The following is a 144,179-nucleotide window of genomic DNA, read 5'->3' on the forward strand; positions in this document are numbered from 1 at the left end:
TCGCTGAAAAAAAAAAATGCTTATAATTCAAACATATTGATAAACAAATTCAATATATTGTTTTTTTATATAGTAACAAATATTGAATATTATATATTTAAAATTTTTTTAAAGTGATCAAATCAGATAGATAGATAGATAGATAGATAGATAGATAGATAGATAGATAGAAAAAATTTATGAAGCAAAGGGTATATTTGATTTGATCCAATCTTGTAACTTATATATTAGTTACAAGATCGGATCAAATTCATTCTATTTTTTTTTTTTTTATTATTATATACGATATCTGATATGTTTCTTTTGTATTTTTCTGATTATTAAAATTTTTCTGGTACAGATCTGATATTCAGACACTGGAATCAGATCTGTACCATCTCATTAGCTTGGTACATAAAACCGCTATGAGACATTTTTAGTTTTTGGGCTCTCTAAACTCCTGCACCAGAATCGGACCCGGGTCATTTTAGATGGGACGGAGCGGGAAATAAGAACGTGTGACTTTTTTTTCCTCCGCAGCGTAACAAGGCGTCTCTGCGAGAACTGGTGACGGGGCAGAAGGTTATATGCAAGCACAAGAACGGCCGCTATTACCATTGCGAGGTGGTGGAGCTCACCAAGGCTACGTTCTACGAGGTGGTGTTCGACGACGGCTCCTTCAGCGACAACCTTTTCCCTGAGGACATCGTGGTGCGTAACGCCGTGACGTGAATCGGAGAGTGATGGTTGGTGTGCGACGCTGTTTGTTCCTAACAACGCTTTTTTTGTTTACAGAACAGAGACTGTGTGAGACTCGGGCCTCCAGCAGAGGGCGCTGTGGTGCAGGTGCGCTGGACAGACGGGCTGATCTATGGTGCCAAGTTCGTCGCAGCTCATGTCATCCCCATGTACCAGGTCAGGGAATCTCTCACACACACACATACTAAAATTGTTTGCACATTCTGCGTTTTAGAGTACACCTGTGTGTGTGTGTGTGTGTGTGTGTGTGTGTGTGATTGCCCCCCCCCTTTTTGTTCCCAGAACAGTCCGTTTTGTCTCCCTGCTGTGATTACGCAACATCACCCAAACAAACTCACAAATTCACAACATCGCACACACGCACACAAACACACTTTTCTCATCCGTGTGCATCGGATTTATCCAAGTTGCTCCTTTATAACACCATGCGAGTTGATCATTAAACTTCATGAGAAAAAAGAAAAAACTAAAGGCTGAGCGATATGATGACGTCACATTCATATCACGATACTCCTCTATTTATATCATTTTATTTATATATACACTGTATATGAATCTCCATTTCTCTTTCGGGTTCTCATTTTCTCCATTTCTCATATGCATCTTTCTCTCTGTCTCGTGTTACTAGTTGGAGTTCGAGGACGAGTCTCAGCTGACGGTAAAACGTGAAGAAGTGTATTGTCTGGACGAGGAGCTTCCCAAACGTGTCAAGGCAAGACTGGTGAGACACTGAGGAGACTCTCACTTCATCATTCCTACTCTTCCCCTGAGTGCCTTTAATCAGGCTGTGATCTCTCTCTCTCTCTCTCTCTCTCTCTCTCTCTCTCTCTCTCTCTCTCTCCCCAGTCCGTGGCGTCAGACATGCGCTTTAAAGGAGTCTTTGTGGAGAAGGAGGTCAAACAGGACTCTAAAAGACAGCGCTTTATAAACTCCCGCTACAGAGAGGACTATATCGAGCCTTCAGTCTACAGAGCCATCATGGAGTAAAGCGTTCTCCTTCACCTCGGGGAATAAAAAAAAAACCTCTCGGACTCCTCAGATTTTTATTTTATGCCGACGTTTCTGAGATTTATTTTCTCCTTAAGACCCTGTTCGAGCCTCTTATTCCTTCCAATGACGCGCTGCCGCTGTGGAACATCAAACCTGTTCCGTAATCTGATCTCTGAGCCTCCAGATGCAACTGTGCAACTGCGTCCTGAGCGGTTCCTCTGAGAAGTTTCTTAAAGTGGCTCCTCTGAAGTTTTTTTGGATGCGGCTCCTTCCAGAAGTTATTTGAAGTGATCTCCCCCCCCCCCGGGTTTTCTCTGAGCAACTTTTTCGGATTCCTAATGGAAAAAAGTAGAGAAGTTACGAGGTTGTTGTTCCCTCTGCCCTTTCTATATCGCTACGACACGTAGCTTGCTTTATATCATTTAATCAGAAAACAAATCTGGTGACGTGTGAAGCGATCTGAAATACAACAATTTAAATACAAGTGGTTCATGCTTCAGGCTGTTTAGAGAAAAAAATTAAATGGCCACGCCCACAAGAGATCATTTTACTTACTAGCATCACTCAGGGATGAGTAACGATTTTACAGTAGCGTATGAGATCCGTGTCGCATCAGTTACAGCGAAATTAGAACAATATAAAAACCTACGGCCACAGACGCCGGTAATCACCATAGAAACCATGATTCAAAAGCGGGTTTCCAGATCTAGAGAGAGAGCACCAGCGTGTGTAGCTCAGCATTAGCATTCTTAGAGTAGCGTAATTACAGAAACCCGTTACTGATGCTACCATCCGAAATCTGTTTCCAAGGCAACAGTATTTCAACAGCACAGTGGAAAAGGAGCTCTCAGGGAAAAAAAAGGAGGTCTGAATCCCGATCCGAAAATTGAGAGCCTTGAAATGAGAAGATCGGGTCCGGATCGGCCACCGGCATCGCTTACATGGTTCTGTTTCATCAGTGCTAATTTTGTAATTAGATTTTTTTTGTTTTTTTTCTCCTGCTCCACATCCTTTCGATAAAATCAGCAGGTTGAATTGTAGCGCGTGTTCACTGTGTAATCTACTGTAAATCTTTTTTTTTTTTTTTTTTTTTTATAGAAAATGCTCACGCTTTATTTTCTCCCTCGCTTATTTTCTAGGATCGAATTCCGGGTCGTCGTTTTATTTATATTTGGGATAAGTTAAATTTTTTGCTCTTGGCGCTTGTTTTTCTTCGACATTTGAATTAATTTGTATCAAAAGGTTATTTATTTGTTTTGATCTCTTCCAGTTTTCTACACTTTTTACTCTGTCGATTAGTTACGAATGAAATATTGGCAGTTAAAAAAAAAAAAAAAAAACACGGATGCACTTATTGACCATTTTCTCCTATGATGTGTGTATTTAGTAAAATAAAATCTTTTCTGGAATGTTGGTTCTGGTTCTGGTACGCTCTGTACACTCATGACTGCTTCTTTCTTCATTAAAAGCAGCTTGATTTGGACTTTTTTGTGGGATGAGTTTAATTTCTCTGCAGCGTAAGTAAGGAATAAACCACCAGCATGTCGTGCCGCTGTAGGAAGATAATCAACAGTGAGGTGGTCATCGTCCATATGATGATTATTTTCCAGTAACAATGCTCTGGGCTGCAAAACAGTTACTTCCTGTTCACACCCTGGTTCGTGTGAATGCTGGATTGTGATTGGCTGGAAGTTCAGGTGTGGAACAGCACCAGGAGTTAAATCCAACATCTTCATTCAATACAGACCTGCAATTCATCTCAAACTGATTTGATTTATGTAGTCATGTTTTTAGAGACTCTTCACTGTTAACTTCTCCTCCTCTCATTTATACACTTCCTGCATCTTCATATATAACAGACGATAAACACCTTGTTCACATCCAATTACTTCGTATCAGTTCTGATTGTGTTTCGTGATTTGAAGTCCAGGTTCATCAGGATTTCCTGCGTATGGTGTATACAGAAGGTAAGTGTGTGTTAAAGTACAGAAGTGTGTGTTTAAGAGTCTGGAGTCTCCTGCATAATTAGACGTGATTTAACGTGTTTTTCACGTCATGTTCATCTCTGTGTGAACACAGCAGTAATAATAATAATATCTTTTTTCCTTTAATGATGAGGTCGCACCCTGACGTGGCCTTTGTAATCAGTGTTGGTCATTTGGGTGTGGTGGTGATTACAGTTCTCTCTGATACACACTCCAGATTTTTTGCTGTCTTATACAGTCTATCACACACATTTACACCACACACTGCATCTGCATATCCAACAGCATTGTGTACGACCCCACAGACCCCTCACACACACCCCTTACACACACTCTCCACACACTCACACTCAACTGTGTGTTACTGAACTCTACAACCTGAACTCAGCACACACTCATTACTCTCTGTTCATTCCACCACCACATTATATTTTATATTTAATCATATACTGTTTATGTGCTGTTTTTTTGCTGCATTGTGTTTGTTTATAGTCCTCTTTTGCATATTACTGTATATTTATAGTATACAGCAGGTTTACTGGTTGTGCTGTTTTGTGTATTTGTCCCACTGTTTTGTGTTTTTTTGTCTGCACTGTTTGGACACTTACTTTACTCCTGCTCTGTGTTCTGTTATGTAGCTCTGTGTTGAGTGTCGAAGCTCTGTGTTGGGTGTCGAAGCTCTGTGTTGGGTGTCGAAGCTCTGTGTTGAGTGTCGAAGCTCTGTGTTGGGTGTCGAAGCTCTGTGTTGGGTGTCAAGCTCTGTGTTGGGTGTCAAGCTCTGTGTTGGGTGTCGAAGCTCTGTGTTGAGTGTCGAAGCTCTGTGTTGGGTGTCGAAGCTCTGTGTTGGGTGTCGAAGCTCTGTGTTGGGTGTCGAAGCTCTGTGTTGGGTGTCGAAGCTCTGTGTTGGGTGTCAAGCTCTGTGTTGAGTGTCAAGCTCTGTGTTGGGTGTCAAGCTCTGTGTTGAGTGTCGAAGCTCTGTGTTGGGTGTCGAAGCTCTGTGTTGGGTGTCGAAGCTCTGTGTTGGGTGTCGAAGCTCTGTGTTGAGTGTCGAAGCTCTGTGTTGGGTGTTGAAGCTTTGTGTTGAGTGTCGAAGCTCTGTGTTGGGTGTTGAAGCTTTGTGTTGAGTGTTGAAGCTTTGTGTTGGGTGTCGAAGCTCTGTGTTGGGTGTTGAAGCTTTGTGTTGAGTGTCGAAGCTCTGTGTTGGGTGTTGTAGCTTTGTGTTGAGTGTCGAAGCTCTGTGTTGGGTGTTGTAGCTTTGTGTTGAGTGTCGAAGCTCGGGGTTGTGTGTTGTAACACCAGGGTTCTAGAGAATTGTTGTCTCGTCACTGTGTACTGCATCAGATATACAGTATATGGTAAAAAATAAAAGTGCTTCTTGGCTCTTGAGTATCTCACAAAAGTAAGTGCACCCCTCACATTTCAGCAACCATTGAAGTGTATTAGATAGACAGATAGATAGATCCTTTATTCATCCCATTGCAAAATGTACACAATTTGTGTAGTTTGGTAATTTTCAATTTCTTTCTATTTATGAATTATTCTGTATATTTAAATAAAGGATATTTTTTGTGTACATTGTTTTTCAATTGATTTTGTGGCAGATTGTGTTTTTATATTAGAAATATTTGTTTGCAACAGCAATTTAGTTTCTGGGTTTAAATGTTTTATTTATATTTTCAGTTTCTTATATATTTTTTATGTAATTTCTTTTTACAGTTTTTGTGTCTGTATTGAATTTTTCTTTGCTGTTCAGATTTCAGCATTTTTGGAATTTTGTTTGTTTAATTTCAGTCACTTCAGAAAGAAAGTTTGTGTGTGTGTGTGTGTGTGAGCGAGAGAGAGAGAGCGCATGAGTGAGAAGGTGACCTGGGGTGATGGTGTGTTCACATGACTCTCAGCTCTCACCATGTCCCACTTAAACTGGAGTCCAGCCCAGCTGAACACACACACACCCACACAGACCACACCATGGTTTTGGTTACACACCTCATCAGTTGGGGAAAAAAAGGTGTGTGTAGAGAGGCAGAGAGCAGCTGAGTACCGACTGTGTGGTCATTTCATCTGAAGGAGAAGTGAAGGACCACAGGGCAGTGCTCTCTTCTCATCACATCTCTCCTTTCTTCTGCTACCTTTCTATTTTCTGTCCCCTCTTTTATCTATCTTCTTTCCTTTTTTCTCCTCTCTCCTCATCCTCTCCCCTTTTCTCCTCGCCCAGACAGAGAATACCTCTGCATCTGGCCAGATGTTTCGGTGCTGCTTTTTTTATCTTCAGGAGCTTCAGGATTGCTGACAGAAATGTGGGAGTTGGAACTGAATGCCTTTGTTAGCTTTTTTCCCTCCCTGCTGATAAAGAAACTCCCTCCTGCCAGCTTCTGTGTGTGTGTGTGTGTGAGGGCGAGGGCGAGTGAGATGATGAAAGAAAAATGCCATGTCTCAGCCAAAACATATCATGCCTTTTTCAGTGTCATGGGAAGTTTTTTTTCATCCTCACTCTTTCAGAAATTAGATAGATAGATTTATATTGTTTTATAAAAATGGTTGAAATGAAATGCGTGCTGAGTTAATCACATATTAATAAAATTAGTACCGTTAAAATGAATTTGCGTTAATGCTTTATTAACTCCTTAATTTGGAGATATATATTATATTATTATATTATATTACATACACACTGTGTGTGTGTGTTTGTGTGTAAAAACATAATTTGCTATTAGAATTGGGTGATTGTTTTCCGAATTCTATTTATTTATTAATTTTTACTTTGTTACACTTTAACAATGTTTGATGTTTTTGAATGTTTATTATTTAATAATATTTAAAATGTAATAATAAAATTGATAGTTAACATATACTATACATATACTACATACTAACATATAGTTAGTTTTGTGTTCATTTCTCTTTTTAGATGATGTCAGCTCTTTCTCTTTTGAGATGCGTTTCCTCCGAAATGAAACGAGGCGTTGGTGTGCGTCTCGGTTTTTATACTGAACTGAAATTCCCTCCTGCTTCCTCGTGAGCAGTCGAGTTTTGGTGTTTTGTGGTCACGACTCACGACACCAACTTTGTGGGGGGAAAACCAGCAACTCAGACGAGGATCACATGTGCAGGTCAGATGAAGCCTGCAGAGCTTTAAAATGCTTTCTCTACACACAATGACCTTACTGTACTTCTCTCCTTTCAATATCTTGTCATTTTCAGCCTTGTGGGAGGAAAAAGGAGGCTTTGTTTTGTGGTTAAATTCTTAAAGTCACAGGAGAAATCTTGAGCATCGTTTTGATGGAACAGGTTTGGACCTTTTTAGAACAGATTTTTATTTATATATGTTTATGATCTCACACACACTATATTGGAAAAATGACTGGTACACACTGATATTCTGAACAAGGAGACCCAGACCTGTTCCAGCATGGCAACACCTCTTTGGACAAAGCCAGCTCCCTGAAGATCTGCTTTAGATGGTTTTGAAGTGTATAAAAGATTTTAAGTGGTCTGCTATAGACCTCTGATCTCCACCGTATGGGATGAATGTGGACGCTGACTGCACCCCAGGCAAACACCCTTGTGGTTGAATGAGCACAAATCTCCACGAGCACTTTCTCAGAAGAAAAGGTGGAGGTTATTAAAACAGCAAAAAAGGATTAAAAGTGAAGTGGGATGTTCAAAAAACACAAAGGAATCAAGTGAACATGAACTTTTGCCCATGAAGTGTATGTTAAATACATAAAAAATGTTTTTCATGACTCAGCACGTACAGGAATACTCTCAGCATTCCTTCAGAGCTCCGATTTAATTAATGCATCACTCGCGGCCCTGCAGGTTTTTTTTTACAGGGCCTTTGGGAATTCGCTCATCTGAGGCGTATGAGACCCTAGCGTCACCAATTTAGCGGACTCGCTGCCACAGATGAGGCTGTTAAAGGGGATTTGAAACCAGACTGCTCTCTCTCATGTGGCAAGAAATTTTCCGTTGTGCTGTTGTGGAGCTCATGACCTTCTCTGCATTTTGGTTATTTTAGTGTGTTTGGTTTAATGTTCAATTTTAGCTATGTGTAAAGTTAGATGTTCGTTCGATGGGATGTTTGTGTAGTTGTGCAGTAACAAAGCAACCTCTGACCTGCTTGGAGCTTGTTTCTTTATGCAGATGAGCGACCGTGTGCCAGTCTGAACTTTTTAGACAGGAACTGGGAAATTTCTGTGAAGGCAGAGCAGCGGCGCTGTAACCTGATCTTCAGGCAGGCATCTGAATGGAAAAAAAGTCATGGAAAGCACTTATACAGCAGCTCTGAACCTGCTGTAGGGTTAATAAATGCATAAGTGATTGGTTCAGACTCGAACACGTTTATGTGTCTGTCTCCCTGTCAGTGTCCAACCCCCCTCTTCTCATTTCACCCCTTTTTTTCTCTAAAACACAATATAATCCCCTACACAATCCTCCAAAACCGCACTCCCCTGTTCTCTTCTCTAACTTCAACTCGAAAACGAGCTAGACGACACCATGACGCGAGTCCAAGAGCTATGTGGCGTCTCGCTGGCAAGCTAACGTCTGCAGAATGCTCTCTTATAATCTGCCCAGGAGCTGAAGGAGCTATTTCCTGGCACTGTGGAAAAACAGCAACTTTCTCCAACCATTCTTCAGCCACACTGCTCTCTCAAGCTCTCTCTCACAAACACACACACACACACACACACACAAACATTCACCACAACCCTGTTGAACCAGGAGAGCCGACTCATTCCATGTCTGAGCCTGCAAAATCAGTGAAAGAACTTAAAAACTCAGTAGAGATGGGTGGATAGAAACAGGAAAGAAAAAAAAAGCTGAGGGGAAAAAAAAAAAAAAAAGGACATGAAGTTCCTGAAAGTGTGTATTTTTTACATGACATCATGGTCTGGGGTTGAGGGTGTGATGATTGAGACTTTGAGCGTCTGTGATGAAAAGATTTAAACACCAAAAAGTCGAGTTTCAACTCATGCCAAAATCCCCTGAATGGTATTTTCAAAACTTTCACCTCAACCTTTTGGGGATATTCCAAAAAAAAAATTATCATCATCATCATACTCGGATATGTGGTGGCCTGGGAAAAACCTTTACAAGTGCAAATGTTAAGTTTTTCTGTATAATTCGGGGGAAATACTTTTTTTTGTTCTTTTTTTTTTATTCTGAAGCATTTAAAGATTGTACAAAGTCAGTGCAGAGGGCAAAAAGGATCTCTGTTTTGATAATGATGTAATACAGTGATAAAAGAGTAAAAAACTGTATTATATGATACCCCAAGACGTTTCTACCATACAGATGACAATGAGATATTGCACATCCACTATATGGACATAAATCTTAGTTTGGACACCTAAATAAAAGCTTTTTGAACATCCCATTCCACATTTAGTCCTTATTTGCTGTAATAATAAGCTCCACTCTTCTGGGAAGATGTTTGACTCGATTTTGTGGAGATTTGTGGAGAATCATTCAGCCACAGTCGGTGTTTGAAATGTCAGGTACAGAAGTAGGTGAAGTGAGGAATTTACACCTGAGGTGCTCAATAAGTTTTATAGCAGGAGATGTTCATGGTGCTGCCTTTGTGCACAGGGTCTTTGTCTTTGGGTAATAATACGACAAATCACTAGTGAGGTTTTAAGCTGTTATATAGACTTTTTATAACCCCATTTGTGTTAAATATGTTTAGATTATATATTTAAATAAGCACACCTCATGTTATTGTCTGACGTGGACCCACGTCAATACCTAATCCGTTTTCTAGACGTTAAACGTCCTCAGTAGAATAGCTAATCATGGTAACAAAAATGCATAAATAAATAAACTTCTTATTTTAATGAAAAACGCAAATTGCGACTATTTATGCATCCCCACTGTTCACAAATGACTTGTTAAATGTTAGTGTTAAAGTGTCAATCATTAACATAATGAAGGTGCCGCTTGTGTTCTTAATATAGCTGTGGAAAACGTTACAGCGCAGACCGGAGCGTGACACTGATGCGGAGCGTTAGATAATTATTAAACAACCTGTTTAAAAAAAATAAAAGAAAACAAAAAAAAAAATGGTGCCTGAAAAAAGGAACAAAAGCATTACTAATAAATGGAAAGAAAGTTTGGGGTAAAAAATAAATAAATAAAAGAGCAGGTATTTTGGTAAAATCTTTTCCAAATCCAGTATTTTGGATTAACTGGAAGTATTCTCATCATATTATTTATTATTACAGCCTCACATCCAGCCATGGATTATCAGCTTAAACCATGGTCACTTCTCAGCATTGACAACTTTAAGCTGTTATTGATGATTGCAGAGCAGAACTGATTGAATGGATCAAAATAATGCTTCATTTTTTATTACGCATTTTATAAACGACTTGTAACATGTACAATCTCCTGCTCCGCATCTCACACACAGATAAAGTAGTGCCAGATGATTACATAAGCGATAGAGAGTGTATGTGCATCTGTGCCGCATTTCTACTAATAATGAAGCTGTTGGAGTAACTGCTGTTTTTGTTCTATTTCCCATTTCAACGTTTTCTTCTCCAGTTCATCAAATTCATCTTGTGCTTCGAGTCGTTTATGAAAATCCTATGGAAATTCACCATAGAAGTTCCACCACACGCTAAACTCCATGGAGCTGAGTGAGGTCATTTAGAAATGTGTACCATCGCATGTGTACTGACTCTGGAACTAAAACTGGATGTCACTAAGGTGTTTATAAGCAGCGCATTCATTTAGAGTCAATTGACAAACGCAAACTACCTGCGTGTTCAATGGTCTGCAATCACACCTGAACTTCCATCCAATCACAATCCACTATTTACACCTGAACTTCCAGGAAATCACAATCCAGCTCTCACTCTGACTGAGGTGTATACAGAAATATACAACAGTTCAGTTTTCAGCAGGAAAACGTTTTTATGCGTAGTGGAATTTAAAGGTTATAGTTTGACTCGGCGTCGCAGTAATGACGCTGGGATTTAAACCCTAAAATCATCATGTCACAAACACCGAGCCGTTTAAATACTGCTGCTTTCAGACTTAAAATAACAACAAGCGTGCAGTGAAGTAAAAACTTCTATCACCCTGAAGCCCCTTTATTTTGGCTGGTTATACTTTAACCAATGTAGACTTTAACCTCTGGTTTAAAGAGAATAAATAAATCAATATGTCATTTAGAACAGTAAACTGTTTTTGTTTTTGGGACAAGAAATATATTTATACAGCGCCAATGAAAAGTGTAGAAACACACAGCCTTTAATGGTTTGTGACACATGCATGTTCCTTTTGTTTCTATGCAGCAAACTTATTTAAAGCAAAAACACAGAGTAATGTGACTGTGAATGAGTGAATGAAATTTCTGTTTAGCCCAAATGGACATTTATTAATCCAACAGAAGAACTTGTGTAAGATGAAGAACAGGAGAGATGATGTGATCAGACTCCCTCACCCCCCCCAGTCACAATGGAGGTAAAAACTTAATAGTTTTGGGTTGTTTTGGAGCAGAGAAGGTTCTGAAAAGTGAAAGGAATTATGAAGCAACATGGCTCCCATTCCATACTCCATCACCATGCAATTTCATCTGGACTGCAGCTCATTGGAACCGACTTCACCTAGCCGAAGTGTTTGCCGAGTTCTGTAAGAATTATTTAGAGAGTAAACAGTCATCTGGAATGATATCTATTATGGAACGACCTGCACAGTCACCTCAACTAAATCCCACTGAACTGCTCTGAGATTAACTGGATCACAAAAAGGAAACCGCCAAATAGTTAAGAACATTTTTGGCGAGTTTTACAAGAGGCACGGTGAAGTATTTCAGCTGAATGTTTGGAGAAACGAACTGTCCAGGGTCTAGAGTGACTTTACAAAAAAAAAATGTTTTGTAATTTATAAATGGCTGTCTGAAATTCTAACCATGCACACGGCACACGGATATTATTACACATTATGCACACATTATGCAATCACCATGTCAAAAATATGTTACTGCTGCATCATGTTGTTTGTGCTTTCTAAAGAAAAAAAAAACCACTGACAGGGCAAGTAGTATTGCATCTCTCAGCATTTTCACACTGGACCTATATTGTAGCCTGTGTTCTGCATGTGAGAGTATACTTTGTGCAAAGCTTGTTGCCTCTCGGGGTCAGAAATCAAAATGGATCAGGAGTCACAAGAGCCTGATGGATTAACAGCCCTGAGTGTTATTTCTGGATTGTGTGTTTAAACAGAATCCAGAGCTTTAACCTTCTTACTCTTATTCTATACCTACTCTATTCATTATCATATACGAGTTGCTTTACATTCCTTTGAGACTGTGGTCATTTAAAAAATCTTTCCCCTAATAAAAAAAGCATTTCTTTTTACAGGGAGCCTGCCATTTTTTACTCAGAAATGATCCAAGACAGTTTTCCCTGGGTTCTGAACAGAACGTCTTCACGTGCTATAGCTTGGAAAGAACATGGAAGTCTGGAGCTACGTGGAAGATTTGTGTGGTTAGCTATGAGAAATGATGTGTAAGATCGACAGAATTGAGTTACTAATTGTAAAACACAACGGACTAATACAACGAAAGCTGCTCGAGTTAAAGATCGTTCTGTGGCACGCTTTTATCCGTTTCTCCTGCTTGAACACGGCTCATCCCCTTTCCAATCCAGAGATAATTTTTAAAGCTGACATCAGCACATGACTGTCAAATGACTGTCATGTGACCCGAACTACTTTTTCACTCTGCATATTGGAGACGCATATAATCATACAGAGCTGTGTGTAAATAAAGATTCCTCTGTTTCTCAAAGAGGTGATTAGTTTAGCCGGATTTGCTGTTGCTCACCTAATATTGTGGCAGAACAGCGAATGCTTAATACAGGCACCCTGCTAACTCTGAGTGCCTTGGCCTTTCTATGTGAACTAAAATGAGTATTATATTAGAATTCTATTAGTATGGACGAGGATTAAAAAGTATCTACTTTCACATACTGTGCTATATAGTTAATTGCTAAGAGCCTTGGAGGTGCTGGGATTTGAACTCATGACCTTCCACAAGGCTATGTGACATGCAGGCAGCAAAGCAATATCTCCCTTCTTCTACATACATGAGCTTTTTATGTTCTTGCCCACAGTTGGGGGTGGTGTCAATTGGAACTTGTGATCTCTTGTATAGTGTGAACATTTAGATTTTTCCTGTTCTTTTTGATGCATTTAGCACAAAGTCAAAATTTGACTTTATTTTTTAATTTAGTGGCTAGAATGAGATGTATGTACGGTTCCATGTGGCTCGTCGGTAGTCTCATGCAATGCTACTGTAAGAACGACAACTAGCTAGATATTGATGGATGAGACAATCTAGAATGCTATTCCTTCTAAACATTCTTGATTTAAAAAAATTTTAATAATAATTTCCCATCTAAATAAATAAATATATAAATAAAGTGTTATTGGACACATTGATACACAAAAACCTCAGGGTCTCAAGATACCTACTTAGACCCATCACAATAGAGACAGTTCCAGAATGAGCTTCCTGTCTGTCCTGGTGCCAGAACCACACTCAGCGTATACAAACGTATAACATCTCAGCGGGTTGAAGCTGAATGAAAGCTCTGAGCAGGACAATATTTGGACTGCATTATGTACTATGTTTGGTGCAGCATCAAAGATTAAATCCATAAAACATCCTTGATGAAGGAAACAAGTAGATGCTGCTATTAGATTGTTCTCACTCACCGTCTCAGGCTGTTCGGATGATGCCAATGTTTTAGTGGGAAAGGCTCACTGAAAAACATTTTCGATTCTTTTGAAATGTGTTTAAGGAAGTGTGAGGAAAACTGATACCAAGATGCAATATAATACACTATATGGCCTAAAAGCATTGGGAACACCAGACTTTTCCACCCATATGTGGTTCTTCCCCAAAGTTCTCTAGGTGCAGCAGCATGTAATTTTCACTGTTCCTGCATGACAATGTCCCTGTGCACAAAGCCAGCGCCACATGGGTTGGAGTGGAAGATCTCCTGTTATAGAGCTCTGACCTCAACCCTATTGAACACCTTTGGATGAAACTCCATAAACACAGTTCAAAATCTTTCCAGAAGAAAGGAGCTTGTAATAACTTTATAACAAATATTATTATAGCAAATAAGGACTTAATGTGGAATGCGATGTTTAGAAAGCACAGAGGAAACTTATGGTTAGGTGTCCACAATATTTTTCCATATAGTGTATAATAAATACAGTCCATGTTGAAGGATCTCTATTTCTCCAGTCATCAGTAACATTTTGCAAAGTAGCTAACAGATTAATGTATGAGAATTAAGAAATAGTCACATAATATACATTTCAATTTAACAGACTTATTTAAATACCTATTCATTTATCTCCAACCGTCTAAAATCAGATTTGAAAAAATAAGTACATATTATAATTCAGTAACATGAAACATTTCAGAAACAATATCTTGAAGTTTTCTAGATATGACGTTTTCTCTCTCACATCATTGATTCCTCCTTTCGGAAGCACATTGTTGCACTTCATTGATGTTTCAACTCATTATGCGAAGTTCTCTTTAAGATCTCACCACAGCATCTCAACAGGGTTGAGGTCTAGACGCTGACTTGGCTATTCCAACACTTTGATATTTTTCTTGGGTTTGCTGGTGTGTTTGGGATCATTGTCCTGTTGCATGACCCAATTTCAGCCCAGCTTAAGCTGCTGGATCAACAGCCTCACATTTGTCTTAAATCATCACTCCTGCACCACCATGATTTACAGCTGGTATGAAGTATTTGTAATAATACACTGTGTTTAGCTTTATCCAAACCAGGTGCTGTGAATGACGACCAAACATCTCCACCTAGGTCTCATCAGTCCAAAGAACTTTTGTGCTTTGTTTGCATGCTTTTTTTTCTACCCATTTCACAATAAAATCCGTCCCTGTTCATTTTTTTTTCCCGATTATGACACCAAAGATACCAGAGGTCTGTCACGTGATCTTGCTCGTAAGTATTACTTTATAAATTTGACTCTTAAATGTTTGTTCTTGGAATTAGTTTCTTGGGATGTCCAATCCTGGAATGATTGGCAATTCCTTCTTTCAAAGTTTTAAATATAAAAAATCTAAAGTTGTTTGGAAATGGCCTAATAACCCTTCCTAGATTAATGATTAATACAAGTTCTCTAAGGTCAAGCTGATCATGGTTGTTTTTTCTTGGCATGATGTACTGTTGTGGTCCAGAACACCAAACTGCTTTTTATAGAGGTAGTCTATGTTTCATTCGGGAAAACAAAGCACCCAATAAGCTGAAGAAACACTTTTTGTGACATAAAGACTTGGTTGGGGGGGGACTTCAAGCATAGTCTTGAGAGTGCACATTACTGAAGAGGAGTTTATTCGGTTACATGAAGGACATGGAAACACAGCTCCTCTATTGATCTCCTGGCTTAAATATGGAACGGAGATCCAGGTTTCGCATTACGTCTCTGATTTAATATTTGTCGATCGGTCTCTCTAAAGTTGTACAAACGATTTATTTCATCATAGTGAAGGAGAGGGTTAGACAATTCTGTTAGTTAACCCTCGAGATCACTTAGTGGCTGATCGGAAAAAGGAGAAATAAAAACACTTTCTAATATTAAATAAAATAAGTAAAACCTGTTGTATTATTTTTTTACATGGCCTGCTGTCTAGGAAAAAAGTCAGGAACCAATGAGGCTAAAGCAACCCTAAATTCTTTTAATGTATTATTTACAATCGCCACTCTACGCTTCCCAGCTAATTTTATTTAACATATTTAGATATTCCAGTTGGTTCCTGCCTTTTTCCTCTAATGTGACCAGTATTAGAGCAGCTGTAACATTCCAGCGTTCAGCTACACGGCCAATATTTCTTCATATTTATAAATGATAAAACAGTCCTTACACTTTACTTTTAGCTGCATCACAGTTCAAAACATTAGATTTAAATGATAGAAAACATTTGAGGAGAGAGAACACTTGTAAGTTTAAACTTTCAATATAACCTAAAGGCTACGATCATATAATATTGATACCATCAATTGTTTTTGCTCCAATGACCCGGATCTGATTTACTGTAGGACACAAATCGCTTTTATACGTTATACAACAATAACTTCATTCACTGCAAGGACATGGATATTGGTGTTTTGATTTCCAAGGAATCTTTTTAAGTGACTGGAACTGGATGGGACCTACTAAAACTAAAAGGTGTAGTGAACTTCTTGTTCAAGAAATCACTATGTGTAAAGACATCAGTAATGTGAATGTTTCCTGAATAGAACATTGTTTATGCTTCAGTAAACTTTAATGAATCCAACAATATGAATATACTTTATATATATATATATATATATATATATATATATATATATATATATATATATATTATACTATATATTATATATACTAAATATTATATAAACACTAGCGAATGTTCTGTGAATTGTTTAATCCAGAGGAGCCTATGAAGGGTTTTTACTATGAATGGTCAAAAAACAAACTTGATTGAGGATCGTGGGTAAAAGTAAGTATTGTATTATACCAGATTGTATAATATTAAAACGATGGGTACCAGGTTTCCCCTTACTTATGATTTTATAATATTTAAAAATAAATAAATATAAAGATTTACTCTGTAATATGCTTCACTAACACAGTTTTTTCTATTTCAGTGTTTCATAGCACAAATGAAAATATAGAACAATCCTATTTATAATACAGTAGAGTTCAATGATGAATACAGCCATATTCTTATAATATCAGTGACCATAATGAGGGATGTGAGACTGGTCCTTATTTTTCCATTAACATTTTTCCAAACTGGGCCATGTCCGACGTACTGATAAATCAGGATATTATGTAGGTGAGAGTCAGTTAGTTTGCTTCTCAGTTTACACTTGTTCTAAAAGTCTGCTTACAGAAGGAAGTCCTGTTGAAGTTTTTTGAGCTTAAATATAAAACCAAACGTTACATTAAATATTTAAATAGAAATGATTATCTGTGCCAAGGGCTTTGTTTCTTATATATAGCATGGCCAAATCAAAGGTCACCACTTTGGCCCACAGGCTATAGTTTGAGCATCTCTAGCTTAGACACACACACACACACACACACACACACACACACACACACACACACTATAACCTCTATAGTTTTTGAATGCAGTAGCTGACTAGCGAAAACCGGCATGTGAAAAAAAACACATAACTCATGGTGTCCATGAAAAGAAACATTGATTTGCGTGAAAGTGCCAGAAGTCTGTTATTTAAACCCACCATGTGAGTGAAACACTGAATGACTGTGTCAAAAAATGAGGCAGGGGTTCCAGATTGAGCGTTTTTACCTCTGCTAACTCCAGAACGTCCATATGTGCATACTTTGCAAAAAAATTTATAAATAAATAAATATACCTAAAAGAAATATTTTACATTTCTCTCCAAACTGTAGCCTGAGGACAAACTTCATGTCACCATGAACATTCAGGAATTCAACATGGTTCATCATTAAACCTCAGGAGAATTAAAAAAATTATTTATACACAATAGACTTTGCTTACCAGAAAATCATACAAGATCCCTTTTTAGACGCTAACATGACTAGCAAAGAGAGTAAGCTGATTCCCTCAGCTTAGCATTGTCCACATTCCTGTGCCATGGTTTCTATAGTAACGCCTTCCTCATTGGGATTAGTTTGGCAAAACTATTAAATATAAAAATGCATAACTAATATATATATTAATTTATATGGAAAAAAATTTGCCGCATATTAAAGGAGTCTCCAGTGTCAGCGCTTTTTTGCCACAAAATTTTTAAATTCGTGTTACATTTTATCACAACCTTTGATTTATTTATTTATTTTTCCGAGAGAGCGAAACAAAAAACGATAAAGGAACGCAAAAGTGGAACCAATTTCCACAACATGTAGCTGTAAACGGATAAAAAAAATAAGTACTCGATGATGGATGGATGATTAATTGTAATGATGTTTAGAAGAGGACAGCTGTGACAGCCGCAACTTCACCTTGTTGATTGTTTTCTGGGAACATCTTGACACAGAGTGATTTATTCTTCATCTAATATATGTTACATGTCATTATATTTATCATCTAATATCAATCACATTAAGGGATTTTGCAATGGGTTTAATGAATAGATTAGGTGTGTGTGGGTGTGTGTGTGTGTGTACTGTATATATATATATATATATATATATATATATATATATATATATACCTGTTTAGATACAATCTCTGTAGGCTTTTTTTGTTTGAAAAGATCTGGCAACCCTGTGCTACCTCCATTAGTGTGTTGTAGAGAATGGGAGGGTGTTTTCTGAAACTGAAACACACACACACACACACACACAATCAGTCATACACTTGGTAGCTTACAAACCGTTATCTTACATTCTGGCTGAAAATGGAGACGAGAAGAAAAACATGGAGGTTGCAGGAGGAGGTATAGACATGCCATCGACCAGGCTCTTCTTTTGAGCTTTCCGAGGAACTAAGCACGGAGAAACCAGGTAATGAACACGGCACAGAAAAAAACCGGGGAAAGAAAAAAAGGGGGGAAATGATCTGTGTTGAGGTATGTTCATTCCGAACCGTCGGCTCTGCTAATTTAGTTAGCTTCACGTCATTACCTCAGGATGTCAGCGTGTAAATGGAGTACATTTAGGATTTAAAGATCTTACTCTCGTTGGTTTTGAAGGCCGAAATGAACGAAAAATCGTGCTCCTTTTTTCTGTTTGCTCTCCTCGGTTCTTCTCCCTGCTCCTGCTGGAACAGACCTGTTGTTGGTTGTGAACTCAGCTGAAGTGTAGCGACAGGCTGAGATTCTCCTCAGAGCGCCGGAGCTGTGCGCGGCGCGAGCTGAGATTAGGCCCCGCGCGCGCAGAGATTTCTGACTGGAATTAGTTACATTTAAATTGAAATGACCGTTATTACATTTGGCGCCATTTATAGCTAGTTGAGTCTCATGTCGAGTCAATTTCCGATTTTTTTTTCTTAATATTTCTTATATAATATGTAAAATGATGTCAAAATGAAATAGGATTTCAATTAAAACATTTTACCGTCACATCTTCTTGATCAGTTTCTAGTTCAACCAAGGCTCACTTTTACAAACTAAAACGAAATTAACTCAAAAATCATTCTTGACATTTATATAATAATCAAACCATGTTTACGCAACATAGCCAACAGTATGTGCACCTCAGATCATCTCACTAATATCTTCTATCATTAAAATGTATCCAGAATGTCTTTGCCCACCGTTGACATCTACACATTATAACATTTGTTGGTGTGACGGTTGAAGTGGAAGAACTTGGGTCTTCTCAACCCTACTGAACACCTTATGGATGAACTTACTGTGAAAATTATTTTTTGTGAAAACTCAATGAAATAGATTTTAAATGAACACATTATATAGACACATCTATTTATCTGCTTCTTGGTCAACCAAGGCTAATTTTTCAAACTTAATAATACAATTATTTCAAGAATCATTGATAATTTCACAATAATCAGACCCTATTTACACAATATAGACAAAAGAATGTGCAACTAGGAACATCTCATCTATATCTGTTCTCAACTCAAGCTTTAAGTCAAGTCAAGTTTATTTGTATAGCGCTTTTCACAACAGACATTGTCTCAAAGCAGATTTACAGAAATCAACAGTCAAGGTGAATGGTGTGTATTTGTCCCTGATGAGCAGCCATGGCGACTGTGACAAGGAAAAACTCCCTTAGATGTTATGGGGAAGAAACCTTGAGAGGAACCAGACTCAAAAGGGGAACCCATCCTCATTTGGGTGACATCAAGTTTGATAATAAATCTTTCAACAATACAGAACACTAGAGAGAGAACTAAACACTGGAGAGAGACCTACATTTTTATTGTCATTCTTTTACATACACAGTACAAAACTAAAGAAATGTTGTTACTACTGAGGTGCATAGGCAGTGAAACAACAAGAGTAAACAGTAAACTTAAATTAACAGTAAACAATAAACATAACAGCTACAGTGTGAGAAATATGAGGTAGATGTAATAAATATGAGGTTGAAATGTAAGTAATGTAACAATCTAAGCATAAAGTGCAAAGTTATTTTTTTACCAAGTTGGAATCTAGAATGTCTTTGTCCAACGTGGAATTGACATTTACGCTAATTTCAGTTATGCTCAACCAAACACGTCTGACGATGCACCTGTACGCAAACACGTGAGATCTGTGAAGACACGTATGTTCGTTGGTGTGAAGGTTGGAGAACTTGATTTTCCACAACTCCACAGAGCACCTTTGCGATGAACTGGAACTTGAAACTCCTTGACATTTACATTATATTTACATGTACATTTGCACCATTTAGCATTTATTTGTACAAAAATGCTTTAAGTCTCAATGTAGCAATAAATAAATCTACACTGGTACGCTAGAAACTTAAGATAAATTAAGTGTTTCAGGAAGATATATACAGATATATATATATATATATATATATATATATATATATATATATATATATATTTTTTTTTTTTAATTATTACTTATTTGAATTTTTTTAAACAAGCTGTTATGCTTATTATAACAATATAAAACCCTAATTCAGGGTATGTGTATATATAAAAGCTAAAATTAAAAAATGCAAAAGCCACATATTGAGTTTGACTTTTTATTTGACCATTTTAAACTATAAATAAAACAAAAGTTTGTACAGTTTTTGAATAGTAAAACCTCTTTAAATATTCACATTTTATATATATATATATATATATATATATATATATATATATATATATATATATATATATATATATATATATATATAAACATAAATCTTCTTTCGGCTGCTCCCTTTAGGGGGCGCCACAGCGGATCATCCAAATCAAATCAAATTTTATTTGTCACATATACATACAGTGAAATGCTTATTACGACGGTCCGGCATGAGGGAATAGGATGGGGATAAAAATAATACAAAGAAAAAGAAGACTGATAAATAAAGTATAAAAACTATATTAAAAAAACCAAGGTCCGTTTTCATACCCCTCTGTCCTCTACATCAGTGGTCCCCAACCCCCGGGCCGTGGACTGGCACCGGTCCGTGGGTCAATTGGTACAATTATTATCTGATTCTGAACGATGTTTTATTAAAAAAATTACCAGATTTTCTCCGCCACATCTGTCTATGACTCACTCTTAATGCATGTGAAGATGCCTCGGTCACATACCTTCATCCGCTACCTACCTGCTAAAGGGGCTCCGGCCGCTAACACGTAATACATTACCGTTAAATTCAAACCCCCAAGTTAGCAAAATGAGCCAAAATCAGCACAGTGGATTCACGATTATTATTATATTTGGAAAATACCAGTTTTTATGGCGGTTGTATCATTTTATTTTATTGTATTTATCCACCACACCTTAAAGGGCCGGTCCGTGAAAATATTGTCTGACATTAATCTGGTCCGTGGTGCAAAAAAGGGCTGGGGACCACTGCTCTACATCTGCCTCTTTCAAACCAACTACCTGCATGTCTTCCGCCACCACATCCATAAACTGCCTCCTTGGTCTTCCTCTTTTTCCTCCTTCCTGGTGTCTCCTTTCTCAGCATTCTCCTACTGATATACCTAATAATAGTAATAATAATAATAAAAAAAAAGCATTGAATTGTACTCGTTGAAAATTCACATTATGAATTTGGGACATAAACATGACAGCAATAAGATATTACGGGGCATAATTAGTTGTTGAGGTTCTCCTCAGCTTTCTCCTCTCTGCTCTCTTCCTCACTGCTGCATCCAGACTCAAGTAGTGAATTAAGCAAAGATGTTGAAGGTTTAGCTTCTGTTCTTATGGCTGAGGTGTTTGCTGCTGGTGCTGATCCATTTCCTTTCTTGCTGCAAGTGCTTCAGCTTGCACTTTAGCCTGTACAGTTATAATTTGCTTAGGTGATAGAAATGTCAGGTCTTCTGAGCCTTAGGTCTTCTCAGTGTAGCAGTTAAAGTCCACCTCTGCTCAGTCAATCAATTGTATCGAACATACTGTTCCATCTGGTGCTTGCGTCCTGAACAAGATTGTGCTCATGTATGCTCGTTTGTTTTTGTTTTTCTTTGAGCTTACTGCAGGCTTGCTCACGTTTTTATCTTGCAGCTCCAAACAGACAGATATCATCTTCCATCATTCTCAATGTAAAGGCATCTAATGCCAAGGTGTGCTTCTGTGGACACTTGTCCTTACATCAGCAGGTAAAGCCATTCTGCCATTGGTGGTGTTTATAGCAGTCTTAACTTTTCCAAATGCCTCCTGGTACCTTCTCTCAATCAGATTTGTGAAGTGTGTCGTTGATGGAAGAATGTATCCTGGGTCAGGGATGCTAATCATTGTTTTGAATCCTGCATCGTCCACGTATCAGTTACCAACATACTCAGGATGGCATCTGCTATAGTGATTGCTTGATGAGGAGTGCACAGAGATTTGTCTTTTAAACAAATTTACTAAATATGGGTTTTTGTTTGTAAAACAAACAAAAAAAACAGCACTTGAGTATGCAAGGTGAAGCAATTTATGAAAATCAACATTTGTATTGTTTTTGATGTTAATTGCAGATGGAAAGTTGATGCTTAAAATAATCAATATAAATATAATACAACATAGTTTTGACAATTTTCTGTTTAAAAGAACACAGACAGTTGTACAGTTGTGAAGATATTAGCATCTACAATATATAACGAATTGAATTTTGTATAATAATTATACATACATTAAATAAACAAACACTGAAAACAAGCATTTGAACGCAGTAAAGCCGCAGTAAATCACGTGTGAAAAACATAAGCTACTGTTATAGTAGACAGATGCTATAAAAGAAGAAGAAGATTGAATGGTATTAATTACAGTTAATTGAGACTGGAATGGGATGAACAAAAACACACAGGAATCTTCTCGCCAGGTGTCCAAAAACCTTTGTTGCTACAGTGTAGGTTTCAGGTTGGCTCCAGCTTTACTGTACACAATCCACTTTATGAAAGAAGGATTGTTAACAACAGCACCTGTGTGAACACACTTCTCATGAACCAGGCCATATTCCTTATCAGGGTGAGTCATTCTAACTACCGCGTATAAAAAACCTATAGTTACAAACAATCGCTTATTGTTTCTGTTTGAATTTATCTACTATTATATCTATAAAATTATTATTATTTATTTATTTATTTATTTATTGCCACTTTTACCAGTACGGTTGAAAATGTTTTTGGAAAGTATATGCAGTGTAACTTATTGTTTTGCTTATTGAAGCTAGTCATCAGTCTGCTCCCGGAGGTAATAACATGCTGCTAAGTACAGTAGGATGTGATTTGAGACGCAGCCCGTGTATTTACGATTTGAAAGGATAAAATTATCCAGGGTGGCTGTTTTAGGATTCCACAAAATAAAACCTTTATGCACATCAACATCACATGTATTCCGCCAATATCCCTGATAAACCCTGCAGGGTTCCGTTTGTGCATTTAGCTTTGTGTCCTGTGTGTATTTTGTTATTTGATCTGTGTATTTGTAATGCAATTTGATCTGTTCTTTGGCCTGCTTTTAGCTAATAAGCTAGTGCTAGCGGATTCTTAGCTTAGCGACATCATGTTTTTGGGGATTGGTTTCTTCCTCCAGTGTTTACGCAGGTTTATTAACAATCGAAATCACACACTGCGGCTTTAAGTTTATTCGTCGCAGTTCCAGTTTAACATTTTACAAACTGCAGCTTTAAAGTGTTTTAAAACTGCGACAAATCATTTCAAAGCTGCAGTAAATGTTTTTAAATGGAGCTTTATATTTATTTCACAGTTGCAGATAAACGTCTTACACACTGCAGCTTTTTAAAAAAAAAGTCACAATTACAGTCAAAACTTTTACACACTGCAGCTTTAAAAAAAAAGTCACAATTACAGTTAAACGTTTTACACACTGCAGCTTTTAAAAAAAGTCACAATTAGTCAAAACTTTTACACACTGCAGCTTTAAAAAAAAAGTCACAATTACAGTTAAACGTTTTACACACTGCAGCTTTTAAAAAAAAAGTAACAATTACAGTCAAAACTTTTACACACTGCAGCTTTAAATGTGATTGTCACCGTTACACAACTTAAATGTGTTGTATCGTTAGTGACCTGTTTAACATTGATGATTGGTATACTGATGAAAATGCCGTATCGCATAGCAGCATCTGCATTAGCACAATCCTGGAACTTCTGGTTATGTAACATTTTCACCACAGACTTTGCGTTACGTTTCAAATCTGAAATCACGTAAGCGTTCTGGAAACACGTGGCGACTGTTGCTACAACACAAGAAGGACGTTTAGAAATAATTTTTTTATTGTAATTTGTTTGCAGTCAAATAGTGGTCCAGGTTCCTTTTCCCATTTCACTGATGACTCTTCATGTTCTCATCCTCATTTCTGCTGAGTGTGTGTGTGGAGTGAGGGTTCTCTCATGCTCTCCTTATAAACATCTGAATGGAACACTTAACTGCACCCACGATTCACATACACACACTGTGACCAAAAGTATTGAGATACCTGACTTTTCCAGCCATATGTGCTTCTTCCCCATACTTCACTTGAGCTAGGAAACCCACACCTGTTCCAGCATGACAATGCTCCTGAGCACAAAGCCAGATATGCTTTACATGGGTTGCTAAATCTCAACAATATTGACTCAAATGAAATAATATCTAATAGGTTTAGAGTGTAAAGCAGATGTTAAAAATACAAATACAGTGGAACCTCGGGTTACGAGTTTAATTGGTTCCATCATTTTACTCTTAACCTGAAAAGCTCGTATCCCGATACAAATTTTCCCATAAGAATGAATAGAAACTTCGGTAATTCGTTCTGGAAACCCAAAAAGTGTTTCTTAAAAAAATAACGCCAATATTCACTAATATTATTTACTTTTAACATGTTATATTGAAATCGTATCATATAAAAACATATAAACATATAAAAAATAAATCTTTAAATGGTACCTTACCTTTAAGAAGTCTCGCTGCGTGCATGATGGAGACGACGTCCGTGAAAGCGGGAGGAGGAGAGTTATTGTTTGGAAGGAGAATTTCCATCAGGCTACTTTGTTGGCGGCATGGTGATAGGAATACGTACAGTATTTAAAGTTCAGTAATTCCACACTGTTAGAGCGACGAGCGGATGTGTATGTGCTGCACGAGAGCGCAGCGAGAGCACGTGGCGATACGTAAAAACTAACCTGCCTGCGATTTTTCCGTGCATAGCGCTCGTATCCTAAAAAATTTCTCGTAATTAGAGGCAACATTTTTTATGAACTGTGATTCGTAACCTGAATTATACGAATGCCGGGGCGTTCGTAACCCGAGGTTCCACTGTAGTCTGTTATGTCAACTGTTTGTTTTTTCTCTAGTGTGTGTGTGTGTGTGTGTGTGTGTGTGTGTGTGTGTGTGTGTGTGTTTGTGCTTTGCACTTTGAACTTTTTATGCCTCAGTATAAACCGTGTTCTAAGCAGCTGGCTGACAGTTTGGTGGATTTCCACAGAAGTGTTACTGACTCCATGAGATGATTAAGCCATGTGGATTTTTGGAACAAAGAACGCCAAGGTTACAGCAAGGTCAAAAATGTTAATAGCTAATATATTATTATAAACTATTATAGCTAATAAGAGTTAATAGCTTTAGTTAAAGGAGATTGTCCTGTTTGGTGTTTCTTCATTGATCTGTTGTTTTGTTATTATTAATAGGTATTAATGATTTATTAATGTTAATATTATTGGGGTGAGAGAAGCCAGAGCGTGGTATTAAAGTTCTCTGTTTCATTCAAAACTCGGACCATCTTCTCTCCTCCACGTCCTGTAGTGCTTGTTGTGATAGTTGTGATCGGTGGCTTTCAGACTGATGGAAGCTGCTTCTTTTTTTTGGCTTTAAAAGGAAGATTTGGAGGAAGATCTGAATGATGTTCTTTCTCCACAAGGAAAGTTCAAAGTTTTGAATCTATTTTTATATAATTTATTTCAATAAATGTTTATTATTTTTTTGCAACGACTCTTGTGAGAATTTATTTTCTTTTTTTCAAAGAATTAAAAGGTGGAATAAAAAGAAGTAAATAAGGTATATAAAAAAGCAAAGATAAAACTAAAACGGTAAAGAAAAATGAAGTAATTTTATAATATGAATATGGAATTAAATAGAATTGCAAGGAAATAAAAATAGACATGGCGATATAAATAAAATGTGCAGATGTATCATTAACATCAAGAATTACCATCATTACCTGGTATTGAACATTGCGAAACAAGAAAAGGACAAAAATTCTGGTATTGTAACAAATGTAATTTTTGCTGGTGTGTTTGATTTATTTTTATGTTTATTTATAAGTATTTTTTTATTATTAATTGATTGTATATTTTTTTCGCGGTTTAACCTGCATATCATCATCACATGCACAATAAATGATCATCGATGAGGTTTGAAAAGTTTCATAAGGTTTGTTGGACAAAATCCATCTTTTTTTGTGGCAAATGGTTTACCAAAAACCTCAAATAAAAAAACACTTCCTCATTGGTGTGGTGTTGTTAAAGGGCAGGACACTCGTCCCGCCCTTTAACTCGTGGCTCGTAACTCAGACTCGTGGCTCTTTTTACCCCACGTTGAGGGGTTGGTCTTTGAAGTGTGACGTGCGTAAGCAGCTACGTTTCCGAGCAGCAGGATGACCTTTAAGCTAAGTCAAATTACGTTATATGAGTTCCTTCAATTTTATCAGTGAAACTGTAAAGTTCCTCTTCATGCCACCAAAACATCTCTCAGTCTGGATTCCACAAGACCCCTGAAGATGGGTGTGGTATCTGGTACCAAGATGTCAGCAGCACATCTTTGAAGTTCTGCAAGTTGTAAGGTGGAGCCATCATGGATCAGGCTTGCTTGTCCTGCACGTCCCAGGGATCAGATTAGGATCTGGGGAATCGGGAGGCTGAGTCAACACTTTTTTCATGTTCCTCAAACCTTCTCTGAACAGTGTTTTACAGTGTAGATGTTCAGGATGTTTTTATCCTGCTGAAAGAAGACTCTCTTGTAAGGAAACACTGTTACCATAATAGGGTGTAACTTCAGGGGGTCTGTAACAGCAGGACCCCAGGTTTCCCTGCAGAACATCACCCTGAGCTTCAGGCTATTTTTGCAACACACCTGGCCATCCACAGACCCCCTTCTTCCATTGCTCCATGAATCAGATCTGATGCTCTGACGTGTCCATTGTTGGAGCTTTTGGGTGGTGTTCTGGAATCAGCATGGGCTCTCTGAGCGTTTTGCAGCTCCATATGCAACTAGCTGTGAAGCTTTGATTTTCCTGCTTTTTCTCCTCACACACATCAATGAGCCTCAAGCATCCATGATCCTGTCTCCAGGTTATAGGGTCTCCTTCCTTGGACATTATAGTAGCTCCTAACCATTGCAAACCTGGTGGGATAAACCTGCTGAAATCGCATTGACCCAGACGTCTAGACATGACAATTTGCCCATTTTTTCTGCTTTTTCACGTCAACTTCTCGAAATAAACTGCCTAATAAATCCAGTTCCTGGGACCTACAGGTGCCATTGATTCCATTGATGAGATCAACAGCGTTATTCACCTCAGGGATTCAACTCATGACCTTCTCATATGTTGCTGAAAGTCTCAACCACTGATGCACCACTTCCCTTTGGTTTTGGTTAGTTAATTATTTAGAGAAGCGATAGTGTGTGTGTGTGTGTGTGTGTGTGTGTGTGCATAATGGGGTTTAAGGGAATAGTTTAGGTCCACGATTCCCTCCTTGCATTAATCGTTAACACACAATCGGTGAACATTCAGCCTCAAGTCAATGAGAAGCCGGGGTTTGGTGAGATTGTTTGGCTGAGGGGAAAAAAGATGAGAGAGAGAGAGAGAGAGAGAGAGAGAGAGAGAGATGGATGCCCTGCTTAACACTGAAGTAATTGTTGGTCATGCAGCCCACAAGCTTCTATATTTCCAAAAGTTTGTGGACACCAGAGCATAAGATTGTGCATTTTGTTCCACATCTCGTCCCCATTTGCTCTTTAAATAAGCTTCACTCCTCTGGAAAGATGTTCCACTGGATTTTGCAGAGATTCCTTTATCCACAAGGACGTTAGTAAAGTCAGCAGAGGGAAAATCTACTTCTTCGTTACTGCATCCAAAGACGTCCCAGATTAATTGTGTGCCTTTGTTTATGTGGTAATAGTTTGGTGAAGAACCACATAGGGTATAAAAAGCGTCTCGTTCCTGGAAGCTGCCGAAATATTGTTTTATTTACAGAAACATCACCAAGGCGATAACATTACACAACATGAGTATCTGACGTCTCTGGATGCTGGAGCATGAAATGTACCCTCTGAACTTGGAGACAAAACCCTGTTCTAGCAGGACAATGCCCCTGTACACAAAGCCAGCTTCAGGAAGATCTGCCTCACATGGGTTGGAAGTCTGTAGAAGATCTCCTGCTTTTTAGCTCCAACTCTGTTTAACACCTTTGGGATGGATGTGAACGCTGACTTCACCCCAGGCCTCCTGACCTTTTCACCTACATCAGTACCTGACTTTACTAACACTTTTGTGGCTGAATGAATCTCCATCAAGTGAAACATCTTCCCAGAAGAGTGGAGCATATAGGAATCATATGGTCAGGTGGTCACAAACTCTTGGTCTTCTAGTGTGTTTGATTGTTTGCACTGTGAGCCTCAATTTTTGTTTGATGCCACCTCAGGGTTGATGAGATCATCATGGAATGTACAACTCCAACTGTTCGAACTCATGCACATTCTTCTCTCTCTTTCTTTCTGTCGTTCTTTTTTAAGCTTATGGAGCGGTATTGAATTTTCAATCCCGACCTCGGCGTGTGTCGTGGTGATCATCTTCAGCCAGAGAGTGGCAGCTCGGGGAAACATTCAGACGCTTTCCTCGTTTGTGATCGGACTTTTTCTGAGCGTCCAGTTTGTTCAGCTTTGTTTACAGATTCTGCACTTTGCACAGTCAGTAACGCTCTGGGCTTCTTCTCGGGTCAGCTGGAGCTTGTACACTCCGCTTCATCAGCTTTCCTTATCTGTTACACACGAAGTCTCATATTCTTTAGGGAAAAACCTGTGAGAAACGTCTGAGAGACGTGAGAGACGTCTGAGATAATGTCTGAGAAACATGTGAGAAACGTCTGAGAGACGTGAGAAACGTCTGATAAACCTGAACAGATTCCAAGCACTTTATTTATCTCACTTTTACAAAATCGCATAATGTTGATAAAGTAGTGTGAGACCTCCTCTGAGAAACCCGAGACAAAAACTACACACACAACGATTGTAAAAAAAAAAAAAGTTCTCTTCTTTATTCCCACATTTATCTTTACGTCCATCTTTAGTTTATCTCCATCTTAGTTTCTATCTCCATCTTTATCTCCTTTTCATTCAACATTTATCTCTATTTCCATTTTCATCTATATTTCCATCTCCATATTCATCTCCACATCCATTTCAGTCTCTATATCTAGAACTCCATTTCCACCTCTATCTTTATCTCTCTCTCTCTTTCATTTCCATTTCTATCTGCTTTCATCTCCATCTTTACCTCCTCCTCCATTCCCATATTTATTTCCATTCTATCTTCATCTCCATCTCTATCTTCATCTCCAATTCCATCTATCTTCATCTCCATCTCTATCTTCATCTCCATCTCTATCTTCATCTCCATCTTTATCTTCATCTCCATTTCCATTTCTATCTTCATCTCCATCTCTATCTTTATCTCCAATTCCATCTCTATCTTCATCTCCATTTCCATCTCTATCTTCATCTCCATTTCCATCTCTATCTTCATCTCCATCTCTATCTTCATCTCCATCTCTATCTTCATCTCCTTTTCCATCTCTATCTTCATCTCCATCTCTATCTTTATCTCCATTTCCATTTTGTCATCTCAGAGATTCCATACATTTTGTTCTCCTCGACATTTACAGTCCGGCTCTAAAACTCACGCCATCCACGATAATAATGTGTAGAAATAACAAGACAAAAAAGGACAAAAAATAATGGTGATTTATTTTGTTCATCAGTGAATTTTTCATGCTGTTTTCTGTGACTCTTGTTTTTAAAATTAAATAAATAAAAAAAGTATAATTATTTCTTACAATTATTTTATAAAATATGTAAATTAATGATTAATTATACCTGATAGTATAATAGATCTAAAAAAATATATAAATATAAAATAGAATAAATCTGTTGTATTTGTAACCAGGGAAAACATTTTATTTTATTTATTTATTTATTTATTTTTATTTTATTTTTTTTTCCCATTTTATGGCAGAATTTTATGTTAAATGTCGTTTTATTAATATTTTTTTATTATAAAATTGATTTAGTTTTTTATTAATTTATGATAAATAAAAAGGGAATTCTTTTATCATTACAGCTGTTTATCTCTGTGTGTCTCTGTGTGTGTGTCTGTGTGTGTTTCTCTCTCTCTGTGTGTGTGTGTGTGTGTGTGTGTGTGTGTGTGTGTGTGTGTGTGTGTGTGTGTGTGTGTGTGTGTGTGTCTCTCTCTGCGTGTCTGTGTCTCTGTGTGTCCTGCAGGTGAAGCAGCAGATGGTACCATGTGAAAGCCTGAGGATCATGAAGGTCACACACAAGCTGCTGTTTGCTCTGTGCCCCATGCTGGTCCTGGTCTTCATCTACTACTCCTCCGGGAAACTTCACCTCCACTTATGGGGACACAAATCACGTGAGTCACGTTCACGTCTACCCACGGCCAAGGCGCTCTGTGCCACTGTTGGTGTTTCGTTCAATCATTAAACTGGTGTGTGTGTGTGTGTGTGTGTGTGTGTGTGTGTGTGTGTGTGTGTGAGCCTGTTCTTTACTCACGGCTCGCTAACTGGGTTCTTTGACTCCCAGAACAGTTTTCTAGTCTCCCTTCAGTTTTTTGTTTGTGTAAACGTTCTTGAATCAGTGTCTGGTGTGAGGGTCGGTGAAGGTCTCGCGCTCGTCTGAAGGTCTCGCGCTCGTCACGGGAGTTGTTTCTGCTTTATGATGCTCTCCCACATCACATGGAACGCCTCGGGAACATCCCAGAATCTCGACTGGGAATTTCTTTTGTCTGAGTTGGTTTCTGTTTAGGGAAAGATTACTGAGAAACACTGAAGCAGGAGTCAAATGATGCGGGAAAAAGTTATAAAAAAAAATTAAACATTAAACAGTTAAAAAAAAAACGTATTTACATAAAAACTTAATTAGATTTTTTACTTCAATACCTAAAAAAACTCTAATGCTTTTTACATTTTTGTTTGTTTTTATTTATTGGTTTGTTTGTTTATTGCTAAAATTATTTATGTATTTATTCATCAGTTTATACATTTTTTTACCTAAATGATTTATATATTTATTTATCTAGATATTCATCTGTGTCTTTGTTTATTTATTGCAGAAATAATATACATTTATTTATTTTTGTTGCTTGGGTTTTAAAAAAAAAATGTATCTAGTAAAAAAAAACAAAAAACTTCAGATTTGATAAACTTAATTTAATGTCTGGCTTTGCTTTTATCTCTTTAAAAAGAAATTTATTTATTTATTCATTTATTTATTTATTTATTTATTTTTATTTTTTTTATAATTACAGTATAACAAAATAAAAAGCTGTAATATTTGTAAACCCAATTAAATAATTAATGTTTGCATTTATAAAATTAACAATAAAAATGGTTCTTAATTATTAGATTTTTTTTCTGTTTAGTGAGAAGGAATATAATAAATATGTAGAAATATTTAAAAATATATATTATATATAATTATTTGTATCTAAACATATATAATAGTAAAATATGACATTAATTTTAATCATAAAATAATTTTTTTAATTGTTTAAATAATTAATATGATTTATTTTATTTATTTCGAGCTGTGACGTGTTCATGAGTTTCAGAGAGTCGGTTTATGATTTGTGAAAACTCTTTCTGAACTTTTCGTATTTGTCCAGCAGAGGGAGCGAGAGAACCGGGATAGGGAATGTTACACAAACTGAAGTCTGAAAATAAACTCGTTATATAGAAACCTGAAAATAGACAGCTAACAAGCTCCTAGCTCCAAGATGAGATCAGGGTGAGAACAAGATGAAATAAATGTGAGATGAAAGTGAGAGCAAGGTAAGAAAAAGGCGAGAGCCATGTGACCCAAGGTGGGAGCAAGGTCAGGGCAAAATGAGATTAAGATGAGATTACAGTGACCCACGATGAGATCGAGATAAGATTAAAGTGACCCATGGTGAGATCAATGTGAGATTACAGTGACCCATGGTGAGATTAAAATGAGATTATAGTGACCCATGGTGAGATCAAGGTGAGATTACAGTGACCCACGGTGAGATTAAAATGAGATTATAGTGACCCATGGTGAGATCAAGATGAGATTACAGTGACCCATGGTGAGATCAAGGTGAGATTACAGTGACCCACAGTGAGATTAAAATGAGATTATAGTGACCCATGGTGAGATCAAGGTGAGATTACAGTGACCCATGGTGAGATTACAGTGACTCAGTATGCAATGAAGGTTAAAGCAAAGTGACCCAAGGTGACACTATAATAACTCAGAGTGGAATTAAGGTAAAATCAAGGTGAGATCAGAATGAGACCAAGGTGAGATTACAGTGACCCAGTGTGAGAATAAAGAAGGAGCAAAGTGAGATTCGGATAAGATCAGGGTGAGAGCAACATGACCCAAGAAGAGAGGAAGGTGAGAGCAGCATGAGATGGTAATTTCAAGGTGAGATAAAGGTGAGATCAGAATGACCTGAGGTGAGATGAAGGTAAAACGGTTACGGTTGCAGCTATACGATGTTTTTCATCCACATGGTCTCACGGGTAAGAGAAACCAGAACATATTTTTTCTTCTCCCATTCCCTCCGTGACTCTGTGTGTTTGGCTGGCGCTCGTTGATGATGTCATCATCTTTCCTCCATCCCTCTGTCAGAGTGAGCGATCAGTGGTTGATGGAAGCTCACCACAAATCCTCTCTTTATTCACAATTCAGCACCACAGCGTACCATATAAGGTCAAATTCTCAAAAGGCCAAAAGTGTGTGTGTGTGTGTGTGTGTGTGTGTGTGTGTGTGAGTGTCCACTTCACATGGCTGGATGATGTACAAGTTTCAGGCTGTGTTTTATAGAGAATAATTCCATCCTGATGATCATCGCTCGGTGAGATTAAAGTCCTGGCTGACAAAAAGAAAAATGTAATATACTCAAGATTTTTCTGCTTTTTCGGTCGTGTTTCACGTCGAGACGTTCGCTTGTCATGTTTTGTGCTGATGCAGATCACAAAAGCTCGTCTGAAATCTTTTCCATATATATGAGCGAAAACCTCGTCCTCATGAAGCGAGGGTTCGAAGCTCCTGCTGCGTTTCACTGTTTCTGTAACAAGATTCTCTCTTTTTTTTTTTCCCCTTTTTTTAAAATTAATTTGTGGAACCGTGAGATTGCAGTTGGTTCGTGTGACCCGATTCAACACAATAATCAAATTTAATTCATTTTGTTTTATTTTAAATGTATCTGTATATAATTAGTATTTTATTGGTGGGATTTAGCTTTAATTAATTTTTCGTTTCATTTAATTGCATTTTAATTTGTTTTATTTGAATGTTTTTTTTTAATTATTTGTTTAATTGTATCTGTTCTATTTTATTAAATTCAGATGGTTTCACTCATTATCTCAACTCTCTTATATACCTCTTATACTTTTTTTGTTTGTTTGTTTTTTATTTGTAGTTAAAATATATATATATTATAAAATAATTGGGCCTATACTCCATCATATTAAAAAGACAAGAGAAAGTGAATTTAATGAAGTGATAAAGTTCAGTAACAGTTTCCACCTAAGAAGTTGATTATTTTCCCATAACAGCACTTCTCCCTGAGTGTTTTATTCCACAAAAAAAAAAAAAAAACAACTACGAAAAATACGGCTTATTTTTTTCCTTTTTTTAAATGTATTTTTTATCTGCTTATAGTTGCATTCGGCTACAAACTCTCAAACCTTCACCCTTCTCTTCCCTTCTCAGTCCGAATCTCTGACACTGGAGGCTCCATCCATACCTGTTAATTAAATAAACATCTTACAGATCATCGTTTAATCACTTAAATAAAATACTAATAAAATTTGCAAACTAAAGCTGTCATCGTGAACGAACGTTACCATGGCAACTGTAACGTTTCATTACTATAACTGTAAACCTGCACTCCAGTTCCAGAGATACACTACATGACCAAAAGTACCTTTTTCAACCAGATGTGGTTCTTCCCCAAACTGTTACCACGAATATGAAGGCGAACCCTTGTACAGGACACGGTAGCATAAAAATGTCCTTTCACCTGAACAAGGAGACCCAAGAACAGTTCCAGCATGATGATGCCCCTGTGCACAAATCCAGCTCCATGAAGATCTGCTTTACATGGGTTGAAAGTGTGTGGAAGATCTCCTGATATAGAGCTCCAACCCTATTGAAGATCTTTCTAATGAATGTGAACGCTGACTGCACCCCAGGAACCTCCTCACCTTCTCACCTACATCACTACCTGACTTTACTAACATCTTTGTATCTAAATGAATCTCCAGAAATCTCCACAAAATCTAGAGGAACATCTTCCCAGAAGAGTGGAGCTCATTATAACAGTAAATGTGGAATCTTATGTTCAGGTGTCCACAAACTTTAGAAATTGAAGGCGTATTTATTGGATCTCGTGTAAACAGGAGATGTTTTGTTTTTTTCTAAACACGTTGCTTTTTGGTCTAAACCAATCTAATTTTAGAAACGTGTAAATAACTCGGGACGGTGAATAAGTGTGAAAGGATGAAGATCTCCGGTGAGGTCTCAGGATGCAGCACACGGACCGATAGCCGTATCTTTAATGCATTAACACTCATCAGCGGGGTCGAGTCCGTGTGTGTGTGTGTTTTCCTGAGCGTCTTCATCATCCTGAACTTCTGTGCGAGAGAAAAAATGAGGTTTGGGGGAAAGGAGAAGCAGCAGCAGTGCAGTGGGATTAATTATAAACAGCACTATTCAACAGCTGTTCTCAGTTTATTTTGGAAAATTACGCAGACCTGGGAAGGGAAGGGTTTTCTTTGAACCTGACTCCTGTTATGCAAAGCCTTTTGCTCGAATTGTAAAGATGAATCGAAGCGCACGGCTTTGAAAGGCTACGAGGGAAGGAAGCAGTGCAACCTTTTTTTTTTTTTATTTTGACGAATAACAAAAGAGACAACGTGTTTTTGACGTGATCTCCGGAGCCGAGGTCGTGCTTTTGTAAGGTTACGGCGTGTCAACTCGTCTCGCTCAGACATGTCACTCACTGTGTACACTACACGGGCAAATATTTGTGGACCACTAAGCATAGGATCAGTATGTTCTTCTTTTGAAGCATCTCATCCCACATTTAGTCTCCATTTACTGATATAATAACCTCCATTCTTCAAGATGTTCCACTAGATGTTGTGGGGATTAATTGATCTTCAATAGGGTTGGAGCTTTACAGTAGGAGATCTTCCACACACTTCCAAACCATGCAAAGCAGATCTTTATGGAGCCGGCTTTGTGCACAGGGACGTTGTCATGCTGGAACAGGTTTGGATCTCTTAGTTGATGAAGTAAAAAGAAAATCTCACGCTCCATCATCCAAAGACATCTGATACCACTGTGTCCCCAAATTCATGGTAACAGTTCAGAGAAGATCCACAGATTAGAGGTCGACCAGTCGGCACCCATAATTGATCACCGGAACTGTCAGCTATCTGCCAAATTTCTTGCCAATGGTTTATCCAGTTTCCGGTCTCCTATCATTACGAGAGTGACCTCTAGAGGTGAATCACTGACACTACATGCTGTTTGTTTTTACACGTGGGACTGCACGCTGCACGGAGAGCGCTATATTATATTTATTATTTAGAATGTCAATTATATTTATTTATATTTTTTTTATTTAGCACAATTTACAAAATACAGATTCAGTACTGCTTTTAATGTCTTTTTTTGTTTACTATTTTACATGGAGTGTGTTTTTTAATTTTTATTATAATTTTTTTAATCTATTTTAAAGATTATTAGTTGATTATTCGGTTATCGGAAGTACGATCCTACCTCGGTATCGGTAAAATCCACTAGCGGTCGACCTCGTGTGGAAGGCCATTTGGTCCTACGTCATGTTTCCGGTTTGGTTCTCATGGCCTTTCTGAGGTTTATGGCGTCTATGCAAATTTTTATTTTATTTTATTATCATTTTATTTTTAACGCGTTGTTTCATGATGTGTTGATGAGGAACGCTTGATGCTCGGTGAGTTTTGTGCTTTTGAGGTCCCTTTGCTGAATTTTTGACCCTTTTTTGTTTCACAGATGTTCATGTGGAGACTTCAGTTTCCGTAAAGGTCACCACAGATAAACCTAAAGTGACTACAGGTAGAAAGTCTTCCATCATGATGGTGGTGGTGATGGTGGTGGTGGTGGTGGGATGTGGGATGTTTCGTGTTTTGTTTTTTTTTTCTTCCTTGTTGGAGGAGGTGGTAATAAAGGTGGAGGTGATGATGGTGGTAGTGGATTAATCTAACACGTCCTAACAAATCCTGATTCCATTCTGTTTTTTCGAATCTGATTAACACTAATGCAGGGCCAAACGGAGCACATCGCTACGGAGCCTCTAATGATATCATCAGAGCTTCTTTACACATGATTGGTATGATTCAGGGTGATCATGTTCAATATTACCCATAATGCTCTGCTCCAGGAGGCTGGCAGCCAGGTCTAACTGATGGTTTTGTCTTTCAGAGCCCAAAATGGTGGACATCGTCTCCGCGGGACAGATAGTAAACTCAGGTACAGGCTAATCCGCCTCAACCTGGGCCTCGAACTGGGCATGTGCTAAAATAAACAAACAAACAAATCGTATGTAATCAGACAGCACAATTATTGTGTGATTTATATATTGAATTTTGCAGGTCTGGTTTGTCACGTAGGCAACACAAACCTCAGAAATACGTTTGGACGTGATATCGTTATTCACGATAATACATAATTAGTGCAGATTAGATTTAAACAAGCATCCGGAAATCTCATTAAATCTCATTTAAATGTAGCTAACGCTCTAATTAGATTACAACTGTAGGCTGGTTGCCATGGTTACGTTTCAGGTGGGCTCGTGCACTGTAGATCGAAACCTAGAAATCGGACGATTCATCGTAAATTTTTGTTTTTGTTCGGTTTGTTTTGCGGTAAAAGTGGGCAGAAGGCTACGCTCAGACTTGGTCACCATGCGTTCGGAGAAATAATCTTAAATACTGTTGAAACTATGAGCCAATCAGAATCCTCGATGCCTCATGACTGCTGATAGTTTGTTTTGTAACATATATATATACATATGTTTTTTATTATGGGATGGCACGTGGGAGGCTGGGGTTTGAACATCAACTTTGTTTTGGGTCACCGCTGTTAACGTCATTAAAATTTTTGGTTGAATTGATTTACATTGATCAAAATCACGGCATCGTACAAATTAATAAACAAAAACAAAGGTTTGGTTGTCGCGGCGCCGTCGTCTCGATTTGCGAACGAAGCTAACACGACATCGTCATGCCGATTTTGGCAAGTTAGTGAAAATGAGTGGTGCGACGAATCACAAAACTCTCGGTTCGGATCACATTGCGGAGTCACGGATCGTAAAATTTTCAGATCAACAATCAAAGGAAAAAAATGCGAACTGAAAATACGAAGCCAAAAAAAAAAAAACCGTGAATTGGGTACTTGCATACGGAGTGCTTCGTGAGTGCTGTGTGGTATTATGGGATGTCTTGTGGTAGGTTGCATGAATTTCGGATGATCCTCAGCGCATGCCCAGTCCGAGCTCGGGATGTTGCGTTTCCTGTTTCTGCAGATGATAACGTTCTTAGATAAACACTACTGTTTATTTGTGTTCCATTAATACACTTCATTTACATGACATTTCAGCCTCTTCAGCCCGACACACACACACACTCTCACTCCCTCTCTCTCTCTCTCTCTCGATTCCACTGACCAAACCCAAAGCTGTTTTCCTGGATGTTTCTGCTTTACTGTTTGTCTACTGATTCCAGAAATCCTCACGGTCACGGCGTTCCTCTCGCCCCACGCCGCTCTCCTCGAGAACTTCCCGAACCACTTAAAAGCTGGAAAAAACTGCCAGTAACAAGCGATAATGTTACAGACGCTCAGAAAGCCGAAGCCACCGAATGTATAAACGTAGGATAAAATCCTAACTCGCATTAACTCTGACTGACCGCCGAGTCTTTAACAGACCACTCTAGCTAGCTAGCAAGAACACGGGTTCACGTGCTAATTTTCATGCTAAGTCATCATAGCAGGTCACAAGGTGATCCACTCATCGTAACGCTCCATGGACAATTGATCATAGTTCACCTGAAGAAACTGTTTGTTGTGGATTATGCTATTGCTAGCTGGTGATTAGCATGTTCACGTGTGTGTGGGTGTACGGAAAAAGGAATTTACGTAAACAGGAAAATTAGCGTTTTAATCTCTGACGAGTTTCGGCACGATTTAGTTTCGAGATTCGCTTTGTTTAGGAGTTCATTAACCGAAAATATTTATCATAATTTGATCATTAAGTTCAGCTTTTGGTCAAACAGGAAGTGGTGAAGGTAAATTAGACACACTGTATGGACAAAAGTTTGTGGACACCTGACCATACGATCGATAGGTGAAGTGAGGAGGCCTGGGGTGCAGTTCACATCACTTCTAAAGGGTTGAGGTTCAGCATTCTATAGCAGGAGATCTTCCACACAATTCCAACCATTGAAAGCAGATCTTCATGGAGCTGGCTTTGTGCACAAGGGCATTGTCATGCTGGAACAGGTTTGGATCTCCTAGATGGTGAAGTGAAGGGAAAGTCGCATGTCCCTGCCTCCGGAGACGTCCGGTACAATTGTGTTCCTTTGTGGGAACAGTTTGTTGAAGAACCACATCTCGGTGGAAAAGTCGGGTGTCCCAATAATTTTGACCTGATAGTGTATATTTTTGTGTGAGAACATAAACGTTTAAAACATTACATTGATTTTCGTTAATTTCTCGAGCCATTTTCGAGTATAACTTCGATCCAGACCCATCAGTGGAGTAGGATGGTGCCCCCTGGTGGTGTTGTTTTCCGAGGCGTCGTTTTTACGCCGGGGAACGCGCGACACTTGATATAAGTCACTTCCACTTAGTAAACAAATTTATTGTGATGTGAAGGTGATTTTTCTCGGGTAGTTACGGAAATTTTTTTTTTAATAATAATTGTTGCATTGGCCTTGAAGCCCCGCCTCTTTTTTCCTCCCAGTGAAATTGTAGCTTACATGCTGATTGTAAACATTTCCTTCACCTGTAGATTCAAAGAAAAAGTTTGTGTTCCAAATGTACTTATTATCCTTTTTATTTATTTATTATATTTACACAAAACATTATGTTTATCTCTTTGCTGTGATCTGATAACCTGCTGCTCAGTTTCTCAGCTCTGACTCCTTCACTTCTCCTCTGCAGAGATCTCATTGTGGAAACTAATTAACGCTGCATCGTTTCTGGTCCTTGTACACTTTACGTTTATTCGTCTGTGAACTGAACTTCCAGGATCAGCCCCTAATCCTTCAGTGGCTTCACTCCGAGAACTTCATATGGATCACTGCATTGTATTTTACTAGATTGTCTCTGATCTCTGAATATGTTGGTCCATATTGTACCCAGAGAGGAGATTCAGAACATTGCAACAGTGAAATTCCCTTTGACTTTCAGGTTAAGTTTGGATATTAGATTTGATGTTGGATTGGATGCTAGATCAAATGTTTGAATGTTAGATTGCATGTTGGATTGGATTTTGGCTTGGATGCTGGATTGAATGTTAGATTGGGTGTTGGATTGGATGTTTGATTAAATGTTAAATTGGATGGTAGACTGGAAGTTGTATTGGATGCTGGTTTGGATGTTGGATTGGATACTGGATTGAATGCTAGGTTGGAAATAAAATTGGATATTAGATTGGATGTTGTATTGGTTGTCAGGTTAAATGCTGGATCAGATGTTAGATTTGATGTAGGAATTGAATGTTAGATTGAATGTTGGTTTGGATGTTGGATCAGGTGTTAGATTGGACTTTGGATGCTGGATTGGATGTTGGATTGAATGCTAGGTTGGATATAAGATTGGATCTCTGATTTGATGCTGTATAGGTTGTCAGATTAAATGTTGGATCAGGTGTTAGACATGTGTGCTGGATTGAATGTTAGATTAGATGTTTGATAGTGGATTGGATGTAGGATGTAAATGTTAGATTGGATGTTGGATTAGGTGTTAGATTGGACTTTGGATGCTGGATATAATGTTAGGTTTGGAAATATATATATATATATATATATTGGATCTCAGATTGGATTTTCAATTGGTTGTTGGATTAAATGGAGAATTGGATGTTAAATTGAATTCTGGATTGATGTTCGGTTTGCTATTAGATTGAAAGTTATATTGGATGTTGGATTGGAGATAATGTGCCCTTCAGGTCAGTGGTGAGATTTGGTATAGTGGGATGATTACAGTCTTAATGATAAATAAATCTGATCTGAATGAAGGCAGGGTACTCGGACCCTGATCTGATTGAAGGCGGTGTACTCGGACCCTGATTTGATTAAAAGCGGGGTACTCGGACCCTGATCTGATTGAAGGCGGTGTACTCGGACCCTGATTTGATTAAAAGCGGGTACTCGGACCTGATTTGATTAAAAGCGGGGTACTCGGACCCTGATCTGATTGAAGGCGGTGTACTCGGACCCTGATTTGATTAAAAGCCGGGTACTCGGACCCTGATTTGATTAAAAGCGGGGTACTCGGACCCTGATCTGATTGAAGGCGGTGTACCGGACCCTGATTTGATTAAAAGCGGGTACCGGACCCTGATTTGATTAAGCGTGGTACTCGGACCCTGATCTGATTAAAGGCGGGTACTCGGACCCTGATTTGATTAAAAGCGGGGTACTCGGACCCTGATCTGATTAAAGGCGGGGTACTCGGACCCTGATTTGATTAAAAGCGGGGTACTCGGACCCTGATCTGATTAAAGGCGGGGTACTCGGACCCTGATTGATGAAGGGCTGATCCTCATCTCTCTCTGCTTTGTTTTCTCTCCATCTGATTCTGAAAGCTGGTGTCAATGCGGCGGTTTTTATTTCAGCTTTGTAAAGAGCGAGTCGGGTTTATTTGCTGCTTTTTGATGCTCATCTCCTCGTGTTGTTGCTCCTCCGATCTTCACGCGAGCGCTGAATTGGCTACGTGCTGGGACGCTAATCTCCTGCTTTATTTTTTGAGTAAAAAAAAACGCCTGCTTTTTTCGTGCTTTTTCTTTCTTTAATCTTGCTGCACATTTTTCTTCCCTCTGAACATGGAGCTGCAGCGTTCTGAGCTCATCTAAGCAGAGGTTTTCTCCTCACTGGTGAGGTGTTTGAGCGTTAGCCTGCGATGAACTCGTCCTCATTAGTGTGTTTTCTCTTTCTGCAGCGTTCGATAATCAGGGCTTTCTTCTGACGCTGGACGGGAAGCTGTAAGTCCAATTTTATTTCATATCGACTCATTTCTAACTGCCTTATTTGTTTGTTTGTTTGTTTATGTGTATAAAAAGAGTTGTCGCATTGGCTCAAATATATAAACAATTGTGTATGTAATCATAACTAGCTTGCTAGCTTGGTGCTTAGCCAGAATCAGTACTTTAAGGTAATACATAAAAAAGAAAAAATGTATTTAACGGATCTAAACAAATGCTAATGCTAGCTACCATGATTAACGCTAAAATGTGTGCAGTATGAAACACTGCTGTAACCAATCAGCCTGCGCGTTCAATCCAAAATGATTCTGGAACCAATCAGATCACAGGTTTAAATATCAAATGCTACAATAACCAATCAGATTTTACCCCTTGCCCCAAATATCTACCCCAACCAATCAGATTCACTTCCTGCCCCAAACTGGATCATCAACTCTTCTGAACTTTTCGCCACCTGTCCTTCCTTGATCCTCAGCATGTTTTTGTCCTGGTGGTGGTGGTTTGGATCTTGGTTTATTCATTACTGACCTTCTGGTGATGTTGCTCTGCTCAGCGCAGCTCATGATTGTAAGATGGTTGAAGCTCTCCCCAGGCCTCCTGATCTTCCTTGATCCCATCTTCGCAGTCTGATGTCTTCTGAGGTCTTCTTCTTTTACCCGACATACCGCTCTGCGTGGTCCTGCGTAACGTTTCCCTCTGTCTCGGATTAATTCGTTGGGATTTTTCAGCTTCACGATGGCCTGCTTTACATACACGAGTCTTGGAGTTGAGAGACTCCAGATGCAAAATGCTACACATGGAAATGACTCGAGGTCTTTTATTTTGTCCCGTGTGCTTGAATGCAACATTAGCAATAATACACCAAGCAGCCAAGTGTCCAGCTGTTATTGCTCGATTGAAAACAGGACAGGATTCCTCGAACACCATGAGGAACAGGGGTGAAGGTGGAATTCAGGAGGTGGGGGAACATCTGGTTGATTAGATCTTCTGCTAGAGATGACTGTATTTAAATTATTTGGAGAAAAACTTGTAGAGCTCCAAACCTATTGAACACGTCTGGGATGAATGTGAACGCTTACTCCACCACAGGCCTTCTCAGCTTCTCACCTACATCAGTTCCTGAGTTTACTAACACGCTGGTGGCTGAATGAATCTTCATAACATCTAGTGGAACATCTTCCCAGAAGAGTGGAGCTCATTATAGCAGTGAATGGAGAATAACCGTGGAATGGGATGTTCAAAAAAGCACATAGGAATCTTATGGTCAGATGTCCTCAAACTTTTGTCCATATAATGTAGCTTTTGTTTGTTACAGATTGTAAGTTTGTTTGGCGTCTGTTTGGTGTCATTACACCTCGCTTTGATCTGCTTTAACAGGGTCTCATGGTGGTCCAGCTAGTGTGTCCATCCTCGCCCACTTCTATCTCAACGCTCCTGACCACCACACACACACACACACACACACACACACACACACACACACACACACACACACACACACACACCATAGTGCTGCTCAGCCTCATCGCCTCCCTGCACTCTGTTTATTTAAACTGCTCACGTTGTGTATTGCAGGTTTATTAATGACTTACAAGAATTTCGATTTCGTTCTTTCGTCTCACACTCGCAGCTTTTTCACTTTTTTTTTTCTCCAGACCTGACCTGTCTTTAAACACTCAGGAGTGTGTGTGTGTGTGTGTGTGTGTGTGTGTGTCATAATTGTCAAGGAAAAAAAAAATTTTGTTCCATAATTTTACCACCACTAGTGATTCAAAAACTAAAAATCCTGAGGAGGCAATAAAACAGTAAAAATATATATTATAAAATAAGAAGAATATATTCTTTTTTTTTTTGTTGCTTATATGAAACTTATATCTCTGAAGCAGCATTTCAGTAAAATTTATTTTTTAATTATATACGTTAATAATAATAATCACTAACAATCTTGACCTTTTTTATATATATATAATTTTTACGTTTTTCTATTATTTTTTTATAGCCTATTTTTTTTTTTTTACATTTTAATATTTTATAGAGGATTGTTGTATTTGTTTTTATTTATTACAATTTTTTTGTTTATTTTGTTTTAATTCTAAGGACACGTGTATTTATATTTCAAATTTTTTTATTTTATTTAAATGTTATTATAATGATAAGACGAATATTAAATGTATTTATTTAACTTTAGTTTAATTTGCATTATTTTAATTTTTTTAACAACCACAATTTTTCTTGTTTTAAATATTGCTACTTGATTTAATTTTTTTAAATTAATTTACATGCATTATATAATTTATATGCAGTTTTATTTTTATACATAGATTTTAAATCTGTGTATTTACCTTTTATTTCTTACTAATTTTTTAGTAATTTATATTTATATATATTTGTATGTATAGTTTATATTAATAATATATTAGTGTAACTGTTGTTATTTTTATCTTGCTGAATTTTTTGAACTCGTATATAAACGCGCCCCTGTTGTGCGCAGCCCGGTGGAGTTGGTGCACCAGTATGGAAACCTCAGCACCGGAGCCTGCAAGCCCGGCTTCGCCGCCGCCAAGATGGCCGCCATCTTCCCAAAGTAAGAACATATAAACAAAATACAGTTTTGGTAAGTTAGGTGGTAACTGTAACGTTTAGCACGCAATCCGAAGCAAACCTGTTAGAATTAACGTGAAACACACGTAGCGCCAACATCTGCACCCTGAACATCACAACCAGATGTGGAGAACCTACATCATCTATATGTCTTTTAATCAGAAGAGAAGGGATTCCATATGACCCGGGATTGTTTACCTGAAAACCACACGAGCGGCTAATCGCATGCTAGTGCGCTACGTTAAATGCGTGACGCTTGTCAGGATGCTGTCTTTTTTATGAAGCACGTTTTCTCCTGATTTTTTTTATACGTAAAATATTGACAACATAAGAGATTTAACTTTGTAGCCTTATTCAAACGGGGTTAGTTTAGAATACGTATGTGCAGGTAACGTCATTTTCCCATGAAAAGCAACGTTTCTAAGGGTTTGATAAACAAATTTAATGCTAGGTCATGTGATGTAGCTAAGATTTGCCAGGCCACGCCCCCTACACTGAACACTTATTTAATAAATGACAGAACATTAGAGCACGAGGTGTGTATTGTCTACGTCGTGATGCCAGGACACACCCTTTTTTGATTTTTTTTCCATTGCTGTATTTTCGTCACGTGACCCATTCAGCTCAAGATGAATAAGACGTTACTGTACCGCGGTGTTCAGATCGAAACCGGAGTCTGATTCACGCTCGTGACCTTTATGTTGATCCATCGCATCTTTTTCTTTGGATTTCTCAGCCCACAGTAACTTCTCTTGTCAGAGATCCGTGTTGAAAGCCGTCCGTCAGTCGGCTACTGCGGAGGCGGGAATGACTCACCGTTCTCCACTTTATCGGCGCTCAGGATCACTCCATGATCCGCGATGATCTCACCCTTCTCCGTTTTGTTCAACATCTTCAGATCGATCTTTAAGCATCAGACCTCAAGTCAACAGACGATTGTTAGGCTCAAGAGCTCCAGTTTTCTCTCATCGCAGAGGAATTGTTTGGAGATTAGCTCTGTAAGGGTCATGTGACATCACTTCTAAGTCGGTGAAAGATCTTCGTGACTGTAACGCAGCAGCAGATTAGGCAGCGCTTTTTATTTATTCAGTCCTGCTTCAAACAAAAAAAAGTGCTTCAATGCAGCTGGAGTTTTGAACGAAAAGTGGGCGGAGTCATTTATCTTTTATTTCTCATGGAACAGCATGACAACGCACCTGCTCACAAAGATCTGCTTTCCATTGTTTGGAAGGGTCTGGAAGATCTTCTGTTATAGAGCTCCAAACCTATTGAATTTGATGAACGTGAACGCTGACTGCACCACAGGCCTCCTCACCGTCTCACCTCCTTTACCCTTGAAGCTGAATCAATCTCCACAAATCTCCACAAAATTTGGTGAAACATCTTCCCAGAAGCAAGAATTATAAGAATTATAAGAAGCAAATTAGGACTACATGTGGAATGGGATGAAATCTGTCCCTGGAGTATCAGGACCACAGTACACAGTGCCAATGTTCATGGTGATTTCAGGGTTTCTGTAGTTAACACACGAGGAACCTGAAGCTTATGTGAGGATGTTCTTCTTCTGAGTGATGTTCCCACTTCACACTCTTCTTCACTCTTCACTCTTCACACTCTTCATTCACTCTTCAAACTCTTCTTCAAACTCTTCTTCACTCTTCAAACTCTTCTTCACTCTTCCAGACTGATAAAACTATGTTTTTATGAACAGAATTAATATTTAATGCAGTTATAAATGGTTAATAAGGTGTTAAGGTGAGAATCGGTACACAAACATCTGTTCACAACATCTGTCTATCTTTTAGTCTGTCTCATTCAGTCTTTTTTAGTCTGTCTCTCATTCAGTCTGTCTTTCTGTCTGTCTCTCAGTCTGTCTCTCATTCAGTCTGTCTTTCTGTCTGTCTCTCAGTCTGTCTCTCATTCAGTCTATTTCTCCGAGTCTGTTGGTCTGTCTGTAATTCTGTCTGTTTTTTAGTCCGTCTCTCTTTTAGTCTGTCTTTTATTCAGTATTTTTAGTCTGTCTCTCTTTCCCTCTGTCTGTTTCTCAGTCTGTCTCTCATTCAGTCTGTTTCTCAGAGTCTGTCGGTCTGTCTGTCATTTTTCTGTCTTTTAGTCTGTTTTTCATTCAGTCTGTCGTTCATTCAGTTTTTTTAGTCTGTCTCTCTTTCATTCTGTCTGTCTCTCAGTCTGTCTGTCTCTCATTGAGTTTGTCTCTCAGTCTTTGTCTCTTTGTCTGTCACTCTCTATCTCTTTGTTTTGTTTTTGTTTATCCATGTCCCTCAGTCTATCTATTTTTATTTGATGGTAGATGGTAGGTGACTCGGGCCCAGCGTTAGTTAAGTTAAATCCTTGGCCTGCTCCTGGAATCCAATTTATTTTCAACACCTCCCCTTCTCCACTTTCCCAAACTGTTTGCATTGGAGTCTTAAATCAAATGTCTGGGGTGAACTCGAGCAGGCGGTTAGAAAAATACAGCCCTGAGTGAGAGATAGGCGTGAGGAAATGAGCACAATGTGCCCAGGCCTCCTGTTCACGAACCCTTTACGACCAGCAGCCTTCTGTGTGTGTGTGTGTGTGTGTGTGTGTGTGTGTGTGTGTGTGTGTGTGTCACAGAACCCAGCGTTCTCGGACCCTCGTTATTTATAATGTGGGTTTGCCCGAGTCCCAAAAGCCACCCGTAATTAATCACAGTTTGTTTTGGCAAGGTCTCACAGCGTCTGTTTCTGTCAGGTGATACAAGGCCAGAGCCCGGTATGACCGCTCGCTTCTCTCTCTTTCCTCTTCCTCCTCTTTCTTCTCTTCCTCCTCCTCCTCCTCCTCCATGCCTGCATACTTTCTGGCTTTTATACAATTAGTATAATCTTTTTTTTATCAAACTTTTGTCAATCAAGTGGGTGACAAATGACATGTTTTACTTATTAAAATAACTTTATATCGACATTTAATACGTAACCTCATATAAAATGTATAGCCAAAAATATTGGGAAAACTCCAGGTAGGTGCTTCTTCTGCGAAAAGTCGGAGGCACACAACTGCATCAGGCATCTTTGGATGCGGTGGAATTAAATTTTTCCTTCACTTGAACTGTGAGACTCAAACCTGTTCCAGCATGATGATGCCCCTGTGCACAAAGCCAGCTCCATGAAGATCTGCTTTACATGGGTTGGAGTGGAAGATCTCCTGCTATAGAGCTCCAACCCTGTTGAACATCTGTAGGATTTCCTCACCTTCTCACCTACATCAGTACCTGACTTTATTAACACCGTTGTAGCTGCATGAATCTCCACAATGTAACTTTTAATAATAAATATATAATAAAGTATAAATAATATATCATTTGAAATTTAAGTCAAATATAATAATAACTAAAATATCATAAAAGAAATGATTTAATAAAGTACATGAATATCCAGTTTTATATAATATAAACATTTCCCAGATTATTTTAGATTTATTCCAACAATAATATAAAATATAAATGTGTACATTAGTATAGTCAATTACCTTAATCAGCCCCTTGAATTCTGACCAATCAGAATTCAGCATCGCTGTGGCGTAAATATGGTTATATTTGGCTGGAAACATGTTGGTAATTAAATCGTTATTGCCGGAATGTCTGTGTGGGTTTTCTTATGTTTTTTTGTTTGAAATGATAAAAGGCTGTGGAGCGTTTAAACTGAACGAAGTGGACGTGAAGAACTCGAGCCAGGAGGGTCAGAAAAACAGACATCCATTGTGTGACCAGGTTTTACAGAAGCTGCTTGTAGAGCAGGCGCATGGAACATGTCTTCAGGGAGAACAAACCCACACAAGCCTGTTTAGCAGTTTCATGTGGATAAATCCGACGTTTTTTTAACATCCCAGAGAGGAACGTTTATCATTTATTAGGAACCTGTCAAGAACATTTCTCAGGAAACGGAGAAAAGAGCTGCAGAGTCAGCCATCAGACTCGTCTGTTTTCAGGAGCTGTTCATCTCACTCGTATCTCCTCTTGAGTTACACTCGTTCTCCAGTTCCACGCTGCTCTTTTTTTCACTTTTAAAGTTTTCTATGAAGTCTGTCTTAACCACAGTTTATTTTTATTTACACATTGTATGGCAAAAGTATTGGGACACCTGAGTATTCCAGCTGTATGTGGCTCTTCACCAAAACTGCTTAAACTTGGAAGGACATAATTTGTATCAGACGTCTTTGGATGCTGGAGCATGAAATGTTTCCTTTCTTGTGAACTAGAAGACTTAAGACCTTTTCCAGCATGACAATGTCCCTGCACACAAAGCCGACTCCATGAAGATCTGTTTTTCATGGGTTGGAAGTGTGTGGAAGATCTCCTGTTAAAGAGCTCCAAACCCATTGAGCTTGAATTAAATGTGAACACTGACAGCACCTCAGGCCTTCTCACCTTCTGACCTACATCAGGACCTGACTTTACTACCACCCTTGTAGTTAAAAAAGAAATCTCTACAAATCTTCCCAGAAGAGCAGAGGGAAATTATAAGAAGCAAATTGGGAAGGAATGTGGAATGCAATGCTCAAAAACTACATAAATACTGTGACCGGGTGTCCGCAAACTTTTGGCAATAAAGTGTAGATTTTATGAATCAATGCAGGATCATTTTTGTTACTAGAAGAATCAATACTATTGAAGGGCAGGTTTTATATTATTTGTTGTCAGATGTTGGGTTTGGTATTAACTAGCTTGTGTTTAGCCACGCCCACTATCATCTGAGCAATACATAGAATCTGGGACACTGGGAACAAATTTCAGACTCTTGGACAATATGCTACAACCCTTTTATTTCTGATTTCTCACCGCTTGTTGTGAGATGAAGATCCCAAATCAAAACCCAGAGCAACAAAACGGACAGGAATTTAAAAATAAATAAATGAACAAGTTTGTCCGAATGAAAGAAAAGCAGGAAATGTATAACAGAAATCCGATTCGGAATCTGGACCGAATCCAAGGATCACACGGCACCGTGCCCTGGGCGTGACGGACTCACAGCACTTCCTTACAAGTTCCCCAATTTGTGGTCATTGTGAAAGTCCTGGACACACTGATGTGCCGGAGATAACGGATCGGAGAGCGAACACGGGTCAGAGGTGGACGCATCCATCCTGCACTGAGTTTCCAGGAGCTCTGAGAGATTTGTGTGTGTGTGTGTGTGTGTGTGTGTGTGTGTGTGTGTGTGTGTGTGTGTGTGTGTCTGATTGATTTGTACCTCTTCAACCTCGCTGTCTCAAACCCTGACCAGAAGGTCACAGCAGAGACGGGCCAGGAACATTAACCTCTCACAGAAGAATGTTCTGTTACAGACTAGTCAGGCTCCGAGCGTTCGGCCTGAGGAACACAAAATTGTTACAGATTATGTTCTCAGATCGCTGGAGGAAACCTGAAGGCCGAGATTTGAGCAAAACTTCTATTAAATCAACAATGAGTAACTGGTTTACACTTCAGTGTGAACATTTGCATTTTAGCAGGTTTATTTGTGTGTGTGGGTGTCTGGGTTTGCATTGATGTTAAAGATCTCTGGAATTTCTTAGGTCACTTTTTTGTGAGTGAAGGTTTGTGAAAAGGTGGACACTGGTGACTTCTAGCACTTTTTTTGGTGGTCGTCATACAGGAATATATATATATTCAGCAGGTGCTGAACTGAACTGCCTGCAGTCCAGACCTTTCAGCGTTTATAAACATTTGGTGCATCATGAAATGAAAAATACAACAAGGGAAACCCAGAACTGTTGAGCATCTAGAATCCTGTTTCAGACACAACAAAGTGAACAGCATTCCTCTCCCAAAACTTCAGCAATCGGTCTCCATAGCTCCCAGATGTATACAGACAGAGGACGTGATGCTAAACACGGACCTGTAGCAACTTTGTGACCTTAATTTTTTCTTAAAAATTATTAATTATCAGTTTCTTTTAGTTCAAACATTTAATCTGTTTTTTGTGTTTTATTGTGAATAAAATAGTGGGTTTATGAATATTTTTTTTTCTTATAACCATTTTTGGAATCTGGGTTGTACATTGTGCAACTGATGTTTCAGTATGGACCGAGTCGCTGTTTTAAAACCTTGTTTTCTCCCCTTACAGGTTTGTAAAACCTGCACCAATGTTTCTCGACCGGAACTTTAAACGCCTAGCGAAAGTCAACAACTATTTACCTCCATTCGGATTGAAGACACAAGGTACGCAGCTTTTCTTTTTAGCGTTATATGTTGTATGTATTCTGACTCGAATTTAACAAAATTAAAAAACAACAAAGGGCTAACGAGGAATCGAAACGAGCGCTCCCATTTAGCGAGCGCAATCCTGAGCGCAATTCTATATTTAGCAAATTTTTTTTTAAGTTGACTTTGTGGAAGCAGCAGCTTTAAGAGCTCCATATGTGAGACGAGGCGGCGCAGACGGTCATCTTTCCATCGTCAAAGCTCAAGAATGTTCCTCCTTAAAACAAGAATGGCGCTATTGTGTCCCGATCTCTTTTTCTAAACCGCGGGTTGAGGTAATGATGTATAAACCCACAGCCGCGACGCCATTGTTCGCCACCGAACGCGCTTTTTGTCGTCGTCCACAGCTGCTTGAAAATCTCTGATTAGATCCCATCTGCAGAAGATAGCCTCGATCCGAGCGCTCGGGTCACGTTTTCCAGCGCGGGAAGACGACTCGTGCTGAATGGCAGCTTTGTGAGGCGTCTGGGTTCGCCACGCACACACACACACACACACACACACACACACCGAGACATTGTAAAGAGAGATCGTCCCTTGTTTACATTACCACAGGTTTTTTTTTCTTCCTCCATGTATTGTAGGAGCGATCTACCTTTTCTTTGAGTGTTCCTCACTCCGAGACGGGATACGTGTGGGTCGTGAACGAGAGCAGAGATAAAAATAGATCCAGCTTAGTCGGCAGTTTTAGTGTAATCGCCTCCTTTTTATCCCACACACGGCTCTGATTTCTGCCCTCGAGTATAAACATATCCTCAGGTAACTGGAGGCAGGTGAAAGAGAAAGTGTTCTGAATCACAGCTCGAGTCTTGAGTACTTTGTTATTTGGGCTTAAAATGTATAAAATCAACAGGGTTTCTGCTGGGTCTTAAAGTCTAAACTTAAAAAAAAAGCAATACTTTGGGCCCTGTAGCACTTTAGAATGGTCAGGTGTCCACAAACATCTGGAGATATCATGTATAAACACTCGTTCCATGACCAGTTTCTGTTTTCTTCCTTTCAATACGTTTAGAAGATTGCGCAGAAATCTGCAGAACTGACACTGGAGACTCCTTCCATGAAGGTAACATTTTTAAAGCAGCATCTCCCTATAGATGAATGCTGAGATGTTTCTGAAGGTTTACTCATTCTCCATCCAGCTCACACACTTTGCACCATGATCATTTATAGTGAGGGAAATTCCTTCCACCACCTGAAACCCTTTTTTTTTTTTTTTTTTTTTTTTTTTTTTTAAGGTGAAGCTCCGTCTTATCCTCAATAACTCAAGCTCTGATTTTCCTAAACAGTGTATACACTGAAGGTGAGGGGTTCGTTTGTTCAAACTGCCCACTTGGATGCTTGAATGAAGTGTTTATTCCATTATGTGAAAACGATTAGTACCCATCGCTCTTCACAGGTTTTTTTTTTTGGAGAGGAACCTGTGGTAGTACGTTTCTCCTGCCACTGCCCCTCACCACCCCACCCCCCCCAGACGCCGGTGTGGTCCTCCCACTGTTTACTCTCAGGCCTCGGTGATGCTTGACGTCAGCTGTCGGCAATTCATCCAAACACTGACCGCTGGCATCGCCTTCGACTCCTTCAAATCATTAATCCTGGGCTGTTCGGATCGGGTTTTCCGTACAGCAGGAATTCCACCGCTGGTTAATATCTTTCAGGAGATTTTAATATCCAGCTGTTTCGTTCGGTCTCGCTGAAGCTGACGCACGTCACTCAGACCGATAGGTTGCCATTACTCCAGTAACCTAAACACACACTCACATCCTCATACACACCTAAATAAAACATTTATTTATATTTAATACTAATTCAGATGTTGTACTCGAGAGGAGTGGGATCAATGGGAAGCTCCAGTTGTGTATTTTTATTTATGCGTGTGTAATCGTTTACAAATCGGTTTTTTTTTTTTTTTTTTGGACATAAAATCATAATGTCATGTGTTGTGTCATGATGTTCAGTCGCATGATGGACGTCTGACTTACTGTTTTTTTTTCTTAAGGAGACGTTAACTTATGGAACTATTCAGGGTCTCATGGAAGGAGTCTCCACTGTCAGTTTATTATATATTTATTATAATTTTAAATGTATTTATTTTACCTCCTAAAACCTGATTGGCTTATTATTTTGTTCCGCACCATACAGACAAATCAACGTCACTTTTCAAGAGCCAAATAGAAGAGCACAATATAATTTTTCCATATTTTATGCATATTTACATATGCATGTGGTTGGTGGGTGAATCGAATAAATAATTAGGCTACGTTAATAGTTAATAATTAAACCAGAGGTCGACCGATAGTGGATCTTCCTCTTCAAAAAAAGTTTTTAGAAAAAAAAAAACACAATGTAAAATATTACTGAGGTTTATTAAAAAACGAAATAAAAATGACTGAATCATATTAATGTGCTATAAATAATTATGAACATATTGATTGTATTCATTATATAATTAACACATTATAAATAATATATATATTATATTCTCTCCGTGCAGCGTGAAGTCTCAGGGGTATAAACAAACAGCACAGGGCATCAGCAATTCGCCTCTAGAGGCTGCTATCGTGATTACAGCGGACTGGAAAATGGAAAAACTATCCGTATGGATTTTTGGCGAGAGCCGAAAGTTCCAGCGATCAACTGTCGGTGCCTCGACCTCAGTTAATTACCGAGGGGAATTTTAGTCTGAATGGCAACCTTTATTATCAAATACAGATATGATAAGAGTAAAACATTTACAATTTGAATTTCAAAATATGTCTTTGGCATTGTTCAGAGGGCCGTTCCAAATGTGGGGGGTGTAGGTTGGGGCCCGCTGTTCTAATCGGTCAGTGCAACTCGAATTGTACATCATTATGAAATTTTGGCAGAATTGATGTTCCCGGTCCCCACAATGCCGTAACGGGTTTGGTGAATAATTGTGTTTAATAGTTGTGTTTCCGTTGCTGGGAAGTCGCATCTTTCTGGAGACTTCGGATGGCGACGTGTTGTAAACGTTCCACATGGGCATCAGAAGAATGCTTACAAAGGCCAAACAACTCGATAAATTTAGATGGCTAGCTGACATGCTCCGAGTGTCTAAGAGCGTTCAATTGCAGACTTTGTCACAGGAATGCTCTTTGTTTAAAAACGGCATTCCTCCTTTACAGGCTGGTTTTTCCATCACCTCGAGCGGCTCGAGGACGGGCTCCCGCTTTGGCTCGGCAGCTCGCTCGTCTCTCCATCAGGGCGTCTCCGAGAGCTGCATGTTTGATATTAGTGAACTATGCAGTCGGATTTGTTCTGATGCTCCATTGCATTCACGCAATTGTTCTTCTGTTTCTCCTCACAGAAAGAATCATAGACACTATATTAACCGCTACGAAGGCCTTCGGACTGAGTCCAGAACTTGACAGGTAAGTGCGAGAGACGAGTTCTCAAAGCCACATTGAAGCCTTGCAGAAACCTCACAGAAGCTGTACAGAGATCTCATTTTAACTGTTGCGAATCAACAATAAGGGCTCTTTCTCATGCAGGGCCATGCGGAGGTCAGTGGTGTAACCATGGCTGGTGCTCATTTGTTTCGACACAAGCACATTATTTTTGCCCAGTTGTGTGATATTTGACATTTTTGAGTGAAACGTTCAAACCTGTTGAGACATCGCGTTCCACATTAGATCTCCGTTCGCTGTGTTAATGAGCTCCACTCTTCTGGGAAGATGTTCCACTAGATTTTGTGGAGATTCATTCAGCTAAAAGGGTGTTAGTAAAGTCAGGTAGGTGAAGAGGTGAGGAGGCCTGCGGTGTAGCCAGCGTTCACATTCATTCTGTTAAATAGGGTCTTGAGAGCTTCTATAGCAGACGATCTTCCATCACATGTAAAGCAGATCTTCATGGAGCTGGAACAGGTTTGGGTCTCCAAGTTCAAGTGAAGAGTGATAATACTGTAAAGTCAGGTGTGTAGTGTTTTCACAGCTCACGGGAAGACGATGTATTTTACATTTACGGCATCCATACCGACTTACAATTATCTTATTCATACATCTGAGACACTATGGGGCCTTGTTCAGGGGCCCAGGAGTGGTAGCTACTTTGTGTGGCTGAGATTTGAACTTACAACCTTATGATCCAATGCCTTAACCACTAAAGTTTAAATGTATATGTATATATGTTTACCATTTTGTGTGTGTTTTTTCTTTGTAGATTGACTTGTAGAAGATGTATAATTGTGGGGAACGGTGGGATCCTGGCCAATAAATCTCTGGGCTCCCGTATCGATGAATACGACATTGTGGTGAGGTGAGCATTTACACACAACGCTACCTAGAAAATAAAACGTTTACAGTCTGTGTGGTGGGGGGGGGTAATTATTTACAAAAAAAAAAAAAAAGATTCTTACTATGTGAACGTGGTCCAGATCGTAATCAGAAAAGTCTGTCTGCTGTTGATTTTTAAAATCCTAATTGAAAAGATCTGGTTGGTGGTCAGTTTTTTTTTTCTTTTCTTTTTTTTCCTTGCTTCATTTTCATACACCTACTGAGAAAGTTATGTACATATCATCCTACATGGCACAGAAAAATCTTATATATTTTAAAACAGAAATATCGAGTAATGTCTGATTAATTATTTTATCGTACCATAATTTTTTTTATACATTTATTTATTTATTTATTAAAAAATACAGGAGAAAAAATTTAAGTAAAAACATGACCAACCGCAGATTCGTATTCTCTTTCACTTACATTGCCGGTATAATAATTCTACTAAAATAAGTCCAAGCAAAAAAAAAAAAAAAAGGGCAATCAAGTCTCGTTAAACATTCCCAGCTTCCCGAAAAAAAAAAAAAATTTTCCAAATCCAATTCCAATCTTTCTCATCTGTTACAGGATCGCAATAAATTCGTTCGATTTTTCTCTGAACTGATTTTTCATTCATTTTTTTTTTTCTCTTCTTGGAATACCGACTGGGTATCTCGTGCCTCGCATGGACTGGTGCCATGTCGTCGTCTTCTTTAATAATCTACACTTTTTTTTTTATCTGTATTACTTCCAAAGCTTGGGTTTGTGTTCAGGTTAAACGAGGCTCCGGTCAGCGGGTATACCCGGGACGTCGGTACCAAAACCACCATGAGGATAACGTACCCCGAGGGAGCCATCCAGAAGCCGGAACGCTACGAGAAAGACTCTCTGTTCGTCTTCTCGGCCTTCAAACCTCTCGACTTCAAATGGCTGAGGCACATCATCTTCAGGGAGAAATTGGTGAGAGTGAGTTATAATCATAATTCATTCTTGACCTGTTCTGAGAGGGAATGTTTTTGTTAGATTCATTGTAATGCATAATTTTTTCCATCCACAAGCCAAACTTTTAGATGATCAGATTCCTCGTTCAGATTCCCTTCACACAACTGACATTTCCATCAGTACTGCTTCCATGTCTATAATAAAACATACACACTGCTGTAAATGATCAAATTGAAGGGGAAATAAATTCTCGATTTTACTACACATTATTGTGTGAGTGTGTGTGTATAGTGTGTATAGTGTGTGTGTGTGTGTGTGTGTGTGTGTATATAGTGTGTGTGTGTGTGTGTATATAATGTGTATAGTGTGTGTGTATAGTGTGTGTGTTTAGTGTGTGTGTATATATAGTGTGTGTAGTGTGTGTGTATATATATGCGTGTGAATATGTGTGTGTGTGTGTGTGTATATATATATATATAGCATACATAAACATAACCCCTGGAACATCCGAAAATCTGGGGGTTTTGGACAGACAGTTAATATATAACAAATGTATTGTATTAATTTGATTTATACACATATTTTTTGTAATATTTTTATTTTTAAATTAAACAAACTTGTGGTCCCGCACTTAATATGTTCATAAGAGAACTTAGCTTTTAACTGTGTTGCGCATGTAAAAACATGTATTTTATTCGGTACACCAGTGCACAGTACCAAAAGTCCTGTACCGAAATTGTTTATGGCGAATAAGTGTACCGATACAACCGTAGCATACAAATATAAAAATATATGTACGTACGTTTACATGTGTCTGTTTAGGACCAGGATGTGACACGGTACCATTAGAAACTCTTGTGTACATTTGTTTGAAATTTAGTTTTTTTGGGAAACTTTTGGGAAGAACACAAATTTTAGATCATTAGAAATACAAATAAAATGACTTGTAAAGAAAATTCCTGTAAACCAAATGACTTCAGCTTTCCGTCAAAACACAAATCCTGCCAGAATCCCACTCCGAATGCCAGGTAGCAGCTGTGTGTCATGTCGTGGGGTTTTTTTGCGTAATATTTACGCAAAAAGTTTGCCGTTTTTCTGCGATCATCTTCGAAACACTTCTCATGTAGGCGCAACTCCCCCAGGTCCTAAAGCCTGAGGTTTAAACAGAGAGTCTGCTTTTCAGGAAAAGTATTTAGTCTTTATGTGTTTATTTGCTCTTTTTGATGATCTTTGGTGAGTCACATGAATTTTGAATGTTTGTTAGACATGCCCTTGACTCGAGATATTGCGATATCGACGGCAGAAGAATTGAAATAAGAAGCTCGGTGTTGAGGAAACGGTGTTTTGTTTCTTGATGGCCAATGGATTTTCATACGGCGAGTTAGAATGTTTAATCAGGAAGGGTCGCTCAGGCTGAACGAGTTTCCTCTTATCTCAGCAGGGAAAGGGATGGCAAGTTTAATGACTGCTCTCATCCCACTCGTTATCACACAAAGAACACACACGAACACTTTGTTTTTCCTCAACCGTGAAGGGTGAAGGGGGGTATCTCAAGGGCAATTTTTTTTTTTGACATATTAATGAAGCCATGCCAGGTCACGGTCTCGAGCTAGGGGTCGTTTTTAAATGTAATCCCCCACCTCATTCTGTAGACGTGTCTCTGAGAGTTTGTTTCTTCTTTTTCTGGAGAGTCTGGAAGCCGTGCAGTGGAGGAGCTCGGAGCCAACGCAGCTGCGTGACTGTAAGGGAGCGGCAGGACGAAGGAATTTTAACAGGGTGACATTTGTCAGAGCGCGAGAGGCTCGGCGGAGGAAGTAAAGTAGCGAGGCTGTTTGATTACTCCTCCTCCTCCTCCTCGCTTTTATAGTAAAAAAAAAAGTCTGATCGTTAAGGTACAGACCAAGATAACAGATCTGCCCTCCAGCGTCTGGGACATTACCCTTGATCTTAGAGTGGCAAGAGCTAGCCAAATGAGGCTCTCTGAAAAGTTGCTAATTACAGTCGTTTTAGCAACAATTTGCACTGGTGGGGGGTGTGGACAAATCTGACAGGAATTCTATGTGCAATCCAGACGGAAACCCTGTAGCACAAAGACGTAGCTCAATATTCATCCAAGGTTTTGTCGATTTCAGAAATCAAATGAACTTTTGGCATCATTTGCAGCAGTGTTTTAAGAAAAGAATGTGGTTTTCTGTTGTCCAAAAACAGCTTCTTTTTTTTTTCTTCGTTTAATAGCATCTTTTGGATCATATAATAGACGTGAAGCACTCGGTGACATTTTTTGGACGTGTTATTAAGGCCAGATTTTTTATTTTTTTTAAGTTGCAATCCTGAAAACGTGATTATCAGAAATTTCCTGGCCGCTCGCACAAACCACACACAAAAAAACCCACAATTTTTTTCATGTCAAAAAGAATCCCATAAATAATGACATTTCGTTTTGTTGCAGGACACACCCGTATATGTCGGCGTATATCGGGGGTTTAGAGTCTAAAACTTTGCGAAAGCTTCGATTCTCCTTTTTCGTTTGTCATTTTTTTTTCCTTCTAAAATGGAAGCACGCAGCTGTAGAAGATGTTTAGAGACGGCCAGTCTACGACGTGACCTGGTGTGTGTGTATTAGGGTTGTAAGAGTATCGTGTTTAAAGTGGTTCCCTTAACTATTTGTCACTTGACGAATGAGGTCCATCGCGTTTGTGCCTTCGCAATGACAGACGACTTCGAGTTCGGAAAACATCATGCTTCCTTTTCTTTTTTTCATTCGTGTTCACATCACGGTATTTAGTTGAAAATCGTTTGTCTGCTGCAAATCCGTTGGTGCAAATGAAACATTTTGATTATACCAAATAAATAAATGAGCCTGCATTTAATCATACATCATCTCCTCAAACGCTCGGTAACCATGGAGACGCCAAGTTATTTGTCTCAGGCTTTAGAGGTGCAGTATCACAGACCATCCTCTCGTTAACCTTCTTGAAAAAACGAACAGCACCACTGAGAGTCCCGCGTCGCCAAACACTCGCCAAACGCGACAGTCCTTTGAAGCTGTGCAACAAAATAAAATCAGACGAGTCACGTCCACGTCACCGCTTGTCTCTGACTCACCTGTATGACGAGTCGAGAAAAGCCACAAGAACACAAAAGCGTGTGTGTGTGTGTGTGTGTGTGTGGACATTTAGAAAAGCTCGCCTTTCGATTCAGATCTAATCCTCACACACCTACTGTAGTCTTCACTCTCTCTCTCCCACACAGCGGTGTTTTTTGTACACTGGCTGCCGAGAGCTTTGATGTGATTAGCTTCAGTGCAGCTTTGTGTAGCGCGGATCTTTGACAGGTGGAAAGAATGCGCCGCCTTTTCATCGCCCATGTGATGAAAAGGAAAAGTGCAGTTGGAGGCGTAGGAAAGACTCACCTGAGTGGAGAAGAAAAGGAATTCTCCAGAAGATCCAGGGACCGTGTTCGGAACTCGGATTGTTGTGAGTTGAGTCGAGTGGATTTGATTGTCTTTTTATCCACGTTCATAAATACGGCAGAACAAAATAGTGTGCCTGAGGGACAGGGCTCACGTTTAACTCCAGCAGCACTGCTGCTGCTACGTAAATACGACGTATAACAACACCACGGAGACGGAGGCGTGTCCTGAGAGTCACACAGAATACAGATTAACATGGCAGAGGTAGAGCTGTAACTTCTTACAGACACAACAGGAAAAGAACATCTGGTTTTACTACAAAGGCAAGACATGCTTCTGCATTATAATACGCAACGTAGAAAAACGTATTCTATACCTCGGCATACGTCACGTTGTAGCGAGCATGCAGAATTCCTAAGTTATGTTCACGTGGATTTCGGGCGAATTCCGTGCATCTCTTTCTTTATAGCGTTACTCAGGCAGTTGGAATTCATCTAAATGCCGTGTTTTTCGACATGTGCTGCAACATTTTTCAGGGATGCGAACTGTTAAACCTCCATTTCCATCTGGACTACTAATATTCTTTGATATTTTACTGAAACAGGGGACAATAAGTTGATATTTAAAATCTTGGAATCAGGATAAGCGTGACTGTGATCACTGGTCCGTTCAGCACTGCACTACTGGAACATGTCTTCCTGTGTTACTAACTTAAACTGTCTGTTGGCCACACAGACCTTCCTAATAAAAACTGAATTAAAATAAAAGAATACTGGACTTCTGATTACACTCTTGCAGATGGGAAATGCGGCAGAGGTTCTGGTCAGCAATCATGGCATTTCAAAGGGATTAATTTTTTTTCCCCCCTTTGCATTTCTTGCATTTTCTTTTATGTTTTCTTAATCAGTACCACCCAGAAATGAGCACAAGTCTGTCATGGGTTCTTTTTCCAAGCCTCTAAAACACTTGGCAGCTTATTGTTGTCATTAGAAATTGATTAACCCACTGTGATTACAGTAAACTAAAGTAAAACATTCCCGGGCTCTGGTACCTTCAGAAGTCCTTCAGAATCACCTTCATCACCTGCCTTCATCCCATTCATATGTTTCTTTCTGTTTCCCTTTGAATTAAACATTATTTTAACCAATCACGCTCAGAGTTAAAAATGAACACCGTTGCCTTCGAATCAGTAAAATATATTTATAGACAAATCCTGCTTGTGTAACGCCCTTTTTGTTGTTGTTGTTGTTTATACTGGACCACATTTCTGTTGATGCTGAGAGAAACTTCACTAGAAAAGCTGACTCACAAAGCACAGGCGTGGAATGCTTTAGTCTATACTTCTATATTTCTGTGTAATAATTTCCTCGTCTTTATGGATTTCAGATGTGCTTTGGTCCTTTAGTCTTTAGAGTCCCTTTACACTAAGTTTATCTTAATGCTTTTTGAATGAGAGTATTTTCTGCCCTCTTGCATGCTTTTATCCAAAATGGAAGCCATTATGAAATTACTAAAACGAATATCCGCGGTCAGAGGACTCGACCGCACTCGGGCCGACGTTCTCACAACAAAGTTCAGCTCAAATAGCTCGAATGTCTCGAGTCTCAGAGGTTCATTCTGCAAACTAAACATTGTTGATAGCTTTCACTGTACCACATGTTGTTCTGAGAACATGCAAAGGCACAGGATCCCACTTAGGAGAACCCCAGTGAAGATCCAGTCTCGGGAAAAGAGAGATGTCATTACAAAAGAGCAGAAAAAACGGGAGAATGCCTCAGATTCTTTCCAAAAGAAAAGCCATCAAAGAATTTCACGGAATTTGGATCATGGTACTTGGTAACAAACAGCGGGATTTTCTTCTCATGATGCCTCAGATTAGCGTTCCTCCACATTCACTCGGCCATGTCAACTACATCCCGAGCGTTGAGAACCCCGAGGCCGACCCTCGGCATGCAGGAAACACGATGCCGTCAGGATACGTGTATGCGTTCGATTAGGTTCTGCATAGATTGAAATTAAACCTGGTCGCCAAAACTATCTACAAATGCTTCAGTGCCATGACCAATCAGAGCATGGCAGTGCAGGCAGCAGGAGCACATCTGTCCCACAGCAAGCCTGAGCCTCTTATAGACAGATTTGTGAAGCCGCTCAGCCAATGAGAATGTCGACCATAAAAGCGTATCTCCCAGGTTTATTGACCCTTTAACTGTAACCCAAAAGATAAACAGGAAGCCAACAAAAACGCTGCTGTGGGCGAGCTCTGTATGCGTCCACTCGAGAGGGAATTTCCACCGGAGTCTGAAGCCCATTCTTTACTGTCTTCTGCGTAGGATCACGCTGCTTAGAGAATTAAAGTAGTAATCAGTAGAAAACAATGAGACTTGGCTAGAACCTGTGAAATGGTTTGTGGGCTCAGTGTTTTGCGCTCAGTCCTCCAAATGCCCTGCAATTCAAAACACCGCCAATATCAAACATCCTAAGGGGTACCTTAAAACCGAAGCAAAGACCCCCTTAAATACACCCAAGCATAAACACTGGGTTTCATTCCAGATGATGCTCTGCCAGGTCTGCGTGTTTTTACCTTTAATACTTTTAACAACTTATTCCAGACTTTTCCCCAAACTCAGCTCATCAAGGCCTTTCACTTTCCATGAACCCTTCAGTAGTTCTTTTTGGAAGGAACCCCCAAAGAACCAAGAAGAAACATATATGGACATGAGACCTTGTGATCCAGGTTAACCCAGAGCAGTTCAGTAGGATTGAGGTGTGGTGACTGGGCATTCCATGATAAATATCACTCCAGACGTCTGTCTGTTCTCTAAATAACACTTACAGAATTTAGACGTGCGAATCGGCTCATCGTCTTGTTGTACGGCGAAGTCTATTCCAATGAGCCGCAGTCCAGACGGAACTGCATGGTGTTGAAGTGTGGACTGGGAGCCGTGTTGGTTCACTTTCACTTTCCGGAAGCTTCCCTGCTCCAAAACAACCCCAAACCATTAAACTTCCACCTCCATGTGTGACTCAAAGAAACCTCAAAACTATGCTACTATCTGGATAAAGAACCCAAGCAGATATTTATCCAGTTCTCTTAGATCTTTAAGGCCTCTGGGTTTTGTGAATATGGACATGTTTATAAAAAAAATATATTTATTTTCTCAGAACAGAAATAAAAAATTCCAAAATGTGCTTCTGTCGCTTGTTTACTCCTTCGTACAGCCGATACTGAACAGCGTTTTTAGGTTTTCCCCATGGGATTGATTTCCTTGTACACAATGTTTTAACACTCGTCTATGTCGAGTGTTCAGTAATAAAGTTCAAGTGTTCCGTTTAAGTGGTTCGTAGTGGGGCACATTCTCTGTTTAAGACTCTCATTAGTGCTCACACTTTGGCCCGATACACAGGTTACTTGCTCTGTGTGAAAACATAAACATGGGAGACATACATTGTTTTTTTTTCTTTCTTTTCCAGAAAGACATGCTAACACACATTCACTCTGTCGTAAAAAGCCTGAAATGTCGATTCCTTGGGACTGGAGTTTTCACACATTACATCCATTAGCTGTAGAATGATTATAAAATGGTGTGATTGGAGTTTCCCTGTTGCACAAATGTTAGGATTCCGTGTTTAGATATAAAAATGGTCACCACTAGTTTTGGGTTTACGTTGCGATAACATCAAAGAGATCTTCTTTATATACATCTTATTCATACCTGATTCCAGAAATGATTGACTTAAACTATCCAACTCTACAAAATGTGCCTGTGTGCAGAGCTCTTTGTTGTGGTTTGAGCATAAAGATGAAGCATTTGGTTGTTTGCACACACACACACACACACACACACACACACACACACACACACACACACATGCAGTTTATGACTTGTTTCACAATTTTAAATGTTTAAAAATGAAGTAAAGCAATCAGACATGACAGCTGACAGCTGAAATTGCTCGAGGAGTGGATTTGAAGATTTAGTGAAGTAAGAGACACTTTTCCTGATGCCTACAGCCAGACTATGAAGTTGTTTATCTTTATTTAAGGTGAACTCAAGCTTTATTCAACTAATGCTTATTAGAGGTGTAATGGTACACGTATTCATACCCAACCGTTTCGGTGCACACGTTTACCGAACGCAATTCTTGTTTCATGTCCGGAACATCGTTACAATCCGAGATTCCTCATGAACGCATTAAATGGCGGACCGCAAGTTTGTTTTGTCTTCACCTCGCACTTTGTCCCAGTGGCTACTCGATCCGTACCTGAAACATGGGTTGTGTTTTGCGCAAACTTCTGTCTTAAAAGGAGAAAATCCTGACAATTCCACATATCGAGGGAGTGAACGAATAAATGAAGGACGGATGGATGGATGGAATGCATTCGTTTATGAATAAGAATGAATCTTATAGGCTCTAACAAATGTAAACTTAAATATTTCAATTAATTGTATTTAATTTTCTATTAAATTCTGTTTTATCCATTTAATTTGTGCCTATTTACTCGATTTCTCAATTTAATAAATATAGCAAAAAAAAGTGGATTGTATTAATTTGATTACCTTTTTTAGTTTGATTTATTTAATCCAAGCAGAAATTTTTTTTAATTATCTAAAAGTGTTCACAAATGTTAGATTATAAGCGACGTAAATTAAAAAAAGACAAGCGATTTTATATTTCTCTGAAATTGAAGCGACCGTGATTTTAAAAACGAGGTAACTGAATTTTATGAATCGTTTCACCACTAACGAGGATGTAATTCAGACCTTTTTAAGGCTTTTCTGTTCTTCTCCAACAGATTATTCTCATCACACAGCTTTTTTCCTGCAGCTTGTTATTTTTCTATATAATGCACATTAAGTCAGTTTCTATAAGCAAGTCTTTCCCTGCTTGTCTCTATCTTGTGTGGGCTCGAACCTGATCACTTCCTTCGTTCCATGGCATGAAGGTGCACTTGCATCGAATGTTTCCCTGAAGGCTTGTACTCGGCGAGAGAAAGACCGGCGATGAGGCCTGTGGTTTTTATGAGGTGATTTAACACTTGCCGGCCGTGCTGGAAGCTTGTTAAAGACGTGTTGGAGTTCTGCACGGAGACAGTAAAGCCTCTCTCACCTGCTGCTTTATTGGATGGATCGGTTTCCCTCGTTTCTTTGGGAGAATCGGGTGTTCGCGAATCCTGCGCTTCAGAGAGGCCATCAGTCAGAAGCTTTCACTCTTTTTCTCTCTCTGGCTGGCTGTGGTTTCCCAAAGGAATGCTGGTAGGAGGTGTGTTTGGACTAGAGCCAGTTAAGACTAGAAGAGGACTTCAACAACAGCAGTGTGTTTAGAACGGCCGTGTTTAACTTTGCTGGGGACGTAACGTGAACCAGACTTGGACCAAAGTCTGAATGAAAATAGTTGTCAAAGTATTTAAACGTGATAAATGGGGGATTGCTGAGAGAGTGGACAGATTTCGCTACTTGGACTCAATATCAGAACATCACACTGCTGCCTTGTACAGTTTGATTTCTGTTTTATTTAGGTGACACAGCTAAGACGTAGTTGTCTTTTACACTGCACAAAATAACCGTTTAAATATGAGTGCATGATTTAAGAAGAAACAGACCTGTGACGAGTCAAATGATCTGCGGCATACGATAATTACACGTGGTAAGATTCATTAAATAAGAAAACATATCTGGGCGTTAGAAAAGAGCAAAATGCCTTAAAATAAGCATTAAACCGCATATTCCAAGCTGTCAGTTTAGTCTGATCATCTTAAAACCTTTATTTATTTTTTCTGGGTTTTTTTTGTTTGTTTTTTTTTTTGCTTTTTTTTAATTGAAAAGATCCTAAAACCAGAGCACAAGCGAATTCCTCTTAATTTAAGAATCATCATTATATCGTCCTAAAACGAGACAAAGCATTTAAAAAAGAGATCACTATTAAAATCAAGATCACACATACATGCGTATCGTCAACAATTAATTATTCAAATGGAGACTGTACGATGCGAAAACAGAGCAAAATCATTACTTACTGCTTCTCAAAATACTTCATCTGATTGCAACATAAAACATTATTGAATATATTTTGTCATCACTGAACAATGAGAGATTTTCAACATGAGAAACTAAAATCAAACTACAGAACATCTTACTGTAATAAAAAGCCATAAATACTTTATTATATAAAGAACAAAGTTCCAAAAAATTATAATTATAATTGGATAATGTTTGGAAAGATTGTGTACTGCAGACTCTTTACATTCTGTTATTAGGTTGTAAATAAATGTGTTGGCGTCGACATAAAACAAGCATTTGGAATAAATAATACTAAAGTCCCAAGTGTGATTATATTTTTATTTTTGTTACTAGGCAGCTTTACAACCAGTTATTACAGTTACAATAAAGTCTAAAATATACAAGGCCTCAACTGATGCCTCTGATTGTAACTTTGAGGTTTGCAAAGTAAGAAAACGAGAAATGATGTTAAAACAAATAATCATTTCACACAATCTGCTCTTGGCAGAGTATTTTATTCCTAATATAAGATCGATGGGATTTTTACGGCTAGAAAAAAGACTGTAAGTCAGGAGTTTTTTCAGTGTAAGTCTGTCTGTTGTCTTGTTGGATTAAAAGTGTATTTGATTGGTTTGTGGCTTAGGAAGCAGAAGCCACAGATTAACAGACCAAACGTTCCTACGTATCTGAAATGGCATAAATGGTTGAAACATCTGTTATTAAATAAACGAATAAACAGCGTATTCATCTACTTTGTACTCTTGGTGATGCCGAATACAAGATCTTTTCCCCCGTATCTGTTTTGCATGGGTGTTTTTTCACCAAAAAGGAATGTATACGGATCTCCCAGAGGAATGCCGTCATGCCTGAGTGATTGTAAAGAAATCAATCTGTGACAACCGGCGTTCTTCATCTTCAGACAGCCCCTCTCTCACTTTATACCCAACACCTCAGGGGTCAGATTTCAGATGCCATTGCAAGGTCTACATGTTCAGCACTACGCAGGAGATGTCTTTCGATTCACAACTCTTACGGAAGTTTCTGAATAGCACCAAACAATAGTTTGCATACTTGCTTTGATGGTCGTGTATTTCAGAGTTAAACACGACCTGACGCTTCCATTTATTACGCAAGGTGGTTTTTTTTTCTACTTTGCACATGCTCATACACCTGTTTGACGTTGCAGCATTCCGCAGATTTTGTGTTGTGCCTCTTCTTATACGCCCCCCCCACCTTGTTGACAGGAGAGATGTTGTGTTCTTGCTGTGGCTTGCATTGAGGCGGCTTTTTTGTGTTCAAAGCCATTTGCCGAGCTCAATGGCTGCTCCCATTATTTGACAATATCAAAGGCACTGTCTTCTTATTTGAACAGGTGACTCCCATTAAATCGGACGACCCGGCTGGCGCTCAGCCAGCAGCCCTTTTGCAGCCTTGCCGAGGCCGGCGTTAGCAGCACTCATGCTTGATGATCTCAATGTAGGGCTGACGATTGAATAATTGCTCAGCTGCACCACTTGGCCAGTCTCCTGAGTAATTGGTATCAACCTGGGGGTTGCTGCAGATCCTCGAACACCCGTGGAGGTCAGGATCTCATTCGTCTATTTCCTGTGGGCCTGTCCAGCATGGATGTGCTGCCTTACTTTTAATGAAATCCGTCCCTGTGATCGGCCCCTGGTCACGTCCTAATGCACTAACAGTATGCAGTGATGGCATGTTTGACATGTTCGCTCATGTTTATGGAAGAAAATTCCACGTATTGAACCTTGTATGAAAGAATTTTCATTTTTATAATGACCATCTTGGAAAAGGTGACGAAAAAGGTGTTGATTTGGCTCATTTTGTATTCAGCACTTGCGTCAGGCTCGATAGAAACCTGTCTAAATATGGTGTCTTTCTGTCTTCTGGCTTTTCAGCAAGGTTCAGAGGGCTTTTGGAAGTCTGTGGCCCAGTTTGTGCCCAGAGAACCCTCTGAGATGAGAATTCTCAACCCTTACTTCATCCAGGAAGCTGCATTCCAGTTCATTGGACTGCCAATGAACAATGGCCTCATGGGGAAAGGGGTGAGTGCCAGGCTGATTATGCTGTTTATTCTTTAAATGCTGTTTATTCTAAACTGATAAAACTAATCAGCAAATAAAAATAAAAAAATAGTTATTTATATATATAAAAAACTGCTAAGTAATCAATTTTCCCTCTCTATCTTTATTGTATTAATGTCAAACCATGTCTTTATGTCCAACCACTTAAATTTTATATTGACCCTAATATTTGGGGGAGAACTTCACCTAAAATGGTTAGCGATGTTGAAGGTTCATTTGGGTGGGTTTGGACTTTTTGAACCAAAATGGCAGCATGCCCCTTAAAGCCAATTTTATGGAAATTGGGGTCACAGGAAGCCCTGGGCACATGTTTCCTTAAATGGATTGTAATTACCTCAAAGGTGACCATAGGTCAAACACAGCATGGCTAATCCACCAAATAGGAGCAACTAAAGCCCAAAAACTGTCTCTGAAGCAGGCCAGATCATTCACTGTCTATTTTTTGCTTTGTGCATCAAGAACTTTGTACTTAAGAGAAAAGCAAAACTAGAAAACAGATTTAATTTGATCGAAAGGCCTGATCTGGAAGCGGCCAAACTGCTTTAATGAGACGAACTTAATAAAACAGATGAAGAAATGCTATTTCTCATTTTATTCTCGAGCTTTCTCAGGCATTGTGCAAGTCAAACGCAGCATGGTATTTAGGAAATGTCTGCTATTGTGTGTCATCTGGTTGTGATCTCTGCCACGGCTCTTCTTTCTGGCCGCCTTCCGAAGACTTCACAATAAGTAAACACATGCATTGTTCAGATAAAGTGCATAGACTTTAGGGGCGGTCCAGAAGTAGCAACCTGAACCAGGCAGCCATAAAAGAAGCGTGTTTTACATGCCTCATGTCTCAAAGACAAGGGTTTTGGGATAAAAAAAAATCTCAAGGATTTGAGACGCACCAATTCAGCAAACGAGACTTCCATGAGGATCTATTCATATGACCACTGGCCAGGGTTTGTTTCGTGAACCTTTCCAAGATCCGCTTGATAAAGCCGTCAGACGTCATGTCTTTCTGGAATGCTCAAAGACAGGATTGGAACATAATGAAGTTGACCACCTTATGAAGATCAGCGCCCTCTTTGAACTGCAGAAACATGTGCAGAGCATGTGGAGCTGCCACACCAGGCCCCTCAGGGTGTGTGGGTAGGAGTGAAGCTGTCCCATACGGTACTGATCAAGGCTGGACACACTTAGATGCATCCTTCCCCCCTTCTACCAGTTCTCCTAACACTCACCTGCTGGGGGTGGGCATGCTGCCCAAATCTTACTCCTCATTGTGTGTGAATCATTCTCCAGGCTGTTGCTTGCTAATGATTTTGAGTGGCTACCCACCCCTGGGAGACAAGGAAGTGGAGGTCTGCCTTCTGAAAATTGGCGTGTCATGGGCAGGGGGAGCTCTCACGATAAGTTAACAATCGCTGGCCATGAACAAAGCCAGGTTCTTTCGCGTGCACTTTCCTCACCAGTCAGCTCATGGATAGGAGAGGAAACCAGGAGAGATGGAGAAGAAACCAAACACAGGCGTGATGGTGATGATCAGTTCAAACCAGGATACTTGCAGACTTTTTACAGTTTTGCTGCGAATCATAATTTTTCTTCTGGATTGCTCAGTGATTTACAACCCTGCCAACCTTTCCACATCTTGTGTAGGAAGTACGTCGCTGCAGATGAATGAGCTTCTGGAAGGATCTCGAAAGGATTGACAGCCTCAAAAGTCTTTGATATTATCTGTACCCATTATAAGCCACTGCCCTTCCTCCCATCGAATATAGGGGGAGGTGGGATCTTAGTGCTTAAGGCATTGGGCATTAAAAATCGAATGTCATTAAAAAAAAGAAGACACCAGTCCATGCTGCCACTCCTGGGGCCCCTGAGCAAGGCCCTTAAAAAGGCCCATAGCTGCTCAGTTGTATGAATGAGATATATGTAAGTCTATCTGGATAAGGGCATCTGCCAATTGCCATAAATGTAAATATATGAGGTGGTATCAAAAAGTTTGTAACAGTCACACAGTCACAGGGAGCACCGACCTTCATAAGTCAGTGTGCCAAAAGGCATTGTCCTGTGTGCATCAGGAGCTGTGCAACTGACCACGTGTGCACCCTGCCCCCAAGCTCCTCACTCGTGAAACAACACTGTCTCACTTCCGAACCCACCCTACTCTCCAGATATGGCTCCTGCAGACTTCGCCCTCTTCCCGAAGATAAAGATCCGGCTCGCCGTTCTGACACCGTCGCAGAAGGTGTTTGACAAGCTTCGAAAATAAAACTGCAAGACACATTCCAGAAGAACACTGAGAGCACTGTATTGCAGTGCAAAAGGACTATTTTGAAGGTGATCGTGTCTAAACATAGATAAATAAAGTACTTTCTTGTGAACAGAGCGAGTCTTGAAACTTTTTGATACCACCCAAAACAATCCTTTGAATAACAAGAGCTGTAGCTATTAGATGCCCCCAGGTATAACATTATGACCACCTGCCTAATATTGTGTTGTTTCCCCTTTTGTTGCTAAAGCAGTCGTGACCCATCGAGCATTAACATCATTTACTTCTTCAGCAATTTGATCTACAGGAGCACAACCAGCCTTCGCTCCTCACGTGCATTAATGATCCGCGTCTGCCCACGACCATTTTGCCGATTCACCACTGTTCCTTCCTTGGAGCACTTTGATAGATACTGACCACTGCAGACCAGAAACATCCCACAAGAGCTGCAGTTTTGGAGATGCTCTGACCCAGTTGTCTTGACATCCCAATTTGTCAAACTCAACTAGCATCAACTTTGAGGGCAAAATGTTCCCTTGCTGCCTAGTAATAAATCCACCCGCTAACAGGTGGCATGATGAAGAGCTAATCAGCATCATTCACTTCACCACTCTTAATGTTATAATGTCAGAATGTTATAATGATAGAATTTTATAATGTCATAATGTCCACAGAACATCCCAACACTTGGCACTGTTGCGATCACCATGGCTCTGCATAACTGCGATGAGGTTGCTGTTGCTGGATTCGGCTACGACATGAACAACCCTCACGCCCCCCTGCACTACTACGAGACGGTCAAAATGTCTGCCATCAAAGAGGTAGGATTTGTTTATTCATTTATTTATTTTTCCAGCTTTCACTGGTGAATAATGAAACGCTGTACGCTGGTTTTAATTTCCATGTTCTATTTGAACAGGTGGGTGACAAGCATTTTAGAAGTGCAGACCTTTATCCAGCCTTCTCTTGTTTAACTGTGCAGTAAACGGAAGAGTGCGGCGACGGGATGATTAGCTGAATAAACTGGCTTGAGTTCAGCATGTCTTCTTTACATGTTGTAAAATTCCTTTCTGCCTTTTGGATTTTCTGTATAGAAATTATATAATGTCAGATTTGCTGTTTTTTAAAATGACTTTTAAAGTAACATCTGTCCGAGTTCTAGCTTGAGCTCAATTCCTTGATTGGTCAACGATTATATTATGCAAACTGTGACTCAGATTCGGTTCACAATGGACTTTTTACTGTCTAACCAAACACTGTGTGAGTAACCTGACAATAACAGAAACCTCCTTTGCATTTTTCGTGACATTTGTTAGGATCCTGAGCTGTTTAAGAACATCTTGTTTATCAAGTGACTCATTGCAAATTCAGTTTCCCTTTGGACAGTCCAAAGCCCTCACTTCCAAAACAAGACAAGCATATAGGTGCATAAGAAAGTCAGAAACCTCCAGCCTTCTTGGTGTTTCTTTCTGCAGAGCCGTAAGAGCAGAAGGAAATCTGCAAATCTAAATTCATTCAAGTCAAAGCTTGAAACCATGTTTTTGGATTTGCCGATTTTATCACTATGGACACGCTTCTCTACATACGAGGTGGAATCAGGTGGTAAGGTGAAGGTAGTAGCTTGGTGGTTAAGGTATTGGGCTTTAAACCCAAAGGTCATGAGTTCAAATCCTGCCCACTATGTCACTCCTATGTCACTTTTTTCCTGCCCGGTGCCATGGAGAATTTCAAAAGCAAATTGTAAATAAAGTGTATATAAAACTGTTATTTCTCAAAGCTCTGAAGCATTAAACCATTGTCCTGAATTTTACTTTAAAATAAACATAAATCCTCACTGAAAGATCATGTCATCGTCGTCCCGCCTTCCGAGGACTCCACAAAGCCCTGAAAGGGACAAGCAGACATCAGAGAAGAAGAATCTGATGACCAAGTACATGGTTAACATCGTTTCAATTTATTGTGGTTTGTTAATCAGCGATTTCAAATAAAAATAAAATTGTAAATAAGTTTTAAATTCCCTATAAGCCACGTGCGTTGTGGGGACATCAGTTAAGACTCCATGTTGTTTTTCAGTACAGAACTTATCAACCAGAACATCTTTCAGTATTCAGTAAATCTTGTGTATATTCCACTACAAACCGAGAATCGAATACAAATATTTCACTAATATAATAAATGAATATTTACAAAATCTGAACACGCCCTGTCTCTTTTTCACTCTACAGTCCTGGACTCACAATATTTCCAAGGAGAAGGAGTTTCTCCAGAAGCTGGTGAAGGCCAGCATCATCACAGACTTGACCAAAGGGATCTGATCGTCCCGGCACGGATGCTTCTAGCACAGAGCGAGAAAAGCGAGATTTCTGGAAACCTGGAGGACATCAAGGTGTTCGGCTGCAGCAGAAGTAGAGCAGGTGGAAGAGACGCTTCGATGGTGAAGGGGGGTGGGGGGTTGCGCATGTGCCTTCTGACCGAGAAGTTTCCTCCAGCTCAAAATCCGTTGTGAACATCTGGAGAGACCAGCTTTTCGTCTGTTCCACATTCATCTTTAATTGAGATGGAGTGTGTAATCAAAGACTCGCGAGGTGGCGGACAGGAACTGTACTCGACGCACCGGACTACGGACTGATTGTGCCAAACGTACCTCTTCTGGAGGAGAGATGGATCTCCTCTACAACATGAATGTATTCACGGCGTAGGTTCTGACGGTTCCTAGTGTCATTTTATCACCCTGCCTTTTCTTTTTTCTTTTTTTTTCCAACCGCTCTGCACCATCCTCATCGCCGGAAGGTCAGAGTTCGCCTTCGTACAGTATCACGAAGTGTTTTCTTGAGAATGGACTTTTTTAAAATTAATATTATCATTATTTATTGCGTAACTTAAACCCTCTTTAATTGGAGAGGAAGATAACGTTTTAATGTTTTACTCTGTTCAACAGGAGGCTTTATTTTATAACGAGCTGATTTTATTTCCTGTTTCATTTCATTCTCTTTATTTCTCTTCGTACACATCACACCAAGCCGCCATGCTGTTCGTCTCGTGCCTCCTTGTGTCCAGCGGCTTCGTGCTGAAAAGGTACCGAAGGTCCGGAAAACAAAATGCCTGAAAATACAAATGTTTACTTTTTTAATAACGTGAGTTTTTTGTTTGTTTGTTTGATTGTTGATTTTTGTTCCTTAATAGTTTTGCGTTTGTACATTTTTGAAAAATCGTCGTATGTAATTCAAAAAAACAAAAAAAGCTATTTTATCCGTCACACCAGTTGTTTGTAATTTCAGAATCTGTATATTTTAGAGGAACGGATGTAACGTTAGGAATCAGTCAGGGGAAGAATCAACCTTGGATTTTTTTTTTTTTTTTTTGCAGAATATTGTGATTATTTTGTCGGGGGGGTGTTTAGTTTTGCACAGTAGAGATTATCACGTTGCAGCTTTACAGAGATTCAGTTCGCGACCCCGCAGCAAGTCGAACTCTGCAGAATGGTGTACAGTAGAATAAAGGGATCGCGCTGAAATCAGAAACACTCGTGCTAGCTAACACAGGAGTGGACAAACATTAGTCACTCAGGACAAGCAGATTAGACGTCCGAGCTCTCGGTATAGCAATCGTTTTCTTGGAGAGATCAATTCAACTACAACTACCATGTAGGAACGGTTTTTCTTTGGTAAATTAGAAGCTACGATCATAATGCACTTCACCGTGGCGTGTCCCATCTTTAAGGTTTGAACCGTGCCCACCCGCTGCACTACACACATCAGGTCAGAACGGTTTTTTTCACCGATTAATATGCATCCGCGATTGACTGACGTGTTTTCCTCGCGGCGCAACGTAGGCTAACGCGCACAACGCACAACTAAGCGTAACAAGAGGGAAAAATAAGACAGACCTGATTTTTATTTATTGCTTTTCTCAATTTCTACAAATGCTGCATTAAAGCACTAGCCGGGTCACGGTACGATACCGATCACGTCACATGACGCCATCTAATCACTTTTTACCATCGTCAAATTCCAGGCCGAACCGCAGAACCGAGCCGAACGCTCTCGCCTGCTGAGCTCAGCTAATCAATGTAGCGGTTCGTCCACTCTGTGATATCGAGATTTGTTTGCATTTAAAGGCAATCATTTTATTTGTTTTATTTGTTTGTTTGTCAACACTACAATCCACAGAATCGTCATTTCAGCATCAGCGTAAAGGGTTAGCTGAATTACGAGGTGAAGAAAGTCGGAAATCGGCACGAGGTTCATCTCAACAAGTCCAACTGGAAACAAAGGGGAATTGGAAATAAAAAAAAATTAATGAAAGAAGAGGTTTTATTATATTATTATTATTATTATTATTAAATAAATAGAGAGAATAATTTACGTTGACGTAATCAGTGCATTGGCCATTTCTAAGGTTTGAAAAAGTGTATTTATCTTTATACCAGGAGTTTACTGTCCTGGTGTTTATGACCAGTGTTTTGGATATATTAACACACACATACACACACACACACACACCTTCAGTCAGACTGAAGTGAAACAGTCGAACCAGGCTAAGCGTATTGTATTTATTGGGTTTGGAGACGTGTGTAATACTGGATACAGTATATCTGAATCTCATGCCAAAGACATGTATGCAGTAATGTAGTATTATTTAGTGCTTCCTGACGTATGTCTCGATCAGAACTTCTGGAACAAAACCTTCTAAAGTTTTGAAGACTCTTACATTGTTACTGTATTGCCTTGAGTTTTTTTTTCTGGACAAATCATTGTTGATAATCAACAGCTGCAGTGGGATGAACAGCGAGCGAGCGGTCGGTCAGTCGATCGTTTATTAGTTTTGTTTTGTTTTGTTTGTTTTATTTCATTTTTCTCGAGATTCCCGGACGTGTTGTGTGAAACTTTCTGAACAGCATTGTGGCGAAACAAGTGCCAGATCATTGAGTCCACCAGGATATGCATGATGATGTCCAGCACCTCCCTGCACCTCTCAGAAAAAGGGGCGGGGCTGTCTGCTGTCGATTCATGTACAAATAAATTGTAAAAAATAACAAACGGATTTTGTGTTTTAGTTTTTATTGCACATAATAACACAAAACATACACAACTGGATATTTTGTGTCAACAAACTGATCGTTTTGAACAGATCGTTTCGATTATCCTGATAGGCGTGGTCTCTTCCAGCATGACTCCGCCCCCATCCACATGGCACGAGAGTGTATGTGAGTAATGACGCGATGACACTGGCAAACATCCCGTCCGATCTCATCCTCTAGATCAGATTCTGGGGCCGCTTTATTAGACAGCAACAGCTTTTTCTACAAAAGTCCTCAGAGGACTGATCCTCAACCTTTAGACTGATCCTTTACCTCCAGACTGATCTCCAGACTGATCCTTTACCTCCAGACTGATTCTCCACCTCTAAACTGATCCTCACCCTTCAGGCTGATCCTTTACCTCCAGACTAATACTCCACCTTCAGACTGATCCTCTACCTTCGGACTGATCCCCAGACTGATCCTCCACTTCCAGACTGAGTATTTGCCTCCGTACTTATCCTCCACCTTCAGACTGATCCTTCACCTTCAGACTGATCCTCCACCTCCAGACTGATCCCTCACCTCTAGTCTGATCCTCTACCTCCAGACTGATACTCCACCCTCAGACTAATACTGATTTTCCAGACACATGGAAATGTGAATATTCTACAATTATTTGTGGTTTTGGGTGGATTTTTTCATCATTCTTCTCTGTTTCTGTCAGTCTACACCATATGAAGAACTATTTGGCAGCTTTCATTGCACACTGCTATATTTAATCCCAGAGTTATGAATCTGATTCAGAGTGAAAAGCCAGCAGAACACCTAGTGGGACCTGAAAGTCCGTTCCTGTCATGCTACCAGCAGGGAATCTGTGTGAAAGTGGAATTTTCTCTTCTGCGCTTTTTATCCTTTTAGGAGTTGTAAGGATCTAATTTCAGCTGGGTGGCCCCCCAGAAGACCCTTAACACAGACTAGCGGTCGGCTTGGACAGACGCTCGAGCAGATACGTGCCAGAACATTGAACTCTAAATCCCTTTAAAGGTTAGGCTTTGTTGTTCATCCTGTTATTAAAAACGCCAGTGATATAATGTTTCCTACTCTGGAAATCAGGTTATTTTGTCCGATTTTCCAAAGCAACTTTACAGAGCTCCGGAGTTTCTCATACATCCGTTCTCTCATACCTTATAGAAGGATGTGATGCTCCTCTGGTGCAACCCCTAAATCGGCACGGTATGGTTTCTCCCGCCTCATGGTGGTGATTTTATTTTATTTGCGCTGACAGATGTCCACACCACCCTCTCCCGTGCTCCCATCTCCCCATGGCCTGAAGCTCGAAACCTCACCTCCCAATACGCATAAATGCACAACCTTCTCCTGAAATCGTTCCAAACCCACAGCGACATTCACAGTGTTCTTCATGTCAAACACTGAAATCGTGTTCAAGTGGCATGTTGCGACTCTTCAGCTCTTTTTGCTCTGCTCTGTTCCTCTCTGTAAATGACATGAAGCAGCCACTCGCTGTAATTGTCCAGATTCCTTTCTCGTTTGATTCAGAACCAAAAGCAGCAGTTGAAAAGGATGTGCAGACATGAATATGTTCACCAGCTAACAAGCACCCAAACAAGCATCACCACAAGTGTCCTAATCACTTCACCATAGTCTAAACCACTTTTCCCAATACATCCACCAGGAAACTGCCAGATGGTCCACATTTTTGCCAGAACCCAGCAATCAAGCAGATGAAAAATTTAGATCAGATGTTTTAAAGATCTGGATAAGCCAAAAAACGGTTCTGTCTGGGGGTTCTGTGCAACAGGGTTTGTCTGTGGTGGCATGATGGCACAAATTCGCTACCTCATGTTTACAGTTATCTGGTTTAAACCAGAGCTGCTGTCTGTGTATATTTTTAATATTGTCTATGTTTATATGGGTCTCTCTGGGTTCCTCTTCAGTTCCTAAGAGCAAGTGTGTGCAAAATAAGTCCTCGGTGTGGGAAGTTGTGTGGCCATGATGCCCTCTTATTGACTGTGGCTGTGAACTTCCAGGATGTGTTACATCCTTGCACCAAGTGTTCCTGGAACAGACTCTGGATCCACCACTACCACCCTGATTTGATGCAATGCAGGGCAAACAGAAGTTGACAAGTTCTTCTCACAGTTTGACACCCAGGTCCGTTAGAACACTGCTTACCAATCTCTTTCAAACATCATGGAACCAAGTCTTGACAATGGATTTGGTCTTACAGCCCTTGATTAGGATTAGAAGACCTAGAAAGGCAAACAAAACAGGATTTTAATACCATGTTTTGTCAGAACTCCTGGAGGAAAGGTAGGAGTCGATCTTAAGAACCACAAAGAACCCTTCCATTTTGTCCTCCACATCTAGACATCTAGACCTTTTTCTGGCCTGCTAAAACCCAGCAGGTAGAGTAATGGACACTTTATAAATAATATAAATACACCAGATTAAAACATGTTGCATCTTAATGGACCTTCAGGTTTGGATATTATTTCTGACAATCTCTAAAAGAAATCATTGCATCAGCTCAGTGTGCATCATGAAAGTTATTTCCGATGTGCTGCAAAAGGAAATGCGACGGGGTGTGATTGCGGTCAAGCATTCTTCGATCATATTCAAGCCGGAGCCACACCTTTTTACGCATCCTCCTCGTGAATACCTTTGCGTTTGCTTGCTCTGTAAACAACTGCTACAGTGTTTGACCAGAAATGTCCTTTCACTGATTTTATTAGTCCTATTTGACCGATGACTGGCAGTTCACTGGAAATCTGGCTCACATATGCTGAGTCTTGGTGCTGTGCCTGGATTTAATCGTCTGGATTCTCAATATTGAGCAATGTCTTCTTTTTTTTTTTTTTTTCTTTTTTTAAACAAAAGTTGTAGAAATGAGTCATTAGGCAGAGGCATGTCCACTACGTTCCTGGGTTTTGGTACCAGACGGAAGAAATGTATAATAAGTATGAAATTAAACACTCAGGAATTTTCTATTATAGGACAATGATCAACACAACACCAGCGTTACTGTTACCATCCTAAAAATGTTCTTTTTACAATAGTAGCATGTGCCAGTTTTATTTCTCTTCCAATGTAGCATTACATCTTCTGTCCAAATACATCTGGGAACTATGAAGACCAGCTGCTGAAGTGGGAGAGAAATGTTGTCCCATACGTATCTGACACAGGATTCTAGCTTCAACAGTTCTGGGTTTCCTTTGTTGTATTTTTCGTTTCAAATGTTTATAAATGCTGAAAGGTTTAGACTGCAGGCAGGTCTGGACTCTTCTACTACAAAGTCATGCTATTGTACTAGATGCAGTATGCAGTTAGCATTGTCTTGCTCAAATATGCAAGGCCTTCCCTGAAAAAAGGCATTTACTAGATGGAAGCATTTGTTGTTTTAAAACATGTATATAGAATTCAGCATTGATGGAGCTAAGCTGCCCATTCCACAGGCACTATTGCATACTATCAGAGATGTGGCTTTTTGAATGGAGCGCTGATAACAAGCCAGTTGATCCCTCTCCTCTTTAGTCCGGAGGACATGGTGTCCATGGTTTCCAAATAAGAAATTACAATCTTGATTTTTCTGACAACAGAACAGTTTTTGACTTTGTCTCAGTAAGTTTAAAATGATCTTTGGCCCAGAGAGGATGGCAGCATTTCTGGATCATGTTCATGCATGACTTTTTTTTTTTACCTGATAGAGATTTAACCTGCATTTTAGATCACATGGCAAACTGTGTTCACAGACAGTGATTTCTGAAGATGTTAATGAACCCGTGCAGTGATTTCCATTATAGAATCATGACTGTTTTTAATGCAGTGGCCCCTGAGGGCCCAACGATCACGACCATCCGATATTGATTTTCGCTCTTGTCTCTTGTGTACAGAGATTTCTCCAGATTTTTTGAAAATCTTGATGATGTTACGTTCTCTAAATGATGAGATATTCAACTGTTTTGCAGTTTGATGTTGAGGAACATTATTTTGAAATTGTTTGAAACAGTTTGGAGACGCAGCCTTTCACAGATTTTTTGAGACGTGTTACAGCCATCAAATACAAAATCTAAATTTTTTCCTTAAAAAACAATTGCCTCAGATAAAACATGTTTTCTATGTTCTACTATAAATCAAATATGGGTTTATGAGATTTGCAAATCAATGTATTCTGTTTTTATTTACATTTCACCACATTTTTTTGGGAATTGAGGTTCTGCAATAACAGCCACTGATATGGAGCACTCTGCAGTGCTGTACTGTAGTTATACAGTAGGTTATGGATTTTACAGTGAGAACATAATGACGTGTTGATGCTGTAATGACGGCTTGTTCTAATGAAAGGTCTTTTCTTAATTGCAGAGAGTTTTCTTTTTTCCCAGTTACTGAGGTTAGCTGATATTTCCGTAGCTGTACGGTTTTTGTCGTAATTCTACATCTTCAGCATGCAGGACCCTGCACTTGTATGCTCTTGATGGTTGAGATCATTGTTCCAACGCTAAGCGAGAACATCAAATCTGTTCAAGAACGCTCAAAAATCCTCAATCTAACATCCAGGATTTTAAGTCAAGTGTCCTCTCAGTAGGTCATGTGTTTGCAGCTGGGTTTGCTGGAGATGCATTTCTGGTTCTAACAAGAACTCATCTTTCACTTCTCGCTATTCGTGGCCTTACTAATCCCTCTGTGCTAGTCAGAACACGTCAAAATGATTGTTTCAAGGCTTTCCATTCGCAGTATCTGTAATTTCTCAGCGGGAAAGTCACATCATTATTAGGACATTATTTGATATTAGCTCTGGTTAAACACCTGATCAGGTTGGGATCTAGCTGTCAAGGTCGATTTCTTCAACCAAGAAATTTGTAAATGGTTGCAGTCGCTGCCCGAGGATCCATCATGACCACGTAATCCAGGTTCTCATGCATTCATTGTTGGCCTGGTCTATTAATAGTGCTCTGGGGAACCTCCCTGCATTTGTCATGACGTTTTTTTATTATTCTTGTTGAGAGGAACGCAAGCAAAGCCTTGTTTACCCATGGCTTTGTGTTGCCCGAACCTGGTGTTTGCAGTGGAGCGAGTGTACAAAGTGAGAGCTTGTTTGTGGGTGGAGGAAACCCTGGAGGAAAGACACTGGGAAACCTCGCTGGGTGTCTGTTAGCAATCTTCACATCACGATCATTAGATGTATCATTGGACATTTTGCAGGCAAATTTTAAGCCTGGAGTTTCTACGTATCAGCACATGTAGCACATGTAAACACTGTAGCATACCTGGGAAACTCGGTGGTCTACATGAGAACAGGGGCATCAAACACGCAACCCGATAAAGGTTCGAATCCATGCCTTAGGTTGTAGAATCCTCGTTCTGAATACAAATGATCTTGTGGCTGAACTGAAATGAAAGGTTTAAAGTTATAGGTAGAAAAGAACAGCGATGATCCAACTCTTCATGCTAACAGTTTCACTTTTCATGTCTGCCTTTAAATATTTTATCCAGATAAACACGAACACATTTTAGCTATGTGTTTATCTTTTTAGTGTCCATCAGTGAAAATGCATATTTTTCTCTTCGTTTTGGCCTTCTGTCCTCACTGACAGAATCTATCTTTTCAGTCGTCAAAACAGAGCTTTTTGAAAGCGCTCTCAAATGTGGATACGTTTTAAAATGGCGTTTTTGCGTCGCGGCGTAGACTGTGCGAAAACGGAGGCTTTCGAAAACGACTCCAAATTTATTTAGCGACACTTCAAAAAAAGGCGGAAAGTAAATAAGCAAAGAAAATGACGCAGTTTGAAGAGTCTTGCGTTTCGCTCGTGTGCAGTACAGGGACGTTTTCAGACCTTTCAGTGCGAATGAGTGACTTTTTTCATTTGTGGAGAACTTCAGGGTTCTGTAATCGGTCCATTAAAGTTTTACAAACATGTATAAGTGTGTATATAAAATCACTGCTCATCCAATAGTTTAGGAAAACACATTTTCCGAAAAGTTTCAGTTCCCAATAATATCCTGATCCGCTGACAAATTAACAGACTAAATAGTGATGTTCCTTTCAGAGTACAAAGAACTAGATGACAGTTTAATTGTTGACATTTCTCTCTTTCTTCCTGCCCCTCAAAAGACGATTTCTGAATGCCATGGACACTGACAATGCCGTGAAAGTGTATGACGCAACTCGCTAATTCAAGGATCCGTCATCGTGCAGGCAGTCGTGCATACAAAATATAATACGATTTATTTGACATAATTTACCGTGAATTTACAAGCATAGGAGAATACGGTCCAAGTGTAAAGGATTATAGGAGTTGCTCCGAGGCCTGGATCCTTTTAGCTACTCACAGCGATCCTCTGAGCTAAAACAAATTAATGTTACTCGTTAACGTTTATCAACATCCGTCAGGTTCTGTAAATTTGTTTTTGTTCACAGTCAGGCCCTTGAGCAGTTGTGCCTGTTTTTCAGCGTCTTGTGTAGCTGTGTGAAGTCCTGGAGCAGAGCTTCTACACCGTCCACTGGGGAGCATTCAGAGTTTTTCAACATGCTAACCCATTTTCCGAGATTTATCTCAGAAATCACAGTTGTTTACTCAGATGTAGCTCGTTTGAACCGCCAGCTAGCATACGGTGATAAACAGAGGGTCTGACATAATGAACACATGACCATGAAACTCACGTTCCCACGAGGTCAGGGTCCCGTGTCGTGACTCGTTTCGCTCTGTTAGAAAAGTTTCAGGTTTCTCTAGATTTCATTACCGCTACAGATTTAGAGTTTTTTTCAAATAAACACGTGTTCTGATGTTTGTTTTTTTTTTGCTGTAGTTGAGTTTGCTTTGCGTTCATCCAGAAGCACAAACTTTCGGTTTTGAGAAGGTTTTGTGGTTACCACCCGAGTACTCCTGCTATTTTGCTGTGTTGAACTCCACTAACATGGATTGAGTCTTGAATTTGAACTTGAATAGAAAGCAGGATAAAGGATGGAGGTGTGTGGCAGGTGAAGCGTCTGTACACGTCGTCCTAAACGCCTCTGTCCACAAACCCCTCTGTCTGACTGCAGTGTGTAGTGTTCTGCTTCAATTAAGAAACAGAATGGAGAAGATCGCAGGAGGATTAGACCTGGGCTTTACCATTTAATAAATTCATTATTATTATTATTATTATTATTATTATTATTATTATTATTATTGTTGTTGTTGTTGTTGTTGTTGTTGTTGTTGTTGTAAGTACTATTGATCATATATTTTCTTCTGGATGCAGATATCATTCATAAAAAAAACTAAATAATGAATATTAAACAAATATTATAATAGTAATAATTATGTTATAGTAATAATTCTCTCTCTCTCTCTCTCTCTCTCTCTCTCTCTCTCTCTCTCTCATATATAATGTGTGTGTGTGTGTGTGTGTGTGTTTAATTATCTATCTATCTATCTATCTATCTATCTATCTATCTATCTATCTATCTATCTATCTATCTATCTATCTATCTGTCTGTCTGTCTGTGTGTGTAAATGATGTACAGACATGTGAAGTGAATAACATTGCTAAACTCTTTAGGTGGGCTCCATTAGACAGCAGTTAGCAGTCGTTTGAGAAGTTGATGTGAAGAATGGCCATACGGATCTGAGTCATTTTTGAGATGTTTAGACAACTGGGTCAGAGCGACTCCAGCAGGTGTTGTAGGGGTTTATTCCGTTATGCAGGTTTAAATAACTACCAAAAGTGTGCTAGGAAGGAGAACTTCTTAGAACATCAGGTCTGACGTTGATGCTCCTAATCCTATCGAGTGTCTGTTGGAGGTTCTGGACAAAAACAGGTCAGATTCGTGGAGACACCACAAGTACACACACACACACACACACACACACACACACACACACACACACACACAAGTAGGAGGAACCAGACACAATATTAGGGAGGTGGTTTTAATCTGATGTCTGATCAGTGTTACTTCAGTGTTCTATAGTATTTGAAGCAATAAACCCAAATAAATCAATAAATACACATAATTAAATGTCAATGTACTCATTTTATTATTATTATTATTATTATTATTATTATTATTATTATTATTATTATTATTATTGTGTGTATCTGAGAGCGAGTCACAGAGGGTGTTGCCTCCCTGCACATTAAAGCCTTTGAAGACTTTTTGCCGCTGTTTAAGAGCAGAATAAACACACACACACACACACATTCTCCTTTCACAAACTCTCTCTCACACACACACACACACACACACACACACATTCTCCTTTCACAAACTCTCTCAGACACACACACACACACACACACACACACACACACACACACACACATTCTCCCTTTCACAAACTCTCTCAGACACACACACACTCTCTCTCTCTCTCTCACACACACACACACACACACACACACACACACACACACACACACCGGGGAGAGAGTTGGGCGCGTGAGGATGATGAAGTCGGTGTGAAGGACTGCGAGCGCGCGTGTGTGTGTGTGTGTGTGTGTGTGTTTGAGCGAGCGCGCGCGCCTCTGTAATCTTTGGAACATGAAGACCGGAGCGAATCGACGTCTCGCCGGTAAAACCGCTTTCACTTCTTCACTCCGCTTTTACCAACTTTCTGTCTGTTTTCTGTTTAACCCTGGCTGGTCTAAGTGTGTGTGTGTGTGTGTGTGTGTAAGAGGAGTTAGAAACCTGCTAATACCTGTCACTAGAATAAAACTCGCTATGACGCGTCATAGCGCGCTGTTTGAGCAGTGGAGCGCGCGCAGGATGGAGGTACAGGGATGTCAGAGAGAGTAGAATGAAAACTTCTCCCCTCCTGAATGATGCACTGCAGTGTGGAGTGTGAGGATTCTGACTGTCGGCTTTAGAGATGGGATTTGCATGATGTAATGACTAGAACTGAGGTGCCACCGACCAGACATCAGCCCGCGTGCGTCCTGCGTGCCACAAAGTGTCTATCAGACTTTTTAGCATTTCCCTGACACCCAGACCTCCGTCACACACCTTCCCAGGTCAGAGCTTCCAGGTACAGGTGATTTCTGATCCATTTCTCACCACACGGCACTTTTCAGCGTCTTTTTTCTCTTCTGTTCGGTTTTCCGAAAGCGCTTTGTGTTTATTTTGACCTCCAACTGGAATCTATTCGAGTGTTTTTGCTTTTAAATTCTCAGCATCTTTAGACTGTAAGTCAGCTGAAGTTGTTTTGAAGTGTGCTGTCTGGATGAATTTGACTTGGAATTGACTCGAGAGGTGTTCAAAAAAAAAAGCAGGTGGACATCAAGGTGGTGAATGAACATCTCAGAGGGCATGGATTTATGAAGTTCAACACTTTAAATCTTGTTCATCTGATTATGGATGATATTCACATTGGAGATGGTGGTTAGAGAACCGAATGAGCACGTGCAGCGTTCAAGTGCGTCTCCTTATGGTGTTCATTGGATTCTTGGTGTATTTTTGGGACTTGGACTCACTGGTGTGGCTCTAGAAGTGACCATTCACTCTCCAGAACTCTATAACATGTTCATAAAGATTTCAATGTGCAGTACATCTTATGAAAAGCACCTAATATTTTCGTTATAAACAGTTTAGGAGTTTGGAGTTGTTGGTGTTTGATGGACTCAAATCAAGATGCAACATACAGCATCGAGGAAGCTTGTGTTTTGTGTAGATTTTGTTGTTAGTGTTGAGTTGAGGAGTTGTGGAGTTGTGTTTCTGCACTCCATTCAGCCTTGTGATTAAAAAAAAAAATCATCTTGGCAAATTATATATAATAAACATCTAGATGATGTGGTTTGGATCAGTTTGGTTCATGTTAGTGGTGGACCAAAAAAAACCCATCAAGCTTTACCAGCAATCTCGAAATCTTTGGAGATATTACATAGACATTTCAGATGTTTCAGATGCTTGGGTTTGTGCTTGTTTGAATGAATTAGATCGATAACACAGCAATCTGGTCCAAACTCCATTTTTGTAATTAGCCTGATGGAAATGGTAGAAACTTTCAGGCTGGACTTCAAAGCAGACGATGGCAATCTGCAGATGTGGACCGTTTGAGCTTGTTCAAGGGGACGGGTTTCACAAGCGCGCGTGCTGAGAGGATGTCACGCTTGTTATGTCTCAGTACCTCAGTGTCGTACTATTTTACTACGGAATCTTCACAATGTCTCCTTGTCTCGTTTTCTTGCCAATGTTTCAATAGACGACATTTTTCCCTCAAATTCCTTCGAGCTGAAAAACCCTAAATCTCTGACTGACTGATTTATTTGCTGAATGTCACACGAGGAAATCGTTAACGTACACAGTGGTCAGCTTGGTGCTAACACGTATTAGCATTACTGTAACGTCAACGTTTAAACAAACACACTTTCTAACTTTTCTTATTAACTTTCCTAACAGGGTTACAGTCGAACTGCAACATGGTGACGTTGTGCCAAACAAATTCACAAGGACTTTAAATCAGAATATAATGCAACACTAATTGGACAAATACTAAACAGTATTATAACAGTAGGAGGTGCTAAAGTGCTATAAAACATTTTCAGGAATTTTAGCGCTTCTGTGTTTTTATGTTTTTAATATTTATTTAGAAAATGTAGTTTTTGTCATCTAATTAACAAATGCCTCTGAGGGTGTTTTTTTTTACATTGTTTAAACCGCATTTGCTAGCTAACTAAATGTTGTGTCTTATTTCCTCAATCATTGTTTTACATCTTTCAACCTTTTTCTCAGGAATGTTTCTAAAATCTTTTACCGAACTTGGAAAACCGCTATCAATGTATTTACACTTTTCCAGCTAGTTTCTTGCTAGTTAGCTACATTTTTAGCAAATTTACCCACATTTTTGAGGAAAAAAGTTGACATTTTAGATGTTTTCCATCTGATAAGTGATGCGTATACAGGACTTAACAGCTGATTGCTAGAAAAATGTGAATCATTGGCATTGATTGGTCTGGTGTTACTGTCAAAGCAATTTAACACTGTTAAGAATCTCTCAGAAATGTAGCTAATTGAAGCTAATTAGCTATCAATGTCTTTTTACATTGTCTGTTGCAAAGGTTTAACATCTCGGTTGTAGGAGCTAGCAAATTTACCTTTGTTTCTGAGGAAAATTTTGCTATTTGGTCTTGTTTTCCCTGTCATATTTTCTATTTAAATAGTATCTGTTTAAAAGATCTGTTTTCTCACTACCCTGCTAAAATTTTACAAACATTTCTGAGGTAAAATATTGATATTTCTGAAGTTTTGGTCTTGATTACACAACCTATACGTTTGTGTTTTCTACAGCTGTCTTCATCTCTGAGGAAAATGTTGATATTTGGGATATGCTTGTCTCGACTCTCAGCTCTTTCACAATAATTTATACAAATATGTTGGAAATTATTCATGTTGTAGATGGTTTGATGTTGTTTATTGATAGCTCTGTCTTGAATGTCAGCGAATTTCCCAATATTTTTGGGGGAAATGTTTTTTGTTAGTTTGTTGTGCTAGCGAGCTTAATTGTGATCCCTAATCGTTCACTAGCGTATGTTCTTTATCCGTGTTTGATAGCAAATTCCCAAATGGAAAATATAATGTACGCATGTTTCCCCATCTACTTTTTCCCACAAATCTGCAGCATTGTGATTGAAGAAGACCTTCTTCTAACGATGATGAGTGTTTTTGAAACTTCTTAATGGCGTGCCTTTGGCGTGAGTCTTCATCCCGAGTCGTGAGATCTGAGTTCTTGTATATGTTCAGACCACATAAACCTGTCAGAGGCAGCCATGTTTAATGGGCATGCGATAGTGAAAGAAACGGTGGGAGAAATTGTGTGTGTGTGTGTGTGTGTGTGTGTGTGTGTGTGTGTGTGTGTGACACAGAGAGAGTGTGAACAGGCGGGCGAGCGTGTAAAGATGCGCAAGAATATTGTTTCCATCTGGACGTCAGGCCGTAATTGTTTTAAAACTGCTATGTCATTATGAGATCTGTTGTACGATGTGATCTCTCTGCTTTTACAGGTCCAAAAAAAAAATTGGTTGATATGATAATGTGTTGAACATGTTATTAAAGGAAAACCCCTGGGTTTTAAAACCTAATATTTATCCACTGGACATGTCTTAACCGTGTGATTATCACAGGCCAGAATTCCAGAATTCCAGAATTCCAGTTATAATGTCCTGAAAAAAAAAAAACACTGTAAGATGTAATGGATAAATAATGGATGCCAATTCAGGAAACATATGCAGATTAGAGTGAAACTTTAAACCTGGAAAACTGATGCTTTTCGGGATGGAACTACTTTTTTGGAGGGAGGAAATTGTCTTTATGTGATGATGGATATAGATATAATACAGAACCTTGCTTTATGTATTCTCTATATAATGCTCTCTCTCTCTCTCTCTCTCTCTCTCTCTCTCTCTCTCTCTCTCTCTCTATATATATATATATATATATATATATATATATATATATATATATATATGTGTGTGTGTGTGTGTGTGTGTGTGTGTGTTGGTCTACGCGAGATTTCTGTGCCTTTCTCAGTGTTCTCAATGAAACTCTTCATATTGTTGGTCACAGTCAAAAACGTAAAATTTTTCAAAATAGTCCCAAAAAATGTTAAAGGTTCCTTTAACCACACACGGCTGTAGTTATCGGCTTGTACGAGAATTTGCAAACACGAGTGTGTGAAAGACTCGCAGTGTCCTGTTACTTCATCTTGTAAGTGCACACACTTTGACCTCACCTGACCTAGGCTCCAACCTCACTAGGGGTCAATGCATCGTTCTAAATGCTCCTCTGTCCCTGCGAGCTGAGAAACGTTTACTTGCAGACATCCAGAGCCGGGTTTAGACGCTTCAATCTCGTTCACGACAAGAACACAAAGCTATGAAGCATGTCTAAAGCGTTGGAGGTAAAATGCTCAGATTTTACACACTGCCTTTCATAATTTCAAGACTTTCGATTGGACGGAATTGTAACGCGGAGGTATGGTTACGACGAAAGAGAGTGACCTGTTGGTTTTTGATACACCCTGGCGCCCCTTTAGCTTCTCTCTCTGACTGCAGAATGCGGTGTAATTGCCCTTCCAGCCCGGTTTTAGCCACAAAATTGTCCCTGTAAGCTTAGCCTTTGACACTGAGGAGTAATTAGCCCTGATTGTGCCACAGACGGAGTAAGAGTGCCACAGGGCAAGGGGGCAGTCCGGGGTCTGGATCTGTTTAAACACTGGTGCCTCCAAAAAAAGATTGTGCAGTTTTCAACAAAGGTGAACGGGGCCGTGTTTTTCTCTCTTGATTTTTTTCTTTTCTTTATTTCTGTTTCATTTTTCCTCCTCCTCCTCCTCCTCCTTCTGTCAGCTTTCTCACCGTTTGCCCAGATGAACGAAATCATTACTTTTTTTTGCTTTATCAGATCATCTCCCACTATATCCTTTCATTTTTTTTAAACTGAAGTACGTTAAATAGGTTTATTGCACACCAGCTTTTTTTTTTTTTGTAGCTGGAAGTGGATGTTTAATACAATAAGCCGTATTCTTCTGCAATTGCCAGGTCAGATGCATTAATCATGGTGCCGTCGGGGCCCTTTGAACGTCTCGGCCAGGACATGGAAACTCTTTGAATGCCGTTTGTTCATCCAGACGCACTAATGGCTGCCCTTTTTTCCCTCTACCCTGAGCTTAATTTGAACAAATGAGACATGAGCTAGAGTACACAAGCGATATGCTGTCCAGGCTGTCAGGGTGTAATGACCTGAGGATTCATCTGGAAAGGTAGAGAGAGAGCGAGAGAGAGAGAGAGAGAGAGAGAGAGAGAGAGAGAAGCTGGATGGGAGGACAAGCTTTGCTTAGTCATGATTGGAACATGCTAAATTGGGCGTTCAGATTGTTTGTGTTGAGGTGAACAGTGTGAGAATTAAGTGGTATGTTAACGTCCTGCGCCTGTATTCAAATAACATCCTTTTATACAGATTTCAATATTATCTTTTTTTTCTGTGATTTTATTTCTACTCCTCAGGATTTACTTTACTGTAAATATAGTCAGCTTATTAATAAAGCTCTCGAAACTATGGCTGTTCAGACGAATCCTCTGGAGTGAAACCGTATCTCCTCCGTTGCCCCTCTCCCCCCTTTAATTTATTCCCATTTAAGGACTCGTTCACTCGCCCAAGTGTTCCCTTTCTGTCATTCCCTCCTGAAACGCGTTTAATCACGGCCCTGTATTTGGTTTATTATAGCGAGAGGCGAAGCCACTTCGATGAAGCGGCGAAAAACTGTTTGTTCAGGATGATGTTCAAGAGCAACACCACACATAAAACTGATCTCTTGCTGGATGCGTGTGGAGACCAGAAGTTTGGGATTTTTGTCGTAGTAAATTCCTTTCCTCCTCGTCGCATCTTGCGAAATACGGCTACGTGTTTGCTTTTTTTTTTTTTTTTATCTGATTCAGAGCCTTTAGTTTTCTGTTTCTTTCTGTGCAAGCGAGATTAAGAACATCGATTATTCAGGTTGACTGCAGGTTTATTTTAGTTCTGATAATAATGAATGTTGCAGTTTCCATAGTAACGGTTCGTAAACAAGGTACGCAATCGTAAATTGTGTCATTCAGGAGATGTATGTGTGTATGAAAGGAGTCTCCAAGTTTCGTAGCAGTTGGATGTAAAGCTGAAATGTTCATCCTTTGAAATATGAATATAAGTTTTTTCACGAACGTTACGCAACATGTAATGTAGTCGTAAACGGATAAAAAGGACGACGTTAGCGAATTAGGAACTAAACACAGCATGATCGGTGAACAAGCATGTTATCATGTCACTTTGCTAGGATTTTTTATTACAATTAAGGATTGGGAGGCGGAGCCTAAGTGCTGTATTGATACCAAATAAGGGCAATGGCTCGGTCCTTAAAAAGTTATTAAAAAAAATATACACTGGCAGTTCATGTATAAAGAGTATTTTGTTAGTCACATGACTTACCACAAGACAACATTTGCATGCGTGTGTATGTTTTGGCATGAATCTCATCCTACACTGTTTGTGTGTGTGTGTGTGTGTGTGTGTGTGTGTGTGTGTGTGTGTGTGTGTGTGTGTGGTCTACAAGAGAGGATGTGGCAGTGAGAGGAAGTGGCCAGATACACACTCCGGCCAGGCAGGCGCGCGGTGTGGAATGCAAACAGTGACCGCTGCATTTGAGTGGCAAAAATAAAAGGCCGAACTCCAAACTGCTGACTTGCAGTGCAAACACTCAACCTAAGGAATCCGTGTGTGTGTGTGTGTGTGTTTGTGTGTGTGTGTGTTTGTGGTGTAACACTTCTTGTTGCTTCATCCCTTTGGCCTGGACTTCACTGCATCAATTATAGAAAGGGACCGATTGAAAGAAAATATTTATATTTGAACGTTTTAATGCTCAAAACCACTGAAGATGATGTCCATGAAACAACTAAAAATAGTCTGGAAATATCTTTATACCATAAACAGCAGGATATAATATTTAAAAAATGCACAACACTCGAATCAGAAAACCCATAGTTATCCTTGTGTCTCTGCTGAGTAGCTAGCAGACTAGTTCACTAGCTAACCGTACGGACTTTACCATAACAACTGGGATTTAGCTAATGACTGCCATTTGCTACGTTTGTTAGTTATTTAACTACTAGCAAAGAAGCTTTGCATTTAGCAAAATTATTTAGAGAAATGTCTCCCAATATAAGAACAAATTTACTAATATTAAATGTTGCTTAGCTTGCTGGACAGTTAGCTTTAATGCTAGGTTAGCTTGATCGGCAGTTAGCTAATTAGCTAAATTGGTGCACATTTACCACAAATGTTTTGACCATAACTTGTCTATTACTAATGCTATGCAAACTATCATTACAGATTTTCGCTATAAGTGCGGCTAACTGGTAGGAAACTAGCTTGTTCTTTAACGTTGCCATTTTCTTCTGCAGCCAAAATCTATAACATTCAAAATTGTATCAGATAAAACACTCAAACCGTTCAGGTTTTCTGAGATCACAAACCAAGTTTGTACGTTCCTCCGGCTCCGGTCGTACGCATTTTTTCGTGATAGTCTGGACGATTGGACAAATTGATCTCGAACAGCGATCTAACGTTTTTGAGTGCTTGAATAAACACGCCTTATGAATGATTACCTTAGCTGTCTATCCCCTGGCATGATGAATACACATCTTCCGTGCACTCTGCTATCGTAGAGCAGAAGAAGATGAGCAGAGCTGCAGGATTTCGAGAGCTAAATCGTCTTCCTGGCAGCGTTCACCGCGGCTGAAACTCTGCAGCGACTCCAATCTGACAGTAATGAGATCCTGCTTTCTCCCTGAGAGGAATTATTAAATTATACGCTCGGATTTCACGCTAGCGGGCACGCCGCAATTAGCTGAGAATTTCGCACCAGTGGCACTTCAGCGTGGAGTGGAATCGACACTTTAGCCGTCTGGTCTGGGTCAGAACACAGACCCTTGTAAAAGAAGAGTCGGGAGTTCGGCTTCACATGATGGATAAAACTCTCTCTGAGTGAAGAGTGACGTTGAGCGAGCAGCGAGAATGCTGATACAGTAAATATATTACCCCGTTGTACTTGGTACATGTGCAGGCTGGAGTTCACACCCTGCGATGATGAAAGCCGTGTCTGGCAGCGATCAGGCTCTCGCTCCAGGTGCGTTTTATTGCCGGGCTGATTTAGGACGGCCGATCCCTCTCTAAAACACCTCGTCTTTTCTGACAGGTAGAGCTGGCACATGAAACACCTCTAATGGCAGTGGCAGAGCAGAGTGAGGTGAGGTGGAGTGCGCTGAAAGAATGCAGGCCTCTCTCTTTTTCCATCATTTATACTCTGTAGGTGATGATCAGACATCCTGACGACGATCCGCATCAACATTTTAAGTCGGTGCGCCAAAAAGAGATCATCCTGTGTACATCGGGAGCCGTGAAACTGGTCCTCATCTGACCATGTGCATTACCATGTCTGCTACTCTGACTACATGTGCACCCCGTCACCGTAAAACATCACAATCTCACTTCCACACCCACCCTACTCACCTGATTTGGCTCCAGTGGACTCACCTTCTTCCTGAAGATGAAGCTCCAGCTCAAAGGTTGCCCTTTTTGACATTGTTGTGGATGTCTGGTGCGAATCGCAGAAGGTGCTCAGCATGCTTAGAAGGGAAGACTTCTAGTACACGTTTTAGAAGAACGCTGGGGGCAGTGTATTGCTGGGCAAGGGGACTACTTTAAAACGGATAGTGTGTAATCGTAGAAAAATAAAATACTTTCTTGTTAATAGAGCTAGTCTCGAAACCTTTTGATACCACCTCCTACAGCGTTTATTGCTCAACCAGAGTGACTAACAGTTTTCTTTTTATACAGCTTGAGGGTTTTATGGCCTTGCTCAGGGAAACAGCAATCACAATTTGGTGGTGCTGGGATTTGAACTCATGACCTTTCTGTCAGAATTGCAACATCTTAAGCACTGAGTATTCATCTGAGTATTTGAATGTTTTAGTATAAGCAATTTGAGTATTCGACTTTTTAACGTAATTCAGTATGACGTACTTTTTTGTTTTCAGGTTATATGATAATTTGGCTATTTCAGAATAGGGATTTGGGGGTATTTAAGTAATGTACATTTGTTGGGTGCTGGGATTTGAACCTATGACCTTCCGATCCAAAGTCCAATGCCAATGTAATCATTTAAGTATGAATTGAACCAATTAAATATTCGAGTTTGTCGTTTCAGTCAAAATCAAGTCATTCAGTTCATACCCTCCAGAACTCCTGAGAACCCTGAAATGTTCCCCACTTTCAGACACTGTCTGCTCATCTACAAAAAAATTGTTTTTAATGCACTTACTGGACAAAGTCTGGAAAAGAACGTAATCTGTATGACTCCGTGACTAATATTCATATTCCATGATCCAATTTTATAAATGTCTGCCAGCTCTATTAGTAATGGATTGGTCCAACCCTCCACCCTCTCGCCCTCATTTCCATCCTAAACCCCGATACCAGGCTTCGCTCCCACATTTTTTCACGATCGCACGGCAGTCCTGCTTTCCTGTTTTTTTCCACCAGGTTTGAGCCCGAGGGCGGGGGGGAAGTGGTGGAGTGGAACTGGCCGAGCGAGGCTTTAATCAGCGCTGAGGCCATCACAGACACTCTCTCTGGAGCTCCTCATGATCAGGGCCGCCCGGTTCGACCCCACGGGCACCCACACAACACTCGCATGAGAAAAGCTCTGATACACGAGGAGCACTGAGGTGCTTCTAAAACACTACCAGGTGCACCAGCAGTGTGTGTAGAAAAAGAAAGAAAGAAAGAAAAAGAAAGAAAGAAAGAAAGTGATCCAGAGCTTGAAGGCTGGAGTGAACTGGAACGTTTGATCTGGAATTTTGGTGGAAAAACCTTTCGAGTTGATTTTCACTGCTGATTTTTTTGATGCTCTGCACACTTCACAGAGCCGACTCGCAACATATTTTGCAAATGATGGAGAGCCGAAGAGCCTCAGGCCACACGTGACTCATTCTTTTGGAAGTACAATAGCCTAAATCTAATAGCACAACACTGGCAAAGCTTATAAAGTATGATAAGTGTCTTTTTTATTCAACTTGACTATTTACACACTGATCTTAATTCCTACTCGGTATGATCTTAATCCAATCCCTTACCTGGAAAGAGAACTATATATTCTCTGTAGTTTTAACTCCAGTCTTGTTAGCTAGCTTTAGGACAGAAAGGAGGTTGGGCTGATTAGAATCAGAACTTAGAACCAGTTTTAATGGCCAAGTGTGTTGACACACACAAGGAATTTGGTTCCAGCTGTTAGTGACTCTCAAAGTACAGACATAAATACATTTGGAGAACCTTACTGGTGTTTAATCCGCATTGCTTTATATTTATTACATTACATTTTATCGATTTTTATTTATTAATCAAATCATTTGAATTTCTGAAAAAACAAACATTTATAGGCAAATTCCATATAATTATTGACAAAAAACTAAAAAAACACAAAGAGGATGGATGGATGGATGGATGGATGGATGGATGGATGGATGGATGGATGGATGGATGGATGGATAGATAGATAGATAGATAGATAGATAGATAGATAGATAGATAGATAGATAGATAGATAGATAGATAGATAGATAGATAGACAGACAGACAGACAGACAGACAGACAGACAGACAGACAGACAGACAGACAGACATTGACCAAAAGTATTAGGAGTATCAGGTGGACTTTTTCAGGTGCCTTCAACTGTTACCACAAATTTGAAGGCACACAATTGTATAAGACGAACTTTGGATTGTATTAAAATGAAATTGGCCCAAACCGGTTCCAGCATGACAGATCCATGAAGATCTGCTTTACATAGTTTGGAGTGGAAGATCTCCTGCTATAGAGCTCCAACCCTATTGAATACCCATGTAGCTGAATGAATCTCCACAAAATCTAGTGGAACATCTTCCCAGAAGAGTGGAGATTATTATAACAAAAAATGGGGACTACATGTGGAACGGGATGTTAAAAAAAAAGAGAAAATATTACAGAATAACCAGTACAATCCTAAACACCAACCAAGCTCCAAGTCCCATCTTTCCAAATCCGGATTGTATCCCGATAAGGCTTGGTGCGAGGCAGGAATACACACGGGATGGGATTCCAGTCCATCACTGGCCACAAGTGTTTTAGTTTTTCCCAAATATTCTAATCTCCCTCATTTCCAACTACAAAACATCATGTTCCTATTGACTGAAAGCAGTAACGGCTATAGATGTAGAGATGTATAACTCGTAGCAGAGCCCACCGAGTCCGGGTCAAATGTTAGTGATTACTCGTGATGGGAATTCCAGCTCTTTGCAGTGAGTCAGATCGGGATGAAGAAACACGCTAATGAACAGCTCATGAGTTGAAAAAAGATTTTCACGGCCATGTTTTCAGCAAATTAGACTGACCTCATCTAGAAAAAAACACAGAATTCAGAAGGCTTTCAGTGTTTACAAAGATTTCTTGCACAGCTAATTCAAATTTGGAGGAACAATTTAGCTGAAAAACTTTCACTTGTTGTCCAAACAGTGTTAATTGAGGCTTTTAGACAAAAAGTCAAAAGTATTATGCATGACTTCACCATCCATATGTGGTTCTTCCACAAACTGTTAGCACAATTGTGTAGGACATCTTTGGATACTGGAGCATGAAATTTTTACTTCACGAACTAGGAGACTCAAACCTGTTTCAGCATGAACAATGTGGAGTGGAAGATCTCCTGCTATAGAGCTCCAACCCTGTTGAACATTGACGTTATTAACACCCTTGTAGCTGATTGAATCTCCACAAATCTACTGGAACATCTTCCCAGACGAGTGGAGTTTATTATAACAGTAAATGGCGACTCAGTGTGGACTGGGATGTTCCAAAAGAAGCACATACCGATCTTATGCTCAGGTGTCTACAAACCTTTGACCATATAGTGTTTGTTTGTTTAGTGTAGTGTTTATAGGAATGCATTATATATATATTTTGGAATTTCGGCTCCAACATGAAACATAACATTTCTAGGAAATTTTGAGGAGATTCGTGTTTGTGTACAATCCGTACAGACAGAAGTGCATTAGAGTCGGTGTTTATAAAACCACTGAAAATATTTCCTTCTCAGTTTGTGTGTGTGTGTGTGTGTGTGTGTGTGTGTGTGGGTTTGTGTGTGTGGGTTTGTGTTGCTTTATCATCTCTGTCATTTATATTAATGCGCTTCTCTCCTATATATTCTTGTAGGTTATTATATCAACACATCATCATTTACATATGGTTTACATTTTTTTATTGTATGAATATTTATGGAAGTCGTCTCCAGTGTCAGATGTAACTTTAGGATATTTTTCAGATGAAAATATTTAACAACATTCCAGAACATGACATTTTTCTGTAAATTGCTGTCATTGATTAATTCGTATAAAATTGTCATTTTTTGGTGAGGAAAATAAGGATCTTTATGGTTTTTAATGATTTCTCAGCTTAATCATGGAGTGATTACTGAGTGTTTTATTGTTCATACTCATTTACAATTATGGCATTTGGCAAAACAACGTAACACTGAGCAGTTGAATGTTAAGGGCCTTGCTCAAGGGCCCAGAAGTGGCAGCTTGGTGGTGCTGGATTTCACCTCATGACCTTCTAATCAAAAGTCCAAAGTCTTAACCACCATACAAATGATGCTTTTCGAGGACTGGCTAAAGTGTAAATATCCTCAAGTTGCCTATCAGCCTATCAAGTTGCAGTATTCAAATGTGTTATGTGTTGTACCAAAAAAAGGGGTGTGGCATGCAGAGTGGACTGACTTACTCATCTGCATATTAATTGAATCTATTGAATAATTTCCTTATTTAAAGGATTTAACTGAAAGTTTATTGGGTTTCATTGTAGTTCTGATTGAAATACGTGCAATGTTCTTCGCTTGACGTGCCAGAACGTTCTTTGCCAAATGTAAATCGTTCCCCAGGATACATTTTTTGTCTTTCAAGTTAAAACCCGTCTCAGCTGCGTCCCGTTAAGCTGTTAACCTGTTTTTAGCTTCTTGACCCTGCATGTGTTCTGCCTTTGAATGCCGGATATCTTCCAAAGGAATACATTCAGATTTATTGGTTATAAATATGAACGTAATTAAGATTTATTTTAGGAGCCTCAGATTGGATAGATCGAACTACTGAGGCTTAAACTTCACACTGCCACCTGCTGCATGACCCCAGCTATTACAATAAACATCCCTCATTAAAATGTAAAGCTGATTGGAGGTCAGTCATGTCGTTGAATTGTTATTATTAATAGAGCGTAAAGACTTTTGCCCAATTTTGTACTACAGGATGCGACTCGGAGGCACGCTGGCTCCCGACCCAGGTGGCTATCTTTCAATTCATCTTTTCTTTGTTCTGGTCCTCCTTCTTAAAATGGAAACTGTTCAGGCCAGATATAATCCCGTCGTCCTCAGACAACTGTTCCTCTATAAAAACACGGCTGTGAGGTTAAGCGTGACACGCTCCGCTAATTTACCCATTAGTCATATTCAGCGTGTATAAAATGGCCCTGGTCTTTGCCCGGCCTCGTTTCAACCCTGATATAAATCAGAGGCCTCCAGTGCAAGCTCAGTGACTCACACGCTGCAGTGAGTCAGTAAACATCTGCATTGTTGGGAAGCCTTATCAACCACACTTCATGGATGTGGTTTTGGGAGACCCAGAATCCCCCAGCATGCCTCCTTTTTACACAGACCTAATCTCTTGATCAAACCTAGAAAGCTTCTCAGGGCTTCCCTTAGAGCGGTTTATTTACAGGACACTGTAGCTTTGTTGCACCCGCATCGTGCCCTTTCCACACTTTCCAAAGGTATTGTGTATTCTTGATTACCAAGGCTTACTCCAGCTTAGAAAGTTTGGTGCGTAGATGCGTGCAGGTTTACGCATTGCTGCACGGATCTAAATGAACTTGGACTGACAACGTTCTTGTATTCTTCATGCAGGTGGGAGAAGGTGGAGGAAAGTTCGATCCAAGCGAGGACTTTACGCAATGTTATCCGTAGCCACTGATGCCACGTTTCAAAGGAGAAACTGGAAGGTAAGGAAGAGGGACAATGAAGGACATTAAGATAATACTGTTGAACCTGGTGAATGCATGAACTTCTACATTTGTTTATTTTGCAGATGGTGGTATGGGTGCTTATGTCTCTGCTGCCCCTGGTGATCGGAGACAGACCCGGGTTTATCGAAGACCCTGTGGATGCAGTGGGTTTTGTTACGTCCATGCTGGATGAGCAGCCTTTTGATGCTCTACCTGAAGATGAGGAGATGGGAGATGGAGACGGACATTCTCCGTGGCAAACCGTTTTTGGTAAGCTTGGGTATAGTGGCTGAAAAATATCTTAATATCTTTAAACTGGTTTGTGAAAATATTCTTCTTTTTTTTGTCTTTCAGAACCTTCAGTTCTATTAGAAGAAGAGAGTCCAGCTCGGTGGGAGCGTTCCCCACGGTCCTCAGAAGCCTCTGATGCTCAGTCCAAAGGCTCACGCAAGAAGAAGAAGAAGAAGAAAGAGAAGGAGAAGGGTGAGGATGATGGGCGGGGCCAGAGCAGCCGTGACTGCCACCTGGAGAGGCGCGAGATGCGAGTGAGAGACCTGGGGATGGGTTACGATTCGGACGAGATTGTACTCTTTAAGTTCTGCGTGGGTTTGTGCCAGAGTGCACGGGGGAACTACGACGCTGCGCTGAAGGCTCTGCTGACCAACGGCAGCCTGCCCAAACGAACAGCACGCAAGGTCAGCGCCAGACCCTGCTGCCGACCCACGGCATACAAGTCTGTGTCCTTCATGGACACGTCCACAACATGGAGGACCATCGAGAATGTCTCGGCTTTAGACTGCAAGTGCGTGGGCTAAATGGCTATTGGTGGAGCTGAAAACTGACACTGATTCCCACCTCGAGAAACAGAGGTAACGTGAGGCCGGAGGGCTTCCTGAAATCAGGATTATAGAATAGGAGGCATTTTGAGATGAAAGCTGTTTCAGTAGAAGGAGGCAGCAAGCCTTCTGAGATGTGCACCATGTATGCCTTCAGCCTTCTATATTCCTGACAGCAGAGTGAAAAAGTCCAGAGTGACGCCGGACTCGTGACAGGGCGAAGCACGGAGACGGTAGCCGATGGAGCAACAATAGACACTCATGGATTGCTCAAGAACATGGCCAGGAACTTGGCAAGAAACTTTGCAAGACGTTTTATTTGTCTGTTTTTATTTCTTTTACTGAAGTTCAGAGACTGTGTATATCTGCCAGTAACGGGTGAAAACATTTTATATTGTTTGAGCAGAAGCGGTTTTGTAATTTTTGACATTCAGGTGAACATATCACACACTGCCTAAATTACTGAAGCTATAATTATACATGACTTTATAAACTTATAAACAGTACTGATTTGAACTATTTCTCCACAAAGCTGTGGGCTGTTTAGGAACTGATGAAAAGGTCTATAAATGTTTAAAGGAATACTTTTTGGAAAAAAAAACTAATCACGTGGTTTTCCTTCTTAAACTTTCACCCGATCATGACACGTCTGAGGTTCGGCGTTTTTTTTTTTTTTTTTTGTTTTTTTGCTTAGTTATTTTTTTACGCATATGCAGTGAGGCTAATGTTTAGTAGCTAGCAAAGATTCTGTTACAGCAAAAATATCCAACCTCCATAATTTACACAAAGTTATTTAAGATTCAAAGTGGAACTATTTTACCATCCATATTAGATGACAGGGTCATGGAGGTGGACTGATACCAAACCTCAGAAAACAGTTATTGTGTTTGTCCAAGATGGCTGCCTCTATACTGCTGAGGTTTTTTGTATGTTTAGGTCACATCAGCATTTTTTCCTACGCATTCTATCATAAGGAAAATAATGTTGTCATGTTAATGAGCCTGTTTAGAAAAAATGCTAAATCACATCATCAGTGAAAAACTTTACCAGTTCGTCAGTTCATCAAGGTCACTTACAAAACCTAAGCAGCTAGCTAATTTAACATGCAGATTTTAAAAAGTGAACTAGCTAGCTAGAATTTACCCCTGAAAAAAGTGATCTATCTATGATATATAAGATTTACTTATCTTCCTGAATTACATATCAAGTTTATTATTTTTATTATTTTTTTTACAAATTAGCTTGTTTAATTAGCTAGCTAGCAAGTTATGGTCTGTAAAGTACCTTCCTGAATTAGCTGACTAGTTTCTTTTTTATTTATCTTTGACGAATTACGTAGCTAGTTCATATTTGAAAATTAGCTTGTAATAAGTAAAAGTTTTTTTTTTCCTAAAAAAGTGTGGATTCGATGAAAAAATACAACTTAAGTAAAGTACAGAACATCCCAAAGATTACTTCAATATAGTAACGACTTACAATAATTAAAGTATTTTCTGCCTCTATAGTTAATAATTAAGCTAGTTGTTAGCTTCGTTAGCCTCATAGCTATAGCACAAATTATCAGACAGCGAACACGGACGATCAATGAGATTGAAAAGGAAAGTTTCGGGAAACTGACTGTGTTCAGGTTGAACGTGATACAGATCCGATCAGCAATATATAAATACCAGATTAGCATTTATACCTGTTCTAGCCGTCTCTACTTGTTGCCTCCGACTGCAATGCGTTTTGTCGTTGCTCTACAACATGGATGCTGTGCATCTCTTAGCATTTACTGTATGCTTCATAGGTCAAATATTTATTTTTGCATTTAAGTTATTTATTTATTCATTCATCTGTATGAGGATGTGTTTCTGACCATATATACACACACACACACACACACACACACACACACAAATAAATATATTTATTAACGGGTATAATGTTTATTTTTCTCTTCGTTCCTGACTTGTTCGTTATTTGAAATTGGCAAAAACGTTAAAAAACGTTTTGTTGAGGTTTTGTTGACATTGGAAGTCAGTATGGAGGACACTGACAGCTGCCTTGTTGATATTCACTCTCCCTTTAAAGAAAAAGCTGCTCTTGAGGAAATACTCCAATGTACAACAGTAGTTATAGTCAACATTTATTAGTCTTTACACAGTATTTGTATATTATTATTATTATAACTATTATTACTATTATTATTATTTATATTATTATTCCTTTATTTTTGTACAACCCTGTATAGAAATAAAGCTGTTTTTGTGTAAAAGTGGGTCATGGTGCTGTTTTTGTTTTAGACTCTGTTTAATAAGTAAAATAAAGATTCGAGTGTTTGAGTGTTTGTTGTATTTTAGCAAATGATTAAATCAGCGAACAACAGGAAGATGTGAAGAAGTGAAGTGTTACTATGATGAAAATAATGTGTGTTCTTTATGTACATCTATGTATCTCTCTCTCTCTCTCTTTCTCTCTCTCTCTCTCTCTCTCTCTCTCTCTCTCTCTCTCTCTCTCTATATATATATATATATATAGAGAGAGAGAGAGAGAGAGAGAGAGAGACATATGGACACACCTTCTCATTCAAAAGTTTTCTTTATTTTCATGACTATGAAAATTGTAGAGTCACACTGAAGGCATCAAGGGCTATTTGACCAAGAAGGAGAGTGATGGGGTGCTGCTCCAGATGACCTGGCCTCCACAGTCACCGGACCTGAACCCAATCGAGATGGTTAAGGGGTGAGCTGGACCGCAGAGTGAAGGCAAAAGGGCCAACAAGTGCCAAGCATCTCTCGGGGAACTCCTTCAAGACTGTTGGAAGACCATTTCAGGTGACTACCTCTTGAAGCTCATCAAGAGAATGCCAAGAGTGTGCAAAGCAGTAATCAAAGCAAAAGGTGGCTACTTTGAAGAACCTAGAATATGAGATTTTTCAGTTGTTTCACACTTTTTTGTTATGTATATAATTCCATATATAATTCCACATGTGTTCATTCATAGTTTTGATGCCTTCAGTGTGAATCTACAATTTTCATAGTCATGAAAATAAAGAAAACTCTTTGAATGAGAAGGTGTGTCCAAACTTTTGGTCTGTACTGTATATATATATATATATACACGTATATACACTTCCTGTAAGACGTGTAAAGTCTTTGATGGCTTTTGAGACACCTGCATGTTCTTCTTGTTTTTCTGTGTACCAAACCAACAAACAGTAGAAGTAAAAAGCTAAAAACACACAGTTATGAAAGTGAATGAGTGGATGAAGTTCTGTGGAGTCCAAATGGGACATTTTTGTCTCTAACAGAAGAACTTATGTGAGATGAAGAACAGGAGAGAAGATGTGATCAGACTCCCTCACCCTCACTCTCACACATGGAGGTGGAAGTTTAATAGTTTTGGGGTTGTTTTGGTTCCGGTACACTTCAACACCGCTGCTGATTCGTCGTCGTCGTTGCAATTTCATTATTTCCACTAGAAAAGTTAGCAGTTGTGTGATGAGCTGGTTGCCACAGGGTGGCGTCATTGTTGCAGGTTTTACTGGTGTTTATTAGGAGCGAACATGTTCATCTTGCTAGCTGGCCAATTTAACGATGTTTGAGATTACTAGCGATGGCTTTGACGATGTTAGAGTGAAGTTTTGAAGGTGTTTGAGAGATTGTACAGATGAGAGAGATGAATACAGGCCCTTATGCTGAAGATCTCAGATGGTGTTGGAGATCACGTGTTCTTCGTAAAGTCGTTAAGGGCGGAGTATTTGAGCTTTAACGCTCGAGGCAGCACATTTTTTTGATAACGTTTCTGGGTGTTTAAAGCTCCGAGCTGTCTGTCTGTATAATAGTTATCATTCCTGCTCTAAAAGCCGTATCTTTGGTGTACACCAAAATGTACAGAACGTTTCCATGTGCCAGGCAGCTCCTAATGAGCCCACCTTCACCATGGCTCAGGGCTCTTTACCTCTCCTTACCTCTCTGTGTGGTTAAGGTTAATTAATGTTACATGGGCCCCTGTGATCCTTCTATAGATGGCCGCTATTGGAAACAGATGCAGGTGGAAAAGGTGGTTGTGTTTTTGTGCTCCTGTGACAGACCACACCACATCACAGGATCATTCCAGCCTCCTCCCTGCCACAAAACATTCCAAATATTCCCTTTTCTTTCTACGGAATACACAAACCCAAGACTTGTCTTCTTCAATCAACTATTTTGAGGTAAATGTTGAAATTGTGTGGAGAAACAGAGTAAATATGGCTTCTGTGAAATGAACTTACTAGATGTTTGTAATGAACTATGAGGCTGAATATGTTTGTTTTTTTAATGTAGAGATCGAATTATTTACATGTTGTTAAATATAAAGCGCAGGGAAATTTATACAGACTAAAGATAAGCTTTGAGGGTTTTTTTCACTGAAATTAAAATGATTGAAGTTTCTACAACCTTCTCTACATTCAGCTGTAGGTTTAAATGTAATATTTTCTCCACAAATGTAACCAAAGCTATTCCATTTAACCTGTATAAAGTTTAGAAAATAAATAAATAAATACACTAAAAAATCCCCGTTAACAAAAAAAGAAAACGAGAAAGAAAACGAGGTTTAAAAAAGACGCACAGCGACACCTGGTGGTCATAATATGCCTTGCTATGCTTCAACAATACAATAGTTGTTTTAATTGATAGGAAATAGTTGTTTGTTGTTTTTTATTTATTTATTTAAAGGCAATTTTTTTTTTATTTAGTTATAAATAATTAGACGGCTATGATTATGTTCCTGGTAAAAAATATAATACAATTTGGTCGGAAATGACGTGTTAAACATCATCAACGCATTAGGCAGAATAAACAGATGATTTTACGGATTTTACTTGCTCAAAGCAATGATGACGATGATGATGGTGATGATGATGATGGTGATGGTGATGATGATGGTGATGGTGATAATAATGATTATGATGATTATTTATTTATATATTATTTTTTTACTTTACTTTGTTGGGAATCATTGTCTAATCTTTGATTCTGTCACATAACCATGTAGTTGATTTATAGCGTCTTCAGACTGGACTTTTATTCTCCCAAAATACAAACTTTATCTAAAGAGCTTTGACAGTAGCTCAGAGGATAAACCAGGCCATGTGTTTTTACCGCCCCCTGCTGGCCGAAATCATACCTGCCACTGTAAAATCATGCGATAAAGTCAGAAAAAATGGCTTTATACTTGTCACATATACTTTTACAGCACAGTGAAATTCTTTCTTCGCATATCCCAGCGATGTTAGAAAGCTGGGGCCAGAATCCAGGGTCAGACTCTGGAGCACAGAGGTTTAAGGGCCTTGTTTAAGGGCCATGGGCTGATATTAAAGTGACATTGTGCCATGCCAGTCCAGTGTTACAGCGTTAGTTGTGCAATTGTGCAAAGGAAGAAAAAGTCCAGGAGAGAAAGTACAGCTGCTCGGTGTTTCCTGGTTTAATCTCCGACCAGCCTTTGGGAAGAAGCTCCTCCTCCTCATTCTCTCTGTGTTTGCCTTCAAAGAGTGGAAACGCTTCCCTGAACGCAACAGAGAAAAGAGTCTATTGTTGGGATGGCTGAGGTTCTTCACAATGTTCCTGGCCCTGGTCTGGCACCACGTGCTGTAGATGTCCTGTAGATCAGGGAGCTCGGTGTGGATGGTACGCTCAGCTGACCGCACCACCCTCTGGAGGGCTCGCCTGTCCTGCATGGTGCTGTTCCTAAACCAGAAAGTGATTCTACTCATCATAATGTCCTTTAAGCGTCTCAGATGTTACAGACGCTGCCAGGCTTCTTCACCAGGGTGTTGAGACAGGTCCTGTGTGATGTGAACACCTAGGTACAGGAAACTGTCCACTCTCTCCACTGGGGTCCTATTGATCTTTAGCGGTTGGTATGATCGATCCTGCTTCGTGTTGAAGTCCACTATTAACTCCTTAGTCTTGCTGATGTTCAGGAGAAAATTATTCTCCTGGCACCATCTCTCCAGGAAATCAATCTCAAAGCCGTCTCATTGTTGTTGGAGATCAACCACAACAGTGTCGTCAGCAAACTTGATGGTGGTGGAGTTAGAAGTGGCCACACAGTCATGTGTTTATAGTGAGGGGGCTCAGAACACAACCCTGAGGTGCTCCAGTGCTGAGGGTGAGGGAGGATGAGGTGTGTTTGTCCACCTGTACGGCTTGTGGTCTGTCTGTCAGGTAGTTGGATATCCATTGACACAGGGGTGGACTGAGTTCCAGGACTTCCAACTTATAGGTGAAGAAATTTAGAGGTAAAGGAACTTAGAGGTAAAGAAATTTCCCCACTGTGGGACGAATAAAGGTATATCTTATCTTATCTTAACGTGGAGGAAATGATGGTGTTAAAAAGCTGAACTGTAGTCCACAAACAGCATTTTCACATAGTTCCCTTTTCTGCAGTCTAGGTAGCTCATCGTTGTGTGGAGAACATGTGTAATGATGTCCTCAGGAGAGCGGTTTTGGTGGTATGTGAAAGTCTCTGACCAATCTTTCAAAGCACATCATCACTGCCGAGGTCTGGGCTACAGGGTGGTAGTCGTTGAGGCAGGTGGGCTGGGGTTTCTTCAGGACAGGACCAATGGTGGACTGTTTGAAGCAAGAGGGGACTACAGCCTTCCAGGGAGAGGTTAAATAGTGCTAGAGAAAATAGCTAGCTGGTCAGCGCAGGCTTTCAGAACCCGACCTGTGATGCCCTCTGGACCTGCTGCCCTCTGGACCTGCTGCTGCCTGCTGGTATTCACTCTCCTGAATGTGTTTTTTACCGATACAAATATGTAAAAGATTATGCATCGCGATACCGATGCATCCGGTGTATCCGACCTTTTTAATTCGATGCATCACATCGTCAACTCTTATGCCGATGCGCCGAAGCAGAACGTGTGCTGCAGTAGAAATGTACAAGGTGAGTAGATGTTGTGGCTCGTCTGAGTTTCCATATATCAGTTCATTAATTGAGTTATTATTTAATACTATATTTAAAAGTGTTTTGTTTTTTTTATTCGTTTCCAGTAATACATCGTTCACAGTTTTACACGTCATTAAAAGTCATGCAGATCCGACATTCTACTGCGGCATAACGGCACATCCATAAATAAACAACATTCACATTATATATATTTATTTATTAAAAAAAGTGCAGACATTGAAATATGTCTACCGTCATCCAGAGCACGGTTCCCGATCTCGAAAAACAGATCGTTTTCTATAGCAAATGTATTTAATTCACAGAATTCACATGAATATTTTTTGTGCATAACAGGAGCGTCATGTTGTACGACGTTTAACACAGTGGCTCTCAGGTTTCGTCTCCGAATCCAGCAGACGAATGCAGACACAACGATCTGACCGAAGCCTGGAAAAAAAACTTCTAATAAAATGTAAAAGAGATACAGGTTGCAGAAAATGGGGGTGTAAACAGGAAGTAGTAACCCTGCATTCTCAATCAACTTCCTGCTGAGATAGAACCAGCGCAATTAGAAACTTATATGCAAATATCTAAAAGTTTTTATGAATTTGTATAAAAACTTCAGACTTAGAAGTTTGCACAAGGAGAATTGTGTTTGTGTGAATCTAAAAATGTAAATTATTAGAGATTTAGTTTACTTTATGCAAATGAGTCAGGTCCCGGTGAATTAAAGGAATGCCCTTGTTGGATGGTTCTTGATTGTGGGCGTGGCTTATTTTTCAATGGTCATGAGTTTTGGATCATTTATACACATTACTGTGTAAATATTCAGTAGGAGCTAAAGACAGATCTTACTGAATATTTACTCGAATGCTGCTTGTGGCCATGTTGGATTTGTGGCTGGAACCTTACACAGGAAAAAAAAGTTGATTAGTCACATGATTTGGTATTTCTGTGCACTTCATAGATCTTCTGATCCTGAAGGTCCTGTCTCAACTAATATTACTAAAATGTACAGCAATGGCAGTGACTTTGAAGTGTCCAGACTTGACAGATTCTGATGGTATGAAGAAACATATTTTTAAAAAAAAGTACTTTGTCCATTGAAAGAAATCCACCAGTTCCTGCCATGATGTTTGAGGAGCCACGTGAGATGTTCTAGTGCCTGTAAAATACAGTCCGCACTCTTCATCAGATGAGAGCATGTGATGTTCAACACTCATCTGACAGACAGGAACTCGGTGTGCTGAAAGAACACCTGACAATTACCGCTTTATGCTCATGCACTTTTGAGCAGGACGTGTCCTGGACGCACCCGGACGTCTTCACGGTCATCATTTCACATCCGGATGCTGTTTCACTTTCCGAGCCAAGAACCGAGCTCTGGTTCACACTGAAAGGATGAAAGTCGTCCACGGCCGTGTCCAGGTCCCAGGCCTGGCGAACGCTCAAATCGACGTACGATTTTGCGGAGATGGTGCTGAGTTTCCCCACAGCGTTCCTGCAGGAGGTTGCACGCAGCGAGGCGTAACTGGTGGCGTTGCTGTGAACGAGGGATGGAGGCGAGTTCTGCCCGAGAACCCAGCCGGATCTCCGCGTAGGACTCTCTCTGCTCAGGTCCATGGTGCGCTTGATCCACTCGCAGCATTTGCTAAATAGGTTCTTCCTGCACAGGATGTACACCCACGGGTCCAGGATGGGGTTGAAGGACGCGAACCGGATGGCGAGAAGATCGCTGCGGTAATCTGGCTGCATGCCTGCGGCGATATAAGCAGGGCCGTAGAGTTGATTTGCGAAGATACGGACCTGAGGAAGACACACCACATGATCAAACAATAAAACTGCTCATTAAACAAAGAAAAAGTCCAGAGTAAATATTAGCTAAAGCACTTTTACCACCTGGATTGTTAGCAACATGTTAATTCAGTTCCTCAGACTGCCTCATCAGAGTCATCAAAACTATAAAACATTAATATATCTTAATGGGGGGAGGGGGGGTAAAATTGGCAGTGATGCCCCCTTAGGGGCAGAATAGTACCAGCAGAAACATCAGCTGATTCTGGACACATCTGTCCCCTGCACCTGCTCAATTTTCCACTGGGACTTTTTTTTATTAAAAAAAATATATATTATTATAATTTTAAATTAGTTAGTTTAAGTAACCCTAATTGGTTAATTGGCGATGCTGTAGAGCGCCACCATTGGTCCTATTAAAGCTCCAGTACAATCATCTTCTACACGTGAAGGATGTATAAGATTCTATCAGACTTTTATGAGAATACGCATTATGTTATGAGTGTAAAGTTTTTTTCTTATTTATTATTATTTATTTTTTGCATGCTCACCACCAGAGGAATGGAGCAGACGAGGAACACGATGGTCATGAAAATCAGGAGCCAGAACATCTGGATCTCCGCAGCCGAGGTGACTGCGGGCAGTTTGCGGAAAGCGCGTCGGGATCCCGGGTGTCCCGCGTGCGCCTCGGCTCTGGTCGCTGCGGCGACGACGCGCGTCTTCTTGTTCATGCCGACCAGCGAGCGGCACACGGCGCAGTTGCACAGCACCGTGACGGCGATCAGCACCAGCACAAAGCCACCGTACAGGAACGTGTAAGCGGCTCCGCGAGCGTCCAGTGCGCGCCAGTCCAGGAAGCACCAAGTCCCCGGGAAGTGTTTGGCGTGACGCCCGAAGCCGAAGCTGGGCATCGCGCACAGCGCCCCGTTCACCAAGTAGACCGCGAGCAGGGCGAGTCGCGCCACCGTGCGGTCCACGTGCTGCGAGTAGAAGAACGCGTGGCTGATGGCGAGGTAGCGCTCCACGGCCATGGCGCACAAGATGGACATCCCGGCCGATCCGAAGAACAGCATAGAGAAGGAGAAGAAGTGGCAGAGCGCCACGCCGCCGGGCCACCGACCCGCCACGTAGGTCGCGATCACCACGGGGCTGGTGAAGCACGTCCCCAGGAGGTCCGTCACCGCCATGCCGCACACCAGCGTGTAAAACGTCGTCTCCTTTTGCTCCCTCTTGGACACGCACAGCACCGCCACGGCTACCAGGTTCCCCAGAACCCCCACTGCGAACATGGTGGATGAGATGACCAGCGAGCGGGAGTCCAGGCGCAGAACACGCGGCGCCGTCGTGGACGCCGTTTGCGCCGTCGGAGGCGTCAGGAACACAGACGACGCGTTCGCGTGCGCGCTCAGCACCGAGTCGGTCATCCTTTAAAGTCAGACTGGTGTCAGAAAAGCTGCAGAAAAGGGATCCAGGGAGAGCGCATGACCGAGTCCGGGGCTCACATTCCGGTCTCACGACGGTCCGGAGAGCTGCAGGTGGATATAAACTCCACGTCTCCACCTCCACGCCATCACTACTGCTCTGATGTCATCATCACACGTCACCGGCTGCAGGTGGGCTTTCCTCATTTCCTCATCCAAACATGCTTAAGAGATATTATTGATTTAGGCACAACTTTATTTTTAAAGTTTATAACCTGAAGATTTACTGTTATTATAATGCATCATATATACATTATAAAACATATCTAATCAAAAATCCTTTTAATTCCCTTCTATTATTTAACTACAAATCATTTTTAAACACATATATAAATCAGCAAGTGTGCACTATTTAGTGATGTATCACTAGTGATCTATCTGTCGATCAATCTAATATAAAACTCCACCTTCAAACTTTAGGCCACGCCCATTATTTGGCCATTAGTCTGTTTGGGTTCATCTTTTGTAATGAAAAACCGAAAAAAAGCTTTTGATTAAATAATGCATTGGAGTTATGAATATTTAATTGATTTGGTGGATGTTGCTGTAATTGACTGGGAATTCTTTTATTAATATCATATCTCACTCTAAGTGTATTTTGTGAGCTGCTAATATCTGTGCTTGAATAGTTTAAAGGTGATTAGAAACACATTTCCATCTTCAAACATGTTCCACAGTGCTGTAAAAACGTGATAAAGAACCCACACGGCGCTAATGTAGGACACGTCACAACCAGCGTTTAATCTACGACTCTGCAGGAACTGAGTTTTATCTGCAACATTTCATTAAATAGAACTTTGTGGAGATCCTCGGTGCTTAAATCACAATGTAGAGATACAAACTCACGTCATGAGGTTAAGATGTGTGTGTGTGTGTGTGTGTGTGTGTGTGTGTGTGTGTGTGTAAGGGTACTCTGTGTTTGGGACTGTACGCTCACTCGTTATCTGAAAGCAGATAAAGAAGTATAAAGCTTTTAGATTAGAAGTTCAAGCCCAGGAGCACCACAAACTGACTTTTGTAAATAAACACAAAGTGATTACAGTTTTAATCATAAACATATTAGGAGTTTAATTTCAGTTCATTCTTAGAAACATTTTTTTTAAAGGGTGCTGGTCTGAAGGTGCTGGTTTTCTGTGAATGAGAGGGAAAAAAAGAGCCTGGTGAAGGAACTACGGGGCTTTTTATAGAGGTTGAAGGGCCTTGCTTAAGGGCCCCAAGAGTGGCAGCATGGCGATACTGGGGCTTGAACCCCCGTTCATTGAGCTACTGATTCCCTATAGATGCTGTAACATAAATAAAAACAGGAACTGATGAGTTTCACCAACATTCCACAACATTAAATGTAAATATAAACAAATAAAAAAAATTATTTAAATAAATAAATAAAAATGTGGCTGTTGTATAAGTGTAATAAAACACTGGGTTCATGCTGCTATAAAGAAAATACTCAGTTTAGGTACCAGTAAATCTGCTTCATCTCACCAGCTGTGTTTTTAATTTATTTTCCTATAAATAAATATTGTTTTCATTCACTTTTAATTTTTTTTCTTTTTTTTTGAGCAATTTTCAGACCTCATGATAACATCCGGATCTCAATACCCTGACGAACCTCCCAAGTTAAAAACTCCATGACCTTTGATCTCGGGATATAAATAGGTTTTTCCGAATACCTGCGCAGCATCTGTTCCTGTGTTGCTCATGCAGCACATAGTTTCCTTCTTCATGAGTTTATAAATAGCGATCTCTGCATATCTTTTATTTCCTCCTTCTCTTATAATAATAATAATAATAATAATAATCTTGTCAATCATCTGTAAGACAATTCAAATAGAAAAAAACAGCTGTTGTGGAAGTGTGTGATGTGAGGAATCCGACAGCAAAGCAGGAATCTGTTGCTCATCCAGATTTAGCGACAAGGTGGAAATTGTACGACCTTCAAAAGCGGCGTAGAAGGTCGCATAGAGCTTCGGATATAAAAAAAGGCCTAATGTCTAATTTCTGCTCTCTAATGTGTGCGCAATTACATAAACTGCTGTTAGAGACGATTTACAGTAGTGTGTGTGTGTGTGTGTGTGTGTGTGTGTGTGTGTGTGTGTGTGTGTGTGTTTTATCCTCGGGTTCAGGAGTCATGGTTGTACACAAGAGCAATCTCATCTCGCAAGCTTTTATCACATCTGCTAGCAGGGAGTATCTCATTTCCTCACCTCAAACAAATAACCTTTAGAAAAGCCCTGCTGTGAATCTTGTCTACTCGTTCCAGCGACAAGATCTTGCTCGGAAAAGGTTGCATTCTTTATGATTCTGGAGCTTGTGGACAGAAACGTGTAGAAAGGACTGGTGAAGTGCTGGTTGAAGTGCTAATAAAGTGCTAATGCTAATATTCATACTCAATACGGCTTTACACGGATACTGTGGTAAGAAAGAATCAATACGTTTGTTATTTGTAAGTGTAAATTTGTTCACAATGAACGAGCAGGTGGCGACTGTGGTGAAGGAAAAACTCCTTGAGATGGCAATAAGGAAGCAACTTCGAGAGGAACCAGACTTAGGAGGGAACCTCATCCTCATCTGAGTGCCACCGAATGTCCATTTATTACAGATAAACGATGTTGAGGTGCAGTGATGGAGATCAATAATATAATATATCTAACTAACTCACTGACTAGCCCTAGCTTTAATCCCATTCTTTTAAGTTGTCTGTATATGAGCTCATTTGAGTTCGGATCAGCTCAACTCAATTTTATTCAATTTTTTGCCTCATTGCCATTTTTTTACATACCTACAGATTCCTTCAGAATAATATCTTTTAAATTATTATATAATTCTTGTTTATCCAGCAGTGTTAATGAAGAAGCTCCTTTTCATGGCTGTAGAACTTTAGAGAAACCTTGGTTCAATCCGTACCTCAATCCTTTTGAGGTTTATTTATATGTCGGTTGAATCAGCGTTCTAAACGAATGCGCTGCTAATGAACGCCTGTAACCATAGTAACATCCAGTTCCAGTTTCACCCGAAGTGAGACAGCGATTGGATACATTACCTAATGACCTCAATGAGCTCCATGAAGAAGTTCTGCTAGTGGTGGAACTTCTATGGTGAATACGGGGATTTTTGTAAACCAATATGAATTTGACGCAGTGGAGAAAAAAAACATCCAAATGAGAAATAGAATGCAGAACAGCACCAGGAGTTGCTTTAACAGCTTCATTATTAGTAGGCATTAACAACCTCTCTTTCTCCTGTAAATACATGTAATCTTCTGCCACTACTTTATCTCTGGGTGTGATTCGGAGCAGCAGAATTGTAGATGTAACGAGCTGTATATACAATCAAAATATCCATTCAGTTAGTTTCGCTCTATTGATCTCCTCAATGCTGAGAAGTGACCAGGCTAGGTGTGAGACCTTGCATCATTCTAATGCTCCCCTGCTGGTTCTTCACCTCCACATCATGCACCAAGGAACACCAAGCTCTGGATTCTTGCTACTTGTATTTTCCCGGGCTGCAGTTACCAACTGTAGAGATGTTTCATTGTTTTAGTTTTGAAGGAAAAGATTTATTGATTGAACGAGGAGAACACATCCGAGTTCAGAGTTCAGCGGGTTCATCTGCACAAACGACTTCAAAACCCAACGAAGTCTTTCCACAGCAAGTGATCGATACTGACTTGTTGACCTTCCTGTGAACAAAACACATCCATTATGTGGAGATAAACCAGACCTGGTGTGAAAAGGTGATGGATTCAGATTAAAAAAGAATCTTTTGTTTATGCTTCAAATTTCTTTCAAATCTTAAACCACGAGCCGAGGACGACTTTGACGAGAAACCCTTCGAGACATGAAGCGAGATGAGGGAGACGAGCAGTGAGACGACGTCTCTCTCTGTTCTGGCACCCAGGTGGTGGAATGAACGATTTTGCTCGCGGTGCTGCTAAACAGCTGAGACCTTCACTGTCTTTAAACACACTGACACTTTAATGAAAAAATAATATTGTGCTCGCAAGAAACATTGCTCCATTAATTCCACCACAACGATCCGCTTCTTCGCTGCAAATGTAAATGAAGCAATATTTGATGAGTGCAGGGGTATTAATTAATGGTTAATGGTATCATTATTAATCATTACTAATTATCATTAATGATGTCATAATTAATTGATTAATGATATTCATAGGATTGGAGCTCTATAGAAGGAGATCTTCCACTCCAATCAAGCGTATCTTCCTTTCATGAAGCTTGCTTTGTCCTGGAACAAGTTTTCGGGTCTCCAAGTTCATCTGAAGGGAAAATGCAACGCTGCACATCTCCAACTTCATGTCTCCAAGTTATGGCTTGAAAAATCAGGTGTCCTAATACTTTTTTCCAGAAATTGTATTTTCCTTATATATTGTTGAAAGGCTCTTTGATTGTTCTTTCACTCTGCCTAGCAGGAACTTCTGCAGTATTTCCCCACTGACTAATCTTTATGTGGTGTTCCTATAAAAATAATAATGCATTAGAATGATTAGTAGTCTGAGGTTCCTTCAAGGGTTCTCCAGATGGCTGACATTTTTTGTTTTCTAAAAACGTCCTGGTTCAAACCACTTGATCTTCAAGATTCTTCTTACATTTAAAGCTGGGCTGCTTGAATGTCTCAGAAGAAGCGCTACACACCTGCGCCTGTTCCTTTCCTTTCACTGCTTTGCGTTCTCTGTGCTAATTTAAACCAGGCGCAGAGAATCGACCCCACGACACTATTATCTTATTTTATTACTCAGAACTTATTACACCATGATTTTCTTTTTAAACCTGAAAAAAGTGCTTCATCTCCGAACCAATAAATTAAAAAACGCACAATTCGATTTCACTTCTATGCGGTAAAATCGCACAGCGGAAATCGGCGTGAAGGAGACGTAGCGTGTGGCGTTAATGGAGTGGAGGTTCAGGTCCTCTGTTGGAGATTAATAACACGCACAGACCTTGTGGGAGCATCTCAGCCTGGAGAGTGTTGAGAATTTATAAAACACAAGAGGTTGTGAGATGATGCCACAGGGATTCTGAGTTCCATTAAAGAGCAGAAGCTCTGCAGGTGCGACACACGACGGCGGCGGTGGTCATGAAGCCAGGAGCGGAAATCGAATTTAAAATAATGAAAGAATTCGTCATATCTTGCAAGACAGCCTGAAAGCCTTACAGTGACTGTCTGTGTAAGTCGAATACACACACACACACACACACACACACACACACACACACACACGAATGGTGATCGACCCCCTAGGTGTCTCACACTTGTACACTTGTTTGTGTATTGACTCCACACATAACCTTCTTCTGACGTCATCTCGTGTTCACCCACGCACATGTGTGTGTGTGTGTGTGTGTGTGTGTGTGTGTGTGTGTGTGCTTTTCCACTGTACAACAGCCTCCAGACTACAGATATTATTCCTCGTTTATTTTTAAATCCATTCTCACATGTCGAAATATTAACCAGAGGTCAAATCCGTTATCTGAATCCAATTAATGCTGATAGATTTTTACCAACACTGTGTTTTTATCTGCTGTTCGGTTTTATGTAAATTATAAACTTTACAAAGTTTTCTTCTATTCTACACGATATGCCAAAAGTTTGTGGACACCTGATTATAAGAGCGATCGGTTTGTGCATTGAACGTCCCATTCCATATTTAATCTCCATGTGCTCATATAATAATCTCTATTCTTCTGAGAAGATGTTCCTCTAGATTTTGTCGAGATTTGTGTGAGCTTCATTTAGCCACCTGGGTGTTTAGTTCTGACGTGGGTGAGGAAGTGAGGAGGCCTGGGGTGCAGTCGGCGTTCACATTCATTCATGTTCAATAGGGTTTAGGATCAGAGCTCTATAGCAGGAGATCTTCCACACACTGCCAACCCATGTAAAGCAGATCTTCATGGAGCTGGCTTTGTGCTTTGTGCTGGAACAGGGTTGGGTCTCCTGATTGGTGATGAGAAGGAAACATTTCATGCTACAGCATCCAAAGACGTCCAGTTGCGTGCCTCCAGCTTTCGTGCCAACAGTTTTAGGAGGAACCACATAAAGTCTGAAAAAGACACGTGTCCCAATACTTTTGGATGTGAATTGTATCATATCTACTCGTTTTTATATCTGAGACTGATAAAAAAAAAAAAAGAAGAAAAATCTGACCATAGGCCACATTGGGGGGTGTGTGTGTGTGTGTGTGTGTGTGTGTGTGTGTGTGTGTGTGTGAGCAGTTGCTAGGCAACAGACCCAACAGATGATTATTGATTAAATGAAATGATTTGCCTGTATATAAATGGGGATATGATTAGGTGTAATATGAAGCCTGTCTGGTGCTCCTCAGACTTTAGGACTTTTAAAGACTTCATGACTTTTGTTGTCGCGGTGGAACCCAAACGTAAGCGAACATAACAATCGTTTATTTATTGGATGTTCCACAAGGAAATAAATGGATAAAAATAAAACGCCTTGTAATTTGCTGTGTTATAACATAAATAATAAAACATGAGGTGGTGTAGGAGGGAAATCTTCAGAGTGGTTACGTGGCTCCATGTCCACATCTCAGCTCCTGACACTGTAAAACACTGACATGAAACAGATGAAAGTGAAGATGTGAGTTGGAGACGTGAAGAACGTGGAGTGGATTTGAGTTTTATTCGTGAGAAGGCGATTAAACCCAAGTTTTGTTTTCAAAAGCCTGTCGTGACATTTCGCTTCGTCATTTCTGAGGGAAGTGTATGGGAACGTGACGTCAGATACGACGTGAGATGCACGTGTGTGTGAGAGAGATGACGTTGGATGAGATAATGGATCTCGGTGGAGTGAGAGATGAACTCTTAACGTCACAGCTGCAGCGCAGCAAAGCTTTCAGTGATCTAATGATCCTGCACTGTGGCCAGACCCAATTACATCACAACTCTAAATCTACCTCTCTCTCTCGCTCACTCTCTCTCTCTCTCCATACATCTCTCTCTCTGCCTCCATCTCTCCTTCTTTTCTCTATCTCCTCCTCACTCTGCATCCATCCATCTCTCTCTCTCTCTCTCTCTCTCTCTCTCTCTCTCTCTCTCTCTCTCTCTCTCTCTGTCTTCATCCATCTCTCTCATTTTCTTTCTTTCTTTTTCTTTCTTTCCATCTGCTTTATCTATTTCTCCCTCCCCTCTATTCATCTCTCTCTCTCTCTCTCTCTCTCTCTCTCTCTCTCTCTCTCTCTCTCTCTCTCTCTCTCTCTCTATCTATCTATCTCTCTTGCTTCATTTCTTTCTCCTTGCCTCAATCTATCTATCCATCCATCCATCCATCCATCTCTATCTCTCTCTCTTTTCATACATCTCCTCTGCCTCCATCTCCTCCTGCTTCCTTTATTTCTCCCCTGTTTCTCTCTCTCTCTCTCTCTAGTTTCTCTCTCTCTCTCTCTCTCTCTCTCTCTCTCTCTCTCTCTCTCTCTCACTCTCTCAGTGTACATTCCTCCTGGCAGATGAAGATGATCTCTGCGTCTGGATCTCTGTCTTTGTTTCAAATTGATTCCTCTCTTCCTTCTTTCTCTTCTTTCTTCCTCCTCATTTCTTGTCTCCTCTCATTCGAAATAAAAAAAAATATGAATCAAGTCTGAGACGTAATCAAAAGTCTAATTATAATCAGATGAATCAATCAGAAAGTATTTTATTCACAATTTTCTCGTTGTGCAGTTTTTTTTATCTGAAGGATTTTTATATAACGATGATTTTAAATCTCATCATATGAACCATTTAATTTCTTTTATAGAGAATTAACAGATTAGAGCATGAAGCAGACGGAGGCGTCGAATGCAAACAAGATTAAAAGATATTTATATATAAATATATAAACTATTCAATATCAAAACTCAACATAAATCCATTTCTACAGTATTATTTTAAACTGTAATGTTAAAGTGGAACAATCGATACAACAAAATCGAGAAAAATCGAGTGTGTTCATTAAAACAGTCATACGACAAAATATTCAAATACAATATGATATAACGAGGATCTTATAGCAGACATCGACTCTCAAAACACACACCCACACACACCTAAACGTATACGTACAACACACAAACACACACTCTTACACACACATTAAAAACAGCCCTTTTAATCACCAAAGCTCTGAATCTCATTTATTATTGATGGATTATTGATTATTGATCTGCTGTGAGACGCTCTGAAGACTCCCGTTTTATTCTTTTCTTATTCTTGCTTTTTGGAGCAAAAAAGAAACACTGAGGAGGTGGCATTAGAGACCTGATAAATACTCACAATACACCACACACACACACACACACACACACACACACACACACACACACACACACACCACAGGGTTTACAATACACTCACCTCCCCTCGAGGTTGGGTGAAGAAGAGACACGCACTCCCTCTCACACACACACACACACACACACACACACACACAAATACACTCTTGACCACACACACAAATACACACACCTACACACTCAGATAACCACTAAAACACACAAACTCAAACACATACATATATGCACACACAGACGTAAATGAGGACACACACACACACACACACACACACACACACACACACAAATACAAACATATATAAACACACACACATATACTGTACAAACACACACATAAACCCACACAGAGGAAAAGGGATGAAGAGCTTAGTGATGAAGAGGGAAAACCAGAACATGCCGCAGGTTCAAATCGCAGCTTTCACACTCTCGATATTGCAGTTTGGGTTTAAGTGGCCTCAGAGGAGCACTCGCCAGATGTTTTCGTACAGATGTTATGTAAGATGGTGATAGCGAGTTCTCTGGTGTGTGTCGGGGAGATGGGTTTGGCCGAGATTGCGTTGCTGTGGAGGCTGATGGCCGCAGCGGGTGGTGTGTTGTGTCGAGTCGTGATGTGATGTGATGTGTGTTGACGTGATGTGATGTGGACGATTACTGCGAGATCGTTTATCTCACGGCTCCTGAGCTCTGCAATGAACCCAACATCCTCGAGACATCAAGAGTGTGAGATTTTCACCTCATCTGCTGAGGCCCAGTTCAATATTCCAGAGTTTCTGCTTTTTTTTTTTCCATCTCAGAACTTTCACAGTGGATTGTTTGAAGATATTTTGCAGAAGATCCATCACTCGACTTGGTGAAATCAGCAGTCTAGATCATGCTGCCATACTGGTGTGGGAAAATAATGGTGCACAAGGAGGGCTGAGGAGGCAAGAGCCCGTGTTGTAGATGTTTTCTAATGCAAGTTACACAGAAACAAAGCGATAATCAACGTCATGGTGGAGCGATTAAGCAAAGTCACGATCACCATCACCACCGGTTCACTATTTTCCTATAAATGTCTTTATTTTTCCAGTCATCCTTTTTTATTAATTATTAATTACATTTGAATCAGGAAATTGTTGGGTTGCAGTTGCTAAAATATAAGAATAAAATATAAGAAATGTAAATAAAATCTACGTTAACTGAAATACGAGGTGAAATCGAAACGCTTGGAGATTCGCTCAGTTTACAAGAAAGTACTTTATTTATCTACGTTTCCACACCGTCACCTTCCAAACAGTCCAGCAATACAGTGCTTCTTGCGTTCTTTTGGAACGTGTCCTGAAAGCCTTTTTACCCAAGCACCTTCTGCACCTTCGATCTTCATCTTCAGGAAGAGAGTGAAGTCCACAGGAGCGAAATCTGGTGAGTAGGGTGGGTGTGAAAGGGAGATTGTGTGGATTGTTCTCCGACGATCATCATGCACGAGTTGTTGAGCGGTTTCGGGGAAGGTCTTCCTGGTCTTTTGTCGTCTTCTGGCGACGTTCTCCCGATCCTGAAGCGCCGTGCTGCTCAAAACACCTCGAACGACTCCTGTTCGTGTTGAAATTCGCAGACTTCGCAGTTACACCACAAGTCTCGAAACTTTTTGATTCCACCTCATATTAAGTATAGATGCTGTATAATCTATGATTCCCCCAAAAAAATCTTATTGGAAATTCTTCTACGGTGTGAAATGTGTAGCAGCAGTGAAACACATGGCAGAAAAGTCAGACTACGATGATATTGATATGTAGTAATGATTAGGTGTTATTGTTATTATTATTATTATTATTATTATTATTATTATTATTATTATTATTATTATTACTGTTGCTCTAAAATTATTGCATAACATTGGCCAAGATATTCACATTATATAAGTGTGACATTAAACATTTATAACTATGTCTATATCTTGGAGCATCTGTTTAACACTCATAGTTTGAAATGTTCTCCTGTGGTGCATCGAGTTTAGAGTTATGGTGCATAGAGTTTTGTGGGCGGGGCTAAATCAATCACGAAAATGAGCTAGAAACAGAAATGTTTGAAAAAAAAAACATATTTATGTTGTTTTGATTAATTCCTTGTAACTCTCTTGGTTAATTGGCAAAATCTGAAGCAGGAGGAAGAGGGTAATGTTCAGGGGTGAAACTCTCCAGAGGGAAGATTTAATTAGCGACAGGTCTGGATTGAGCAATGTCACTGAGGTCACACAGAGACATGTGGGACTTGGGTGATGTACAGGCATGAGCGTGTGTTTGTGTGTGTGTGTGTGTGTTGTCATTTAATGCGTCCCATTATGTCAGAATGTTTCAGCTTCGCTTATTTTAATGAAGTCTGCCTCTGCGACAGACGAGAAGGAAATACGATTTGCCTGATCGAGTAAGAGAGCGACTGAGTGAGTCTTTATGAGATCTGCAGCTTGTCGAAAGTGTCGTGTTTCTGGGATTCAAATCAAAACTTTCGTGCGTTTCGTTCTATTTACAGCTCTAATTGGATCACCGACACGTCAGGGAGTTAATAAGCCCGGTGTGTGAGGGATGTATTTATATGTAATCAGAGTGAACCAGAAATCAGAACTCGATTAATGTCACGGCGTCGAAAAGAGAAGCGAGCCGTGCTTTTCTCAGTCTCGAGTGTCACTTCATCCTAAGTGCTTCTCATCCTCTGTTTCCAGCAACATCAACATCACATCGAAATTTTGCACTTTTGGGATTAATTTTAAGGACCTCCAGATAATTAATATCCCCTCAATATTGAACTGCCCAATTAAGAGTCCAATTTAAGAGTCCTGCGTCTTTAGCGGAACTGAAAGGGAAATTGTGTTACAGTCAGCACAATTAGTGCCCGCGGATATGACAGACAGACGGATGCGTCTCGTTACTCCGAACGTCTTTTCATCTGAGTCGCCTAATGAAGGCTCTGGCGTAGTTCCTGCTCGAGTCGAGGACAAAGCGCAGCTGATTTATTGTTTTCTTTTTTTCCCCTGACAGACGAGGTCACACACACAGACACATACAGATGTTCGCACATTCGAAAACAAAGAAATATTTATTTGTACATTTGTTGGAACAGAATGAATCTGAGATGTTTATGAAAGAAGGGAAGTTACTGGAATTTCCTATCGCAGCAATAAACAAATAAACCGCTGGAAGCCTGATCGCACAGCGACGCTATAAAACGGAATAAAATCACCACTAATCGGAGCGCATTGTGTTTAACGATCTCGCTTTATTTACATTCACACTAACAGGTGACAAGTTTCAGCAGTTTGTGTGTGGTGGCCGTAGACTTTTTACAAGATGTCAGATTTGTGGTTTTATATCCGTTCCGTCCACGAGGGTGTGGGATATCAGTGAAAAAATGGCGACTGACAGTAAACAGATAAACCTTCAAGCCGATATGGTGTGAACGCAGCTGTGATTGATCGCATTTTATTTACTACAACTAAACTTTAGGTAAAAAAAAAAAATCTTAGCAGGTCATGTAATTACTCAAGCAACTCGATCTCAATCCGATCAATTCATCTGAGGTTTCTGTCCATCATTTCTCTAGTTGTATGGTTCATATGGAAATTATTAATTCAATCAAATTTTATATGCATGACGTTTTTAACAGTGGACATTGTCTCAAAGCAGCTTAACAGAGATTAGTTTGGTCCTTAAAATTCAAAGTTTATCCCTAATAAGCGACTCAGTGGAGACTGTGGTATGAAAAAAAAAACTTCCTGAGAAGGTATAAGGAAGGAACCTTGAGAGGAACCCGACTCAAAAGGGAACCCTTCCTCATCTGGGTGCCACCGAATGTCCATTCATTACAGTTCCATCATTGTTGAGATGGACTGTTCAGTGATCACTGCTTAAAAGTAGAACTTTTCATAATTATCTCAATAGCATCAACATGTGCTGTAAATACCTAGACATTAATGTGTGCTGGCTTCGTTCTTCGATTAGCTGCGACTCAATATATCTAGTTTTATTAATATTAAGGTCTCCATACATATTTAAATGAATGACAGGATAAATTGAAACCATGCTTATATATATATATATATATATATATATATATATATATAATATTTGGGAAATACCTGCAGGTAGGAATGAAGATTTTGAGTGGAAAAGTGGAAACACTTGGAACTCACATTAACATGTAGAACGATTTGTCTTATTTGTTATTAAAAATTTCTGCACAAATACAAAAGCAAATACATTTAATTTTTGAATTGTAATCCATTCTCCTTCCATTTTAGCAAACGGGCAAGGAATATTTGTATATAAATCTTAATAAGATACACTGATCTGACATTTCAGCCCATATTTTTACTCGCTTGTATTGATTATAAAGGAAAAAAATCCCATTATAAAAGCATTCTCGCAGTTTATGTCTTCTCATTTCATAGCCATGAACTCAGGTGACCTCATTGCTCCAGCAGCTCTACAGCTGTTCTTCTGGCATCTCTCACAGCTGGATCTTCATGAGCATAGCATGAAAAGCTAACGTTTGCGCTGTGCAACATGTTACCGTCACAATCACAATCATTAAAACGCCTTTTTTGATACATTAAATGAGTGGGATGGAAAAGCAACAGGAAAGATTTGAATCTTTAATGTGAAGATGTCAATGAAGCCCTCAGCGTAGATGTTCACAGCTCTGATTTCTCCTGGGAATTGTTAGTTTTATCTTGAGCTTTCTTTGCTTCTCTTTGCTAGCTAGCTGTCAGAGATATCTACAAGTCACATGTACGAAAGGATTTGAATGCTAATGTTTATTCTTGGATTTGTTCCTAGCCCTAGCGGCTTCTCTTTAACGTGACTCTCTCACACGCTGTCTCGGATTCTCCGGCAGCTTTTCACAGAAGCTTCATTAACGCCAGGCTTTTCCGCTCTCCTTCCACGTTCGAGGTGCAATTTGTCAAATCAGAGTCAACAAATCAAACAACCTTGGCTGACCTTTCATGAGCACAGAGCAAACAGAAGATTTAACAGATCCACGTTATCTCCTGGAAGCCGGTGCGATCGATCTCTTCGCACGTCACACAGCGGCATTATGGGGTTTGGTATTTGAATTTCTATAGGCTTCGTGTTTATTCACGTAAAAATACCTCTTGTCTTTCGCCTCTACATGACAGGATTTTTCATCCCTTTATCTCAAAAATAATTAACTTTAAGACTACAAATGACCTCAGGGGCTGTTTTGAGTGGTTTCTCCTGTGAATTCTTTAAATTTATGGTAAAAAAAAAAAAAAACCAGCCGATATGAGACATCTCTTCTCACTGCACAGAAGCCACGCCTCCTTTCACTGAGACTTAAAAACCCCAAAGAGATGCGTCCTTTTACCAAAACTAAAAAAAGACACCAAGGCCATACCTTTTATTTCTACAATACAAGCTGGAAAATTAAACCACGTCTCCTTTTACTACAACTTAAAAGCATAAAGGCCACGCCTCCTTTCACTACGACTTTGAAACTGAAGCCACGCCTCCTATTTCTCAATTTAAAGACATAAAGACCATGCACAATGGCAGAACTCTGAACACAGTATGATTTTTATTGCCCTTTGCGATTGTTGCTTGTCAGACTGTGCGATTATGATCCCCATGTCACCCCGTAAGATCTTAGACTGTACGACAGTCAAAAACCGACGCACACAAAAAGACTCGTCCAAAGTTTTTACATCATCGATCCGTGACCCGCGTTCTTTCGCTAACAGTAGCTAGCAGCAAACAAAAACAATCTGAAGGGTTCATGGCTAAAATCTCACAGTGTGCACCTGGTTATCAACACCAAGTTATTCAATTCACCACTAATTAAAGACATAAAGGCCCCGCCTTCTTTTACAACGATTTAAATTTGTCCACGCCTCCTTTCAAAATCACCCCATACATGACACCTCTTCATACACGCTCATGAGGTAAATCTTCTCAAAGAATAGCGTCCAAGTTGGTGGTCTTTTCTTCTTCTGCAGTTGTAGTTTTCTTTTAATGTGAAATCGAAGAATGTCTGACTCGCTGATTACAGAGCAATCATCATTGATTTCAACCTTTCACTTCAGTGGCCTGAAAGGCAGAATCGATTGAGCAGCAAGTGAGAATAAAGACGTGTAAGGAGACGGAGAAAAACGTCTCGGTCCTTCTTGTTTTGTTCTTTTATTTTGATAATGAATTCTGTGATATTTTAAATTGGACTTCAGATCTTCTGATACATTTTTTTAAAAAATTGCACAAATCTTTAGCGCATTAAAGCTACAATTAATGTCAAAAAGAGTCTCTCGTTTTTCTGTCTGTTGAATTTAAGACAAAAACAAAAATAAAAGCTAAAACAATCAGGTAATGTGAAAACCCTGTTAAGAACCGTCCTTCCATGCATGTTACAAAAACATATTTATACTTTTTTTATATCGTTTCCAATTTTTTGTTCTAATTAGACAGCTTTCGCCGTGTTGTACGTGTCCTTCACGCATCCTTCAAGTAAACGATGCATCAGTTTAAATGAAGGTCGTGTGAGTTCTCCTACAGTCGCTTGAAGTCTGCAGGTTTAAAAGCGTGCTTTGTTTGAGGAGCTGAAAGAAAAAAGCTGTCGTCCTTGTGCCATTGTTATGATGACAGAATTAAGATGAGCGCTACTTCTGCGCCACTCAGGAAACTTTTGTTTTGCTGTTTATTTTCAGGTGGGTCATACATGGTTAATGCACCTGCACTGCTGTGGAGGGAACGCAGCAGTTCCGAAGCTCCAGGTTTTATCGTTCCGTCTCATTTACGGAAAATGTCTTTAATTGATCTTCTGCGACTCTGACTGGAAATCCGAGCCTTGATTTCATTTCAGACTCGCAAGTTCCCTTTGCCTGCTCGTCTCGTCTCGTCTCGTCTCATCTCATCTCTCCACGGCACATCCTCACATCTGCCTTTGATTTATTGATCGGTTTTAATTTATGGCTCTCGGGTGCACATTTTCATACATCCAATATACAGCCGTCTGACATTTATAGTAGCTGACCATTGAGTGAGTCGGTAGCCTCTCCTCTCTCTCTCTCTCTCTCTCTCTCTCTCTCTCTCTCTCACACACACACACACACACACACACACACACACACACGCGGGAAATCACAGGTTCCATGCAGAAACATCTATCATGCACTGTGGACACGACCCACCTCCTTTCATTACTGCTTAAAAACAGAGGCCACGCCTTCTCTCCTTACAACTTGGATATAGAGGCCACGCCTAATTTCACTAAGACTTTCAATCAAAGAGGCCACGCCTCCTTTCACTATTATTTAAAACAGTGGCCACACCTCCTTTCACTATTATTAAAAAACATCAAGGCCACGCCTCCTTTCACTATAAATTATACACCCGAAGCCACACTACCTCTCACTAATATTTAAAACACAGAGGCCACGCCTCCTCTTACAATGACTTAAAGATACAAGTGCCATGCCTTGTTTCTGTATGACTTGAATACAAGAAGGCCACACCTTTTTTCACTACAATTTAAAGACACAGAGGCCACGCCTCCTCTCACTGAGACTTAGAGACTCCATGGCCACGCCTCCTTTTATTTTGAATTAAATATACAAACGCCACACGTCCTCAATTTACAATGTTAAACTCAGAGGCCACGCCTACGTTCACTTTAGTTTAAAGACCCAGAGGCCACACCCCCTTCACTGTTACTAATATGGTAGCAGTTTTTACCAAAACATCATCCTCACAGAACAGTTTTCACCTGAATACTTTCTTTCACCAGCTGTTCTGTTTATTGCAATCTTCATTATCCCTGGAATAAAATCACAAACGCTGCCAGACAGAAATCATCAGAGATCGAAGAAGAAGAAAACGAACAACAAGGGAAGAAAAAAAAAACAGTCTGCACATTTTGCATCAATTATAAGGATGAAGTCTAAAAGCAACCTTTCTTTCGTAAAGGTCGCAGCTTTTCTGACAACAACTTCTTCGTTCGACCTTTTCGCTGACACAAAGCTTCACTTTCTACTTTGAAGGTCTAATAGTTGCTGTGTGGGAGGAACGCCTGAAATAGGAACAAATAAAAATAAATCATTTACATTTATGGCATACGTCCTTATCCAGAGCGACTTACAACTGAGCAGGGTTAAGGGTTGAGGACATACTCTAGGGCACAACAGTGGCAGCTTGAACTTATGACCTTCCAATGTCAAATGTCTCAACCCCCTGTTGTGGACACCTGACTAAAAGATCTTTGAACATCTCATTCCATATTTAGTCCACATTTGCTTTTATAATAAGCTCCACTTTTCTGGGAAGATGTGCCACCTGATTTTTGTAGAGATCTGTGAGATCTATTCAGCCTTAAGGGTGTTAGTAAAGTCAGGTACTGATGTAGGTGAGAAGGTGAGGAGGCCTGGGGTGCAGTCAACGTTCACGTTCTTCATGGAGCTGGCTTTGTGTGGAAAATGCTGGGAAAGGTTTGGGCCTCAAGTTAAGGGGAAATTTCATGCTTCCACCACATATGGTTGGAGATGTCAGGTGTCCAAATACTTTTGTCTGTATAATGTATGCACTAAGAACAAGTCAGTCTAAATGGTTTGTGTGAGAAAGAAGGAATTCTGAGCTTCCTGGACACACGCATGCATTTTGAGAAACGTGTACACTTTGGTTTTATCAGATCATCGGCTTGGGGGCGTGGCCTAATGTGTCAAACAAATCGTATTTCTAGAATAATGCAGTGTTCAGCACTCAGCACTCGGTCTGAGCAACGTGATGTTTTTATCCTGACACTAAACAGGCAGCCGTGTTTAAAAGCTTTTTATTTGATTACTCATGATGTTTTAGCCTTTTTACTTATTGTCCTGTTTTGAAAAAAACATGCGCACTCACAAACAAGCTGAAATGTGTTTTTTTTTTATCTATTAAAAATATAATCGAACACGATGCCCAGATCTTATTTGTTTAGAAAGCAGTGATGTTAATAACGAGCTCCGGTGCGAAGGCTCATTATTCAACATGACAAATGAAATAAACATCATCGGTGGACTTCATTAACGCGACGTGTTCTCGAAGTCCGGTCCATTTACCGCCGCCTTCCCGTCAAATCCATCAACACCACAGCAGAGTGTTCATTCATCAGGCCCGAGTGATTTCCAGCATTACGCAACTCCATGTGATTCAGCAGTGTTCCTGTCACTGATAAATCAGGATCAGGGCTTTGGGTGGTAACGACATGTTCTCCTTTCAGGATCGACGGATGTTTATGGAACCGGAAAAAGCAGTGCTGCAAATAAATCACAAAGAAGAATCACAGCATTGAGACTGAATTTCACATGTATACATCACAATCCTTCCTTTCATTCAATTCTGTCTATTCGATCTTCTTTCCCTCTTCTTTCCCTCTTCTCTCTCTCTCCATTCCCTCTTCATTCCCTCTTCTTTACCTCTTCATTCCCTCTTCATTCCCTCTTCTTTCCTCTTCTTTCCTCTCCATTCCTCTTCATTCCTCTTCTTTCCTCTTCATTCCCTCTTCATTCCTCTTCATTCCTCTTCTCTCTCTCTCCATTCCTCTTTATTCCTCTTCTTTACCTCCTCTTTCCTCTTCTCTCTCTCCATTCCTCTTTATTCCTCTTCTTTCCCTCTTCTTTCCCTCTTAATTCCTCTTCATTCCTCTTCTTTACCTCCTCTTTCCTCTTCTTTCCTCTTCTTTCCTCTCTTCTTTCCCTCTTCTTTCCTCTTCATTCCTCTTCATTCCTCTTCTTTCCTCTCTTCTTTCCCTCTTCATTCCTCTTCATTCCCTCTTCATTCCTCTCTCTCTCTCTCTCTCTCCATTCCCTCGTCTCTCTCTCTTCTTTTTCTCTTCTTTCCCTCTTCTTTCTTTTTCTTTCTTTCTTTCTTTCTTCTTTCTTTCTTCTTTCTTTCTTTCTTTCTTTCTTTCTTTCTTCTTTCTTTCTTTCTTTCTTTCTTTCTTTCTTTCTTTCTTTCAATAAGAACTCAGGACAGTAGTATGGATCAGGCAGGTAGTAGTTTAGTATTAGAGTTTGTGTTGTGTGGAATATCACGTGTAATCAGGTTTATCTCACATTAAGGTCTTATTGTATCATTTCTTTCATCATTATTTGATTGATCTATAATTAAATTTACCCTAAGATGAAGCAAAATGGCAAATTATATCAGAAGAAAATGATTGAAACGGGACGTTGGTTTATGTTTTTTAATTAACCTCCTACGACCTGGGTGTCCACATACGTGGACATTGTGCACAATGGTGTCTTTATTGTTTTCTGTAGATACAGACCGAGTGTCCACATAAGTGACATCATTTTTTTCCAAGAAGAGCTTCATGTTCAAAGAAAATATATGGTTATTATAATTATTGGTTCTTCCTAACCCAAAAAACTGGAAGAAATCTAAAATGCAAGCCAAACCAAAGCTCAGGTCTTAGGAGGTTAAATGAAAACTTGGAAGCCGTGATTTATGAAACCAAGGGGGACTAGAGATGAGCTGTCTGTAGTATAAATAATAAAGAACTTTAGTGAGAAAATATCTCTTTTTTTCTCTCTCTTAGACACACACACACACACACACACACACACACACACACACACACACACAAAAGATGGCCGCCCTCATCGCATTATTGCACATTATTTGGATAAAAAAATTGCTGGTTGATATTTATGATATTTATGAAACTTTGCTAGCTGGATTTCCTCGTAGCTCCAGTGCAAGACGTTGGAAGGAAATCACACCAAAAACCACATTAGAATATCTACTGTGTAAAAATGTGAACCAGCGAGCAGATCCGGGGAAACTGGGTGACAAGGTCAGTGCAAGAAAAAAGCTAAATGAAATGGCCTTTAAATGTAGTTTTCCGCTGATCGTAAGAGCTTGTGTACACACACGTTTACTGACGGTAAACGAGAGACGGATGAGAGATGTGAGGGAAATAAGTGGAGATGTGATGTTTGTTGAGACACCTATAGGCCCTGCACTGTTCTCTCTCCCGTGTCAGGGCCCGAGTGACTGATGACCTCCCCGTCCATGCTGTTGAAACTTAATGATGTGACACTGAAGCGTTCCTGGAAATTCTCTCATCCGTCTACGCAGAATGGGGCGTGATTACGAAACACGCAGCACACCGATGACTGCGGTTCTGTCTCTAAATCACAGCTAATAAAATGTTAATCCTGCTCGGACTGGAGAGCTGCTAGACTTTAATTATGATGTGGACGTATAAATCGAATGATTTTACGATGAGGAACAATTGTGTACTCCATCAGCTTCAGTGAGAGCAGCTGTATATCACACGAGCAGTAAACATGGTGACTCAGCGCTATCATCATCCTCTAAATGATCTGAAAAAGATCCTCACAGGCTAATAACATTACACACCAAACCCAATATTCTGATAGCTGTATTTATCTGTCCATCTGTCTGGCTTTCATTATCTATCTATCTATCTATCTATCTATCTATCTATCTATCTATCTATCTATCTATCTATCTATCTATCTATCTATCTGTCTGTCTGTCTGTCTGTCTGTCTGTCTGTCTGTCTGTCTGTCTGTCTGTTCATTTGTCTGTCTATCTTTTATTGCCCTATCTATCTATCTATCTATCTATCTATCTATCTATCTATCTATCTATCTATCTATCTATCTATCTATCTATCTATCTGTCTGTCTGTCTCTGTCTGTCTGTCTGTCTGTCTGTCTGTCTGTTCATTTGTCTGTCTATCTTTTATTGCCCTATCTATCTATCTATCTATCTATCTATCTATCTATCTATCTATCTATCTATCTATCTATCTGTCTGTCTGTCTGTCTGTCTGTCTGTCTGTCTGTCTGTCTGTCTGTCTGTCTGTTCATTTGTCTGTCTATCTTTTATTGCCCTATCTATCTATCTATCTATCTATCTATCTATCTATCTATCTATCTATCTATCTATCTATCTATCTATCTATCTATCTATCTATCTATCTATCTATCTGTCTGTCTGTCTGTCTGTCTGTCTGTCTTTTATTGCCCCATCTATCTATCTATCTATCTATCTATCTATCTATCTATCTATCTATCTATCTATCTATCTATCTATCTGTCTGTCTGTCTGTCTGTCTATTCATTTGTCTGTCTATCTTTTATTGCCCTATCTATCTATCTATCTATCTATCTATCTATCTATCTATCTATCTATCTATCTATATCTATCTATCTATCTATCATCTATCTATCTATCTATCTATCTATCTATCTATCTATCTATCTATCTATCTATCTATCTATCTATCTATCTGTCTGTCTGTCTTTTATTGCCTCATCTGTCTGTCTGTCTATCTATCTATCTATCTATCTATCTATCTATCTATCTATCTATCTATCTATCTATCTATCTATCTATCTGTCTGTCTGTCTTTTATTGCCTCATCTGTCTATCTATCTATCTATCTATCTATCTATCTATCTATCTATCTATCTATCTATCTATCTATCTATCTATCTATCTATCTGTCTGTCTGTCTGTCTTTTATTGCCCCATCTGTCTGTCTATCTATCTATCTATCTATCTATCTATCTATCTATCTATCTATCTATCTATCTATCTATCTATCTATCTATCTATCTGTCTGTCTGTCTGTCTGTCTGTCTTCTAAAATATATCATTTCTCTACACAGGCTGCTGTGGGAATGACTGTTTATAGCTGCTGTAACATTAATTATAAACAGTCACTTTACAGCTTACTTAAATGTAAAAAAAAAAAAAAAAGAGCAATAATTGGCACATTGAAGAGAGTTTTCTTGTACATACAGTTAAATACTGACTCTGGTTTTCTATAAACTGTTCCACCACTGAACATTACATTTATTATATATTTATTATATTACATTATTTATTATATTATTTAGTGTCTATGTTGCTGTTGGTCCTGCCTCCTGGCTCCCATGCCGATCTTTCGTTCTGTAGCAGACGTGTGAAAAATGAAAAGTACACGTGGAAACTGAGACTTTCCTGAGAAATATGTTTCGCCTGCCGTGCGCTCTAAAAGCAACCTGCATGAGAAAGCAGATGTTTTTTTTCTGTGTAGAATTGAATTGAAATGAAATGAAGTGGTAGATTTTGCATGTGTTTTGGAAGACAGTGACCTGATTACGGCATAAAGGAGGCTATAAAGGAGACAACAGAAATTCGAGCACTTTGGTCTTCCTCATTTAAAAATTTTTGATTCTTCACTTCTCTTTAATGCATCGTAGCTCCACCCTATTTTAGACATTAAGGCTAGGGGAAATCAAGGCTGCATGAGACGTCCTCGTTCACTGACGTGTCAATTTAAACGTCTCTTATTGATGACGTGTTCATTAGTAACACATCAGTATTAAGTGTACTGTACATTTCACCAGTGTTTCCCAATCAGGTGTAAGTTTACCACTGGGGATATTCAGAGGAGGTGAAACAGGAGAAATTAACCTCAAAAATGTATGAATTGTAACTGGAATTAGTGATAATGTGAATGTCAAAAGTCTGGAAACACAGAGACGTTTAAGGTTTTTGAGAGACACGTGTATGTTCCTATTGTTTCTATGTGACAAACTCGGTAATCTAAAGAACAAATCTATAAATGTCCAGATGTCCCACTTCATTTCCATTAAAAATCCTTCCTCAGCATGAAGTACAGCTTCCCACACTCTCAGCATCCATCAGTTCATTTCTCCAAACATTCAAGTGAAATAATTTGCTGTGCATCTTGTAAAACTTCTTTACTGATTGGAGATTTATTTCTTGTGATCCAGTTCATCCCCGAGCAGATCAGCAGGATTTAGGAGTGGTGACTGGGCAGGTCACTGCATGATAGATCATATCTGTATTAAAATATGGCTGCACATCTCAGTGGTTTAACCTGTTTTAATGCATTTCTATCTATTATAATGTTATAATATTAATTATAACTTCAAAAACTATTAAAAATAAGATAACTTTAAATACACTCTTGGGTTGCCAGGTCCAGTATAAAACCCAAATAGAACATTTGATATGTTTTAGTGAACTGCTAAATAATCATTGCTAAATACATTGTCACATACATTTTCTGAAGTAGTATTTAAAAATAATTAATATTTTTATTAATATTAAAATTCATGTATCCAGAAGTGCTGACACACATTTATACTTTAAAATGAGTCTGTTATGGGTTTATTCATTTATTCACTTATTTAATGAACAAAGTTTTGTTTACAATATAGGTATATTAATTTGAATTATAATGAAAGACTTAATAAATAGATTCATACATTTAGTTTTTCGTTGAAGATTTAGCTGATTTATATTCATAAAATATATATTTTTAACAGATTTTTATTTATGCATAATAAATAATTATTTATCAATAAAATATAGAAGTAAACAAATAAAAATAGAGAAAATAAAGAACTAAACAAAAAAAAATGTAAAAGAAAAATAAGTACTTAAAGTTAAAATTTAATTCACAAAGAAAAACAGAACTGGCAACCCCGTCCTAAAGCGTTTCAATGCTTTGCGGTGACGTCACCGGCCGTTTTTACGGAAGTTATCGTTCATTGGTTGGGTATTTAAATGCCTCGATTTGATTGGCTGTTCCGGTTAAAGCTTTGCGTTTGAAATTTCCGGCGTGGTTTTGTTTGCTGCGGTGAAGTGAAGCCCAGTGTGCCGGTGAGTTCATCACTTTACTGTCATTTCATTGCAACATTACAGTTTGACGTTTTAAAATAAAAATTAAAAAAGCTATAATTTATGTATAATTCTATATTTATTCTGTTTAAATCGTCCTGATGGTGAATTTGGTAGATTTCTGCAAACAATCAAACCTTTTTTCATGGATTTAACCAAACATACATCTGTACATCTGTCCTCTAATAGTCAATATGAAATAACATTTTATTTATTATTATTATAATTATATTGTCCATGTAGACCATTTTGATTCGAAGTCAACAATCCAAATGCAAATAAAATAGTTTATATAGATTATTATATATTAGATATTTTAAATATATTATGCATGATCTAAAATAAGCTTTGTTTCTTAATATTTTTAATTTTTATGTTAATATTTGGGTGAAAATTTAGCATAGCTTATGATTAATACCCACACAAGAAATACTAATATAAAACTAATAATCACAATAATAACAGTAACACACAGTGCAGGTTTATTTAAAAGGTTTATAAAAGGTCATATTAAGCGTTTGATGAGCTTCAGAGGTGTGTGTGTGTGTGTGTGTGTGTGTGTTAGAGACAGTGTGAAATCCTGAGATAAACATGCAGAAACTGAATAGTAGTTTGTTTTACTCTCCAGTTCTCGAGTGGTTGCTCTTTGCAGTTTGTCCAGGGTCTGAGATGTTGCAGGTGGAGGATGGGGCGAGACTGGAGTGCAGTGTTGCAGTGGAGCGTGTGAGTGGAGCATCAGCAGGTCATGCGTTACAGCGGCGGGTTCTCCGCCGTGCTGCGGTCACTCTGGGCCGGGACGAGTTCCGTGAGCTGGTGCTGCGCGTTCAGGACGTCCGTGGTTCCCCCCCTGAGAGCTTTGCTTTACGTGATGACTTCCGTCTCTTCACACGCTTTGTCAAGGATGGAAAGTGTACGGTGAACTTTCCACAGAATAATGCACAGCTCCTGATCTCTGACTGTCCCCCTGACCGCCTGAAAACCTTCCTGAAGACCCTGAGTATAAAACATGAAGCGTCACGGGGAAGTAACCCAGTCAGTGAAAGGGCCAGGATGAGGGCGGGGGTGCCGAGGAGCTTCGAGATCATCAGCCCTGTGCAGCAGAAAGACATCCAGAAGGCCAACGAGTTGAGGAGTAAAGTGAACGCCCCGGTGCAGGTCAAAGCTCTGACTGAGAGAGCTGTGAACAGGACAGACGGCCGACAGCAGCTCAAACGACCCCGAGCGGATGGAGACACCAGCCTGGTATAATCAACACTGATCTACAATTCTTCTCCGACTTATGGTTATAATTAAACCATTTGAACAAAATAGACATTTTCTCTTTTTCTGGCAACCAAAATTACCAAATCTGATTCAGGTTCAGACTTTAGGCCGTGCCTCATACCCGAGGCTGCTGGTGTGAACTGACACTGAACTGTAATGACTGTTTTCATCTCTGATGGCTTTTTGTCCAGGTTTATGGATTTACATTTATATCTGAAAAAGTATCAGTGAATGTTTGAGACATTTAAAAAGCTTCAACAAACCTGATTTCAATCTAAACTTTAACCATTATTATTATTTTTATTTATTTATTACTTTCTCTCACACACACACACACACACACACACACACACACACACTCCAAACATGCAGCGTTTATCTTTGTCTTGAAGAATAATCCCAGTTTCTTGTCCTCTGTTTTCCAGGTTAAAACTCTTCATCCTCATAAGAAGCCTGTCCTCACGTTGCCAGTTGCTCAAAAACTCAGCAAAGAGCAGATGGCGGTTCTGAATGCAGTGTTGAGTGGGAAGAATGTGTTTTTTACTGGAAGTGCAGGTATTTAGAAGTTGTAGACATGTTGTCACAAATCTGAATGTTTGGTCAAAAATTTAGTGCCATAAGGATTTATGATGTTACGAGTTATTTATCATGTTTTAAAAACAATCGGTCGTGAACGCGATCACGGCGAGTGTTATTTGTGACAGAGCGCTCACTGTATCTACACTCTAATATTGTGCGTTTGTGTTGGAAGGTACGGGGAAGTCTTTCCTGCTGAAACGGATTGTGGGATCGCTGCCTCCTAAAAGCACCTACGCCACGGCCAGTACAGGTGTAGCTGCCTGTCATATAGGAGGGACGACATTACACAGTTTCGCAGGTTAGAGTTTATGATGGATAGTAGGAAGAGTGGATGGTATGATTGGTGGTTGGACGGACGGATGGATGGTATGATTGGTGGTTGGTTGGACGGATGGATGGATGGTATGATTGGTGGTTGGACGGACGGATGGATGGTATGATTGGTGGTTGGACCTGACGGATGGATGGTATGATTGGTGGTTGGTTGGACGGATGGATGGATGGTATGATTGGTGGTTGGACGGACGGATGGATGGTATGATTGGTGGTTGGACGGACGGATGGATGGTATGATTGGTGGTCGGTTGGACGGATGGATGGATGGTATGATTGCTGGTTGGACGGACGGATGGATGGATGGTATGATTCAGGGCATGTGCTTGAAATGAATGGAATGTTGGATGATTGATCTTTGGGGTTGTGATTGGAAGTTGAAGTTTAGATTGGATGGGGATTGCAGGATGGATATCTGGGTTAGATAATTGGGGGGGTGTAAATGGGTGGATTATTTGGGGTCGGCTGGATTTGGAGCGGATCTTTAAATGGGACTGAATGGGACAATAGCTTGGTGTTTGAGGAGGATATGAAATTGTAATAAGGTGGATTGGGATTAGAGGATTGATATTTTGGTTTGGATTATGGAATTGGTTTGGATGGATAGTTTGATTTAAGGTTTGATGAAAATTCAGATTAGATGGTGACTGGGTGGATTATAAAGTTGGGATTGGATCGAGTGGAATAGGATTGATATATGAGATGAAACTAATACTTTTAATCAATATAATAATTTTTTATTATTATCGATCTGTTTCACGGGTCTTGCTCTTTGATCGGTAAGGTATTGGTTCTGGTTCCGCTCCTCTGGATCAGTGTTTGGAGCTCGCACAGCGGCCCGGAGTCCTGCAGCACTGGACCAGCTGCAAACACCTCATTATCGACGAGATCTCCATGGTGGACGCAGAGTTCTTTGACAAGCTGGAATCCATCGCCAGGCACGTCAATAGTTTATTTTTCTGTATTTGCAGATTGAACGATGATCAATTTAATTTATTTCCTGCTGTCACATGTTCAGTAAAATGAAATAAAGTGGGTAAAAATATTTGATGAAGTACCATAAATGATCTGGCCAAAAGTTTGTGGACACCTGAGCATAAATGTGGAATGGAATGTTCAAAAAGGACCAATCTTATGTCCCTGATTTCCTCTTCTCTTCTGGGAAGTTGTTCCACTAGATATTGGAGTACGATTGAGCCACACAGGTGTTTAGTAAAGTCAGGTAATGCTGGAGGTGAGACGAGGATGCCTGGGGTACAGTCAGCATTTATTCAGAGCAGGCTACTCAAGAACTTCCATACACTTCCATCCCATGTAAAGTAGATCTTCATGGAGCTGGCTTTGTGCACAAGAGCATTGTCATCCTGGAGCAGGTTTGAGTCTCCTAGTTCAAATGAAGGGAAAATATCAAACTCCTGCATCCAAATAGATCATACAATTGTGTGCAGTAACAGTTTGGAGAAGAAGAATATAAGTCAGGTGTCCCAATACTTCTGGACATATACAATTTCATGTATTTTATGTAAATTAGTTTTGTGTGTGTGTGTGTGTGTGTGTGTGTGTAAGTAACTGAATACCGTACGATAAACGTCTGATTCTGACCTCACAATGAGGACATTTTATTGCGAATTAATGACTCTGAACATTACGTGTGTGTGTGTGTGTGTGTGTGTGTGTGTGTGTGTGTGTGTGTGTGTGTGTGTGTGTGTGTGTGTGTGTGTGTGTGGGAGGCTAAATGAGCTCTGTGCTTCTGGTTCTTGCAGGTCGATTAGAAGATCCACCGAGCCGTTCGGAGGAATTCAGCTGATCGTGTGTGGAGATTTTCTCCAGCTTCCTCCTGTGACTAAAGGAAAAGAGAAACCCAGCTTCTGCTTCCAGGTAGGAAATCGCACAAAATACGTCGTAACTCCGGGTTCGAGCTGCAACAAGAATCTCCCTGATTTTCTCATGTTTTATTGATTTACTTTAGTTTATAACTCGCATTAATGGCGTATGAATGTAATCATAGACGGAACTGTTTTTCTCCCAATTTAGTTTTATATTGTGAATTTTTGTTATTGAATATGACATCTAAATACTGTCAATTTATAATACTAATAATTACTAAAACTATAAATTACATTAAATACTTTATTACATTATAATAAATATTTCATATAATATATTACATTAATTACATAAATTACTATAAAATACAATTATGCTTTATGCAATTTATTACTTTTATTTAATTTTTTAATTTTTACTTTTATTTTATTTAATGGCCCATTTGTTTTTTAAAATATTAGTTTTATAATCTTATTTATTACAATTTTTATTTAATTCTTAATTTTTTATTTAAAAAAAAATTCCTTATTTTTGATTTTCTACTACAGGGTCCTTGTCTTTCTAAACTTACCCTTCCCCCCCCCTTTCCTATTTAATTATATTTGTTTTTGTGCTTTTTATAATTTGCCTTTTTTCTTTTTTTGTAAAACACTGAAACACGCCTGCCCTTTTTAGTAATCCATATAAATGCTTTATATCATTCTACATTTTTTCCTTCTAAAGAGACGAGACTTATTAAATTTCCTTCTGGATGCTGATCCAATTATTTCACAAAAGCAAGAGGGGGAAAAAAGGGGGATTCTAATGGAGCCCTGTTTCATTATGAAACTCTTTTTACTTGTTCTCTGGGTTGAGTAAACACTCATCAGTCGTATTTCTGTGTTTTTGTACATTGTGCTTCTCCTTCATTAACAAAAAAAAAACAATCAGTAAATCAGAGCCCTTTCATGTGTCCGTGACTGAAAACCCAACGGATTTATGAGCTAAAGGATGAGTGTTTTTACTCTGTCTAATCACGTAGGGTTTTTTTTTGGGCTCCTTCTTGTTACTAGGCAACATGAATTATTCATATTTGTTCCGTTTGCGCTTTTACACTAATTAGCAACCAGTTCGGAGTGGACCATTTAAGCGTGTTCTTGGTGTTCCTCAGGGGAGGAGCTGGCGGAAGTGCATCCATGTGAACATGGAGCTGACTGAGGTACGCAGGCAGACGGACCGCACCTTCATCTCGCTGCTGCAGGCTGTACGAGTGGGCAGGTAACAACATCTAGAGGATCGTGATCTTCAGCTTGTTGTTGTTCGTTTTCAATGAAATCATTGATCTAAGTACTTCCTGTTTTTTTTTTTTTTTTTCCTTCTTTCCCCCAGAGTCACTGAGGAAGTCACTGCCCGGCTCCTGAGGAGCGCCAGCAACCCCATCGAGCGGGATGGTATCGTAGCGACCAGGCTGTGCACACACAAGGACGACGTGGAGCTCACTAACGAGAACAAACTCCAGCAGCTGCCAGGTGTGTTGGAACATTTCAAGCTGTGAGACACATCGATGCTTCTTCTCACAGGTTCCAGGATGTTTGGTTCCTCTGACAATCATAGTATATTGTGAATCTATAGCACAATTCCAAAAATATTCTCCAGACCTTCAGAGACTCCACCAGTACATTTCACATCTGTCTGGTTTTAGGACCCTTGCGTGTGTTCCAGGCTCTGGACAGTGACCCCGTGTTGGTCAAAACCATCGATGCACAAAGTCCAGTGGGCCACACGTTACAGCTGAAAGTGGGCGCTCAGGTGAGAGCTAGCATGCTCTTGTAGCTCATTTTCAGCTATTATTAAATATGTAAACAACTTCATATCTTTTTGCTTGGGATTTGCTTTTAAAGGTTATGCTGACCAAGAACCTGGATGTACAGAGAGGCCTGGTGAACGGTGCGAGAGGCGTCGTGGTTGACTTTCTACCAGGAAATCAAGGTATAAACTAAAGATCTGTTATATCATATGTTTGTATTAATGACTTCGTTCTGCTACGTTGTTGTGAATATCCCCAATTCAGGTTCTGCGAAGTTTAATCTGCATGTTTATTACGTTCCGCAGACGCTCTTATCCAGAGAAACTCGATCAGGAACGCATCCTTGTGTAAATCTGAAACTGAGAAAATCCAGAGAACATTTTCAGCCGACTGAAGATGAAATTCTCTAAATAACATCCCGTTCGGTCTCCCAGACTTCACCCTAACTGCTTATTTAATGCTTTGTCATTCGTGCACTTTACCTACATGCAAATGAGCGTCTCTGGTAGAGCGATTAATTGGTACTGATAGCTGATTGCTGGGAAAATCCGTTCAATCAGCTTCCGGTCCGCTGTCATTACTAGAGCGGCCTCTAGTGGCGAATCACTGACACTACGTGTTTGTTTTTTTGCTCGCTTGTTTTTATTCATATAATTTAGCACATTTTTATAGTTTAATACTGTTTTTTGATATTTTTTTTTAATGCTTGTAATAAAGTTAGTAGTAGTTTGTAGTAAAGTTCTATTTTACATGGAGGTTTATGTTCGTTTTTTTTTTATCCAGTATTTATATTGAATTGATTGATCGTTTATCACGAGGTACGATAAAATCCACTGTCGGGAACCTCTAAAGCACGATTTGCATTTTGCAACGAATCTGCACACGTACATGTAACTTGGGCAGAAAATGTTAGTTCGGTGTGTAATTGTTGGAAAAATCGCCAGGAAGTAATAAGGTTCAGGTGTAACAGGGGGTAAATTTTTGTTTAAAACAATAAGATTAATACAAAATAATACCCAAGCCCTCGTCAATATATAATGAATGTATTGCTATTTTTATTCTTCTCCCTACTACAGCTGTCCTTGGACTAATCTTGTAGTGATGTAATAATCGAATCATCTGCATGTCCGGTATCTGGTTCTCTCTGTGCATCAGGTCTCCCAAGAGTGCGCTTCCTGTGCGGCGCTGTGGAAGTGATGAAGCGCGAGCGCTGGACGTTTAAGGCGGCTGGGGGCGTGTACCTGAGTCGCCAGCAGCTCCCGTTAAAGCTGGCCTGGGCCATCTCCATCCACAAGAGTCAAGTAAGGGCTCCTCTGACTCATAGATTCAACCTCTGCAGGCCACTGAGTCAGACCTGATTCACCGCTGACGTCTTAACCTTCCATATCAGCTTTTAAAAAAGAAGTCTCAGTGACTCGTTCGTTTACAGAGACATTTATAACATTAGTGTAGATTACAGATTTCTTTATTTCATCGCAGCCGCAGTGCGTCGGAAGCTTTACCCGCTGCCTCCAGGCCACATGCCAGCAGAACTAATGGCTTTCAATTAGCTGTAGATGGAGCTCTGGGTAATTAGGCTTATTGGCTACAGATGGAAGTGCATCATGCATGCTTTTGATTGCTCGGTTCCGGTGACACGAGCTACAGAGGCTTGCGCTTGTTGTGGTTTTTTTTTTTTTTTAATACAGTTGCCCTGTAAACAATATGGAGGATTATTTTGATGAACTATATGGCAAAAAACGTATGATCATCGCACCCATATGCTCCTGAACATCACAATGAGCTCTGTCTCTTATAATAAACTCCACTTTTCATGGGAAGGCTTTAAACGAGATTTTGGGGATGAGGAATCGTTCAGCTTCAGGAGCTTTAGTGAGATCAGGTACTGATGATTGAGGAGGGAAGGAGTCTCCAGTTCCAGGTCATTTTAAGTGTTGATGGTTGCAATCGGTTATGAGCAGAACATTCGAGCAGGTCCTCACAGAGTTTGTTTTGGTACTTGGACCCCTGATTATTTTGTTAATTACAGCGTAATTGAACACCGCTAGATTTTGACTTGTTGCTCCTGGCTTCGTTACAGGGCATGACTCTGGACTGCGTGGAGATCTCTCTGGCTCGTGTGTTCGAGAGCGGACAGGCGTACGTCGCGCTGTCTCGAGCTCGCAGTCTGGAGGGTCTCCGTGTCCTGGACTTCGACCCGCGAGTGGTCCAGGCCAACGCTGACGTCCTGATGTTCTATAAGAAGCTGAAGCGAGATCGACTCCTCCTGCAGGTCAGTGCCACCGTGGGCTGTTTCTCAGTCACTCTGATTACTGCACTTTACTGTTCCAGACTGATAAAGAGGGATGAATGTGGCGCCATAAATATTCCTGTACAGGAAGCAGGAGAATTGAGCGCTAAAAGGCCGAGATGGATCGTCTGTAGCAGGCGGCTCGATTCTGTATTGAGTGGGACTCGTTATACCCACAGGGGACATTTATTTTCCAGCATGTCGTCTTCCCTGACAAGCAAATGTTCATTTTTCTGGATAAAAAGATTTGAATGTTTTAGAGATAAATCATTTATAAAACCTTTAGAGAATGTCGAAAGAGGGAACGTTCTGGTTTTATTAGTTTACAGACATAACGGACGTGTCGGAGGGGGTGGGTGCAGGTCACAGAGAGCTAATGGATGAGATGGGGGGGGGATATGTGGGCGTGGCCAGATCAGGCTAAGTTGATTAGCTGGACAGGGGGGAGGAGCCAGATGGTACAGTGTATAGCTCTAAATAGAGGACAAACCAAATATTAATTGTAAATATGTAAACTATATGATTTTCATAGTTTTTATAGCATCAGCACACCATAGGAAATTTATTGTACTGTAAATAGAACACATGATGCTTCTGATTCTAAACAAAAAATACGATTGGAAAAACACTGTGTAACTAAATGTTCCTAAAATGTAGTTGCTGACGTGTTTTTTTTTGGGGTTTTTTTTGGCAACAATTCAAACTCTGGTTGTGTTTACAGTCCTCCATGAATGACTTTGTTGGGAAAAGCAACAAGGAGAATCAAATCTGGTGAAGATCTCCACGCCACGACCCTGTGCACTGTGTGTACGACCGGAATCGATAGATTTCTCTTTTTTTTTTAATTATTATTAATTTATTTTTTTATTATTAATTTATCATGGCTTTCTATTTGACCTCATCATGGTGGTGTTGAAATGTTATACTGTACGTGTATGCATTTTGGTTTTTCAAGTCCATTTTATTTTTTATTAAATAATTTTTTTAAAGATGTTTGTTTGTTTGTTTGTTTTTCTCCTTTGCATTAGTTCTTTTTATGTAAACCACAGCGCCTTTTTCAATTATACAAAAAAAATAAAATCTGCAAAAACTAGCTCGTTCGTAAATCTCGGCTCATGTGCCGTTGACTCTGCTGCCACCTCGTGGTCTATCTGCAGAACTGCAGGCGTCCTTCTTCACAGCCACTTAAAATTCTTATGTATCCACTGAGCAGGTGAAGGTTAAGGGCCTTGCTCAAGGGCCCAGCTGTGTCAGCTTGGTGGTGCTGGGATTTGACCTCAAGACCTTCTGAGCTCAAGTCGAACATCTTTTTAACTTGGTTAAGCCTGATTTTCTAAATTAAAATAATGATACATAAAAAGCAAAATGGTGTTGAGAGAAAATTGGAAGAAATAAAAATGTCTGTCATTGTGACTATTTTTCTCAGCTAAACAACGACCCGAAAAGTAGACCACATAAATTAAACACGGGAGAAAGATTTTTGGACTTTGCTGTAAAAGGGCTTATGGAATAAACTATAAATCAGTGATTTGAATTGGAAAATTAATCCATATTTGTATTCATACTGACACATACAGTGAGTTATTATATATTATTACAGTCATTATTCACAGATACACACTGTTATGAATGCGGAATAAAAAAGAAAGTAGGGGCAGTGCAGCTTAATACAATGAACTAAAGAGCTTGTGTGCGGCCTGAAAGAACAAAATCATAATAAACCGGCGGCAGGGTCGTGGGGGACGAGGGTCAATGATGCACGTGAGGAGTAAAGGCTGGTCCGTGTGGTTCCGATCCAACAGACGAGCTCCTGTAGCTCAAACTGCTGAAGAAGTTCATGATGAGTTCATTGATGCTCGACAAGTCAGGACTGTTTTCAAGATGCACTTATTTGCTACATGTAAACACTAATAATCACATCCAATCACACCATTACATCCTGCTTCACTTCATCATCATCAGTGCTGAACTTCATCTCACTGCAGATTCCAGCTTCTCTGTGCTGGTCCACATCAGAAAGCTCTCTCTCTCTCTCTCTCTCTCTCTCTCTCTCTCTCTCTCTCTCTCTCTCTCTCTCTCTCTCTATATATATATTTTAGAAAGGATATTATTTTATATACTTAAAGTTAAGGCATTTAATGAATGTGATTTATTGGGTTAATAGCTAATAATTATTATTTATGTTTTTAATTAATAAATAAATAACAGGAAGTCTTACCTCTGGCTCTCTGTGTGTGATCATTTCTTTTTCATGAACTATGTTTTAAGTGTATAAAACTTTCCTAAAATAACTTTATAATCACACACACACACACACACACACACACACACAGAGAAAGTTGCTTGAATAACATAGTTTCTTTTTTTTTGTACTTCTTAAAAGTACTGGTGTGTTTTATTTTTTTATTCAATGTTATAAAAACAACACAAACACTATTGATACTATATATTTTATAAAATTATATAATATTTAATGAAACTCTTGTGAGATCATCAGTACAAAGAAATATCTATTTTCAGTTAACAATTTAGTAAATAACTTTGAAGCATCCGTGCGGTTTGAATGATAAGTAACAGTAATTATATAGTAGTATATTAGTAATAATATTAATTCTAAAATGTCTCAAAATGAATAAAATGCTGTTTTAGTATTCAAATGTTTAATTCAACCTAGGATTAATGAGTCGTCAGGACGGAACCAACGACACCTGTTTGTTGTGAGTCGCGGACTCTTTTATCGGTGACACCTAAAAATGGCGGCGCACGTGAAAAAGGCATTTTTGATAAACAAGTTCAAAGACTCGATTTGTTTTATTCAGCGACGGAATCGAGTTAAAACAAAATGGGTAAAATGTATAGATATTTCTTTTTTGGGCATTTATTCAAGTAAATCCAGAGACTTTGAAAAGTATTGTTTTCTTTTATAATAATAATAATAATAATAATAATAGCAGCAATAATGACTTTATTTACATGTAAGTTGCAGCTTAAAACGCTACTCATTATATGCAGTACCACGTAAAAAAGATCCTAAATATTTAGCAATAGATCAAATTTTGCTGAAAATAATTTCTCTGCCTTGTGGAAATTATTTTAAATATAATTTTTAGGTGTCTCCTAAATATATAAAAAGGTGCTGGTGTTTAATGCATTTTTAGTTACGAAGAAATAAGGCAGAAACATGATCACACTGCACAAGCACTAATTCACTTTTGTTTATTCTCCACCAGGCCAGCACCAGAGCGAAGATCTTAGCCTCATCCCTCGCCCTGCAGCATTTCGATGCCACCTATAAGAACTATTTTGGGAAGCTGTGGCCGTCCGTTCGCCTGGCGATGTTATCGGAGCAGAAGTACGGAGCCTTGATGAACAACTTCGCCTCTAACGCAGACGTGATCTCGACTTTACGATCTCAAGGCTGCAGAGACTTCACCAGAGAACGAGACAGACACGAGGTTTCGGATGAACAAAATGATTGTTCTTCCACAGACCGGATTCGTGTCAACCCGAATATCCAGTGTTTTGTCTTCCCGAGAGGGGACATAACCCGATTCAAACCTGCCAGGTAGCGAAAGACTTCTTCATAGATCCTCTTTATGTGACTAGCGCATGATATTTCATGTGTCTTGTTTCTCTCAGACCAGACAGCACAGGATTACTGAGTTATTATCTCCTGGACGCGGCTTCTGTCCTCCCCGTGTTGGCGCTGGATGTCCAGCCGGGTCAAACCGTCTTGGACTTGTGTGCCGGACCTGGAGGAAAGACTCTCGCCATCCTGCAGACGCAAGCCGTCCGTATGTCTACCTTTCTGGTTATGGTGGTGTTCCATATTAAATTAAAGTGTGTCCCTGATTGAAGTTTTCTCACAGGGTTTTTGTGGGCCAATGACTTGTCTGGGTCTCGCACAACCCGGCTGCAGAGAACGCTCCAGAGCTACGTGCCCAAAGAGCTGAGAAGTGACGACAAGGTCCGTGTCACGTCCCTTGACGGTCGCAAGTGGAGGAATATGGAAGATGTGGAGTTTGACAGAGTGAGTATCAGTGAGGAAGGAAAACAGGGAGATCTCGCTCTCTGTCTTCCTTTCCCTCTCTTATTGCTTTTTCTGTCTCTCTTCTCCTTTCTATCGCTCCTCTCAGGTGTTAGTAGACGTCCCCTGTACCACAGACAGACATTCCCTGATGGAGGATGAGAACAACATCTTTAAAAGATCCAGGACTAAAGAGAGACAGATGCTTCCTTTACTGCAGATGGAACTCCTGCTGTGAGTAAAAAAAAAAAAAATCAGTCGTTTTGTTTTAAAAATCATCTTAAAATAAAATTCCTCGATCACCACAGGAATTAAAGGTAATTCCCAGTGCAGCAGCAACATCGGTCTGTTTTACACATTGATATGGTTTTATTACAATATTAACACTGTCCTCATGATGCTCAGTGGTTTATTGAGAAATATTTTCCGAAGTCTTTTGTTTTTCTCTCTGTTGGAAAGCAAAAAATTAATAAAACAATAAAATAAAATAAAGTGAAGCAGGTGCTGCTTGAGCCTAAAATAGAAGAGGCTGGAAGAGAGATCACATGATTGTTTCCAAGATGTTGTAAAAAAGTCCTTGGACTTGGATTGAAGGGGGGGGGGATGTAACAGAGAATTTAGATTGCTGTTCTGATTGAAATTAATAATGAATTCAACTGATTGGCGTCTGCTTTGGGACTGATGTGTCCTCCTGTCCTCCTCGTCCTTGCTCTCATGCAGGGCAGGGCTCCGGGCGACTCGTCCAGGCGGAGAGCTGCTCTACTCCACCTGCTCTCTGTCTCAGCTGCAGAACGAGTGTGTGGTGGAGCAGGCGCTCCGTCTCGCTCAGCAGGAGATGGACATCACGGCTCGAGTGCAGGACCTCAGCAGCTTCACTCGTCTCTTCTCAGACACGTTTCACTTCGCTCCTCGGCCGGCGCTCGGGGAACTCGTCCTCCCGCACTTGTGCGCAAATTTCGGCCCGATTTACTTGTGCAAACTGCTGCGGGTCAGCTGAAGAAGCTCGGCATGCATGTGTAGATACGACCTGACTGCTTTCCCAGCTGTGTGTACGCTCAGTGCCGCAATGCTGCCCCCTGCTGGTGTTATTAAAATGTCTTTGCAGAGCAAAACTGACTGAATAGATCAAAATAATGCTTCATTTTCTTTACACATTTTATATACGACTCGTTACATCTACAATCTTTTGCTCCACATCTCACACACAGATAAAGTAGTGACAGAACACTACAGTTATTTACCTG

At 39.7% G+C, this 144,179-nt stretch overlaps 6 protein-coding genes across 18 annotated transcripts in view; 5 read left to right on the forward strand and 1 right to left on the reverse strand.

Moving 5' to 3' along the window:
- kdm4ab (lysine (K)-specific demethylase 4A, genome duplicate b) overlaps positions 1 to 3,211 on the forward strand; it is a 16,191-nt gene extending 12,980 nt beyond the window's left edge. For 2 of the 3 annotated variants that reach the window (XM_046876231.1, XM_046876232.1), the window contains exons 19-22: positions 520 to 690; positions 775 to 894; positions 1,367 to 1,459; positions 1,585 to 3,211. In XM_046876231.1, coding sequence (XP_046732187.1) covers positions 520 to 690; positions 775 to 894; positions 1,367 to 1,459; positions 1,585 to 1,725 — 525 coding nt within the window. In that variant the 3' untranslated portion in view covers positions 1,726 to 3,211. Of the gene's footprint in view, positions 1 to 519; positions 691 to 774; positions 895 to 1,020; positions 1,333 to 1,366; positions 1,460 to 1,584 lie in introns of those variants that run through there. The other variant, XM_046876233.1, reaches the window with a different exon arrangement.
- A 14,848-nt stretch (positions 3,212 to 18,059) lies between these two features.
- On the forward strand, positions 18,060 to 74,230 carry st3gal3b (ST3 beta-galactoside alpha-2,3-sialyltransferase 3b). Of its 8 annotated transcripts, none has more exons than XM_046877248.1 (14): positions 18,060 to 18,248; positions 30,362 to 30,509; positions 36,167 to 36,229; positions 36,438 to 36,503; positions 36,596 to 36,643; positions 41,336 to 41,378; positions 43,870 to 43,962; positions 50,075 to 50,169; positions 53,537 to 53,600; positions 54,388 to 54,483; positions 55,256 to 55,448; positions 66,749 to 66,895; positions 69,866 to 70,012; positions 71,417 to 74,230. In XM_046877248.1, exons 2-14 carry the CDS (start codon positions 30,374 to 30,376, stop codon positions 71,504 to 71,506), a joined length of 1,281 nt encoding a protein of 426 aa, XP_046733204.1. In that variant the 5' UTR covers positions 18,060 to 18,248; positions 30,362 to 30,373; the 3' UTR covers positions 71,507 to 74,230. The 8 variants fall into 8 exon arrangements, with proteins under 8 accessions (XP_046733204.1, XP_046733207.1, XP_046733209.1 ...); XM_046877251.1 differs by lacking the exon at positions 71,417 to 74,230 and adding an exon at positions 70,111 to 71,210; XM_046877250.1 differs by having other exon boundaries at positions 18,061 to 18,248; positions 55,256 to 55,442.
- An 8,450-nt stretch (positions 74,231 to 82,680) lies between these two features.
- Positions 82,681 to 99,770, forward strand: LOC124403200 (artemin). 3 transcript variants are annotated; one of them, XM_046876847.1, is made up of 4 exons: positions 82,681 to 82,787; positions 96,721 to 96,815; positions 96,902 to 97,088; positions 97,173 to 99,770. In XM_046876847.1, the coding sequence occupies exons 1-4, from the start codon at positions 82,757 to 82,759 to the stop codon at positions 97,631 to 97,633; spliced, it is 774 nt and encodes a 257-aa protein (XP_046732803.1). In that variant the 5' UTR covers positions 82,681 to 82,756; the 3' UTR covers positions 97,634 to 99,770. The 3 variants fall into 3 exon arrangements, with proteins under 3 accessions (XP_046732803.1, XP_046732804.1, XP_046732805.1); XM_046876848.1 differs by lacking the exon at positions 82,681 to 82,787 and adding an exon at positions 82,993 to 83,240; XM_046876849.1 differs by lacking the exon at positions 82,681 to 82,787 and adding an exon at positions 82,993 to 83,226.
- A 4,871-nt stretch (positions 99,771 to 104,641) lies between these two features.
- Positions 104,642 to 107,958, reverse strand: ptger4c (prostaglandin E receptor 4 (subtype EP4) c). Its single transcript, XM_046875897.1, has 2 exons — positions 106,918 to 107,958; positions 104,642 to 106,378 (listed from the first exon to the last, which is right to left on the reverse strand). Exons 1-2 carry the CDS (start codon positions 107,788 to 107,790, stop codon positions 105,785 to 105,787), a joined length of 1,467 nt encoding a protein of 488 aa, XP_046731853.1. The 5' UTR covers positions 107,791 to 107,958; the 3' UTR covers positions 104,642 to 105,784.
- Positions 107,959 to 130,713: 22,755 nt separating this feature from the next.
- pif1 (PIF1 5'-to-3' DNA helicase homolog (S. cerevisiae)) lies at positions 130,714 to 139,899 on the forward strand. 2 transcript variants are annotated; one of them, XM_046875910.1, is made up of 13 exons: positions 130,714 to 130,812; positions 131,483 to 132,072; positions 132,519 to 132,648; positions 132,845 to 132,970; positions 133,790 to 133,943; positions 134,769 to 134,883; positions 135,983 to 136,089; positions 136,201 to 136,340; positions 136,514 to 136,620; positions 136,713 to 136,800; positions 137,774 to 137,919; positions 138,699 to 138,890; positions 139,630 to 139,899. In XM_046875910.1, exons 2-13 carry the CDS (start codon positions 131,500 to 131,502, stop codon positions 139,681 to 139,683), a joined length of 1,932 nt encoding a protein of 643 aa, XP_046731866.1. In that variant the 5' UTR covers positions 130,714 to 130,812; positions 131,483 to 131,499; the 3' UTR covers positions 139,684 to 139,899. The 2 variants fall into 2 exon arrangements, with proteins under 2 accessions (XP_046731866.1, XP_046731868.1); XM_046875912.1 differs by having other exon boundaries at positions 130,782 to 130,812; positions 131,459 to 132,072.
- Positions 139,900 to 141,615: 1,716 nt separating this feature from the next.
- nsun4 (NOP2/Sun RNA methyltransferase 4) overlaps positions 141,616 to 144,179 on the forward strand; it is a 2,614-nt gene continuing 50 nt past the window's right edge. The window contains exons 1-6 of the mRNA XM_046876733.1: positions 141,616 to 141,754; positions 142,139 to 142,473; positions 142,548 to 142,702; positions 142,778 to 142,938; positions 143,045 to 143,169; positions 143,656 to 144,179. The exon at positions 143,656 to 144,179 is cut by the window's right edge and continues 50 nt beyond it. Of these exons, the coding sequence (XP_046732689.1) occupies positions 141,662 to 141,754; positions 142,139 to 142,473; positions 142,548 to 142,702; positions 142,778 to 142,938; positions 143,045 to 143,169; positions 143,656 to 143,932 (1,146 nt within the window). The 5' untranslated portion in view covers positions 141,616 to 141,661 and the 3' untranslated portion in view covers positions 143,933 to 144,179. The remainder of the gene's footprint in view (positions 141,755 to 142,138; positions 142,474 to 142,547; positions 142,703 to 142,777; positions 142,939 to 143,044; positions 143,170 to 143,655) is intronic.

The sequence above is a fragment of the Silurus meridionalis genome, chromosome 20, assembly GCF_014805685.1.
Source record: "Silurus meridionalis isolate SWU-2019-XX chromosome 20, ASM1480568v1, whole genome shotgun sequence".
Classification (NCBI taxonomy): Eukaryota; Metazoa; Chordata; class Actinopteri; order Siluriformes; family Siluridae; genus Silurus; species Silurus meridionalis.

Excerpts from the sequence above, each read along its gene's own strand:
- st3gal3b (XM_046877248.1), top strand. The coding sequence starts at position 30,374 with ATGGTACCATGTGAAAGCCTGAGGATCATGAAGGTCACACACAAGCTG. Across the intron at positions 43,963-50,074 it reads ATGGCCGCCATCTTCCCAAA|GTTTGTAAAACCTGCACCAA; the intron begins GTAAGAACATAT and ends CTCCCCTTACAG. Across the intron at positions 70,013-71,416 it reads AAATGTCTGCCATCAAAGAG|TCCTGGACTCACAATATTTC; the intron begins GTAGGATTTGTT and ends TTCACTCTACAG.
- LOC124403200 (XM_046876847.1), top strand. The coding sequence starts at position 82,757 with ATGAAGACCGGAGCGAATCGACGTCTCGCCG. Across the intron at positions 82,788-96,720 it reads AGCGAATCGACGTCTCGCCG|GTGGGAGAAGGTGGAGGAAA; the intron begins GTAAAACCGCTT and ends TTCTTCATGCAG. Across the intron at positions 96,816-96,901 it reads TTCAAAGGAGAAACTGGAAG|ATGGTGGTATGGGTGCTTAT; the intron begins GTAAGGAAGAGG and ends TTTATTTTGCAG.
- ptger4c (XM_046875897.1), bottom strand. The coding sequence starts at position 107,790 with ATGACCGACTCGGTGCTGAGCGCGCACGCGAACGCGTCGTCTGTGTTC. Across the intron at positions 106,379-106,917 it reads TCTGCTCCATTCCTCTGGTG|GTCCGTATCTTCGCAAATCA; the intron begins GTGAGCATGCAA and ends TGTCTTCCTCAG.
- pif1 (XM_046875910.1), top strand. The coding sequence starts at position 131,500 with ATGTTGCAGGTGGAGGATGGGGCGAGACTGGAGTGCAGTGTTGCAGTG. Across the intron at positions 133,944-134,768 it reads AAGCTGGAATCCATCGCCAG|GTCGATTAGAAGATCCACCG; the intron begins GCACGTCAATAG and ends TGGTTCTTGCAG. Across the intron at positions 136,341-136,513 it reads CAAACTCCAGCAGCTGCCAG|GACCCTTGCGTGTGTTCCAG; the intron begins GTGTGTTGGAAC and ends GTCTGGTTTTAG.